Source organism: Elaeis guineensis, chromosome 1 (genome assembly GCF_000442705.2).
Source record: "Elaeis guineensis isolate ETL-2024a chromosome 1, EG11, whole genome shotgun sequence".
Taxonomy (NCBI): domain Eukaryota; kingdom Viridiplantae; phylum Streptophyta; class Magnoliopsida; order Arecales; family Arecaceae; genus Elaeis; species Elaeis guineensis.
Genome location: NC_025993.2, coordinates 103,384,442 through 103,528,620, shown reverse-complemented (window position 1 = coordinate 103,528,620; position 144,179 = coordinate 103,384,442). Strand labels below are relative to the sequence as shown.

General features: G+C 41.1%; 5 protein-coding genes and 1 pseudogene across 9 annotated transcripts; 2 read left to right on the top strand and 4 right to left on the bottom strand.

The window, feature by feature from the left end:
• Positions 1 to 32,875: 32,875 nt before the first annotated feature.
• On the bottom strand, positions 32,876 to 38,072 carry LOC105038198 (DEAD-box ATP-dependent RNA helicase 40). The gene is given in 7 exon segments (XM_010913921.4): positions 32,876 to 33,287; positions 33,517 to 33,553; positions 33,556 to 33,685; positions 34,382 to 34,636; positions 35,196 to 35,295; positions 36,956 to 37,044; positions 37,277 to 38,072. Coding segments are annotated over 7 exon segments (1,584 nt in total). The 5' UTR covers positions 37,982 to 38,072; the 3' UTR covers positions 32,876 to 33,019.
• Positions 38,073 to 38,245: 173 nt separating this feature from the next.
• LOC105038196 (peptidyl-prolyl cis-trans isomerase CYP21-4) lies at positions 38,246 to 45,994 on the top strand. 5 transcript variants are annotated; one of them, XM_010913920.4, is made up of 9 exons: positions 38,246 to 38,378; positions 38,489 to 38,583; positions 40,480 to 40,673; positions 40,904 to 40,943; positions 41,191 to 41,241; positions 43,315 to 43,400; positions 43,828 to 43,965; positions 44,142 to 44,292; positions 45,600 to 45,994. In XM_010913920.4, exons 3-9 carry the CDS (start codon positions 40,522 to 40,524, stop codon positions 45,684 to 45,686), a joined length of 705 nt encoding a protein of 234 aa, XP_010912222.1. In that variant the 5' UTR covers positions 38,246 to 38,378; positions 38,489 to 38,583; positions 40,480 to 40,521; the 3' UTR covers positions 45,687 to 45,994. The 5 variants fall into 5 exon arrangements, with proteins under 5 accessions (XP_010912222.1, XP_010912220.1, XP_073113976.1 ...); XM_010913918.4 differs by having other exon boundaries at positions 38,247 to 38,378; positions 38,489 to 38,613; XM_073257875.1 differs by lacking the exon at positions 45,600 to 45,994 and adding an exon at positions 44,394 to 44,599 and having other exon boundaries at positions 38,249 to 38,613.
• Positions 45,995 to 46,394: 400 nt separating this feature from the next.
• LOC105038195 (uncharacterized) lies at positions 46,395 to 47,528 on the bottom strand. Its single transcript, XM_029262511.2, has one exon. It carries the CDS (start codon positions 47,142 to 47,144, stop codon positions 46,677 to 46,679), a length of 468 nt encoding a protein of 155 aa, XP_029118344.1. The 5' UTR covers positions 47,145 to 47,528; the 3' UTR covers positions 46,395 to 46,676.
• A 28,706-nt stretch (positions 47,529 to 76,234) lies between these two features.
• On the bottom strand, positions 76,235 to 83,057 carry LOC105038194 (AT-hook motif nuclear-localized protein 10). The gene is made up of 5 exons (XM_010913915.4): positions 82,231 to 83,057; positions 81,476 to 81,543; positions 81,187 to 81,318; positions 78,760 to 78,921; positions 76,235 to 76,930 (listed from the first exon to the last, which is right to left on the bottom strand). Exons 1-5 carry the CDS (start codon positions 82,628 to 82,630, stop codon positions 76,595 to 76,597), a joined length of 1,098 nt encoding a protein of 365 aa, XP_010912217.1. The 5' UTR covers positions 82,631 to 83,057; the 3' UTR covers positions 76,235 to 76,594.
• Positions 83,058 to 93,395: 10,338 nt separating this feature from the next.
• LOC105038438 (uncharacterized) lies at positions 93,396 to 140,422 on the bottom strand. Its single transcript, XM_073253653.1, is given in 6 exon segments — positions 93,396 to 93,637; positions 94,281 to 94,363; positions 104,151 to 104,207; positions 104,209 to 104,257; positions 139,135 to 139,198; positions 139,201 to 140,422. Coding segments are annotated over 6 exon segments (582 nt in total). The 5' UTR covers positions 139,288 to 140,422.
• Positions 139,642 to 140,127, top strand: LOC114913277 (uncharacterized; annotated as a pseudogene).
• Positions 140,423 to 144,179: the final 3,757 nt, after the last annotated feature.

Genomic DNA, 144,179 nt, shown 5'->3' with positions numbered 1-144,179 from the left:
ATGCCCTCTCCTGGGAAGCCCAGCCCTCCCCCTGTCCTGTCAAATCCAACCGAGGTATCAGGTCATTCAATTCTGTGCTACTAATCAGAGTTGCGGGTCCCACAACAACAACAAATCCAGAATCCAGAGCACCCCCCACCTAGACACCCCGTACGTAGTCTTCTTGTTTTTTCTTTTTTGATTGAAAGAAAGCAATGGTGGTGCAACACCCACCAGTCACCAAATTTTATTGAGGACGGAAAATTACAGCTGAAAGAGCAAAAGAATATATAATAAGAATGTTATAGCCCAAAAAAAAAAAAAAAAAAAAAAAGGGGATCAAACCGGGAAGAAAACTCCTGATAGGAGTCTTCTTCTCCGGTGAAACCCAGACAAAATCGGACTCCTAGGACCCCTCGGAGTCCTAGGATTCCCTATAAGAATATCCTCTCCCCCTTGAGATCGATCCATCGGCCTCTTCCCTCTCTCTTTCTCTCCATTTTTCTCGATCGAAGGCCACAGACATCGTTTGATTTCTCGCCGTGATTGCCGCCGACGAGGTCTCTGGAGGCTGAGGTGAGTCTCCTTCTTCTCCTTCCTCCCATGCTCCTGTGCGTGGCTGCCGGCGACGAGAGTCGCCGATTTCCGAACGGGAAAGAGATCCTGTTTTTGAGCTTTTTTCTTTGGATTTTCCGGCACCGGCGATCGAAATTGATCGCTGGCCACGCTCCTCCGTGACCGGAGGGTGGCCCCCGTCGACCGCCGGCCTCCGTCGCGGCGGTCATGGCCCGAACGACCGATCAAGGCCGGAGGACCAAGGGTCCCCTGTTCCGGCACGGGAAGAACCAAGAAAAAAAGAAGAAAAGAAGAAAAAGAAGAAAAAGAAAAAGAAGAAAAAGAAAAGAGAAAGAAGGAAAAAGAGAAAAAGAAAAGGAAAGAAAAAAAAAAAGAAAAAGAAGAAAAAAAGAAAAGAAGAAAAAGAAAAGAAAAGAAAAGAAAGGAAAAAATAATAATAATAATAATAATAATAAATATATATATATAAGTAAGTAAATAAATAAATAAATAAATAAATAAATAAATAAATAAAATTGATGAGAGAGAGAGTTTCTCTCTCTTCTTTCAATCTGAACCCTGACTTTCTCTCTCTGGAATTGGACTTTCTCTCTCTACTTTCTCTCTCTAGAATTTTCTCTCTCTAGGTTGTTTCTCTCTCTTGATGGATTTCTCTCTCTCTAAAGTTATTTCCTCTAGGATTAGCGAAGTGGAAGGCTTTATTGATGATTTTGATCGAGTTTAGCGAAGAGTCTGATTTTAAGTGAGGTTTTGATTTTGGGATTTGTTAGATTTAATTTTGAATTAAAATTAATGTAAAAATATAATTTTGGATAATAGGCACGGAAGAATCTCCTAAAAGTTAGTCGATCTTTTCATTCAGTGCTCCGTGAAAGGTAAGTAATGAATCATCTTCTCGAGATATTCCATATTTATTCTGAAAATAAATAATTATTCTTTGAAATTGTGCATGATTTATGAAATTATGTTTTGAAAGAAAAGTGCTTTTTGAAATATTATGGTGAATCGATTTATGCACATGTTTAATGAAAGATTATGATATATATTATGGTACAAAGTGTTTTTGATACAGTTCGGATTTATGCTCTCAGCCTAACTATGTTTTAGTGGGCCCCGCCAATGGAGATTATACGTTGGTACTCAGTGGACCCTGCCAGTGGGGGTTGTGCGCTGGTATTTGTGGACCCTGCCAGTGGGGGTTGTGCGCTGGTATTCTGTGGACCCCGCCAATGGGGGTTAAACGTTGGTCATAGTCAAAGCTGTTGAGTTACGAGTGTTTTGAATCGAATCGGATTTATGATTATATTATATATGAATATTTGAAAATATTTGGTTTGTATTAAATCAGCATGAAATATACTCTTATGTTTATTTGCAATATTATTCTTGAAAATTATATAATATCTGAAATATCTGGTAGAGATACTTGTTACTTACTGGGCTGTCTAGCTCATTACCTTTCTTTCTATTTTTCAGATTCAAATAATTAATTTCGAGCGTGGGACGAAATATTGGGACAGAGCTTTTAGAAGCGAGATTAGCATTGTCAACTTCATTGAACTTAGATCTATTGTTTTAGTAAAATTTTATTGGATGTAAGACATTTGATTTAATTACTTGAATTACAGTTGAATAATAATTATTTGAATTTATTCCGCTGTGATGCATTGATATCGTGATGAGATGCCTTGCATGCTTATGGAGAGAGTTCTTCATAAGTATGTGGCGGTTACCGCGATCCTCGATTCACAATCTCGGATCGGGGGCGTGACAAAGAAAATACGGAAAAAAAGTGAAAGAAATCATAGATCAGCAGAAAACCTAAGAGATCAGAGAGATCACACCCGAATGATCCATCAGGTAGGAATTACAGCCATCTCTTGAATCCGAAAGTGAATTCAGCTGAAGGACACTGAACATCAAAACAAGTTGGGGAGTTGAGATAGGTTCACGATAAGCTGGAGACAGTTAAACCCAAGGATAGTTAAGAAAGGACGAATGGAAGAGAAGCCACAAATATCCACTTCAGGCTGCACCACAGCAAATGAATCACTCCACAAGGGGTCTAAGTCGGATAAAAAAACTTTTAACTTCTGCCAACCTGCCAAAACTTGGTAATACTTTCTGACGATACCGGTCAGACCAATCAATAAGGAGGTAAATGATTTTGAAAGCAGTGGCTGCTAAGAAGATCTTCTATTATAGAAAATACATGTGTCTCTCTTGCCAGCAGCTCCTAACAAGAGTAGAAAGGTGTATAAGGATAATACGTTGCAGATCTTTTCGGAAATAGAATTCTTGTAGTAAGATGTATGAAGATGATAGGTTGCAGATCTTGTCAGAAATAGAATTCTTCATTTAGAACAGAGATCCTGCAAGCCTCCAGCTGGAGATGAGACCTCCAATTGAGAGCAAAAACCATCCCAAATATTAGAGGCAATAAAGTAGGAAATGAATAAGTGGTTCACCGATTCAACAGGGTTGTCACAGAAGAGGCAACTACACAGATACCTTCCAAGATATATATATATATATATATATATATATAAAAGAGAACCACTGGAGCCGCAGCAAAAGCGCATATATATATATATATATATTTAACAATTATTTCTAGCATTCAATTTGCCCTTAAGGGAGGGCCAAAAATAGTATTGCAGTCAAAGGTCAAGAGGTCGGATGGCTGAATTGACTTCGCACCCACATACGTGAGGTATTGTCCACTTTGGTTCTGACCATCTTTGGACTTCAGTGGACCTTGGCCATTTGGAGCCTTATAATTTTGATCTTTAAAAGGCATCTCACGTGAGAGAAAATATTCCAATCCATATAAGCTATACTTCTTTTTGACTCATAACCAATGTGGAACTAAAGATGTCATCCTCCCCAACATTAAAATATTACAGTCAAGAATAATCCTAACTCGGATGGATGGGTTAGTCTCCGCTCCACATATATGAGGTATTGTCCGCTTTGACCTATGGCCTGCAGTCTGGAGGCTATATGGGCTATTTGAGGTCTCATGATTTTATCCTTTAAAAGACACCTCACGAAGGAGAGAATATCTCATTCCATATAAACCATACTCTTCTTTGACTCATAACCAATGTGAGACTAAAGCTATACTCCTCCCACAATAGTAGCCCTCCGAGTCAAGAGGGAGTATGTGTGAGGTAGGAGGCAAAGGCTCAAATCCTTTTTCTAGCACCAAAACTGGCGGTCAAGAGTACTCTTGGCACTATTACAGAAAGGATCTATGGTAGCATTTACTACTGTAGCGGTTCAAAAATCGCTACCATAGAGTCTACGACAGCAGTTATATATAGCCGCTGCCATATATTTGACCTATAACAGCGGTTATTGATAACAGCTACCATAAGTTACATATAGCAGTGGTTATTCTGACAGCGGTTATACATAATCGATGCCATACGTTTGAGATATTGTAGCGATTGCTTAACTACTGTGATAGATTTGACTTATGGAAGCGGTTTTGCATAACTGCTGCTATAAGTTTGACCTGTTGCAGTGGTTATGTATAACCACTGCCATAGGTTTGAGGTATGGCAACGGTTATAGATACGTATATGGCAGCGGTTATCTAACCGCTGCTATAGATATATAGTAGCAGTTTTGTGCAACCGCTGCTATATAGATAGAATATAATTTTTTTCATATATTTCTTTGAATATGACATAATTTTAAAATTTAAAGTTCATCTTCACCGTTGATTATCTAAATAATTATCGTTAGAGTGTCATCACAAAAGACTGCCTTGATCCGATAGTCCTAGCTATATCGATCAATAAAATTTGATTTCGATAGTTATGAACGATCGAATGATGATCTGATAGATAAAAATCATCGATGGATCCAAAAATTTGTAACAATGATCTTAGTGATATTTGTAGCATATTATCAAAATTTTATTTTAATTAGATATTATTATCATGGTCAATTTAGCACGAGATGATTTGAGTCGTTAAATAAAAAATGAGAGATCAAAAAGCCAAACAACATCCGATTATAAGAAAATTTTTTAGATAAATGATCTTTGCTACTACTTTGATTATTTGTAAGATGGTGATCGTAAAATTCAAAACGTATGTATATGAACGATCTAAAACTATATGTCTATTGATACTCATTCTTAAACTCAAGTAATTATGCTTATATTTTTGTAAGATCTGTTTAATATGGATGGTTCATATATGCATGATTTGGATTTTATAATCACCATCGTACAAATAATTAAAATAGTAGCTGTTGGGTATAAAATTCTCTCGGCCGAAGTTCTTGGCGGGATCGACCCTCGCAAGTCTCTTCCGACTTTCGACTACTGTCGGTGAACTCCCGCCCGGGCTCCTACGGGAGCCGGGCTCCGTCCACAATTTCTGCTGCAAGGAAGACTCCGCCGGGACTCCTACGGGAGCCGGACTCCGTCCACAACTCCTACTACAAGGAAGACTTCGCCCGGGCTCCTACGGGAGCCGGGCTCCGTCCACAACTTCTGCTACAAGGAAGACTCAGCCCGGACTCCTACGGGAGCCGGGCTCCGTCCACAACTTCTGCTACAAGGAAGACTCTGCCCGGACTCCTACGGGAGCCGGGCTCCGTCCACAACTCCTACTACAAGGAAGACTCCGCCCGGGCTCCGTCCACAAATTCTGTCGCAAGGAAGACTCCGCCCGGACTCCTACGGGAGCCGGACTCCGTCCACAACTTCTGCTACAAGGAAGACTCAGCCCGAACTCCTACGGGAGCCGGACTCTGTCCACAACTTCTGCTACAAGGAAGACTCCGCCCGGGCTCCTACGGGAGCCGGACTCCGTCCACAAATTCTGCCGCAAGGAAGACTCCGCCCGGACTCCTACGGGAGCCGGGCTCCGTCCACAACTTCTGCTACAAGAAAGACTCAGCCCAGACTCCTATGGGAGCAGGACTCCGTCCACAACTTCTGCTACAAGGAAGACTCCGCCCGGACTCCTACGGGAGCCGGGCTCCGTCCGCAACTCCTACTACAAGGAAGACTCCGCCCGGGCTCCTACGGGAGCCGGGCTCCGTCCACAATTTCTGCTGCAAGGAAGACTCCGTCCGGGCTCCTACGGGAGCCGAGCTCCGTCCACAATTTCTGTTGCAAGGAAGACTCCGCCCGGACTCCTACGGGAGCCGGGCTCCGTCCACAACTTCTACTACAAGGAAGACTCCGCCCGGACTCCTACGGGAGCCGGGCTCCATCCATAACTTCTACTACAAGGAAAACTCTGCCCGGACTCCTACGGGAGCCGGGCTCCGTCCACAACTTCTGCTACAAGGAAGACTCAGCCCGGACTCCTACGGGAGCCGGGCTCCGTCCACAACTTCTGCTACAAGGAAGACTCCGCCCGGGCTCCTACGGGAGCCGGGCTCCGTCCATAATTTCTGCTGCAAGGAAGACTCCGCCCGGACTCCTACGGGAGCCGGGCTTCGTCCACAACTTCTGCTACAAGGAAAACTCAGCCCGGACTCCTACGGGAGTCGGGCTCCGTCCACAACTTCTGCTACAAGGAAGACTCCGCCCGGGCTCCTACAGGAGCCGGGCTCCGTCCACAATTTCTGCTGCAAGGAAGACTCCGCCCGGACTCCTACGGGAGCCGGGCTCCGTCCACAACTTCTACTACAAGGAAGACTCCACCCGGACTCCTACGGGAGCCGGGCTCCGTCCATAACTTTTGCTACAAGGAAGACTCAGCCCGGACTCCTACGGGAGCCGGGCTCCGTCCACAACTTCTGCTACAAGGAAGACTCCGCCCGGGCTCCTACGGGAGCCGGGCTCCGTCCATAATTTCTGCTGCAAGGAAGACTCTGCCCGGACTCCTACAGAAGTCGGGCTCCGTCCACAACTTCTGCTACAAGGAAGACTCAGCCCGGACTCCTACGGGAGCCGGGCTCCGTCCATAACTTCTGCTACAAGGAAGACTCCGCCCGGGCTCCTACGGGAGCCGGGCTCCGTCCATAATTTCTGCTGCAAGGAAGACTCCGCCCGGGCTCCTACGGGAGTCGGGCTCCGTCCATAATTTTTGCTGCAAGGAAGACTCCGCCCGGACTCCTACGGGAGCCGGGCTCCATCCACAACTTCTACTACAAGGAAGACTCCGCCCGGGCTCCTACGGGAGCCGGGCTCCGTCCATAATTTCTGCTGCAAGGAAGACTCCGCCCGGACTCCTACGGGAGCCGGGCTCCGTTCACAACTTCTACTACAAGGAAGACTCCGCTCCATCCATAACTTCTGCTACAAGGAAGACTCCGTCCGGACTCCTACGAGAGCCGGGCTCCGTCACCAACTTCAACTGCTGGAAGCCTTGTCCGGACTCCTACAGGAGCCGGACTTCGCCTTTGATTTCAATTGCAGGAAGACCCCGCCCGGACTCCTACGAGAGCCGGACTCCGCCTACGACCCCAACTGCAAGTAGACTGCATCCAGACTTCTACGAGAGTCAGACTCCGTCTTCTATTCCGACTGCGGGAAGACCTCGCCCAAACTCCTACGGGTACCAGACCTTGCTACCGACTCCAACCGAACTTCGGCCGACAAGTCTGGACCCCCTGACAGGCCACAGTAACGGACAACACTGCTCCACTCCCTGCGGCGGACCCTGCGTGGCTCCATTACTCCCTGACAGGCCGTATTAACGGCCATGATTCTGCTCCACTCCCTGCGTTGGATTTTGTGCGATTCCATCACTCCCTGACGAGTCACGACAGCGGACGTCGCTCCACTCCCCGTAACTGATTCCACATGGCGAGCCACGGCGATAACCACGATCCCACTCCACTACCCTCCGCAATAAATTTCTCCTGACTCTGGACGGCCCACGACCAGATGGTTACAGGCGTCACTATCAATTTGTTGCCCCCTCCGTCTATAAAAGGGGAACCCCAGATACGTTATTCCATAAGCTCTCATTTTTTACCTAGAAACTCTGCTAAAATTTTCGTTCGAGCACTCCATTCTTGTTGAGGCAGAGAACTGACTTGAGCGTCGAAGGGTCTTGCCGGAGCAACCACACCTCCGATTTAGATTTCTTTTGCAGGTCCCGGCGGCGACCGCGACTCCCTCGACTCCAGTTTCTCCGGCGCAAGCGAATTTTTGCACCAACAGGATTGACGCTAGAGGAAGGGCTGTGTCTTCGCAATACCCTTGTTCTTAAAAGAGCACTCAACGGGGCCGCCTCTGATCATCTTCTCCGACACCCACTCCTCCTTTCCCCCACTGGGTCCTCGCCTGATGTCTTCTCGCGAAGCATCCGCACGGCTGCCCACGGTCTCCGCAGCCATATCTCGGGCCCCGATCCCGCCTCTGGTTTCCCGGGCCCTGCATCCTCCGATAATGGTCGCCGGCATGGAGTGGTCGGACAATCGGCCTCCTACGGATTTCGCCAGCACCATCTCGGGAGGATCCCAGCAGGAAGCAACCAATGTACCGGCCGTACCCCCCAAGTGACAAAAGACTGAAGAATCCATAACCTTCACTGAAGAAGACGCCCAAGAAGTCCAATTTCCTTATAACGACGCGGTCGTAGTTTCCATGAATATCGCAAATTACGACGTCCATCACATTCTCGTCGACAATGGAAGCTCGGCCGACATCCTGTTCTACGATGTCTTTTCAAGAATGTCCATCCTTGACGGTCATTTGAGACCGATTAGCTCCCCTCTGGTAGGGTTTACCGACGACGCTGTTCCGATGGAAGGAATGATAACTTTGACTGTGGTCGCAGGTCGACATCCAAGGCAATCCAGGGCTCTGGTGAATTTCTTGGTGGTAAAGGTGCCGTCAGCCTACAATGCAATCCTCGGCCGACCTGGCCTCAATGCTCTCCGAGCCATCGTGTCAACCTACCATTTGAAGTTGAAATTTCCCACCAGCCAGGGGATCGGAGAGGTTCGGGGAGACCAAGCCCTGGCCAAGCACTACTACAGCATAGCCTTGCAAAGAAGCGACCAATCTGACCCCTGTCCCGTTGATGGATTGGATGCTCGCGATGACCTCACCGAAGAGAGGGGCGCTCCAATTGAAGATCTGGTACCAATCCCTTTAAATGATGGAAACGCGGAGCATATAGCAATGATCGGCTCCAACCTGGAGGAGGAGGTGCGGACGCGACTCGTTGATTTTCTATGAAGGAATGCGGACGTTTTCGCTTGAGTTCTAGCAGACATGCCAGGGATTGACACGGAAGTCATGGAGCACAGCCTGGCTGTCGATCCAAAGCATCGACCGACGAAAGAAAAAATCCGAGGTCATACACCGGAGAGGCAGAGGGCGATAGCCGAGGAAGTGGACAAGCTCCTTAAAGCCGGATTCATTAAGGAAGTCAATTATCCTGATTGAATTTCTAATGTTGTTCTAGTCAAAAAAGCAAACGACAAGTGGAGGATGTGCATAGACTTCAAAAAGCTGAATAAGACCTGTCCAAAGGACAGTTACCCCCTTCCCAGAATCGATCAACTGGTGGATGCGACCTCGGGCCATGAGCTCCTCACCTTCATGGATGCGTTCTCCGGCTATAATCAAATCAGAATGGCGTCAGAAGATGAAGAAAAGACCGCTTTCATCACTAATCATGGTCTTTACTGTTACAGGGTCATGCCTTTCGGCCTCAAAAATATGGGCGCAACCTACCAACGGTTGGTGAACAAAATCTTCAAAGAACAGATCGGCCGTAACATGGAGGTCTACGTGGACGATATGCTCGTAAAAAGCAAATCTTCCAGAGATCACGTCACCGACCTCGAGGAGACCTTCAACGTTCTCCAAAAATATAGAATGAAGCTGAACCCAACTAAATGTACTTTCAGGGTAACCTCGAGAAAGTTCCTGGGCTTCATGGTGTCGGGGTGCGGGATCGAGGCCAACCCAGAGAAAATTCGCGCCATCCAAGAGATGGCCGCCCCAAAGTCGATAAAAGAGGTTCAGCACCTCATGGGGAGGATAGCGGCCCTGATTCGCTTCGTCGCAAGGTCGGCCGAACGGTGCTTATCCTTCTTTCAAACCCTCAAGCAGCACAAGAATTTCTGTTGGACCTCTGAGTGCCAACAGGCATTCGAGGAACTAAGGAGCTACCTCGGCTCACCCCCGCTGTTGGCAAAGCCGGAGCCTGGGGAGGAACTATTTTTATACCTGACGGTCTCTTCCATGGCTCTCGCGGCCGTCCTTGTCAAAGAAGAAGCGAAAGTCTAATGACCAATCTACTACGTCAGCCGTGCTTTGAGGGACGCCGAGATCAGGTACACCAAATTAGAAAAATTGACTTACGCCTTGTTGATTGCAGTCCGGAGGCTCTGGCCCTACTTTCAAGGGCACACCGTGACGCTGCTCACTGATCAACCGATCAAAGTGATTTTGCACCGGGCGGACGCCTCTGGGAGGATGGCAAAGTGGGCGATCGAACTCACAGAATTCGACATCAACTATCGATCCAGGCCAGCAGTGAAGGCCCAAATACTGACAGATTTCATAGTGGAGTGTACTATCCTAGAGGAGGTTGAACCTGAACAAAGCAAAATTGACGACCTGAAGTCCCGACCGAACTCCCCCAAAGAAGAAGCAGATCCCTCTGATCGCTTTTGGGCCCTCTATGTGGACGGGTCTTCCAACATGTCAGGCGCGGGTGCAGGCCTAATCTTGGTCAGTCCGGAGGGAATCATCGCGGAGTACGCTCTGCGTTTTGAGTTCCCCGCAACAAACAATGGAGCGGAATATGAAGCTCTGATTGCAGGACTAAGGGTCGCCAAAGAGCTGGGAATGGACCATCTCCGGGTCCACAGCGACTCTCAACTAGTAGTGGGACAAGTCAGTGGAAGTTACGAAGTGCGGAAGGACGGTATGGCCAAATACCTTGAAAGGGTAAAGGAGCTCGTCCCCGCCTTTAACAGCTTCAACATCAAACAGATCCCAAGGTTGGAAAATACCAGGGCTGACCTTCTCTCCAAACTGGCGACGCTAGCTCCGGCCGAATTGCCCAAGGGTGTTCTCTTTGAAGTTCTAAAGCGTCCGAGTACAGAAGAGCCACGGCCTGTGATGGAAATTGACCACGAGCCCAGCTGGGTCGACCCCCTGATAATCTATCTCAGAGATGGAGTTCTCCCCAAGGATGCGAAAGAAGCTCGGAAGCTCCGAAACCAAGCCTCCCGGTACATCCTTTATGAGGGCAAATTGTACAAGAGATCATACTCCTTGCCCCTCTTAAAATGCCTCCGGCCTTCGGAGGCTGACTACGCCTTGTGGGAAGTGCATGAAGAAATCTGCGGAAACTATTTGGGGGCTAGATCTTTATCCCACAAGTTGCTCCGCCAAGGATATTACTGGCCGACAATGCATCATGATTCGATCGAATATGTCAGAAAGTGCGATCGATGCCAGAGATATGCTAACGTCCAGAGACAGCCCGCCACCGAGCTCACACCCTTGAGTGCCCCATGACCTTTTGCACAGTGGGGGATGGACATCCTTGGCCCCTTTCCTATGGCGTCTGGGCAGAGAAAGTTCCTCCTTGTAGCAATCGACTATTTCACCAAATGGGTTGAAGCCGAACCACTGGCAAAAATCACAGAAGCAAAAGTGCAAGATTTCATCTGGAAGTCGATCGTGTGTAGGTTCGGTCTGCCTAGGACCCTAATCACTGATAATGGACGGCAATTCGCGAGAGCAAAATTTGTCGAATTCTGTGAAGATCTAAGCATCTCCCACAACTTCACATCGGTAGCCCATCCTCAGGCGAACGACGAAGCTAAGGTAACTAACAGAACCCTTTTGCAGGGGATTAAGATAAGGCTCGAAAAGGCGAGGAAAACTTGGGTGGATGAACTTTATCATGTGCTGTGGGCGTATCGAACTACCCAGAGGCTGTCCACAGGGGAAACCCCCTTTGCTTTGGCCTTCGGTACGGAGGCCGTCATCCCAATTGAGCTTAAACTTCCGTCGACGCGAGTCGTAGCATTCGACGAACATCAAAATTCGCGAAGTCTTAAAGCCAACCTCGACCTACTGGAAGAAAGGCGGGAGATAGCTCAGGTTCGAATGACAGCCTACAGACAGAAAGTCGCTCGATACTACAACGCCCGGATCAAGAACAAAGTCTTTAGGACAGGAGATCTAGTGCTTCGATGAGCCACCGTCTCGCAGCCTCAGGATCGAGGGAAGCTCACCCCTAATTGGGAAGGCCCATATGAGATCAAAGAAGTAGTTCGGCCCGAAACTTATTATCTTAAGGAGCTCGGAGGAGCCGACCTCCCGCGACCATGGAGCTCGGAGAACTTACGAATGTACTACCAATAACTTTATTTTAACTGAAAGTTGTATATCTACATGTCTTTGGCACTATCCTACATCCACAGGACAATCCAAACAAATTGTCTCGGAAGCGAGAGGGAAACCTCGTCTCGACAAAGTCGAAGGCCCAGTTCCCTTTAGATCGGATGGGGGGAGAGGCCCTACAACGCCCGTACGTGCCCCCACAGCCCTGTTAGGGACAGGAAGAGAACCTCACCCTAACTTGAGCAAAGTCGAAGGCCCGGATCTTTTTAGACCGGATGGGGAGAGAGGCCCTACAACGCCCGTACGCGCCCCCACAGCCCTGTTAGGGACAGGAGGAGAACCTTGCCCTAACTTGAGCAAAGTCGAAGGCACGATTTCTTTTAGACCGGATGAGGGGAGAGGCCCTACAACGTCCATACGCGCCCCCACAGCCCTGTTAGGGACAGAAGGAGAACCTCGCCCTAACTCGAGCAAAGTCGAAGGCCTGACTCTCTTTAGGCCGAAAGTTGGGAAGGGCCCAGCAACGCCCATATGTACGCCCACGACCACGCTAGAGACAACAGGAGGACCTCATCCTAACCAGAGCTGAAACCTGTTACGACAGGAATGGGAGAAGAACCTCGTCCCGGCGTTAATTAAAAGTCCGGTCGTTCAAAGACCAGAAGAGAAAAATGGGGGGGACTTTCCCCAGCGGCCCCCTCGCAATAAAACTCCGCTCGGACTCCCACGGGAGCCGGGCTCCATCCACAACTTCTACTGCAAGGGAGACTCCACCTGGACTCCTACGGGAGCCGGGCTCCGTCACCAACTTCAACTGCTGGAAAGCTCCATCCGGACTCCTACGGGAGCCGGAATTCGCACCTGACTTTAATTGCAGGAAGACTCCACCCGGACTCCCACGGGAGCCGAACTACGCCCCGACTTCGCCTACGGGAGCCGAACTCCCGTAGCCTCCCCAAAAGCGGAGGAAAAATTCCAAGCGAAAAAGAAAAAAGGAAGGCGATGGGTCACGTCAACGACGAATGAAAAACAAACAGCATCCAAGATGCAGAGAACTCTGTCTCGGCAAGGACTAGGACTCTCATCAAAAACCCCAGCTTTCAAGGAAGCTTTCAACACAAACCCAAGGTAAGACAACTTCCTCAGGGTGACGGAAGCCCAGATCTCCGAGCTCAAGTCCAGATGGGGGCACCAAACCTGAATGGCACCTGACGACTCTGCGGCCACGGACGAAAAAGATGGGTCGATGCGATGGCAACCGGATACCTCCGAATGACACAAGGGCCGAAAAGAAGCTCGGCAAGCGACAATTCAACGTATGAGAAAAAAGATAGTGAAAAATTATCTTCTCGTATGCATTATAGAGCCATTGAGGTTGAAGGAAAGGGATAACTAAAAGGCGAGCCGGTGTGGCAACCACCGGTAACCTAAGGACGACGTCAAAAAAAAAAAAAAAAAAAAAAGGAGAAGAGGGGAAGGGAATACAACAATAACAACGGCAAAGGAAAAGTTCGGCAGACAACGATTCGACGTAAAGTACAAACAAGGTAACAAAATCACCTCCTCATTTTTTGACTAACAAGATGTACGTTACAAGATCCGGAGGGCTGAAAAAGAATACATTATTACAGAGCTCGAGCGCACGGCTTGGAAGGGATACACCGGAGGCCACTTCGAGCTGCAAACTTCTCTTCCCATTTCTGTCCTTCCCAACCGCATTTTCCAGTGCGTGTGACAAGCCTATCGGCTCTCGCCCCCGCCTTGTTCCGCTCCACCTCTGAAATCCCAACCCTAGGGGGAAAAGGATGGGATAGATTTCAGGGGGCAGTAAGGGCAACGACAGCGGCGACAAAGACCTGTTTCAAGAAGAACCGGAGTTACCCCAGAGGCAGCAATGGCGCCGGAGATATGCGCCATCACCGAATGCTCCATGACAACCACCGTCCTAAGTGTTCTGGCAAGGTCAGTATGCGCTACTTCTACCATCTCCGCAACAAGTTTTACTACCCCACCGTCGGCGCCGACCGCTTCTGGTCCCTCGGCCCCGACGACATCAAGGATCCCGCCACAGCTTGTGACGACAGCTCTACCCTCTTGACCGGCGTCACCCCGTCTTGCTACTCTAAAATTCTCAGGCAGAACGCCTTCACCGGCGATCTCCGTTATTAAACCCCTGTTGTTGAAGGAATTCTCCCTCGAACCCCCTTTGAAGCGACGGAAACCTTCGGCAGCCGCTCGATGACCGGAGAACTCGCAGACTGCTGTTCTCCTCCTTGCCCTCCTCCAAGCCCGTGGCATCCTCTTGAGGATGGCCTCAGGGGTGGAGGCCCTGGCGGGGAAACCCCTTAGAGAGGAATCGGGGGGCTGGAGACGGCAGAGACCGGCGTGGAGGACGCTCGGAGTTGGCAGGAGCACCGGTGAAGTGGCTGAGTAGCTAGGCTCTCAGACGAAAGAAAGGTATCGTCCTTCAAGCGAGGTAAAGCCAACGAAGGAAGGGTGGGGGGTTTAAATAGGCAGCGGATCTTAACGCAATTATGGTGGCGAGTGTCCCTAGACCTACCGGTGCTCACCACGTGTCCCGCGTGTCCCACTCGCCGTTACCGAGGGTTGACTGTTCGCAAACTTTCATGGCGCGATGCTTGAGAGCACGTCCCGGTAGGAGTCCCGAAAAGACTCTTCGGATCGCCCTAATCGGAAAAAGAGCTCTGACATGCGCACATTAAATGCCGACATATCCGAGGATGGTTGCGCGCGGACGTCAAGGGGAGAACTTCGGTTGCGACAACCTCTTTGTACTTCATTCGAAACTCAAACTCGAAAGTGGGGAGACAGGTGTTGGGGATAAAATTTCCTCGGCCAAAGTTCTTGGCGGAATCGACCCTCGCAAGTCTCTTCCGACTTTCGACTACTGTCGATGAACTCCCGCCTGGGCTCCTACGGGAGTCGGGCTCCATCCACAATTTTTGCTGCAAGGAAGACTCCGTCCGGACTCCTACGGGAGCCGGGCTCCGTCCACAACTCCTACTACAAGGAAGACTCCGCCCGGGCTCCTATGGGAGCCGGGCTCCGTCCACAACTTCTGCTACAAGGAAGACTCAGTCTGGACTCCTACGGGAGCCAGGCTTCGTCCATAACTTCTGCTACAAGGAAGACTCCACCCGGACTCCTACGAGAGCCGGGCTTCGTCCACAACTCCTACTACAAGGAAGACTCCGCCCGGGCTCCTACGGGAGCCGGGCTCCGTCCACAAATTCTGCAGCAAGTAAGACTCCGCCCGGACTCCTACGGGAGCCGGGCTCCGTTCACAACTTCTGCTACAAGGAAGACTCAGCCCGGACTCCTACGGGAGCCGGGCTCCGTCCACAACTTCTGCTACAAGGAAGACTCCGCCCGGGCTCCTACGGGAGCCGGGCTCCGTCCACAAATTCTGCCGCAAGGAAGACTCCGCCCGGACTCCTACGGGAGCCGGGCTCCGTCCACAACTTCTGCTACAAGGAAGACTCAGCCCGGACTCCTACGGGAGTTGGGCTCCGTCCACAACTTCTGTTACAAGGAAGACTCCGCCCGGACTCCTACGGGAGCCGGGCTCCGTCCACAACTCCTACTACAAGGAAGACTCCGTCCGGGCTCCTACGGGAGCCGGGCTCCGTCCATAATTTCTGCTACAAGGAAGACTCCGTCCGGGCTCCTACGGGAGCCGGGCTCCGTCCACAATTTCTGCTGCAAGGAAGACTCCGCCCGGACTCCTACGGGAGCCGGGCTCCGTCCACAACTTCTACTACAAGGAAGACTCCGCCCAGACTCCTACGGGAGCCGGGCTCCGTCCACAACTTCTACTACAAGGAAGACTCCGCCCGAACTCCTACGGGAGCCGGGCTCCGTCCATAACTTCTGCTACAAGGAAGACTCAGCCCGGACTCCTACGGGAGCCGGGCTCCATCCACAACTTCTGCTACAAGGAAGACTCCGCCCGGGGTCCTACGGGAGCCGGGCTCCGTCCATAATTTTTGCTGGAAGGAAGACTACGCCCAGACTCCTACGGGAGCCGGGCTCCGTCCACAACTTCTGCTCCAAGGAAGACTCAGCCCGGACTCCTACGGGAGCCGGGCTCCGTCCACAACTTCTGCTCCAAGGAAGACTCCGCTCGGGCTCCTACGGGAGCCGGGCTCCGTCCATAATTTCTGCTGCAAGGAAGACTCCGTCGGACTCCTACTGTAGCCGGGCTCCGTCCACAACTTCTACTACAAGGAAGACTCCGTCCAGACTCCTACGGGAGCCGGGCTCCGTCCATAACTTCTGCTACAAGGAAGACTCAGCCCGGACTCCTACGGGAGCCGGGCTCCGTCCACAACTTCTGCTACAAGGAAGACTCCATCCGGGCTCCTACGGGAGCCGAACTCCATCCATAATTTCTGCTGTAAGGAAGACTCCGCCCGGACTCCTACGGGAGCTGGGCTCCGTCCACAACTTCTGCTACAAAGAAGACTCAGCCCGGACTCCTACGGGAGCCGGGCTCCGTCCACAACTTCTGCTACAAGGAAGACTCTGCCTGGGCTCCTATGGGAGCCGGGGTCCGTCCACAATTTCTGCTGCAAGGAAGACTCCGCCCAGGCTCCTACGGGAGCCGGGCTCCGTCCATAATTTCTGCTGTAAGGAAGACTCCGCCCGGACTCCTACGGGAGCCGGGCTCCGTCCACAACTTCTACTACAAGGAAGACTCCGCCCGGGCTCCTACGGGAGCTGGGCTCCGTCCACAACCTGCAAGGAAGATTCCGCCCGGACTCCTACGGGAGCCGGGCTCCGTCCACAACTTCTACTACAAGGAAGACTCTGCTCCGTCCATAACTTCTGCTACAAGGAAGACTCCGCCCGGACTCCTACGGGAGCCGGGCTCCGTCACCAACTTTAACTGCTGGTAAGCCTTGTCCGGACTCCTACAGGAGCCAGACTTTGCCTTTGATTTCAATTGCAGGAAGACCCCGTCCGGACTCTTACGAGAGCCAGACTCCGCCTACGACTCCAACTGCAAGTAGACTGCGTCCGGACTTCTACGAGAGTCAGACTCTATCTTCTATTCCGACTGCGGGAAGACCTCGCCCAAACTCCTACGGGTACCGGACCTTGCTACCGACTCCAACCGAACTTCGGCCGACAAGTCTGGACCCCCTGACAGGCCACAGTAACGGACAACACTGCTCCACTCCCTGCGACGGACCCTGCGTGGCTCCATTACTCCCTGACAGGCCATATTAACGGCCACGATTCTGCTCCACTCCCTGCGATGAATTCTGTGCGATTCCACCACTCCCTGACGAGTCACGACAGCGGACGCCGCTCCACTCCCCGTAACTGATTCCACATGGCGAGCCACGGCGATAACCACGATCCCGCTCCACTACCCTCCGTAATAAATTCCTTCTGACTCTGGGCGGTCCACGACCAGACGGTTACAGGCGTCACTATCAATTTGTTACCCTCTCCGTCTATAAAAGGGGAACCCCAGATACGTTATTCCATAAGCTCTCATTTTTTACCTAAAAACTCTGCTAAAATTTTCGTTCGAGCACTCTATTTTTGTTGAGGCAGAGAACTGACTTGAACGTCGGAGGGTCTTGCCGGAGCAACCCCACCTCCGATTTAGACTTCTTTTGCAGGTCCCGACGGCAACCGCGACTCCCTCGACTCCAGCTTCTCCGGCGCAAGCGGATTTCTGCACCAACAGTAGCAAATATCATTTATGTAAAAAATTATCTTATAATCAGACGTCGTTTGATCTTTAATCACTCATTTTTATTTAACAGTCGAAATCATTCCATACTAAATTGACTATGATAATTATGTCTGATTGAAGTAAAATTTTGATAGTGTGCTACAAATATCATCGAAATCATCATTGTAAGTTTTCATATTCATCAGTGATCTTTATCTATCAGATCATTGTGCGGTCGTTCGTGGCCATCGAAATCAAATTTTATTAATTGATATAGCTAAGGCTATCAGATTGAGATGATCTTTTGTGAGGATACTCTAATGATAATTATTTAGATAATGAATGGTGAAGATGAACTTTAAATTTTAAAATTATATTATATTCAAAAAAAATATGAAAAAAATTTATATTCTGCCTCTATAGTAGCGGTTAAGCTGTAACTGCTGCTATAGGTTCTATTGTAGTGGTTGTCATCAACCGTTGCTATAGAATATATTGCAGTGGTTGATAACTGCTGCCATAGGTTTGGTCAATTATTTTGCCTCATGCCCCTCCCTCCTTCATTTTGCATGTCATTTCATCTTAATTCCCCCACTCTCTCTATCCTCTCTACTCGAGAACCCTACCCTCCCCACCGTCGGCCTGCCCCACCCCACCCCGCCTCGCCCCACCCCTGGCCTCGGCCCTGACCCCTTTTGGCCTTGCACGCAGCCTCCCTCGACCCCGACTCCCTTTGGCCCCGCCTCCCTTGGCCCCGGCTCCCTTTAGCCCCCGGCCTCCCTCGGCCTGGCCATCTTTGGTCCCACCTCCCTCGACCCCGGCCCTCTTTGGCCTCATGCCCCACCTCCCTCAGCCCTGGCCCCCTTTGGCCTCGCCTCCCTCGGCCCCGACCCCTTTGGCCCCATTGCCGTGTTCCTTGATCGAAGGTAAAGTCCACTCTTTTCATTTCTCCATACCTCCCTCTTCTCCCCCAGTCATTTAGTTAAAATGAATAAATAATTTTTTAGAATAGCAAAATTTTTGATATTTTTTTCTTGTCACCAAGCAAATTATTGCTTTTAGAATTATTTTTTCTGGACCATACCGGTGGATTTTGGGCCATGCCACTTTATGAAAAGTGTTTTCTTTTTTTTTTCTTTCTTTTTTTATAAAGAGGCTATGACGATTTCAGATGGAAAATGATTAATTCTTATCATGATTTTAGTAATATTTTTCTCTTATGTTTTCTCTTCTTCTATAAATATTTTAACAATTTCGAACGGCAAGACGATCTTGGATGACCTACGGCTATTTAGCGGGCAACCGTTCACAGCCGATTTAGTTTAGTTGTAGCGGACACTGAAAGTAATGTTGCAATGCATGATTCAATGGTGAATCTGAGCCTCCTTTTTACTTTTATTTTCTTCACTTTTTTTTTGTATTGCATAGAACCATAGATCTATCTTTTGATTAATACACATATTCTATGATGTCCGTACATTTATATATTTTTATATGGATGAAAAAATTATGTATATTGGTCAATTGATTGTCTATTATAAATAGTATAAAAAATATAAGTAATTTTATAGGTCATTAAAGTAATCAAACGATATAATGAGAATTCAAAAAAAAAATTGGACAGCATTTTCTTTTTGTTCTTCCTATACGGAAGAACTAAGAGAAAATACTGTTGAAATATTTTTAGACCGTTATTGCATATCATTTGATTATTATAATTAACCTATAAAATTAATATAATTCTTGAATGAGATAGGACCTATCTTTTCGTATTAGTTGATGATATGATATATTTATTATACATCTAAAAATAATATTTAATATATTTTTATTTCTTTAAATATTTATTTATAATGCATGCAATATTTGGTTAGTCCTTCTCAACTTATCATGATTGAAATAATATATTTTGTTTGCTTATGTAATGATGTTATGAACTCTAAGTATTAGTATGTGTGCATAAATTATAAGCAATTACTACCAAATTATCATGATGTTATTGTGTTGTATCTCATTTTCATACATGATTTAATTACAGTATCATCATTTTTATAATAAATAAAGGGTGGATGAAGTTGAGTAAGCTCTCAGCAGAATATGAGGTTGGATTTTAAAAATTTCTTGATTTTGCTATAAAAAAATTCAGAGATCATTGACTTTTCTAATATTCTCGTAAAAAGTGTATGGGTGGGCTTTGGCTACCTCGTTAAGATGTAATTGATCATCTTACTATTTATAGCTTTAAATCTAACTATAAAATTTATTGGGATCAACATGGTGAGTGCAGACCGTAAGGAGGCGATCAACATGATGGGAGAGTGGAACAAATGGTTCGTGATATCTTTCTTTTTGTTGGCCATAATGACGGTGTATCTACATCCATGCCTGATCCCATAGTTGGTGGAATGACAAATAATGAGGATGTGGAGAAGGTCCACAAGTTGATAGAGGATGCTAATATTCCATTATATTTCTGATGTGAAAAGATGACGAAGCTTGAGTTCTTAATCTGATTGTATCATACCAAATGCTCCAATAGATTCGATAATAATGGAGTAAACTGTATACTAGAGCTTTTGGAGGACATTCTTCCAAACAATGCACAAATCTTAAAGAATAATTATGAGGTATCGCTGATTATTGAATAGTTGGACTTTACTTACAATAAGATACATGTATGTCCTAATGATTGCATGCTCTATTGGGAAGGGGATGCCAACCGAAATGAGAGCATGAGGTGCGGTGTATCAAGATAGAAATAGAACAAAAATGGCACATCGATTTGTGTTTCTCAAAAGTTGATATAGCATTTTTTTTTGATATCGAGACTATAAAAGTTATTTATGTCGGCAAGTATATGGAAGGATATGAGATGGCTGAAGAGGAACGAATAAAAGATGATGTATTGAGACATCCAACCGATAGAAAGGCATGGCAAAAGTTTTATGAAACACATCTTGACTTCATACAAGAAATATGTAATGTGAGGTTGGGCATGTCATACGATGGTTTCAACCCGTTCAAGTACATGAATACCAACGATAATGTATGGTCAATGTTTGCTCATGTTTACAACCTCCCACCATGGATGTGTATGAAAAAATCTTTCGCTTTCATGACAGTGCTTATCCTTGGAGTGATGGAGATAGAGAATGACATTGATGTCTATTTATAGTCTCTTATTGTCGAGCTGAAACAGTTGTAGAGCATTCAAAGTGTTCCAACTTTTGATGCTTTGATGAATGAGTCATTCTCCATGCATGCGGTGCTTATATGGACAATAAACAATTTTTCAGCTTATACCCTAATATCAGGTTGGAGTATGAAAGGTGAGCTAGCATGCCCGATTTATAGAAAAAATATATGATTTAAAAGATTGATACATCAGAGGAGCCTTAGCTTTATGAGAAATTGACGCTTCCTCCATCGAAACTATCTATACAGAAGGGATGCATGCTTCTTCGATGGCACTATTGAAGGATGTGAGGCATCTAGCCGGATGTCTGGGAGTGAGGTATTGAGAGAATTGAATGGTCTCAGTGTTGAATTTGAAAAAAGTGATCCGATTAGTGGTAAGAAAAGAAAGCATCGATCAAAGACGGATGACACACACTATAGTTGGAGAAAAAAAAGCATATTTTTTGACTTGCCATATTGGGAGATAAATTTATTGTGCCACTACTTAGATGTCATACACATTGAAAAGAACATGTGCGAGCTTTTATTGACAATGATCTTGAACATCAAGGATAAGATCAAGGATGACTTGAATTCTCGATTTGACTTGAAAAAATGGGGTATTAAAAAATCACTCCATCTGAAGCTGGTAGGGGGAGAATAGTGGAGGCTCCCTCATGCATGCTATATTATGAATGCCTCCGAACGGTCCATATGCCTTCATGTATTAAAGAACATAAAGATCCCAGATGGATAATCAAGCAACATATCAAAGCATGTGAATAGTAAGAATGTGAGACTTGATGGATTGAAAACTCATGAATACCATGTGTTGATGGAGGAGTTGATCCCAATAGCTATTCACCATGTATTGTCAAAAAAATGTAAGAATGGTTGTTATTCATCTTTACAACTTTTATAGAGATATTTATGCGAAGAGATTACTTAAGAAAGACATGAAGAAAATAAAGACAAAGATGGTGACTATAATATGTGATCTAGAGAAAATATTTTCACCATCATTTTTTATAGTTATGATGCATCTCATCGTGCACCTTGCAGGAGAAGTTATACTTGGAGGTCCAATATTCTGTCGATGGATGTACCCCATCGAGATAAATATTCAAATGCTAAAATCTTATATAAAGAATATGAATCGTCCGGAGGGATCCATAGCAAAAGATTATTTGAGTTAAAAGTGTATGGATTTTTGTACTATATACTTAAACAAGCTCAAGACATGTCGTAACCGGCTAATGAAGAATCAGGATGGTCAGTATGAGCCAATTGAGCCTGTATTTGAGTCCATTCCATAGTCAGATAGACTTCTCACTTCATACCGCCTCACTGATTTGAGCCTTAAGGAAAGAGATAAGGCACACTGCTACATGTTATTCAATTGTGATGTCATTGAGCCGTATATAAGGTGAGCCACTCAGCCTTATTTATTTCTCATTACTTAGAAGAAAATACCTCATTACACCTAAATTTATTTTTTATGCAGCAAACACAAGGAGATCATAAGAATAAAATACGATGCTCTAAGTATGTGGGAAAAAGAGAAAAAGTATAGTAAAGAGTTTTCTAAGTGGTTCAAAGATCATATATGTGAGTACATATTTCTGTCTTGTATATCTTATTTGAACATGTTTACTAATTAGATATCATCTTTTTAGATGTGAAGATTATTGCTCGATGATGTGAGCCATGAAGCACGTGCTCTATCAAAGAGACCTAATCATACCGTGCATGAGTACAAACAGCTCGTCATCAATGGCTACAGGTTCAATATTTACAGCGGAGCTCAAAACATAGCAACACAAAATAGTGGCATGATGTTGAGCACTACTACTGAGTATTATGCTAGCTCAAGGGATTCACAGCCTCGTACGAAAAATCTAAACTATTATGGGGTTGTGAAGAAGATAGTCATATTGGACTACTATTCTAAAGAGAGGGTTGTATTGATGAAATGTGATTGGTTTGATACCTTGTCTTAGTCAGAGATGAAGATTGATGAGTACGATTGTACTCTCGTCAATATGCAACACCATCTTCACATTGAAAAATTATATATAATTGCCTCCCAAGCTAGTCAAGTCTGCTACGTTAGTGATCCCTTAGAGCCTCACTGGGGTGTTGTTGTGAGGATGGTGCCTAGGCATATCTTTGATGATATCAAGGTTGATGATGATGTTGGACCATGCATACAATATGTTCCTCTAGGATAAAACTTACATGATGTTATTAAGATCCCAGATACATTTGTTAGGAGCGATGGTGATGTCCATATTGTAGATGCCAGTAGGCGATGAGTTCAACATCCTGGTATAAATGTTAGTATTTATTTATTAATGCTCTACTAATATTATTGTTCAACATATTATATTTGTTAATATGCATTAACATTGCAGATCACGATGGCATCAAAATGCCATATAGCTTTTACCCCTGTGCCTCGACGAGCAACGCGGAGCTCGACATCTAAACTGCTATCGGCACATATATACTCTATCCACCTCCACATCGGCTTCGGCTTCACAAGCACATACTCCTCCCATCAGTACATCTAAGCCTCCATCGGCAGCCACTTTGCTAGTCTATGCATCTCCGGCACATACTCCACCCACCGATGAGGCTCCATCGACATCCACGTTGCACGATCCTAGTGAGAGTAGATTTTTATTGTGTCAATTATTTATTTATTTATTTATTGTATAGTTATTATACACATATATTTGTAATATATTTTCATTGTAGGTGCATCATCCAATTGGACCTTTTGCAGTCCCACATGCATGCCGCATGTGTGGAACTGCCAGCATCAGATTATGGTGGAGTATGACGTAAAGGGGAGGCCAATAGAGGAGACCGTGCTAGAGATGCATTTCTTTTTCAGTATGCTTGTGAGGTTGTCTGACATCATTCTCGTACTGCCTATAGACTAGTAATTGATGGATGCTGGTGTCAAGGATCGGATGTGGGAGGAGATTTGGATAAATATTTCTTATATATATGCATGTGATATGTTTACACTATGTTTGATTAGAATAATTTTATAACTGACTTCTGATAACTTTATGCAGAGGAGGTATGACTTCCCAGATCATGAGAGGACTCGAAATGTTCGACTGCAGAAAATTGAGGAGTTGTACCAGAACTACAAGATCAAGCTTTATAAAAAGTGGCTAGAGCATTGTAGGGACACAGAGGAGGAGCTTGTTCCTTGGATCCAGGACTGTCCTCCGAGTATGTAGGAGGGGATGGTTAGGCATTAAAGGAGCCAGGAGTTCCAAGTTTAATTTATAACTTGTAAATTTTTTATTACACTGACAATTATATTTGATTTTAATTTATGTAATTTAAATATTTTTTAAGCTGTAACTCATCAGAATCTAGCTGCTCATGAGTATATGCACACTCTCGACTGTGAGTCTATGGCCAGTCGTATGCATAGAGAGGTAATGAATTCTGATCTTTTAGTTTACAAGTTATTGAATTATTATTTTTGCATATTTCTAACAAGCTGATTGATTGTTATAGCTGATGAGAGAGGGGGTAATGCCTAATCATAGCGCCATCTTTCGATCGAGTCATACAGATAAGAAGGGTAGGCTAATAAATGTCGTGATCAAGAGAATTTTTATAAGTAATAATGACGTGTTATAATTTCTTATGATTCACTCGTTTCACTTTGATAATGTGTGTGGTAGTAGGATTTTTTAGGATTTATTCACTCACGTTAACACTAATTTTTTTTTAAATTTTATTTGAATTTGTAATTGAAGGAGCAGTTAGACGTGCTTACGAGCGAGGACCCAGACACCTCTGGCCCTCATAACTATCTATCTCAGGTCTTGAGACTTGTACTCTAGAAGGATTCGTTATAGGCTCGGATATATGCTGACTAGCTACTGGTCCGAGGCAAGCATCTCCTCACACGCTTCTAAGGTCGTCAGTCAGGAGTAGCTTGATGAGGCCTTGGCGTCGGTAGCTCAGGCTCAGGAGCATGCATCTCAGGCTGAGAAATCCGCATCTCAGGCTTAGGAGCACGCAGACTAGCTACAGAGCATCATGTCCGCTATGGTGACACAACTCTCCATTACTTTTGGAGCTAATTTTTCAAATATTCAGGATATGTTGGCTAGCTATTCTGCTTCAGCCCCTCAAGCTCCTGCTACAGCCCCTCCCGCTCGTGCTATAGCCCCATCCGATCCTGCTTTAGCCCCTCCGATGATGATGAGATGTTTGGAGAGAAGGATTTTGATTTAGCTAAATTTTGATATATTTTATTTTTATTTAAAAAATATTGTAATACAATTTGAGTAATATAAGTTAAGTATTTAAGAAATATTGTACTTGTTATTGAGTTTTATATAAAATTTTTAGTTCTTACAAGTTTTAGTTTGAGTAATTATATATTGAACTGCATCTATCAGATAAAAGAAGGATAAAAAATAGCAAATTTATGCTATTTCAGCTAGTCAACAAGTAATGACGGTGATTGCACAATCACTGCCATAGCCGTACCAACCGCTGCATAGTTTTGTGCCAACCACTGTCATAATCTATAGCAACAGTTGATAAACTACTACTGTATATCTATAACAGTATTTGTACAATCGCTGTCGTAGATTGACATATGATAGCAGTTTTCTAATCGCTGCTATAGAAGATATAGCAGCAGTTAGATAATCGCTGCTATAGAACTATAACAGTGGTTTATGCTGCTATAGATAGATATAGCAGCGGTCAGAAAATTATTGCAATAGAAAGCTATCATAGTAATTTTTCAACGACTGCTATAGCCAATCTATAGCAACGATTGGTAAATCACTGCTATATAGTTTGTTATAGCAGTGGTTAAGTAACCACTGCTATAACCTATACATGGCAGTGGTTGTGACAACCACTGCAACAACCACTGCCATAAACTTATGGTGATGGTTATAGTGGCAGCAGTTGCAGAACTGCTACCATAGTCTATGACAGTGATTTTTTGGATTACGACAGCAGTTCAAAATCGCTATCGTAGCCTCTTTCTATAGTAGTATGTCTCGGATGGATGGGTCAATCTCCACTCCCACATGCGTGAGGTATTTGTCTGCTTTGACCTATAGCCTGCAGTTCGGAGGTTGTATGGGCTATTTTGGATCTCACAGTTTTATCTTTTAAAAGATGCCTCATGGAGGAGAGAAGGTCCCATTCCATATAAGTCATTCTTCTTCCAGTTGGAGATAAGACCTCTAATTGAGTGCAAAAACCATCCCAAATATTAGAGCCAATAAAGCAGGAAATGAATAAGTGGTTCATCGATTCAACAGGGTTGTCACAGAAGAGGCAACTACATAGATACCTTCCAAGATTTTTTGTTTTTAACAATTATTCCTAGCATACAATTTGCTCTTGAGGGAGGGCCACAGATAGTGTTGCGGTCAAGGGTCAAGGGTTCAGATGGCTGGATTGACTCTGCACTCGCATACATGAGGTATTGTCCACTTTGGTTCTGACCATCTTTGGGCTTCAGTAGACCTTGACCATTTGGAGCATTATAGTTTTGCCCTTTAAAAGGCACCTCACGTGAGAGAGAATGTTTCAATCCATATAAGCTATACTCCCTGTTAACTCATAATCAATGTGGGACTAAAAATACATCTCCCATGATATTAAAATGTTGCAGTTAAGGATACTCCTGGGTCGGATGGATGGGTTGGTCTCTGCTCCTATATATATGAGGTATTGTCCGCTTTGACCTATAGCTTGCAGTTTGGAGGCTATATGGGCTGTTTTGGATCTCGTGATTTTATCTTTTAAAAGGTACCTCATGGAGAAGAGAATGTCTCATTTCATATAAGCCATACTCTTTTTTAACTCATAACCAATGTGGAACTAAAGCTATACTCCTCTCACAACAGTAGCCCTGCCCTCCAGTCAAGGGAGAGTATGTGTGGGGTAGGAGGCAAAGGCTCAGACCCTTTCTCTAGCACCAAATATTGCGGTCAAGAGTACTTCTGACTTGGATAATGGGTCAGTCTCCACTCCCACATACATGAGGTATTGTCTGCTTTGACCTATAGCCTGGAGCCCGGGGATTGTATAGGCTATTTTGGGCCTCACGATTTTATCCTTTAAAAAGATGCCTCACGGAGAAGAGAAAATTCCATTCCATATAAACCATTCTCTCTTTTAACTCACAACCAACATGGAACTGAAGCTACACTCCTCCCACAACAGATAGCATTTTACTTTAAAAGTACTCTGATTTTCCAAAATGAGAGCAAGATCCTATTTGGCACCTCTAGAGTTGAGGAAACCATATAAGGAAACAGTGGAGAAGTCATCTGAATTAATAAGCGGCCAGATGAAGGATCAAGACGAAAATTGGTGAGGATGTCGTGCGGCTGCTCAAATTCAATATGAGCTTGAAACTTTAGACAACAAGCTTAAAAAGGGTTAGGAAACAAGTTTCTAATATAAGCACTAAGAATCCAGTTGTCCTTCCAAAGAGCACATTCAAACATATTTACACCACATCCATATTACTGTGATCTAGGGGCCAATATACCAAAGGAGGAGGTGCAGGCTGAAACACCAAAGGTGCAAATTGAGTACTTGTAAAGTTGATCCAAGGAAGCAAGAGTATTGGCTTAGGAAGAACCCATGTGTGACAGGAGTGAGGTAGTTACACCTTTTTTACTACTGTCTGGAATATGAGAGTAGAATAATTATAACTTTCTTACCACTATCTATATCACCACTCAAATTATAAGAGTTGTAGTACAACTACTAAAATATATAGAAGCCATCAAAGAAAAATAACTATCACACGTGAAAATAGTAGCTCACACGATACAAACAAGTAAAAACAAGAATCAAAAATTAGTACCAAGTACTGACATATACTTTTGTGGTTAATAGGAGTCAGTTATATCAAATTGTAGTCTAAGAAAAACTTCTAGCCAACTAATCAAAACAGTACTTTATCTTAGTCTTTATCATTTAAGTTATTATTATTTTTATTTTTTAAATTCTATGCTTAATTTTTCAATAAGATTTTAATTTATCCATAGGAGTAATTGTAGAATACATCGTAGCTCTAACTACACCTTACCTTTCTTCTTTCGAACAGACATATAAGGTAGCGAAAATTATTAAAAAATAACACACTTGCACCTATACTATTATCATTATCCTTTTTTTTATCTTTTTTCTGACTAATCTGATATCGATGGTATATTGATATATAACTTAATTATTATCGCTACTACTATCCACCAGCAAATGAGTTTTCCTAGCATATCTATCTCTCTCCAAATAGAAGGGACTCGTTGGTTCACTGGAAGAACTTTTCTTCCCAGAAAGTAACTTTTTAGAAAGTTACTTCTTGGAAAGTTATTTCTTGAGAATAAAATTTTGATATATTAGGTTGATCATAGGAAACTAACTTATTGAAGAGTGACTTATATTTGGTTGAGCACCTATTTTTCTGAAAAAACTATGTAGAATACCTATTATATCTTTAATAGATATAAGACCATATATTTTTACTCCTAAACTTTATATAAATAATAATAAAAAAATTATAGGAATATCCTTCAACTTAGCTTAATTTTATTTTAGCCTTCTATACTTTTAAAAGTGTCAAATTGATCCTTCTAATTATTGATATATTCTAATATGGTCTAGTCATTCACTTATCAATAAATAATGTTATCTTTTTCTCTCAATAAACAGAAATGCCCCTCGCTCATGAGTGAGCTTGAAGAAGGAAGAGGATGGAGGAGAGAACCGTCGTGGAGGAAGATAGCTTATGGATGACTTGGAGAAGGAGGAAGGGAGAAGGAGGGATTAATCGGAGAGGAAGGAGGAGGAAAGAGGGAGGAAGAGGATAAGGAGGAGGAGGGGGCCACGTGGAGGGGGATGGTTTATAGATGGTTTGGAGAAGGAGAAAGAAAGAAGGAGGAGATCAATCAGAGAGGAAGAATGAGAAAGGGAGGCAGTGGAGGAATAAATGGAAGTGGAGGGAGCTTTCATGAAGCAGAAAAAATAGATGAGAAGAAAGAAAAAAAGAAAAGTGGAAGAAAGATGGATACTGGAGGAGGAGGGGATCAATCGGAGACGAGAGAGGAGGAGAAAGAAGAGGTGGTAGAGGAATGAATGGAGGTGGAAAGAGTTGCCATGGAGAAGAAAAATCGATAAGGAGGAAAGATGAGGAAGAAAGAGGGACATCGGAGACAGAGGAGGGAGGAGGAGGAAGGAGAGGAATGGGCAAAGGTGGAAGGAGCCATGGAGGAGGAGAAATGGATGAGAAAAAAGAAAAAAAGAAAGGAGAGAAGGAGGAGAAAGAGGATTGCTGGCGATGGAGGAAGAGAAGATCAATCGAAAAGGAGAGAGGAAAGAGAGAGAAGGTGAAGATAAGGATATTTTTATCATTTTATAAAATGATGATATTATGTGATAGTCATGTGACACTATTTTATTAATGGAGTAGATGGCTGGACCACATTAGAATATATTGATGACTAGAAAGATCAGTTTCATATTTTTTAAAGTATATGGATGTAAGTAAAATTGAACTAAAATTGAAGAGACTTTTTTATAATTTTTTCATAATAATTTATATTTATATTAATATAAAAATAATATTAATATGTTATAATATAACATTAGATCATAATAATTTATTATATTGATATAATATTAATATATATTATATTATATTAATATTTTAATATAATAAATTTATTAATATTTTAATATAATAAATTTATTAATATTTTAATAAATATAATATTATATATAATATTATATTAATATTGATATTAATATATTAATATAAATACTATATTAATATTAATAAAAATATTAAAATATAATAAATATTATATTATATTCATATAAATATTAGAATAATATTAAAATAATATTATATTATCACTATTTAGTATTTCATCATAACCATCTATGATATTTTATAAAATCTTAGTTGTAGATCTTAATAAGATATTTTGAAAAAGAAAAAGGCACCACCAGGTCCACCACTTTCTATCACATGGAAAGTTTCAAAATCCACCTCCTCTATGAATTTTTACTTCCTATAAAATGTGGGAAGTGACTCTTCATGAAAAGAATATTTTTTATTCTCTCTCCTCTTAAAGCTCCAACCAAACAAAAGCCTCCTCTCCACTTTTCAAGAATTATCTTTTCTTCCTCCACTTCCTGCAAACTGAACGAGTCCAAAGAGAAAAAACAAGACCATTGCCCACTACAAATTTAACTCCATTCGTAAGGAGAAAGTTTTACGTCATTGAAGTATGTCTAAGAAGGAAGTTTTCTTCAAGGGTCATAATCCTTCTTGAGGAACCTCCAATCTTATTTAGCAAGGCAAGATTCAAATCCTTTAGGTTTTTAATATGAAGATCTCCTTCATCCTAGCTAAACAAGCCTTCTTCCAATTGATTTTACAAGATATTTCTGGAATAGTCATATCCCGTCCAAAGAAAAATCTTTCTACGATCATCAGTTCTTTTGATAACCCAAGCTGCGCGTTTAAAGAGAGATACATTAGAGGGGCATGGCTGTTAGAACAGCATTAAGTTTGCCTGCAAAGTAGAAAAATGTCCCTATCTGCCCAGATAGCTTTGATACCATCTTATGCTGGAGAGGTGTCCAATCAAATTTGGAAAGCTTGTCAGCTTTCAAGGATACCAAGATAAAATATCAGCAGTTACAATTCAACCAAGATGTACATTCCTTCACTTGACTTGTCTCAAGTCCAATGAAAGTCACAATGCTTTGGATAAGCTGGAAATTAGAGTCACAGTTCTTAAAAAGTTGGCATTCAATTGATGGCCAATCGTAAAAGAGCATACTACATCCCTACTTGGAACCTTTCCCGACTACTGATTTGTTTCCAACAGCTAAACCCCATAGCCATAAAGAACATAAAGTAACATCGAAGTGCTTAAAAAGGGACAAATCATTGCGTGTATCTAGTGCCAACTATAAGATCATGGAGTAGTGGTAGCAATTATAGAAGGCACATAAAACATTCGTCATGGACAAGCTGGTTTAAAGGGGCAGAAAGATGAGCACCTAGAATACAACATGGCGTAGCTGAGAGGTGCTAAAAATGAAGTGTTGTTAGGATTCAAGATCTCGGTGGTGCCATGGGAATTTAAATTAGACACGTTGACATGTGTTTCAAGTTTACTAGATGGATAAGATCCTAACTGGCGTTCCAATTTTAACATCCTCTGCAACACCGCTTCAGAGAGCATTTTCTTCCACCGGATCTGAAAAGCTCAGGAGATCATAAGCCACTCTTCCACAAAGTCTTAGCGCCAAGATTAACTTGAAAGCTGAGGGAGCCCTCCCAAGAAAATTACCATAATGCTACTAGGCAGGAGATTGGAAAGGCAGGTGTTGAGTTCTTCTGTGCTACCCACAACTCCAAAAGCTGATGGCAAGGACCCTTCATTCTTCCCATATAATGGATGCTGCAGTGGAGTGTAGTTACCCAAAGAAGGAAAATGCCGGAAGGGAATCCATAAAGGACCCACAAGTTTCTCCTCAAACCAGATCTTAAAACAGGGTTGTACTTTGATCAACAACGGGCTTCATATGCCAAGAACAAGCAATCAATGGCTTCGAGCATACATACGGCTGGCTGGGAGAGAGTGAAATATGCAGGTGGTTGGTGCTGGCGAGCAACCATTCAACCGGCACTTCGTAATTTCTACATGGGTTTGTTAACCTAAGATGGTCATGATATCAGAGCCAAACTATCATGCATCACAACCTTTATTAGTAATGTACCCTTACCATGCATCACAACCTTTGTTAGTCATATAGACCCCTCGGCAAGATATACTAGGGTTGAGTGTCCAATAAGATCAAGTAGGATCCGACCCATGGGTTGACCCTTTTCTCTTGAGGAGGAGCCAACCAGGATAAGAGCATCATGAGATGGGACAGGGGAAATTGTTACAGTCCCATATCGACTGATGAAAAATATGCCACATAGGTTTATCAGCGTAGACCAGCTCTCGTCCTCACAGCTCAAGCTTTTGGGCTGAGTCAAACAATGGGCAGACTTCCGTTTGATACACAGATGAATTAGCGTGGCTGGGCATGGTTAACTGAGTCCAAGTAATACAAACTTAACTGAGTCCAACTAATACAAACTTCCTGCCACACCATGATGGTTGAAATATATATCAGATGAGTGACTGCAACTAACAATTATAAATCAGATGGCTGATGGTTGAAATATAAATCAGATGAGTGACTGCAACTAACAATTATAAATCAGATGGCTGATGGTTGAAATATAAATCAGATGGGTGACTGCAACTAACAATTATAAATCAGATGGCTGATGGTTGATGGTTGAAATATAAATCAGATGAGTGACTGCTGATGGTTGAAATATAAATCAGATGAGTGACTGCAACTAACAATTATAAAGCTCCAAGGTTTAGGTTTACAGGCCCCGTGACAAAGAAGATGTCTGCAAAGATGTTCCAGATAACTGAAGTACAGATTATGGAGATCAAACTAAATTCACTTCTGGTGACATGCCGGGGGGAAAGGCAACTCCTGGAGGTGAGAATGTTAATGAAAGACTGCAAACACTTGATCATGGGATCTAAGGAGAGAATTGATACATTGAAGGGAAAGGTGATTGGTTGGCCATTCTCTGGACATAATGCCAGAACGGTACAACACAGATCCACTTTATCCAGGAGTTTCTGGAGAAAATTTGAAAAGAAATAAAAGAGAAACTGCAGAATGAATTCTTCAAAATTCCACTGACACGTTGCACAGTTTCAAACATACAAGTAGCTACAACTAAATTCAGATTAACATACTTCAGCAGCATCAGAAATCCTTGGACCGCACATCCCCGACAATGCCTTGCAGAGGCCAGTACTTTGTTTATGCAGACACCATTCGGGAGTTCATGTATCTTAACTTTCTTATACAGCATGAGATGATACTTCTAGAAAACAGGTTATACTTTAGCACGGTATGAATTTTGAGAAACTTCAAAACATAAGCTATAAAGCAACTTTCAACATGAGTCATACTAAATTATTTGGTAGATAAAAAGGCTATCAGGAAGAGATCAGTTACTAGGTGAAGGTCAAAACCGCATTCATCGTGGATATAACTCTATCATAAAGCATGTCACATCCATAATGAAAGAAAAATGAAAGAACAAATGAATGAGACTGCTGATCATTCATCAAATATCTCCAACCTCAACTGTTAAACTATGAAGAATCAAAACTTCTCAGGACTTCAGGCACCATCTGACCACACTGCTCAAGCACATTGATTAGAGGCTGAGAGAGAGGAGCATCTGCTTTCCGAAAAAAACTATGTAGCACCCCAGTTACAGAATGGCGTGCAATTCTTGTGAGAATTTCGACATAATCTTCAACTGAGGGCAGATCCACAAACATCACTATTTCAAATTCCTCCATATCTGCTTTCAGAATGTTCTCTTTATCCTTCACCGTGACTTTTGTCACCTTTTCACTGCAATGAATTGAAATGCTTTCCATGTAAAAAATATTATAAAATCAAGAATTCTTGTGTCTTGTGACTGCCATAACAGGGATCACCATTTATTGGATTCAATTATATAGAATAATAGAAGGTGCATGCTGTGAGATTACAATAAGACATTACGGAAAGTAGGGTTCTAAAAGTCATACAACATTAAGTAGTCTTCTAGAACAACGCATTAACAAATTCACTTGCTAACCTGTCAGCTATAATAAAGAAGTCGCTTGCAGAGTCATAGATAATGCATAACCTCCAGCATTAAGGGAAGAAATTAACATCTAAGCCTTGCTAGCTGTTCCCAGTATAAATAGGACCTTAACACAATGGGGTGTTTGGTTACTAAGTGTCTGAGTAAGAATTTGCATAGCCTGGAAAATTGAAAACATTAAACAGATAGTGTTCGGTAAAATGTCAAAGAAACCAGTGTTAGACCAATATAATTGGCTACAATCAATGCAACGAAACACATTCGCTATGCACAAGGCTTTCAAAATTAGGAAAGTGCTCAGTCATGGCCAAGAAAACTGTTGGTAGTTCCATTGTCATGCGACATATTATATAGAAATATATGGCAAGGTAAACATCAGAATAAACTTCAAGAATCAATGTGATAGACAATTTGAAAATGGTATCAAGTGATCCACAAACATATTTCCTTCACAAACTACCAATTCATAGCAATCATAGAACCATTTGGCAATCACAAAGTAAAAGCCCTGCCTCCTTGCAAGTTCTTTTTCACATAGAGATTGACACGATCAACAAACATATAATATCACCCCAAGAGTTTTAGAGTGTCCGTGCAGAAAACTGCAACGCTTTGATTCAGATCATGGCTTAGACAGCTTAAGCAAAGATATTTTTCAGAAATAACCACAATCACAACCAACAAGCCTTGGTAAAAACCTTTTCATGTTGGATTTACTTGCCATAAAGTTCACCAGAGTTTAAAAAAGAGATCAGCTATATAGCACTCACAACTTGGTAGATCAACACGTCAAGGGTTATTACCATATAGCTAGAGACAAACGCACAACCAGGTATTCTGAAAGGATATCACATACCTTCAATAGCTTATCCTCTTCTGGTGTACATAAGTGCACATGTTGAGATATAAATGCACTTTGACTAGCTGCAGAATCATACAACGACAGTCTCCTAAGTGGCTTTCTGAGTAAATTTTGCACCACAGGCTTAAGGGCTTCTTCATCAGAATCGCTGAAGAGAACCATCTGAGGATGTCCAGTTATACTGTCCCTGATGGAATAGACTTTATCTACAAACCCAAGGTCTAGAAATTTTTTCAATCCATCAATAACCTGAAAAAAATAAAAATAAAAAGAAAGAAAGAAAGAAAGGAAAGATAAATTTCAGCAAAAAATAAGAGATTTGAATTAATGAGGTTTGATTAACTAAAGATCATACTCATATTACAAGACCTAGCTGAAAGGGTCAATGGCAATACAAGGTCCATGTGGGCAAAATGCAGCCAGAAGGTAGTTTTACATAGATAATCAGATACACTGATGATATAGATGAAATACTCGCTTTCAGGAAAAACTAATTCTGCCTTTTGCATCCAAAAATGGTAATAATTTATCAGTGAATGGAAAGAAGTTCATGTTTTCAAGTATTATGAAAAAGGATTGGCATCCATCTAAACTTCAAAACAATGTAAAACATCTACAATGTTGAGGAAAAAGGTTGGCAGGCATGACTTTAAAAGAATGACCTCTGCAAAATATTCCAATGGAAACAAATGAACTACTAATCTCAGACTTATGAGAACTATTTTATGCAAAAGGGAAAAACTTGCAGAATATGGAATCCATGCAATTGCATGACAAGTGTTTCCAAGAAATACTACATATGCCTTACCAATAAGGATGTACTAGATATGTCAATGGCCCTTAGGGCAACAAGCTCAAGAAGCCTTTCTGGGGTGGATACAACGAACTCAGGCTCGCAGCTTTTTAAACTGTTTAAGAAATAGCAGGTGTTAAGGGCCTTAGGGAAACAGAACCTACATAACATAATCAACAATGTACTTACCCATAGAAGTGTGAACCAGAAATTTTGCCAAATGATATGCACATAAACAAAAAGCATTGCTTGAATTGACCATAAAGGATAGCTATATAATAAAAAAATACGCCTTTGCACTAGAATTAATGGACTGTAATTTTTATTTGGATGCTAAGCATAGACCTAATTTCCGACGTAAACCTTGTATATCCCTCATCATCTATATGCCCCTTTTATTCTAGACCAAGGTTTTCATCTGATCCGAGATCTTGCTGAAGCTATCAGCATGTATTAGTATTAGGCACTTGGCCATATGATATGTATAAAATCCTGGCCCTTATTATCTCAACCAATGTAAATCAACATACCCTAAGATATCAACTCCAGAGTACCATATATCAACTATGATCTTTCAAGCTTACATTTCAATCTGAAATGAGTTTTGATTATTAATATTAAAAGAATGGGTCGGTATCAAGTTACACCGAATAGAATGATGGGAGTCCCACATGATGTTCTAAGCTATTGGATGTGATCTACCACCTCTAGATCCCTAGTATATGCATCAAGTGGTTAACTGTTTTGTGTTACTCAAATTATCTAATTTTTGATTATTTAATAATGTAGGCCAGAGATCTCCAAATCATATATGATTTTTAATATACAAGCAATTTAGAAATAGTAGATCACATCCAACAAGTCGAATCATCGATGTGAGACCCCATTATTTAATTCCAAAAAGGTATAACTCTTTAAGGACTACACAAGGTGTAACTTGAACCTAACCCTAAAAGAATACCATACTGATACAATTAATCTCAATTTTAATATGTTGGTTGATAATTCAATATCTCCATTCCCATGTGTCAAGGAAGGTCCTTAGAATATATTGGTTGCTCTATCTCAATCAAGAAATCAGAATATTTTGGTTCTAAATTCTCCCAACTTTCATCAAGGTTAAGAAAGACCTAAACCTTCACTCATCTCATTACCAGCCACCCACAGAGTTGGCTAAGACATCGGCTATTAAAAGCCTTGGTCTACATAAACTCCAAAGAGTTTCATTCATTTGTGCACAGTCCTAAACCATAATCAATAAGATGGGTCTTCTAAATTCTAGTTTGAAGAAAAGGATGAGATGAGAGTGGAAGATAAGTAGAATGTTGACAAAAATCAGTCATTCGGCACTTTTTTCCTTTTTTGAATGGGAGGTGGGGGAGTGCTTGACTTGGGTGCAGAAAACACTTTGCTTGAGCTTCTTCAATAAATAATCTATATGATACTGTATGTTTTGAAGCATTTTGAAATAGTAGTATGCATACTAAATATATCATGCTTCAAAGTTTTTCTATTTTTGACCAGAAACCAGGAGTTTGGTGACATTCACCAAAAGGTAGACATTTTGTGTTTCATTGACGCACAACAGCACTTCAACAATTGCTTTCTTGAACAGAGGAGACTAATATAAAATATGCTCTTTTCTGAACCTAGCTACTATATCTTCAACATTCTTACTATGTTAGAATAGCTTTTTAGCCTGTGTCATGTTAGCACAGTCACAGTTTTTTGCGTAAAGGAACTGCTAAGCAGAAAAAGTCCGACCTTCTGCTTACCCGTGAACCTGGTGATCCATAGACGCACTGGGGTGCAAGCTTACTGTGTGGATTCCGAAAGCCTTGAGTGGTTTGCACAGTGATCTAACCTGAGCATGAATTTCAGAGAGAGGCATTAATCAATCATAACATCAAGATAACTATTGCATAAGTGCAAGATGACAAAAAAATAGATAGGAAGCAGGCCGCATTTGAACTTGAATTATGCTGAAGAAGAGTCCAAATTACGGAGTAGTATCTTATGTCCTTGATCTTTAGTCCTATATTAGATAAGAGAAGATGTTGTGATGGATAAATTCACAAACAAAAGAACAAGCAGACCTGAACAGCCTTCTCTTGAGATGGGACGAGGTATACAAGGAAGGGGCTGGTCACGAAAATCCCCTGCTTCTCCTTCTGTGCAATGATATCAGAAGCCGTGGAAACCAGCCAAGCGATCTGCTCTCTGCTAGCACAAGCCCCACTAGTGTCCGATATATCCGATCCGGCAGAACAGCACCTCCAGAACTCCACACCCCAGGTGCTGGCCAAGAGATTCCCCTCCACACTTCCATCGGATGTCCCTTCCTCGACCCAAGCATCCTGTAGGGCGTTCAGGCAGAGGATAAGAAACTTGGAGGGGCTGCCGTAGTCCGAGCAGCCACCATCTCCACCGCCCTTTCCTCCAGGGCGCCGGTCTCCCTCGTGATTCGGAGCGACGTCTACCTGATTTACTTTGTTCTCGGCGGCCGGACCGGGAGGAGGGACCTCCTTGGGGAGGGCAAGCGACTTTCTTTTCTCGTTGGCCCTCCGAGCGGCGCACGTCTTGGCCACGCCCTTCTTGCCGTGCCGATCGTTGAAGGGGTCGTCGGGAGTCGGGAGGCTGAAGCACATCCCCTCGCAGATGCGGCGCTTGCCGGCCTTGCGGCGGTGCTTGGCGGCGATGATGGAGGCGACGCGAGCGGAGACGGCGGAGTCGCTGTTCCTCATTCGCTTGCGGTGGGTCTTGTTCCTCTTCCTCCTCACCGCGTCGTCTCCTTTCGCCATCCCCTCCCCAGGCCCTCCTCCACCTCACCAAAGCAGCACCAAGACGAAACTTTCCGAGTTACGGCGAGAGTTCGTGGGGGGGACAACCGAAGGCTAGGCTGCATATAAATCGATCAATACCTAGGGGCGGCCACGAAGCTTCCTGTTTTTTTTAAAGATTTTATTATTAGACGCTTACGTCTATCGGCCCACTTGAAGGCCCATGACTCGTGGGCCCGTTGATGGTGAGGCGGCCTATAACACATCAGCAACCCGAGAGAGGGGTTTCATAGCGATCACGTGCACGTGCACGTGCCACCTCGACGTCGGACAGAGGCGAGGCGAGGCGAGGCGAGGCGATGAGGACGAGGAGTCGGGGGATGAGATGAGGGAGATATCGAACAACAGATCGAGATAGGCAAGGCAGCGGCGCAGCGTCTCAACTTCGTTTTTCTCCCTCTTTCTGTCTTGTTCTTCTTCTGCCCTCCCTCCCTCGACGCGTCGTCTAAGCATCGGTGGTCTCTCTAGGGTTTTTCCATCCGAACTGCGCGAATCAGGCGGAGGAGCAACAAGCAAGCGGGCATGCGGTGAGGCGACCCCCGGCAGAGGAGGCTATCCTGGTCGTAAGTCTCTCCTAGGTTTCTCTTCTTCATGTAAGTTCTATTGCCCCATCGATGGCTTCCAATTCGCAACAATGATATCTTGTAGACCCTCGTAATTTGGCTCAATCTGTTCCCTATCTATTAGATCTGCATGCCGCGTCCCCAGTCGAGGAAATCAAGCAAATTCTTCAGTTCTCGTAGCGGGAGACGTTAAAGCTTTGACGGATAACCTTTCGTAGTTTTACTTTCAACCTTTGTTGTCAAGGGTTGTAGCATCCCTACAACGACCAATCGAGCTGTTATAGTGTTATTATCAAATAATTCTGACGGGTCCAGTATACCATCTGTTTCCTCTAGACCAATCTTTGTGAGGGGATTCATCCTCCCTTGAGATTTGAGCAACTTTTGCCATTCTCCGTTGGGATTTAAAAAAGACCGATTACAAAACAAAATTGAACAAGTGCTTAGATTCATTATCAAGCTTACGAAAATCATGGCCGTTTTTTTTTTTTTTGGTTATCAAATATGCTGGTATTCAAGTATTATATGCGATTGATCTTCAAAGGGAAATCTGCAATTCTCATAAATTTATAATTAACTATTTAGAAAAAGTAATCTAGAAACTTTATGGGTCCCAATGTCTGAAATATCTCATGCTTGTTTGTGATGTATCCACTTTAGTATCTTAGTCTCATTTGGATATGCTCACTTCCTAATGACACTATTCTTTATATTTTACTCTCAATCATTAAGGTTGCATTTCGATGCCAAATAGTTAAGCAAGGGTAGATATATTTAGCCATTATAATTACCCCCTAACCAGCTAACCAGCGGTTAAACTTATCCGCTATTTGGTTGACATTCCAGGATTAGTGGAATAAGTTATAGAAAAGTGAAAAAGTAAAGAGAATGAAGAGAGCTTTGGATGATTAAGCTATATTTCACCCTCCCTCATTAAATAAATTGCTTAGATTAAGTGGGTTTTGGGGCCTTTAATCAAATAATTTTATCCACCACTTTTTGACATGTGTTTAGTTGGTTAAACTGATAATCTGCCCCTATCCAGCCAATCACAGCCTTAGTTTTTCATCTATATGAGGTCAACTTGATGAAACAAGACATTATCCATCACACTTTGTGGACTTCTATAAAGTGACACTCAGAATAAATTAACCCTCCTAGTTAATGTCAAAATTTTGCAAATAAGAGAACTCTAAGCACGTGAGGGCAAGCAAGGGGCTAACCTCAAGAAGTAGAATGCATTTTGGTGGTCAGAAGTTAGGACCATATTGCTGCAATCAATTAGGCAATTCTTCTACATATATTTCACCTAGACTGCATTTGTTTCAGGGTTCAAGTGGAAAAAGGCCCCTACTCTGGCTATTCCGCTTTAACCCACCAATTGCTCGAATTATTTTATTTATTCCTAAAGGCAAAATGAGTATTTTGTAAGAAGATCTACTTGTTTCACTTGGAATAAGCAACTCCACCCTGCATGGAAGAGTATTTTATTCCACATCTTAAGTCTTTTGACAACTTCAGTTCCCTGCAAGTTGTTTGTATCTTCTATCCAAAGCTACTAAGGATCTACAATTGCATGTTGAAAGTCTTGCTTTGAGGCATGCACTAATTCATTTTTGACCTCAAAACACCTTTAGTGGTAGAATCTTTGGATGATGGGGTCATTAGTATTATGAATTCTTGATGTTGAAACCATTAGTTGCAAGAAGCTTTGAATTTAGCTGATGACAGAAGTGATATTTCCTAGGCCAAAAACCTTTGAGCTATGATATGGATGGATGCTTATCTGTCATTGATCATTAACTGACTTGAATGTTTCAGGAGTTATTCATTGTTTTCCTTTCTTTTTCAAGACTTATTCATTGTTTTCCTCTCGTTTTTTCTTGTTTTGCATAGAGGAAGCTGTTGCTAGAGATCGTCATTTTGTAAAAGCACCTCATGGCAAGAATCAAACCACAGGCATTGTTACAACAAAGCAAGAGGAAGAAGGGCCCAACTCAAACACGTCTGGCAACTATTATTACTTGCAAATTTGTTGTCATCTTGATTGTGTTATCCCTATATGCAACTTACAGGCACCGGCATGGAAGGTTAGCGTCTGTTATGTACCATTCGTTTCAAACCATGTATTGAACCATATATGATTAAATCTATACTCACATTCATCATTTAATTATATGAATGCACAACTTGGAATCTAAAATTAGCTCCAGACTACATCATAACTATCAATTCATGGTTTATTATTTAATCTTTTGACTGCTTTTTTGTCTTATTAGTATGCGTTTTTTGTATCTAAAGTTCATTCACTTCATTGTAGGTCAAGTGATCAATCAGGGTTTGACTTGCACGATTTGCAGGTAAACATATTTTAATCTTACCCTTTTCTCAACTTCTCTCTCAGTTTTGCCAATCTTATGAAGGAGTAATTCATTTTGCCTACAACAGCTAGGTGCATCACAAAGGATGTTTACCTATGTTTATGTTTTAAAGATATTCTTTCCATTCTATTCCACTGTTACTTTTGCTAAAACAAGATGCAACTTAAACTTCATTATTCCTTTTTTCACAGTTCCTTTTTCTTTTTCATTTGTTTATGTGGTAAAGAAATCAGAAACGTTTGGAGAATCAAAGAAATACAATCTTCCAAGTTATGCGGTAAGCTTCTCCACTTTTACATTTTCAAGTTTAATATTGAGTTCTGTTACCATAGTTCTTTCAGAAATTGGTTTGTGATTTCACTGATTGCAAACTTTTGTTCAACTTATAACAATTTAATCAAAATAAACTGTTAGTTTCAAGATCAAAATTATTTCTGCTGGTCATCATCTAGTTGAGCCCATAGCTTTATCAACCATGTTATTTTGAACAAGGACCTGAGTTTTTGTGAGACTGTTGGACATTAATGCTGCTGTTGGTTATTTTCAAAAATTCAATTACTAGTTTTAAAGCAGTCTATGGATCAAGTTTTAAGGAAAATTAAATAAATTGCATTTCTCTGATAATGGAGATAATAATGATTCCATAACCTTGTCTCTTTGCAATCAGCAAAATCAATTGAGATATGGGATCAACCTTTGAAACTTCAGTTAGTAAACTTAAGATGATTTAATGGCTTTATCCATACTATCATTATTTGCAACTAGCAGACCGCCTGAACCTTTAAAAGATTGACAACTTCCTTAAATAGGAGTTGTAATCTTTCTGTACTCGAGCATACTGCTATTTGTGAGTTGCAAGGTTCAAAAAATTAAGATGATCTGCTAGATTTTTGGTTGGATCAATGATTAGAACTTAATATAATGCTTCTTTCCTTTATACCTTTTTGGTTGTTTGTTTCTCAGATGCTGGTTATGCTTATCGATCCAAGTTTTATCCATTATATTGCGAACAATTCCTCTCTTTTGTAGCAGTGCAATTTCTCTTCTTAACAAGTTCGCATTAGTTAGACTGCAGCTATTTGGCAAGACTTTTATACCTTTTTGGTAGTTTGCTTCTCAGACCCTGGTTATGCTTACCGTTCCTAGTTTTATCCATTATATTGCCAACAATTCCTCTCTTTTGTAGCATTGCAATTTCTCTTATTAACAACTTCACATTTCTGTTAGACTGCAGCTATTTGGCAAGAGTATCTGGCTTTCTATTTTCATCACTTATTTATCTTTTTTGTCCTTTTTTTTTGCATTTAGCTTTTCATCTGATATATTCATATCTAATATGTCAATCACATGCTATGTTTGTATTAGATACTGATTTTTGTCGGAAATTTCTTAGATACATGTCCAATACTTGGGTAAAGTATTATATTGTTCGAAATTAAATAAAGGGCTCCAAATGCTTCTCAGATATAGTCAAGATACTTTTCTGATACTTCCAAATATGAAGAGGAGGGTGTTTTCTTTATTTTTTATTCTTAAACCTTCTAACAGTAAATGGTCAAATTTATAGTCTATGATGTTAATATTAAAATATGGGGTATGTATTATGCTCTATAGGTTTGAATGATGACTCGATGATGAGCTCATAAAAATTGATGCTGTTATATAATGTACGGAATATATTATTTTGATGACCTACCATGTTTTACTTATGTACATACATATATATGCATACATGCAGGCATGCATGCATGTATATATATATGTATGTATTGCACACGCACATATATGTATATACGTGTGTATATATGTACACACGTAGGCATGCATATATATGTGTGTGCACATGCGTGCACGTGTGTGTGTGTAATTAATGTATATGGTCACACACATACACATGCACATGTATGGGCCTGCGCATCCAAAGATATGCATATATCCATTGATGTATCCATTTCTGGTTGTGTCTGTATCCCATAGTGTCCATGCTTATTAGTGCGTGCACACGCTGACAGATATATATCCACTGCTGCTTACCATTGAGGGTTTATATAAGAAAAATAATATGCTATTCTGTGGATTTGGTGCTACAATTAATAGCATAGGCAACATTTTCCTTGATACCATGTATGTTCCTTTGCTTCTTACCTTAATGTTTGAAACACAATGGCCAATATTGCATCTCATATTATCCTTAACCAACAATTCAACCTTTATCAATATATTAAAACTAAAATTCATTATAATGGACACTTCACTGCACATGATTGTAGGTCAGCACGTACTGTGGGATGTGCTGATCAAAATATTCTTTTTAGTTGAATCACGCTAAATTGTTGTATTGTTGCAATAGATTTTGAATACTGGGAAAGGTTCAATAACTATGGAGCTTGACAAGGATGCGTCTCCTGATGTTGTGGACAAGTTTGTTGTGTTATGGTAAGCATTTGAAAGTATTGCGGAATATATGTGTGGACACCTGCTCCTTTCTTTTTACTAATTATTTGGCAGTCACTGTATCTAGTTTGTTCTTATGATGTGAGATGTTATGGAGTTTGTTTTGACACATCTCTGAACCTTCTGCAATCTGATTGATTGTTCGATTTCTGGGGTTCCGAGGCTTATTATTATCCTAGTTTTCCTGCAAGAGAAAAAGTTTCTCTGTTTTTTTTTTTAATGGGTGAGAGTTGCTAAACTTCATTAACCTGTGTCAGCACTTATGGTGAACATAAAATTTAGTAACATCAAAGTTTGGACATTATATTCTTAAACAGCTCAGCAGTTAAAAAATGTCAATCAGCGGGGATTATTTTTTCCAATTTCCCTTTCTGTCAAGATAATGACTGACAAACAATCTATGATGCAGTCAAAAGGGTTATTTCAAAATGATGCCGTTTCATCATGTGATAAAGAACTATGTGATCCAAGGAGGTCATTCTCAAAGAATTGGAGCTGCAGAAGACTGGATATTGAAAGGAAAATCCAACAATCAACTTGCCATAAGGTTTACTAGCTGGCTATTTTGGTGCTGGATGATATTTTTTTTTATGTTTCATATTCTCTTGCAATGCAGAAATATATTATGATGTGTCACATGTAATTGTGCGCTGCTTTTTTCTTTTGGTTTGAAAACTGTTGATGCTTTTGTTTTATCCGAACCTTCTTATATGATATATGCAGTCCAAAGCATGAAGCATTCATGATTGGGACCACGGTGGCTAATTCAGATGATAAAGGATTTGAGCTCTTTATTACAACAGCACCAATTCCAGACTTAAATGAAAAGCTTGTTGTGTTTGGACGGGTCATCAAGGGGGAAGATGTGGTCCAGGTAGCCAACTAAGTGCTCTCTCTGTTCCTCTGCCTCCCCTACCCACCCTCACCACCATTGCATGGATTAATATATTGACCATGTTTTCTTTTTCCCCATAGAAAGGCTCATTGTTAGAAGAATCTAGCGACAACTACCAAACTGCTGCCAGAACTTTATTGCTGACTGTTGTATTAACATAAAAGGCATTTCATCCTTGTAATCATTTGTGAAATGAAAGCCCTAACAGATCTAGTTATCCATCCATAAGTGAGTATCCTTAAGTTGGACATCACCTTATTTAAAGGTTAAGTGAATTTTCTCTTTCTATATGGCTAATGAGCTGTGATAGGAACACTCAGACTGTGAATTATTTAGATAAGGTTCACTGCTTAGGAACATGTTAATCATTTTTAGAAACAGTATTGTTGCAGCTTTTCCATTTTGAGAATGGTAAAGTTTATGCTTTTTACCAATTTAACAATTATATTCCTTTATTATGTATAATACAATCTGTAGTAGGCACCATATACAAATAATTCGTACTGGTACATTTTGTCACTATGTTTAAGTTGTCTTGATGATGTCAACTGTTGAACGGTGGGCACTCTCTTAGACAAGCTTGTGTAGAATCACTCAAACTTACAGAGCTGTCAAGGGCGCAGTTGGTCAACAGGGCAAACCTCGGCCTGACCTTTGAAGAACCTGCTTTTGGATCTTTGCCACTAAAACTAGCTATTCAGGTTCTTGCTGGAGGAACATATAATGTAGAATTTTGTCTGGATGTAGCAAAGATGACATTTGCAGCTTATCAGTGATGCGGACGAGGCAATTATGGATTTCAAGTATTTCAGTGCATCTTGCTCCAGTGGTTAAGCTTTAACCAGGCCTCATGCCGCATATGTTTTGACTTTGCTAGAGTTCAATTGATGATATTTATATTAGAAATGCCACAATCAGCTAGCATTGACCGACTTGTAAGAAAATATTACTGGTTTGCTTTCTTTTCCAAGTCTCTGCCAAGCGCTCTTGGATTATTCCAAAGTAGGAGGTTGTGTGTTTTTTCTGTTTATCTAGTTGGATCATGCTTCCTCTTACGAATAACGAAATCATTGTTGAGTGTGCTTTTGTGCAAAGCACTGATGTGTGCCCCTTTTTTAATCTATACAATGGGTGCCCAGGGTGTCCTGAAGTGGAAATTTCACGAATTGGGATAATCCCTGACCTCTTGTAAACTAAATTCATTAACAAGTTGGCTTTGTTCGTTTTTTACCCAAAAAATCTTTTGTTGCTGATACCATTGAATGCTTGTCTTTAATGCTGTCCAGGAAATTGAGGAAGTTGACACGGATGAACATTATCGTCCCAAGTCCCCCATAGGGATTATTGACGTTACGCTAAAGCAGGAGCTTTGAACAATGCTGATCCCTTTTTCATGTACCTCTGAATTTTTCTGCACCTATCTGATGGTCTGCATGCTGAAATATAATTTTGCCATCTGAAAGCCCTTGCATCCTTTGAGGACTTTCAGACATGGTTTCAACCGTCATGCAGCGCTTGGATTTAACCGGGCTTGTGTTGTAGTAATGCTTTCAACTGGTGCATGTATAAAATCAAAGAAGGCACTTGTTAGACCGCAGTTTTGGCTGATGGTCCATCTGCTGATAAGCTTATGAACCGTATTCTCCCAACCTTTATATATTACATCATGTTTTCGGCCAAATATTGGGCTTTGTGCAACGCTTGAGCATGAAAAGTTTCTTTTGCCTACCCTTGTTATATGATGTATAAATTTTTGATGGAGCTTTGTGGTACATCATCTTGATCCCTTATTGTAAGTTGCTATTCCAACTGTTTTATGTGGCAGAAGATGGATCTAATCATGGGTTTGTGAGCATTTGCAGCCTTGATGATGATCCTCCGCAGCTGAGCAACCGTGCGTTCCTCTTCTAGTCGGGACATCGCTAGCCTAGGATGTGGAGGAATTCGGACACGCGGCGGTACGAAGGTAAGTCATCCCTTACTCTCTTAATTTTGTAGCGGCTTTTTATTGAATACTCTTCTCTGGTGCTAGATAAATCTGCACGACAAACCTAATTATATTAATTAATCAAAAAATGGAATGTTACAAAAATATTTTTCTATTCATCCACTAAAGGTAGCAGTTATGCTGAAATTGAGGTCATAATAGTAGTCGCTCATCTTAGGAGCTGGAACAAGTGACCCCAAAACCACACATTGCAGCACACCCCTTTAATTACTTGGCTAGTTGGTTTATTCTTCGTACTGCAACATTAAAAAGCACAAGAAAAGAACAAAGAGGGAAGAAGTTTCAGGAAGCCAACTCCCAACTCGCCGGGCCGACTCGGTGCCGAGGGAGGGAGAAGGATCCTCCATCTATACAATTACGGCTGGAGGGGAGGGAGGACTTCGATCCTAGAGATCCCTTCCTTGGCCTCCGCCACTTTGGCCACCTCCACTTCTCCAACGACAAGCGCATCGCTGGGCTTTGTCATCACGCCCTCCTCTGCTTCATCTTCTTGTTCTCCTCTGCTTCTGGTGGGCTCTTCCTCTTCTTCCTCGACGTAGTTGGGATCGTTCGGGTCGATGGCGGGCGGAACGGGATCGAGCTCGTTGTAGGCCTCGTCGGCAGGGCCCTCCCAGGTGAACTTCCCGCCATGGCCGGACTTGGGGACCTGGTGGAGGCCGCCGAGGCCATCCGCGGGATGGCGGTCCATGCGGTGGATCCCTTTATCGACCAACTTCCTCTCGAAGTAGCGGATGGTGTCCGGCCGCCGAGTTCGGGGCACCTCTACCTTCTCCACCTTCTTCTTCCCTTCCTCGTCCCGGCTCACCCCTGTGATCTCCATCATCCACCGGCTTGTCCCTCTTTCTCTCTCTCTATCTATTGTGTATAGATTACTACAATTGGTTCTGCCTGAGATGTCTGCTTGGGTCACTGGATCGATCGGGGCTTTCTTGCTGAAAGAAATGTTGCACTTTTTCGGTTACGGATAAAGCCTCGAAGATGGGGCGGTAATTTATATGCGGCGTAAGAGGACAGCTTTACCAGCTAGAGAGGTCTAGAGGGGTCGGAAGCTGCTGGATGGTTTCCGCCACGTTCTCGAAGCTAGGGAGGTCTGGAAGGGGATGGAAGCTGCTGGATGGTTCCCACCACTGGCCCACGACAATCCACGGGGTTCGGGATCTCAACCGTTGGATCACATACTGCACAGATCTCAAAGCAATTCGAATAATTTCAAAGCGACCATTGCGCGATCCAACGGTAGGTTCGCACGAAGCAGAATCTTCTTTCACGGCCCATCCGACCGCTCAACTAATGTCTAATAATATTGAAAAATATTAATTTCATCCAAAAAATATTTTAAAAATATTTAAAAAGAAAAGAAAAAAATGAATTACGGATAATAGCTCCGAAACAATCGGGGCGCAACGGATTCTAAGGTTTTAAAACTCCGATGTATCAGATATGTAGACCGGGCCGAAGACCAAGATGAAACGGCATGTCGATTGATCTTAGCCGTTATGAAAAGCACATCAGGAATTTCTAAAATTACGGATTTGATATCAGGGATAATGACCCACATGGTAAATTTTTATGTTGCGGGTCTGTACCTTGATTTTGATTGCAACATTTTGAGTTTTGATTGAGCTATGAAAGATGAATGCATGATAGATCACGAGCATGCAATAGACATGAAAGCCGTCAAATACACTCCATTAAGGTCGCAATAGTTTTTGATTCTTCGACCCAAGTTCGAATCACCTCGACTTAGGATGATCTATTGTAGTTCATCCACAATTGAGCTATATTTTTCTTTGATATATTCCGTCTCTTCTAAATTGGGAAAGTCTAGATAGAGAAAATTTTCTCCATGATTGAACCTTTCGTGAAAGGAAATAACTTCTTCGAATCAATCTGCTCATCAAATTCGAAAAGCTATCAAGATTTCGAGGTGGATACAACTTCAATTCTTCCTCTATAAATAAAGAGGTATCAAGATCCTCAAAGTAAGTTCTTCAATCTTCGCTCTCTCCTTCTCATTGTTCTTCATCTCCTGATTTGAGTGTCGAAAGATCTTTATTGGAGAACACCTCGTTGAGAATTTTTTGCAAGTATTCGGGTGGAGCTCTAACAGTAGTCTCATCTCGGATATCTCCATCTCTACAATCCGATCTCAAGTGGGGAGATCAAGAGCAATATTTGGCACTAGAGGAAGAGTCCTTGACTAATTTAGGGATCCTATTCTGAGAAGAGAGAGTTCATCACTAGTCACCATGAAGACACGAAGGGATGCATCAAATGCGTCGCAATGCTCTTACGACAGACAGGTCAATAATGCCGCACCTGCGAATGCACCACCAGCAGTCGATCCAGGAGAACCCCCCACCAGCAGCACTGACAATCTCTCAAGTATCAATATAATAGTCTCATACAACAAGTGCAAGCTCTTTCGATCGTGGTGAGAGGGATGCAACAAAATATCAAGCCTCTCTTGTCCTAGAAAATCTACAACTGGCTAGAGGAAAGATCGATAGACCGACCTCCTCATAATCCGAGGGTGGGAGCCAGCCATCTTAGCCACCCTGACAGCCCACTTCGGCACGTGAATAGGCAGTCACCCACTCCGATCTCGACAAGGGATTCGACTTTGGGTCATCTTTCTTCTCGATACTATCCAAATTAGAAGAACGACCTGGAAAGGAGACTTCAGGAGATGCAACGATGACTTGACGCGCTGCAGGCGCCATAGTGACAAGATATCAACCTGGGTTTCAACACTGACCCATCGTTCATCCAAAAGATTATGAGCTAGCCCCTACCTCTCCGATTTAAGATGCCGCAGATGGAGCTATACGATAGAACCGCCGATCCAATAGACCATCTGGAGAATTTCAGATCTCTCATGCTTTTACAAGGAGCTAACGATGCTATCTTTTGTCGAGCTTTTTTCTCGACCCTAAGGAAAGCTGTCCACCACTAGTATTCAAGTTTGTAACCAAATGCCATGGACTCTTTTTATCAACTAAGCCAGATGTTTGTCGCACACTTCATTAGTAGCCGCCGGCAGCACCGCAACTCAGACTTTCTCATCAGCATAAAGCAAAGGGAGAATGAGCCACTCTGGGAATACATCAATCGTTTTAACGCTGCGAGTTTGGAGGTATGGAACATAGACCAGTCTGTTGCAATGACCGTGCTAAAGGTCGGACATTTTTAGAATGACCTCCTCTTCTCGCTCAACAAAAAGTACCCAAAGGACTTCGCCAAAATGTTGGAGCAGATAAAGAGGTATGCTTAAGCAAAGGAAGCCTGGGATCAGCAAAGGGAGAACCTCGATGGCGGATCGCAGTTGAATACTGGATAGAAAAAGAAGAAATATTATCGATGAGTGCAGCACCGACGTGTTGAACAAAGGCCTCGTCGCTCTCAGACTCCACCTCGGGAAAATCGAGCTAGATCTCCTACAGCATAATGCCGATCTAGAACCCCTCCATGGAGATTTCACTACTTCACTGTGCTGAACACCTCTCGAGCCCAGATACTCATGGAGATAGAGTACCAAGAAGAGCTCCCCCAGTCGAGGAGGATGGTTGCTCTGATGCAAGCAAGAAATTCAAAAAAATATTATAGGTACCATCGGGACCACGGGTATGATATAGAAGAATGCTGGTAGCTCAGGGAGGAGATAAAAGCACTTATCCGATGCGGACATCTTCAGCCACTATGTTGATGAACAACGAATCCTGAGGAACCCACGCGATGAGCCTCCTCGACAAGAAGACCCCCACAGGGATCAACCAATAGCAGGGGAGATCTGTGTGATCTCTGGGGTCAGCTCGGCCATGGTATCTCCAAATCAAACCAAATTGAAAAAAACAAAGAACTGAAGAAGAGAAAGACTGAGAATGAAATCACCTTCTCAGAAGCCGACCTGAAGGGAATAAAGTGTCCACATGATGATCCCGTAGTCATATATTTAAATATTTCTAATTATGATGTACACCGAGTCTTAGTTGATAATGAAAGTTCAGTAGATGTTTTATTTTACAATGCATTTGTTCGTGTGAACTTAAATTCTAAATTGCTGGTAAAAAGGAATACATCTCTTATCGGATTTTCGGATAGTACGATCTCCGTAGAAGGAACCATCTTCCTCACTATGATAGCTGCACGAGCTCCAAGATAGGCTGTCATTGAAATAAATTACTTTATAGTAAAGAGACCGTCGGTATATAATATCATTTTAAGTCAGCCTGGATTGAATATTCTTCAAGCTATAGTGTCGACCTACCATTTGACGGTGAAATTTTTTACTCCTCTCGGGATTGGTGAGCTTCAGGAAAATCAGCAACTTGCAAGAAAATGTTACATAACGACCTTACGAAGAGCATCACCAATGGAACAATCGATAGATGAGCTTGACAAGTGGGATGAGCTAACTGAACAGAGAGGCCATCCGATGGAAGATCTCATCCTAGTGCCAATTGACGAGGATCCAAGCAAAGTTGTCAAGATCAGCTTGAACTTATGTGAAGAGAATCATCGGCACCTCACCTCTTTCTTTCAAGCCAATGCAGACGTATTTGCTTGGTCGGCTTCTGATATGCCAGACATCGATCCGGAGGTCATAGTTCATCGACTCAATATGGATCCGAAGCATTGTTCGGTCAGACAAAATAAGCATAGTTTTGCTCTCGAGCGACAAAAGGCCATACAAGAAGAGATCGACAAACTTCTGAAGGTGGGGTTTATTCAAGATGTCTACTATCTAGAGTGGTTAGTTAATGTTGTCCTAATCAAGAAAGCTAATAGGAAGTGGCATCCATGCATCGATTACACCGACTTCAACAAAGCATGTCCCAAGGATAACTATCCTCTGCCTCGAATCGATCAACTAGTGGATGCGATCTCAGAACATCAGCTCTTATCATTCATGGATGCATTCTCTGGATATAATCAGATTCGGATGGCCCCCGAAGATGAGGAGAAAACCTCTTTTGTTACTGATCAGGGCTTTTTTTGCTACAGGATCATGCCATTCGGCTTAAAAAATACAAATGCAACTTACCAATAGCTCGTCAATAAAGTCTTCAAGGAGCAGATCGATAAGAACATGAAAGTATACATGGATGATATACTTATCAAAAGTAAAGCCGTCGAGCACCACATCACCAACCTTGAAGAAACGTTCACCATGCTGTGGCATTTTCAGATGAAGCTCAATCCTAGAAAATGCATGTTTGGTGCCACCTCTGGTAAGTTTCTGGTGTTCATGGTGTCGCAACGGGGGATTGAGGCAAATTCCAAAAAAATTCAACCTCTTCAAGAAATGAAACCTCCAAGGATGATCAAAAAGGTACAGTGTCTAACCAAAAAAATTGCAGCTCTTAATAGATTTCTCTTAAGATCGATCAAAAGGAGTCTTCTTTTTTTCAAAGCTCTCAAACTGATGAAAAACTTACAATGGTCAGACAGGCTGCATTTGATGCGCTAAAAAAAAACCTCGACTCGCCTCCCCTTTTAAGCAAACTAGAGTCTAGAGAAGACTGTACCTATACCTTACAGTTTCACCCTTAGTGGTCAATTCGATCCTCATCCGATAGGAGGTTAAGGTGCAGAAGCTGATCTATTATGTCAGTCGAGTTCTCTATGATGCTGAAACTAGATATACAAGACTGGAGAAGGTGGTCTAGGCTCTCGTGATATCCTCCAAGAAGTTGCATCCATATTTCCAAGCACATACACTTGCTGTCCTTATCGATCAAATCCGTACTCTACCGATCTAATACCTCAAGATGGCTGGCTAAGTGGGCCGTCGAGCTGGAAGAGTTTGACATAAAGTATCTACCAAGGCCATTCATTAAAGCTCAAGTGTAGGCCGACTCAATTTTGGAAAGCACCATTCTGGATGAAGAACAGAATAACGAGGAGACAGTTCCTATGCCTGACGAATACTGGGTTCTTCATGTAGATGGTTCTTCGAATACCATAGGCTTAGGAGCTGGGCTGATTCTAACTAGTCCAAACAGAGTGGTTGTGGAGTACGTACTATGCTTCGAATTCTCCACTTTCAATAATGAAGTCAAGTACGAGGTGCTGGTGACTGGTCTGAGAATGGCAAAAGAATTGGAAGTTCGACATCTTAGAGTCCATAGTGACTCTCAGCTTATCGTCGGACAGGTATAGGGAGAGTACGAGGTGTGCAAGCCCAACATGATAAAATACCTACAAAAAGTCAAAGATCTTGTCTCCAAGTTCATCATCATGTGCATCCAATAAATATCGAGATCAAAAAATGTAAAAGCTAACCTCTTATCTAAGCTCACGAGGCTCAGAACGTACGATCTAAAAAGAAGTTCGTATCTAAAAATTCTCGTATTGAAGAGTCCCCCGTGATGCAAACAGATCCTAAATCAAGCTGGATAGATTCGATCTTTCAATACCTACAAGATGGTGTATTGCCAACTGACCAAGATGAAGCCAAGAGGCTAAGACATCTCACACCTTAATACTTCATATACAATGGGAGATCATACAAAAGGTCTTTTACTCTCCCCTTACTTTGATGCCTCCATCCTTTGAAAGCGGATTATGCCTTATGAGAAGTTCACAAGAAGATTTACGGCAATCACTTGGGAGGCAAGATGCTTTCCCACAATGTGTGACGACAAGGATACTTTTGACCTTCTATGCAGAAGGATGCTGCCGGCCTAGTGAGCAAATGCGACCAATGCCAGAGGAACTTGAACATCCAGCATCGATCTTCCACCCCTTTGGCGCCGATCATCACACCCTGGTCCTTCGCCCAATGGGGGATGAACTTCCTTGGACCCTTCCCATTGCGGCGACATAGAAGAAGTTTTTGCTTGTTGTGATTTACTACTTTATCAAATGGATAGAAGTGGAGGCATTGGCGACCATCACTGAAGCGAAGGTTCGTGACTTTGTATGGAAGTCAATCATCTGCCGATTTGGCCTACCTCAAGCCATCATCACTGACAACAGACGTCAGTTCAATAATCCAAAGATCATGGGGTTCTGTGAAGGGCTCGGTATCTCCCATAGGCTGACTTCGATAGCTCATCTCCAAAGCAACGACAAAGCTAAGGTGATAAATAGGATCCTACTACAAGGACTCAAGGCCTACCTGGGCAATGCTAAAGGACTATTGGTCGAAGAACTGTACCACGTACTTTAGACATATCGCATGACTCTATGAGTCCCAATCGGAGAGATCCCTTTTAAACTGGCTTTCGGGACTAATGCCGTTATACCTCTTGAGATCAATTTGCCCATGCTACGATTGGAAGAGTTCGATGAGGATAGCAACTCTATTAGGCTAAGAGCAAACCTAGACTTACTGGAAGAAATCTGGGAGCAAGCACGGATTCGGATGGTCAATTACCAATAAAGAATAGCTTGGTACTATAATTCACGAGTCAAGGGAAAACCCTTCTGAGCTGGAGAACTAGCTCTTCGTCGAGCTGAAGTTTAACGTCTGATCAAACGATCAAAGTTCGCACCAAACTGAAAGGGTCCGTACCGTGTTGATGAAGTAGTTCGACCGAGAGTTTATTGCCTTCGTCGGCTGGACGAAACTCCAATTTTCAAGACTTGAAACTCTAATAATTTGCATATTTATCATCCTTAAGTTATAATCTTTATTGAATTAAATAATAAAAAATTATTTTGCAGATTTGTATGTGTTTCTGAATGAACACATGCTTCTCATCCACGAACGAGCTGAGCGATACATATCTCCATGATTTTTTAATGCACGCTCCTCATCCACGGATGAGCTGAACAGTATGCGTCTCCATACGGTCTCCAATGCGCGCTCTTCATCCACGGACAAGCTGAGCGAAATGTATCTTCATACGGTCTCCAATGCACGCTCCTCATCCACGGACGAGCTGAGCGGTATATATTGCCATACAGTCTTCAACGCATGCAACTCATCCAAGAATGAGCTGAGCAATATGCATCTCCATACGGTCTCCAATGCACGCTCCTCGTCCATGGACGAGCTGAGCAAAATGCATCTTTATGATTCTCCAACACGCACTCTTCGTCTATGGATAAATTTAGTGGAACGCATCTCCATGGTTCTCCAATGCGCACTTCTTGTCCACGGCTCCTCGTCCATGGACAAGCTGAGTAGAGCGCATTTTTATAATCTCCTACATATTCTTCATCCTTCCACGAGTTGATTGATCCACCCCGAGTATTTCCGAACCCGATGTTCCACCTATCGAAGTATGACAGGTCTCAAAGTTGGGATCCATTCGGGAATGTCGTCAGTTCCTACATTTCGTCTTCGGAGGACGATCTATGGCAGCATCCAGCTAAGGTCAAATACCGAACTCAACTGCGTGTAATTAATCGATCTCCATGACATACAAAAAATGATTTCATTAAAGAGAGTCTTACAAAATTTTGGTTGGTCCGATACAAAATACCTCGGCTAATGCCTAGGTTCCCAAAAGGGACTGACTAATGATCAAGCCCAGACATGCCGGGAAGAAGTACAAAATTCTAAGCCTCGTCAGGGGCATGAGACTCGCTGGCATCATCAAGGTCGGAGAGCACGACGACCGCAGGAGGCTTAGCCGATGTTATGTCCTCGGCCCCCCTGATCATCACGAACTAGGCTGAAGAGGTCCTCAGCGTGTAGCCGTGCACTCCATCGTTCCCGACCTCACCAACTTCCTCCTCGTCGTCGACTCCAGGGGCTCGAGATTGAGGTCAAAAAAATAATTCCTGACATTGTCCTTGAAGTCCGCGATGCCTTGCAAATATGAGGTTGAACCGAACTCCACTTTAATAACCCGGAGTTCGTCCAAAGAGAGGAAGGTGTCGATCGCAGCAACTTTGGCAGCCTCCAATTTCTCCTTCCATTTGTTATTCTCAGCGGACAGCTGAGCCTCGACATCACTTTGGGCCTTGGCAAGCTCAGATTCAAGCCACTTTATCTCAGCTTTTAGCGATTTGGCCTCCTCCTCAACCTTCAACTTTGAAAGTTGGGTGTCGTCTGCCCTCGTGGCCTAGTTGGTCTTTTTTTAGCCTCCCTTGAGATCCGTCGAGCTTCCTAGATCATCTCCATAAAGTGGTCTACGTGATGGATGAGCTAGAAAAAAAAAAGAGGAGAGAGAAGAGAGATTAGCAAGTATTAAACAAAAAAAAAGGGAGAACCAAAGATTTGTGGAAGGTCGTCACTTACCCAAAGAAGAGAGTCATACGAGTCATGGACTCGGAAAGCACCACCTTCAGCATCGAAGGCTTCGACATCGACCGATGTCATAGCCGATAGAATTAAGGATCAGGCAACCCAATAACCGTCGATGCCCTTCCTATTGTCTTGGGCCTCGACATCCGATGGGGCTCCCACTAGAGCAGGAATCTAAGCCGGTAGGTCGATTGGGCACGACGACATTCGCACCAAAATTCAAAGAGTATCCGAACTCCACTGCGATGAAGAGGCTGAAGGCCAGGAGATCTGATCCCCCAAAATAGCAGACCTGAGGGGCTGCACATCCCTCAGCACCGAGGACTCCTTCTTTGGAGGAGCACCACTGGACCCTAAGGAACCCATAGCTGCAGGCTGGGCAAGAACAACCTCAGTTCGACTGTGCTTGGGAGCTGGGGCCGCGCTCACCTTCTTCCTTTTTGCGGCTAGGTGAAGAGCTTCAACATCTTCGGGCCTCATTGCTACACAAAAGATGTTATCCCCAGGAATGATTTTGATGATCATAAAATATTAGAGAATAATTCGATACTAATATATTTTTAAGTATGTCAAAGAATATTTTTGTGGAGGCAAAAGGCTGTTGAAAGACTCTGAATACAATTAAAGATCAAGTGAGTCAAGAGAAACTGATTTTAAAGAGTATCGACACAAGAAAAATTATCTCAAGGAATTCGAGCCGACTCGGGCATGATATGCACTTGCTATTTTGGAGTGGCACGCAGTCGAGCCGGCTCGAAATAGATTCGAGTCGGCTCTCTCAGGGTGATAGAGAAGGAGTTTTTGAGTTCTACAATTTGAGCCAGCTCGAAATAAGATCCGAGTCGGCTCTCTCAGGTCAACAAAAAGATGATTTTTCAAGCATGCAATTCAAGCCAGCTTGAAACAAAATCCGAGCCTGCTCTCTCAGTCGACAGAAAGGCGAAATTCTAATTTCTGTAGTTTGAGCCAATTCGAAACAAGATCGAGTCGGCTCTCTCAATGGGACAGAAAATTAAAATTTTGAGAAATACCATTCGAGCCAACTCGAGGCCAATTCGAGCAAACTCGATGCTGTTTGGCAGGCTTAACGGTCAGTTCTGTAAAAATCATTTTTCATCCAGAAAAAGATTCTAACGGCTATTTTCTACCTCCAACGATCTAAAATAGCTAGAATTAAGTTCAAATCACTCAAAGCTTGGAGAGAATGGATAAGAGATAAAAGAAAAAGTAAGGAACAAGAGGAAGAATACTATTCTTAAGAAAAAGAGTACTTTAAATATTTAATAGACTTCAAGAAAATCCACCAACTTTCAATCAATATTCTTTTGACATTTTTTAGTGCATTCAAAGAGGAGAAAGAGCATTCACTGTCAGCATTCAAAGCATCCTTAGAAGAAAGCTTCAATGACAACAATTCGATCGACAATAGGATTTTTATTGTTGTATTGAATTTCTTCTTTCTATTTGCTATAAAAATTTCGATCGGGGCTGAAACTTGAAGGACTAAATTTGTACCAAACTAGGATTAATTTAGAAGAGCCTTAGGATAAGGCTTGTAAAGGTTTTGATTAGTTGATTAGGATTAAAATCAATTAGATTTGTTTGTGAGCTTGGTGAAAACAAACATGCTGTAATCAAGTGATTATAGTGAAAATTTTCAAGGGATCACTTAGGGAGTGGATGTAGATGCTTGAGGTACACCAAACAACTATAAATTCAGTGTATTTGTGTGTATGATCTATTTCCTCTTCTGTATTTAGCTTCAGTTCATTTGCTTACTGCACATTCAGCATATATTCACTTCTGCTCTACACATTATTGTTTAAATTTGAAAAAAATTTTAGAATCCAATTCACCTCCTCCCTCTTGGGTTATCTAGCTGGACAATAATTGGTATCAAAGCTTTGATTTTCTATTAGTTGTTGATCTCTCGATCAAGAGATAAAGATCATGACAATATAATTGGGAGATTCACTTGTCAAAGGGTAATCCACCAACAGACTCTAACTCTTCAATGGCATAAATTATACATATTGGAAAGCTCGCATGAAAATTTTCATTCAAGCTCTCGATTATAATATATGGAGTGTCATAATCAAGAGGCCGCACACACCCACCATTATAGTCGACGGCATTAACATCTCCAAGCCTTAAAAGAATTGGAGTGAAGAAAATAAAAGAGCAATTCAGCTAAATACCAAGGCTATTAATGTTTTGTATTGTGCCTTGGATGCCAATGAGTTTAACCAAATTTTTACATGCAATTTAGCAAAAAAAATTTGGGATAGACTTGAGGTTACACATGAGGGCACAAATCAAGTAAAAGAATCAAAAATTAACATGCTAGTACACCAATATCAGCTTTTCAAAATAGAACCCACTGAATCTATCATTAAAATGTTTACATGCTTCATAGATGTTATTAATGATTTAAAAAATCTTGGTAAAGCATACTCTAATAGTGATTTGGTAAGAAAAATTCTTAGGTCGTTATCAAAATCTTAGGAAGCTAAGGTGACTGCTATACAAAAGGCAAAGGACTTGAACAAGCTGCCATTAGAAGAGTTGATTGGATCCCTAATGACTCATAAGTTGACAATGAAGCAGCACAATTAAGATAAAGGTCGAAAAAAAAGACAATCATCTAAAAATCTGCTGCAATTAATGAAGTAGAAGAAAATTCAACTGAAGAAGATGATGAAGACACGGATATAGCCCTGATCACATGAAAATTTCAGAAGTTCATAAGGAGAAGAAGGCAAGGATTCAAGAAGAAGCCTCTAGTCAAAGGAGAATCAAGTAAAAATAAATAAATAAAAAAAAAACAACCCTTATGCTATGAATGCAAAAAATCAAGACACTTTAAGGCAGACTGTTCAATCTTGAAAAAAAATCATTCAAAAAAATCAAGAACAAGGCCATCGTAGCAACACAAAGTGATAGTGACGTGTTTAGCTCTAAAGAGGAGACTCAAAATGAAGCAAACTTCTGTCTTATAGCTCTTGATAATGAGATAACCTCTGAACCTTCCTTAGAATTTATCTTTAATAAACTTCAAGATGCTTTTCATGACTTAATGAAAGAATTTAAAAAGATAAGCCTGAAAAATAAAAATCTGAAAGCAAAGAATGAAGTACTAATCAAAGAAAAGGAATAAACACTTCAAAACAATAATAAATTGAAGGAAGAGAACGAAATCTTAAAGAAGAAAGTTGACAAACTTAAACTTTTAGTTGAAAAATTTACATGTAGTCTAGAAAAACTATAAATGATATTAAATAGTCAAAAGAAAGTTTATAATAAGACTGGTTTAGGTTATAAACCTAACAATAAACAAAAATTTCTTAAGAACCTCTTTTCTGCATCACCATCGACTTATAGCACTTCTCACATAATATGTTTTAGCTGTGAAAGAATTGGATACAAAGTATTTACATGTAATTCAAGAAAAACTAATGGTGAAATAATTAAAAAAATTTAGATTCCAAAAGGAACTATAGTTACTAACCCTAAAGGATCCTATAAAATTTGGGTACCTAAGAAAACTACTTAATTTTTATATAGAAATGCCTTGCAGCCAATAGATCAAAACAAAAGTGATATTTGGATAGCGGCTGTTCAAAGCATATGACGGATGATAAGGAATAATTTTTCATTCTTAAGAAGAAGAAAGAGGGAGTAGTCACCTTTGGTGACAACGGCAAAGAAAAGATCATTGATATTGATAAAATTCAGATTACTCCTATCTTTATTAATAATATATTATTAGTTGATAATTTAAAATATAATTTTCTTAGTATAAATCAATCATGTGACAAAGGCTTTGAAGTAATTTTTAAATCATCTTCATGTGTAGTCACTAGTCTCTTTGACGATAGTATCAAATTTATTAGACATAGATGTGACAACATCTAGTTGGTTGATCTTGATGAGATAATTATGAAGATTAGTCAATGCCTTATTGCTAAGAATGCTAAGATCAAAGAAACTAGTTGGCTATGGCATCATAGGTTAGGCCATGCAAATATGCATACTTTATCAAAATTGATTGCAAAAGATCTAGTTAAAGGCTTTTATAAATTGAATTTTGAAAATGATCATGTTTGTGATGTATGTCAGTTTGGTAAACAAATGAGAAAAAATTTCAAATCTAAAAATATAGTTTCAAGTTCTAGGCCACTTGAACTAATTCACATAGACTTGTTTGGACCCACTAAGACCACAAGCCTTGGTAGAAAAAAATATGAACTTATGATAATTGATGATTTCTCATGTTTTACTTGAATTTTATTTTTGGCACATAAAGATGAAGCTTTTTCTGTCCTTTTAAAATTTTATAAAAAAATTTTAAATGCAAAGAATTCAACTATAATTTGTATTCATGGTGACCATGGTACTAAATTTGAAAACAAATTTTTTAAAGATTTTTACAATGAAAATGATATTGAACACAACTTTTCTGCATCAAGAATCTCTCAACAAAATGGTATAGTTGAAAGAAAAAATAGAATCCTAAAAAAAATGGCCTATACTATATTATGTAAAAAAAATCTATCTAAATATTTTTAGGCTGAAGCCATAAACACAGCATATTACATCCTTAATAGAGCTTTAATCCGATCAATTTTAAAGAAAACTCCTTATGAGCTTTGAAAAAGTAGAAAACCTAACATTAGCTATTTTCATATATTTGGATGTAAATATTTTATTTTAAATAATAAAAAAGATAACTTAGAAAAATTTAATGTCAAGTTGGATGAGGGTATCTTCCTAGGATACTCCACATCCAGCAAGGCATATAGAGTCTTCAACAAACGAATATTAGTTGTTGAAGAATCTATACATGTGGTGTTTGATAAAACTAACGACTCTTCCTCGAGAAAGAAAGATGCTTTTGATGACGATGTAGAGCTGCTCGAAAATGGAGTAAAAAAACTCAGCTTGAAGGAGAAACCAAGTCAAGAAAGAAAAGGTAAAGAGCAAGAAAAGGATTCATAAGAAAATATCAATAAAGAGCAATATGATTTGTCCAAAAAATGGAGGTACGCACACCATCATCCTAAAGATCTTATCATAGGAGATCCTTCTAAAGGGGTAAGAACTAGAGCTTCTTTTAAAGAAAATCATGATTTTCTTGCTTTTGTTTCTCAAATAGAACCTAAAACTATTAAAGAAGCTGAAAGTGATCCTAATTGGTTAATTTCTATGTAAGAGAAATTAAATCAATTTGAAAGAAACAAAGTTTGGACATTAGTTGATAGACCTCTTGATCACCCAATTATTGGCACTAAATGGGTATTCAGAAATAAACTAGATGAAAATGATAATGTAATAAGAAATAAAGTCAGATTAGTTGCTAAGAAATATAATCAAAAAAAAAATTGATGAAACATATGCACCTGTAGCTAGATTAAAAGCCATTAGATTACTATTTGCTTTTACTTGTTATATGGATTTCAAACTATATCAAATAAATATAAAAAGTACTTTCCTAAATGATTTTATTGCTAAAAAAGTTTTTGTAGAGCAACCATCAGGTTTTGAAAATTATACTTATCCAAATCATATTTTCAAACTTAATAAAGCATTGTATGGTTTAAAACAAGCACCAAGAGTATGGTATGATAGGTTAAATAAATGTTTGCTCAATAATAATTTTTTTTAGAGGTAGTGTAGATACTATATTATTTTTTAAAAAAAAATCAGATCTACTATTTGTTCAAATATATATAGATGACATTATTTTTGGATCTACTAATAAAAATTTTTATCAAGAATTTGCTAAATTGATGTAGGGTGAATTTGAAATGAGTATGATGGGGGAGCTAACATTCTTTCTTGGGCTTCAAATTAAACAAACGAAGGAAGGAATTTTTATATCCCAAATCAAATACATTTTAGAGATACTAAAGAAGTTTGAGATGGAAAATGCAAAGACAATTGGCACGCCTATGAGCCTATCTTGCAGATTGGACAAAAATGAAAATGGTAAGAGCATAGATCAAAAACTTTATAAAGGTATGATTGGCTCTCTACTATATTTAACTGTTAGTAGACCTGATATACTCTTTAGTGTTTGCATATGTGTTAGATTTCAGTCTAACCTTAAAGAATCTCATATGCTTGCTGTTAAAAAAAATTTAAGATATTTAGTGGAAACACAAAACTTAGGTTTATGGTATTCTAAGTAAATCTCAATTGATTTAATTGGATTTTTAAATGCTAATTATGGGAGATATAGAATTGATAGAAAAAGTACTAGTATCACATATCAATTCTTACGATTGAACTTAATCTCATGGTTTAGCAAAAAGTAAAATTCGATAGCATTGTTCACGATCGAGATCATATCAATTTTTACTTTACGTTGCAGTCAGAAGTTGCTGTGTTCAACTTCTTTAGATTAAGCAACAACTTAAGGATTATAGCATTGATCAAAATAAAATCTCATTAAAATGTGACAACACAAGTGCTATAATTTAACAAAAAATCTTATTCAACATTCTAGAATAAAACACATTAAAATTAGGCATCACTTTATTAGAGATCATGTTCAAAATGGTGACATTGCATTTGAATTTGTATTAACTGAAAATCAATTAGCTGACATTTCACAAAACTATTAAATGAAGATAGATTTAATGTGATTAGAGGTGAGTTAGGAATTTATGATCCCTTCTAATAAAAATTTTCTTCAATATCTTTTTGCTCTGGTGTTGGTTGGCTTGATCTAAGTTTTTCAAAAAATTGTTGAATTAATTTTAAATTTTTATGAATTTTTGGAATAGTGGCTCGAGCCGGTTCGACTATACTTTTAAGCTGACTCGACTGTCGAGCTAATCCAAACAAGGCTTCGAGCTAGCTCGACGATTAGGATCCAATGTTTTATTTATAATGTTCGACTTTTTTAAAACCCTATTCATCACTTCTGAGCTTACCCCACTCCAACCCTCTCTCGGCTCCAATCCTAAATCCTCCAAAAATCCCATCCCTCCTCCTTCTACCCTCCAATCCATGGGATTTTGAGCTATGGCACCTAAAACTCGCACCGCGAAAGCAAAGAAGCACCGAACTGAGGAACAACATGAAGTTCATTCAAAGAAGAGACACCGTCGAGGTTCAGCACGCTCCGCACCCTCTACTTTGATTTCTAGATCAAATCGAATTTCAATGGCATCAAAAGCAGTCATAATGGGAAGAAAGGTTAGTTTCCAATTTTTGGATGAACAGAATTTTCGAATTGAGATGTAGATTCGGCAGCAAGGTTGAGAGAAGTTATGCTCACTTGAGGTACCCACTTATCCCCATCGGGTCAGAGAATTTTTTGAAAATTTAAAATTGAATACAAAGTCTATTTGGTCAATGGTGAAAGGCATTGAAATCGTTCTGGATCAAAGAAGACTAGGGCAACTCCTGAAAATGCTTTCCTTTGGACTCCGAGCTACTGAGTTACAGAATGATTTTGATGGAATGAGAAAGCTTCTTGACAGAAATATTAGGGAGAACTTTGATATTCACAATGCCAATCTTCTGCCTGCAGAGCTAGAGCTCCTACACAGCATGTTTGCAGGATCTTCTTTTGGAGGACTGGGAAGCTCCTACATAGCATGTTTGCAAGATGATCTTTCAGAGGACTGGGAGATTTGACTGGATATCATCAAAGGATCTTGGTTTGATGGTCCATCTGGTTGAGAGAACTGCAATGAATCTATCCTTCATGATGATTGAGCAGATGAAGAGTACAGTTGAAAAATCAAAGAGCCAAGCTTGTCTGCCATATGGAATGATTTTTACTTTGATATTCAAGGATGCTGGCATTGATTTGGATGGTGAGGATTTTAAATCACTCAAGCACACAGATTACTACACCATCCATTCTCCGCATCGCATGAAGTTCTGAAAAGAAGGTGATGTATGGGTCAAAGAGGTTGAAGGAGTGCAGCCAGATGTTTCTGGATCTTCTTCTCCCTCGAACTCTACTGAGCCATCCTCCCCACACCTACAACTGGACTGTCATCCCCTGCACCAGCACTGACATTAGCTTCAGTGGCTGGAGAGCATCATCTTGGACTATCTGTTTCTCCTCACACATCAACCATGACCCATAGTTTTTTTTTGCAAAGGAAATTGTAGATCAGATTATGGATCGGATGAGCAAGATGCTTGCAGATTTCAAGTCTCAAATCTTGCAGAGCCACGATGCGCTTCAAAAGCATACTCAGCCACAGTTTCAGTAACTTCATGGTGACTTGTTTAGGATTACTCTACAATTTGAAAGTTTGAAAAGAGTCGAGCACCACAGGATTGATGCTTCAGATCTCAGACAGTATATGCATCAAAATCTTGAGGAGCAGAGAATATCTTCTGAGGGACAACTTAATTCACCCAATCAGCAAATCAGCAATTTGTCCCAGATAATAGATATTTTCAAAAAAAGATGGTATGGGACAGCTATGGAGGTTGATCGGTTAACTGCGGAGGTCGCCAAGGTTGCTAGAAGAACTAAGGAGATTATCATTTCTCAGTATGGTAGCGCAGAGATCATTATCACAGCTCTTCAGAGAGTTGAGAAACAGATGGGTCAGCTGTGGTCTCGGATATCCCCTTCTACTCAGCCCAGACCTTCTTCGAGCCAACCTCACACATCCTCTACTAGGCCCCCCCTTCAGTACCACAGTTAGACCTAGCACTGATTTCTCACCCATTCACCCTGGGCCTTTTGCAAGAATCTGGAGAAAGAAACCAGCTCCTTCCTCCTCATCTACTGAACCTATCATAGAATTCCTCTCTGATGAAGATTAGTTATCTTTAGAGTTAGTTTTTATCTTGTTTTGCTTCAGACTATATTTTATGTTTTGGGTTGGCACCTTTTCGAAATGAATGTTGTATTGTTTAGATAGTTTCTTTTTATAAATAATACAAACATATACTGAAGTTAATAGTTAATGAATATTTACTTCACTTTATTTTTTTATGTACCATTATATCTTTTTGTGAATGGTTTTTTTTTTATGTTGACAAAAAAAGGAGAGAAGGACTAATTGAGCATTGAACTGATTGAACATCAAAGGTATCAACTTTAGAATTTTTGAGCTAAATAATGAACCATGAACATTAGAAATGAACTGTGAACATTAAAAAGTTGGCATGAAGATCACTTCATAAGACGTATTTATTGAGAGGGAGTTTAATTTTTAATAGCCAATGAGAAGTTCATACACTTAAATTTTGTAAAGATACAACTTTTTCATATAACTTAAATTACTTGTGCATATAGTGTACATTGAAATATAAAATCTTGTTACATTTATACTTATCTCTTTATATTGAGAAAACTTTTTTATACATATGTATACTATATGCTCAATATTTTGTCATCATCAAAATGAGAGAGATTGTTATCTCCAAAAATGATTTTGATGATCACAAAATATTAGAACATAACTCGATACTAATATTTTTTAAGCATATCAAAGAATATTTTTGTAGAAGAAAAAAGTTGTTGAAAGACTTCGAATACAGTTGAAGATTAAATGAGTCAAGAGAAACTGATTTTGAAGAGCATCGGCGCAAGAAAAACTATCTCAAAGAATTCGAGTCGACTCTGGCATGGTACGCACCTACTATTTTGGCTTGACATGCAACTGAGCTAGCTTTTATTGGATCTGAGCTGGCTCTCTTAAGATGACAAAGAAGAAATTTTTGGATTCTACAATTCGAGCCAGCTCGAAATAAGGTTCAAGCTGGCTCTCTCAGATCAATAGAAAGAAGGTTTTTCAAGTATGCAGTTCGAGCCAGCTCGAAGCAAAATTCGAGCCAACTCTTTCAATCGATAGAAAGGTGAAATTCTAATTTTTACAGCTCGAGCCAGCTCGAAGCAAGACCGAGCCGACTCTCACAGTGGGACAAAATGTTGAGATTTTGAGAAATACCGTTCGAGCTTACTTGAGACCAATTCGAGCCGACTTGATGCTATCTAATTAGTTTAACGACTAATTTTACAAAAGTCATTTTTCATCCAGAAAAAAGTTCTAACAGTTATTTTTCACCTCAAATGGTCCAAAATGGCTAGAATCAAGTCCAAATCACTCAAAGTATGGAGGAAATTGATAAGAGATAAAAGAAAAAGCAAGGAACAAGAGGAAGAATACTATTCATAAGAAAAAGAGTACTTTGAGTATTCAATAAACTTCAAGAGAATACACCAACTTTCAATCAATATTCTCTTGATTTTTTCTGAGTGCATTCAAAAAGGAGAAAGAGTATTCACTACCAGCATTCAAAGTATCCTCAAAAGATGACTTCAACGATAATAATTCGATCGACAATAAGATTTTTATTGTTGTACTAAATTTTTTCTTTCTATTTGCTATTAAAATTTCAGCCGGGGCTAAAACTTGAAGGGCTGAATTTATATCAAACTAGGATTAGTTTGGGGGAGCCTTGAGACAAGGCTTGTAAAGATTTTGATTGATTGATCTGGGTTAAAATCAATTGCATTTGTTTGTGAGTCTGATGAAAACAAACACGCTGTAATCAAGCAATTATAGTAGAAATTCTCAAGGGATCACTTGGAAAGTGAATGTAGGTGCTTGAGATACACCGAACCATTATAAATTCGGTGTGTTTGTGTGTGTGATCTCTTTCCTCTTCTGTATTTGATTTCAGTTCGTTTGCTTACTGCACATTCAGCATATATTCACTTTTGCTCTGCAGACTATTGTTTAAATTTGAAAACAAAATTATAACCCAATTCACCCCACCCTCTCTCTTGGGTTGTCTAGCTGGGCAACAAAAGATGAGGTTAGTTGAAAGAAATAAATGCCTAACTGAAGAAGATACAAAAATACTTACTCGCAGTGTCGATCGAGCTCAACTCGATCTTGAACAATCACTCCTCAGTAAGGAGCTTGGACAATGGAGGGGGAGTGAGACTGAAGATTTGCATCAATGTCTCCTTCTCGGTGTCTAACAGTGTAGGAGCTCTGATCGCCGATCTATGAGGTCAACCCCATGATGTATTGAAGTTCCAGGGTTGCTCAATCAAGATAAAGAAGAACCGCTCCTTCCAGTTATGAACCAAGGAAGGAGCACTTTGGAAGAGATGTCGTCCTATCCAAGGAGAGGCGTACCACCATCTGACCTTTGGAGGATGCTCCTTCAAAGTAAAGCAAGCCCTAAAAGGATGGGAGATTGATTCGACCCCGAGAAGAAGACAATGGATGAAGAAAGCTAAGATTTGACGTCATGAGTTCGGCACTATGCTATAGGGGCTTATTCGGTATAAGTTTAAAAATTCTACAACTAGGTAATGGAAGGGTAGCCTAAGATCGGCCTTCAATGATTCCTTGTAAAGATCTATCCGACCTTGATGCGGTACAGCTATGCGCTCCCCGAGAACAGCGACCTCCAGTCTAAACTCGATCGAGATCTGATACTTCAATGTAATGATCTCCAAATTTTCTTGGATGAGGATGGAGTTCATCCTAAACAGATCGAAGTCCAGCACCTCACTTGCTTCGAGTCCACCTAAAGAACAAGCTACCTTGAACTTTGGGTCTGCATCTCTCACGTCGTCGTCCGGACTCCAAGTAGATGGGGATGAACTCGACGCACTCATGGTAGGTGACAAGGAACTGACCTATGGAAATGACATGGTTGAACAAGATGAGGGATGATGGGGTCGATGGTAGCTCAGCATCAACCGAATAGAATTGCTGAGAGATAAAGTGACAGAGCTCCCCCTCTGAGTAGTTGAAACAGTAGGCCCCTATTTATAAGAGGCCTGGACAGCTCTGATCTATTGTTGAATTATCTCCCTCCATCGATGTCCGTCAAATAGCAGCCTGTGATTGGTTAGAACGTGGCTCCTGCGGATCCGACGATTCGATGGTCCAGATTTGAAGACTATTTGTCTTAAAAAGCCGACTTTTGACACATGTTGATAGAAAATAGTTTGACGAAATCAACCTCAACCTGAGACTATACTCTCTTCGGTCACTTTATATAGGCTCGACCTCAAGAGTGGGAGGCATCTGTTGTAGATCTGTACCTTGGTCTCGGTTGCAGCATCCTCGACTCTGATCAAGCTATGGGAGATGAACGCCTGACAGGTCACGAGCATGCGATAGACATGAAGGCTGCCAAATGTACCCCATTGAGTTGCAGCGGCTCTCGATTCCTCAGCCCATGTCTGGGTCACCTTAGCCTAGGATGATCTATTATAGCTCGTTCATAGCCGAGCTATATTTTTCTTCGACACACTCCGCTTCTTCTAAATTAAAAAAGTCTAGAAAAAGAAGAATTCCTCAACGATTGAGTTTTCCATAAAAAGAAATACTTCTCCGAATCAATCTACACGTCAAATCTGAAAAATTATCACGACTCCAAGATGGATTCGACCTCAATTCCTCTTCTATAAATAAAAGTATACAAAGACCCTCAAGGTAAGTTCTCCAATCCCCGCTCTCTCCTTCTCATTATTCTCCATCTCTTGACTAGAGTGTCGGAGGGTCTTCATCAGAGGACACCTCGATAAGGACTTTTTGAAGGTACTCGTGTGGAGCTCCAGCAGTAGTCTCACCTCGGCCATCTCCACCTTGATGATCAAACTTAAGGCAGGGAGATCAGGAGCAACACCTTACTAAATTTCCCATGTTATGATGATTCCACTTATCTTAAGCAGGACCTTAAACCATAGATGATTTTCTTATATCTTCTGCCAAGGGTGATCTCTCTGTCTTACCTCTTATTTTCGCATCTAAGCTGCCTCTCAATTCTCCATTAATGCAGTTTGGAGTAAAATCTATCCACGTCCTAGCCACTCTCCTTGCTAATCCCACTATCGAGGCCTCCAACCATGGGAAATCCAACATCGAGCATTATTGGCACTTCAAGGTAACACAATATATACTCACTTTATCATGTAAACCATCCCATTTTCTGATAACTTAATGCATAAGTCAAAAATCTCCGGACAACATAAATTTATGATATATTAAAAAAATATAAATATAATAAATTTTATTCTGATACTTCATTAATATTATTTTATTATCAAGGATATTTAAGATATTATACTATTATTATTTTTTATATTTTATTTTTTAAATGATATTTAATTATTTTTAATTATTATTTTTCTTCTTCGTTTCTCATGACTGCCGTCTGCCTCCCGCCGCCGTCCCCTATGGCCCATCCTCCTCCACCTGCCTCCCATCACCGCAATACCACCCGCGGCTTCTCTGCACCCACCCCACTCCCTGGCGCCATCCGCCTCCACTTGTAACTTCTCTGCACCTACCCCACTCGCAGCACCACTTGTAACTTCTCTGCACCTACCCCACTCGCAGCACCACTTATGGCTTCTCCGCACCCACCCCACCCATGACACCACCCACGACTCCTTCACCCGCAACTTCTCCATCTCCTTTCGCCCACGCCCCCCACCCCCACCTCCCTCCCCCGACCTGCCTACAAGTCCTCCGTTCGCGGTCCCTCCCACCACACCCCTCCCGACGCTGGCACCCGCAGCTCCTCTGCCCCCCACCTTCCTATAGCTTCTCCACCCACGACTCCTCCGCCCTCATGCCCCCCCACACCCCCCCACTGCCTCCCTCCCCTCCCACCGTGGGTGCCCGTGGCTCCTCCGTCGACGAGATTGCTGTTGTCGATTGCCATCATCCATGGCTCCTCGACGACATCACCGTTGTCGACTGCCTGTTGCCACCTGCCCTTCCTCCACCCCTTTCCTCCTCCTCCTCCTCCGTCGATCGGGCATATTGATGTCATCTCCCCATCGCTCGCTTTCCTACTCTCTTCCCTTTCCATCGCTCGGCAATTGAAGATCGAGAAGGAGGTGGTGGGGAAGAAGTGGCAGCAGCGGTGGGAAGGAGCAGAGGTGGGCAGGGCTTGATCGACTGGTCGAAAATTGAAAAAGAGGTGGTTGAGGCAACGGGAGAGGGGCGGGGCTTGATTGGTGGCAGTCAAGGTAGTGAGGAGAGAGGAAGCCACGGTGGTTGGAGGCGAAGGAGAAAAAATGAAGAAGCGAAGGGAAAGAAGGAAGGAGATGGAACTTCCAAAATAATTAATTTTTAAAATTATTTCTAAATTTGATCAATTAACTTTTGATTTTCAAATCACCTTCATAGTTTGAATTATTTAGTATACCAGCCATACACATGGCTAGTTAAAAGTGATTGTGAATGGATAAATCAATGCCATTTATCTTGAATCAGATGGTCAGAAAAAATTAAAATTGAAAAAGCTAAAAAAAAACTTTGGAGCACCATAACAAAATCCAAATATAATAGACCACATCCATCATTAATGTGGAACATCCATCATCTAATCTAGACTTGATTATCTTAAATATAGCCAAGCCTCTCTCTCTCTCTCTCTCTCTCTCTCTATATATATATATATATATATATATATATATATATATATATATATATATAAATGATAATATACTAGTTATGAAAAAATTGATATTGATTTTTTTGGCAGATGAGATGACATTCATCCTTCTGATTTTCCTATATAATATACATGCTTAATTATAGCTTTTTCTTGGTAGATAATTGGTCACATCAGCAACTAAGGATGCGTTTGGTTACATTTTTTGATTTTTGATTTTCAAAAAATATTTTTTATTTTTTTTATTTTTGCTATTGAGTAAAAGTAAAAAAGTAAAAAGTATGTTTGGTAACTACGTTGCTATAAAGCAAAAAGCAACATTTAGGGATGGCAGGTGAAGAGCTCGACGAGGGAGAAAGGTTCGAAAATGTGAAGAGCTCGATGAGGGAGAAAAGTTCAGGCTCTTTACTTTTTGATTTGGCGTTTTAAATGTCGGAAAGCAAAAAAGCAGAAAAGCAAGTTTTGGAAAGCAAAAAATTTTTGCTTTGCATATAAAGTAATTATTTTGATTTTTTGCTTTTTGCTTTTCATGGTGTTACCAAATATTACTTTTAAATTTTTACTTTTTAAAAATTAAAAAATAAAAAAATACTTTTTTAATGGCTAACCAAATGCACCCTAGGTGATTATATATTTTGCTATTCCAATGCCATCAACCAATCATCGTGGACATGCTTGAAACTCTGGAAGAACTAAGAAGGATAAATAATTAGAATAAATAATTATTGGCTTCTATGTAGAAATACCATTCTAGTATGAGAGTAGGTTAAAAACTCAAAATATAAAAGTTTTCGCAGGGCCGATGAGATATTGTCACCTTATCGTCAAGCCCAATCTCTAGAGTGCTTCGCAATAAAGGATACGATCCAGTCTACCGCATTGTTCGTCTTTCGATAAACATGCCGCACCATCATTTCTGCTACAATGTGAAACTGTCTCTTGCTATCACGGATCCATCCAATGATGGTAGCAAAGCCACCCTCGATGAAAATCCTTTATGTCTGCAGCTCCTGTCTGGCAAAGATAATATCTGCATCATTTCCTGCTATAAGGCGAAGTTGTCTCTTGCTATCATGGATCCATTCAATGATGGTGGCATCATTTCTGCTACGAGGTAGCATCATTTCTGCTACGAGGTGAAGCTATCTCTTGCTATCATAGATCCATTCAATGATGGTAGCAAAGCCACCCTCAATGAAGATCCTTTCTATCCGTAGCTACTACTTGGCAAAGATAATATCTGCCTAAGCGGCATAAAGTTCATCTCCCAGAATCGAAGGCTCGAAGAGCTGGAAACTTCTATCCACTTACAGCCAGGCATCTGGGCTCCGAATGATAAATTTTGCACCACCCCTCCCATCTCTGATACTACCATCAGAATTCATCTTGACAAACCTCAAAGGAGGGGGCTCCTAGGAAATAAAAATGACCCTCCAAGTCATTACAGGGGCAGGAAGGGAGTCCCAGAGAATGGGGGCATCAAAGGATGGGCTAGCAGCATCAAAATGACTGTACTCTATAGCCAAGCAGATCATTTTCTCTAACACCCAATGTGCAGAAACTACCTCACCCTCCAAGATCAGGTTGTTTCTAAAAGGCCAAATCTGGTAGGCGATGTAGACCAACCTACCCCCTAAGTGAGATCATCCTGTCAGCAATATTCTGACGGATCATACTCAAGAAAGACACCAGCCAATGATCTCCAGTCGTCTCCCAAGGTTGACCGTCTGCCCTTCTCCAAATCAGCTCAGCCCTTAGATAGCGCGATATGGCATGCTCAGTCGACTCATCCTTCAGGCCGTAGATCGGGATGAAATAGGTAACTCGATGCTTCTATCTCTGAGAAGCATGCACATTGGAAGCCGGTCCCATGCAAGCTTTCAGAGAAAGGGTCTTACTCTGTGATGGGTGGGTACTCTCCAAATCCAAGCAGCATCAATCCTCCTAACTATCACTGACTTGCACATCTCAGAAAGATTCCTCAAAGAAACCCTATGGACACAAGATCGATCCTACACTCTTAGATCTTGGCTATGGTGAACAATTGTAGGAGTGGTGAGGATTCGATCAGCAAGCAGACCGTCAAATAATCTGATGATCTCCTATACTCTCCAGCCCCTGCCATCAATGTTGAGTAGGTCACAAACACGTAGATGATAATTCACCTTACTGCTAATATAAGTCGGCCACTAGAAAAGAAGAAGACTGAAGATCCAAGCATTCTAGCTCACAACCACCGAAGTCCCATCCCCAATCAACCATCTAACAGTAGGGCCACAAGCACAACTCTCCTTCTAAAGGAAAAAGCAACCACAAGGGGCCTCGATCTGGGACTCCTGACTAACAGGGACTGAATTCTCAGACCACCATCCCTCGCAGGCTGACACACCATCTCCCAGGACAGTAGGCAGATCCCACACCCATCATTTCATGAGCCCTATAGGAAATTCTGAAGCCACTACTCTAGGCTTCTGAGGCAAACACTCGAGACGATTGTATTGGCCAAGAGGTATACTGAAATGAAACTGAGCACCGATCTCACTGAAATGAAACTGAGCACCGATCTCACAATAGTCGTCCTACCCATCATGGAGAGGAAATTGACTTGCCAACCCTTAAGTCGATCTTGAACCCACTGCTTCAAAGGTTTGCAATTGGCCCACCAGAGATGCCGATCAGTGATAGGAACACCTAGGTAGGTCAACGTCCCGGTCACTTCCAAAATCTCCAATCTTTTTTGAATCACCTGCTTCATCTGAGTTTTCATCTTGGGATTAAAGATGAGCGCAGACTTTTGCAAGTTCACAAGCTGACCTGACATCTGATAGTAAGCCTCAATAATGGATGCATAATATCTCGCGTTCCACACTGAGATCCATCTAAAAAAGAGATAGTCATCTACAAAGAGAAGGTGCGAGAGCGGCTATGCCCTAAGGGCGCGCCAAAAGGGCTCCAACACCGACTCCTGAACCACGGCCCTCAATGTCCGAGATAAAATATTAGCACACAAAATAAATAGGTAAGGGGAGAGGGAGCAACCTTGACGAAGCCCGATAATCGACTGAAAGAACTCCGTCGAGGCACCATTAATCAAGATAGCAAAGCTAGGAGTCTCCACGTAGTCCATAATCCAGTCAGTCCATCTCTCCTAAAAATTGAACTTTCAAAGGATCCGTTTGAGAAACTGCCAGCTCATCCGATCATACACTCGCTTCATATCCAACTTAATTGCCATGAAGCTCCAATGGATGGGAGCACGCTACAAATCATGCATAAACTCCTAAGTAAGCAAGACATTGTAGGTAATGCATGGGCCACTAACAAAAGCATCCTACTCCGGACAAATCAGGCGAGGTAGAATCAGCTTCATGCGATCGATCAGGATTCTGGCACACATCTTATAAAGAGTGAAGTAGAGAATGATTGGTCTAAAATACCCTGAAGTCGATGCATCATGCCACTTCAGGATAAAGGTGATCAGCGTCTTCTTCCACTCCACCGAAATACCTTTGGATTTGAAAACTATCTGTACCGCCTCCACCACCTCCTCTCTGATAATAGACCAATATCAATGGAAAAAGATTAGGGGAAAGCCATCCGGTCTTGGAGCCTTATCCATCTTGAGAGACCAAAGAGCCTCCCACACCTTCTCAACTGACATTGGGTAGGTCAAAGCCTCATTCTCCAGATCAGAGACACGGGTCATAGGCTGGGACCCTTGAAGGGGTAGGTCACCACCTAAGGATGCCGTGTAGGGAGATATAAAGAACTGAAGAATCTGTCCCTTAATCTCCCCACTGTCATCCACCACCCTGCTGCTGCTTTCTCTTAGCTACCTAATATGGTTGACAGACCTCCTGATTATAGTGGATCGATGAAAAAATCTAATGTTCTAGTCATCCTTCTTGATCAACTGAACCCTGAACTTCTGCTTCCACATCGTCTCCTACTGACGCAGCAAAGAATGATGAAGTTCTCTCAAATCAGGCTCCTAAAGGCCCCCTCTCCTGATCCTCCCTTAGCTGCAATGTCTGCATCCACCCACTCGAGACGTCTGAAGATATCACCAATCTCCATATAGTTCCATTGCAGGAGCCTATGCCTGACTGACTCCAACCTCTAGGTCATCCGATATATTACAACCCTATGGATCGACATCCTCCATACCTCCTAAATCAGATCCCACGATCTGCGATAGAAGGTCCAAAACTTCTCAAACCTGAATGAGGCCTTGGGCAAGCGAAGTCCATCCATCGAAATGAGAATCGGGCAATAATCCGAAGCAATCCTCGAAAAGTGCTGAACCTGGTGCATCGGAAACCGCCAGATCCATTCCACGGTGGCAAGCACTAGATCGATCCTCTCCCAGACTCGAACCATCCTCTGCCGATTGTTGCACCAGATAAATCTAGGATCCGAGTAGCCAAGGTCAATCAAACACATATTATTGATAAAGTCTCTAAACTATCTGGAGTTAATACTATCCCCAAACTACCTACCTCCCCTCTTCTCATGGGACCCCATAATACAATTGAAATCTTCGACGATGAGGAAAAGCAAATCATGCAAAGCCATCCTGGAGATTTCGGATCAAAGCACCTTCCACTCCCTATACTCGATGCTCGCATAGACTCCAAAAAGCAATCAAGATCCACCGATATGGTCTGAGATGACTAAAGTCACCTGCTGCTTGCATCTATGGAAGACATCCATCCTGACCGAGCTGCGATGCTACATCACCAGGATACCCCCAGACAGCCCTCTGGACTCCACTGCATATGTGCTCTACGCCACTGAAATCCGACATCTAGCCCTGGCTAGACTCGCCCCAAAGAGACGGATCTCAAGTAGGACACAAACATCAAGGCCATGCTACTGTATTAACCGACAGAAAGTGGACCGAAATGAGGGCTTCCCCGCCTCCCGGGTGATCCAAATCAGTAACCTCATGATGATGACTCACGGATAGCGAGGCCCACACCTGTGCCCCCCTCATTCTGAGAGCCCGCCTCAGTCCTAACAACCATCAAATCCATCGACGATAGGCACTCTCCCTCCTGGATTGCCTACCGCAATCTGATGACAACGATCTCATGGGCTGGGTCCTGGCCCCCCGTCGGTGCATCCATGTGAGCGGGATCCACTCCCCTGAAAGGTGCTAAGTCCCTCTTCATTCCAAACTCCATCCCCTGTTTAGCTCTAATCTCTACCACTGGCCCCTGAAGCAGAGTCCCCCTCTTTCGTCTGGATCAAAGTCTCCCCCTCCTTCCCAGAGGTCTTTGTGGAGAAGAAAAAAATCCCAGAAGCATTAATGCCAACTGCCGCCTCTATGTAGATCTCCAAAGAGGCCAAAACTAGGTTTTTTTTCCTCTTCCTTGAGCAACCTTTCCCAACTCCTTGCCGTTGGATTTGAAAGGAGCCCGGCCCGCATCAAAAACAGAGGGCCGGGCGCGCTTCGGGTGTGTTGAATAGCTCTAGATGCGAGCAGTACTTCTTTATTTGGAACCTGACCGTACCTAAATCATGTGGAGGGTGAGGTCTTTTATAAAATATTGAAGTCCACCGGCATTGCTTAAGAAAAAGAAAAATTGCAGCTTAGGATGTTGGGTGCCCCAGTGAGAGAGTATAGCGGACGAAGCGAGGCAATACAGCTATCATACCCACCGTTGATGACGACGTAAAGGTAAAATTCTGATAGCCCGGCCTAGTTGATCTCGCCTCAGCAGTTCAGAGATTCATAGGCTCTGCCACGGTAGATATCACGGGCGTACAGAATTAAGAGGACACAACTGGACGGCTGCGATCCAATCGATGGCCTTGAGAGGAGTCCATGCTTCTCTTCCCTTGAAAGCAGAAACGGCATGCGAGGCCATTCTGCTCTGCAAACCATAGCTGCCAGAAAAGCTAGAGGCTCCTCCTCTTCCCCCTTCCATTCTATGACAGAAAATGGATGGACGGATGCATTCGCGCTCACCCCACCTCCAGAGGAACAACCTTAACCATCCATCTCATGCCAAGCATGGCGGCAAGACAACAGCCATCTCTAGTTCTACTCTTATGTAGTTTAAACAAGAATCAGATCATTAACAAATAGCAATATCTCCCGAGGTTGTTTCGAGTAGATTTGTGTTGTTGCATTTGTTATGGTCGAGGTGTCCTCCGATCCAGCTTGACCAGTCACATGCTCGCAAGGACCTGAAGAGAGTTTCATCAAAAATACCCAAGATCTTTCTGCAGAGAAAAAAAGGGAAACACCAAAACATCTACATGAATATCACAAAGGCATTGGTGAGTTCTCATCAGAAGCAGTTTTCTTGCATTCCACCCAATGCATGAGCATGAACCGCTTGAGAAGAATATCCATGGACAATACACTGGTCCCCTAAAACAACCATTAGATAAACAACGAAAGAACCGATGACGACGACCACAACAACAACTGCTGCTACTACTATTACAACAACAAACAGACACCCAGAGTTTTTGGTCTATGGTTACAGAGACATCAGAATGACATAGGAAACTCAATCAATCAACAGGGCACATGTCGTCCCACACTCGCTTAACTGTCGCTAGCCTAATACCTAACCAAGAAAATCACTCGTGTTAGAATCGTACGCTAGCGTTAGGAATGAAATACAGATAGCTTGAACCTACTCCCCGGGTAAGCATATGTTAATATCAGGAGAAGGTTTGTGTTCTGACGATTGCTGACCGTGCCAACCTGTCATCCGGAAAGAAGAGAAATTGAGGTTGGGAGGGTTGCTCATGCGGTTTTCCGCATCTCCATGGCTCTGCTGCCCAGGTACTGTCGAGGCCGGGGTTTCACATTCATCATCAGGATTTGCCTGAGAAATGGGCCTTGCTGTTGTCAATACTCCAGTAGATGTTGGAATTGGAATTGGAATTGGTGAGAACGTCGATTCCTGCTGGATAGCCTTCCTTTTATGCTCCTTAAAAGTGTTTGGTATGAAACTCCCAACGACCACCTGCAAAGGCAATAGAAACCACATCACTGGGGCATCCTTCACATCTGAGAAACATAACGAAGAACCACTATTTCTTTTACATCCGCGCTTGTAGAAAGATACATGCATTATCATGACTATTCAAGTTAAAATACTCCCATACGCTATTCTACATCATACAGGAGTGTCGAAGCGCAACACAGAAGCAGCTCGACCAGGCGTGACCTCCAGAGCGGCAGGCATTTTTGAAATTTTCCTAAACCATGGTTTGCATCAACTTGTTCACACTCCAACAACATGATCGTTTCCTTGATGCCCCGGGACCAAGAATACAAGGAAAACATAACAAAGTATTTGAAAAACAAGCTAAAAAAGAGCAGAATTTATGAGGTGTCCGATGCATGCATACTCATTCGATTTATTCATCCTGTATGTAACACTTATAATTACATATTAGCCCAGGCTCATTCGACTGACTAGCCAGAATAAGGCTCGGGCTTGGCTCATTGAGTCCAAAATTTTGAGAGGGCAGTAATCATCGGCATCACTAACATTAAGGTCGGTCCTAGGACTGCACACCCTTATTGGATAAGAGAACCTGATCGCACATGGATCAGTGCAAGTTCACAATAATACGATGATTGCTTTCAGTACCATGGAAGTGTTCAGAAATCAAGACGTTACAAAAACGTTCACTTTTAGTAATTCCCACTTCAGAACTCTTAACATACAAAAAGTTTCAGAAAGCAAGAACTTAATCTTACATGTATTTCAATTTTCCCTTTTTTCTTTGGTTGAGGGCAACTTGAAATTTCTTAGCCCTTTCACTGAATGTATGTATGTATGTATGTATGTATGTATGTATGTATGTACTTGTTTTTCTCAAACATAATTGAGCTTTGGCAGAGTTGATTTTTTTTTTTTTCATTCATTCTGATGATTCTTGTTTATGCATTAAATACACATTAATGTAACTAACTATAGTGATGATTCATTTATAAATAACAGAAAATAGCAAATGGTGTATGTACTACTATTTTCCTTGATCTTCATGGTCCTTTTCCGGATTATATACCAAATGAAGCTGCCCTCATCCCATCTATCTGAGGTTAATCAGTTTTTGAATTAATTAGATGATACAAACTAAGTGACTTCAAAATGCGATGTTTATACTGCAAACTGAGATTCAAATCTTGTAAGCTATCAGTTTATACAACAAAACTTGCAAGATCACAGAGCACAGAGGTCCATCATATACAACACTATGATGCTAGTACAATAGGCAATGCTCCTGATTCATCACTAATGACCTGATAAAACAGCCTTTCTTTAGATGGTACCCAGATTCATCACTAATGAACTGATAAAATAGCCTTTCTTTAGCTGGTACAATAGAAATAACACATAAAATGTTGATAACTAATATCTACATGGTACCAAGCCTAGAGAACATAAGTTTCATATAATTCCTATTAGACAACATAATGTTGCACATGCCATAGTAGTCTAGAAGACAGAACTACATAAAATTTCTGCCGGGTATCAGAGTGATGCATAACCCATACTGGTTCAATATAAAAACTTTGTACTATTATGTAATACAGGAGTAAACTTATGTTGCATAACATACGAATGCCCTTTTGCTAAGCCAAGTTGCTGAAGTCTTACTTATTAGCACCTAGTTTGACACGTAATCCCCTTTTTGTCAGAGTTCAGTAATATTAACTGACCCATGTAGTTTTGTGCAGGACAGCTTTTTCTCAGTATACCACATGATAGTGGAACGCACCATGTAAGACATAGGGAAAAGTTGGACATTTCTATAGCAGAAAAGAGAAATTTTATATTACTTGAATTGGACTAGCCGCAAGCAGCAATCCAGCAACTCCTCCACCAACCACACGACCATCAGGCCCAGCAAGTGAGACACTTATCCCACCAGTTCTACTGCGTACACCACCATTCTCTGCAATTGTGAAGGAGCCAGATAAAGATAGAATCTCAAAGCGGCCCTGCATAATAACATAATGAACAGCTTAGAACCCATTACATTGTTTTCTTCTTGAGGAAGATAAAAATAAAATAGACAACATAAACTACACTCAGAAAAAAGAGAGCAGAGACGTTGCAAATGAACATGCAGGTGGAACAAGGATAGTTTTTTGATGGTACAGCACAACTGCTGAGTGCTGACTTGCTAGTTATTATGTGTTTTAATATACTTACAACCTTGATTTTTATCTGATAGCATTTGCGATTTGATTTATCATCTTATTAACCAGAGATGTGTATCTATGTATGCTAACTGGCCTTTAGGCAAACTCAACAATTCAGCACCAGTTTATAATGGACCATGAAGCCGTATTGGATGCAACAATGACAAAAAATAGAACCCCTAGCAGAAACATCATTTACTCTTTCTAGTAGAGTGCATTGGCACATTACATGAAGCCAGACAGAGGTCCTCTTAAATCGCATTGGCAACCTCAAAATTTTTCAGCCCATAACCTGGATTCTCTCAAGCATGATGATGAAAGCACAATCAAAAGTCACTGAAGATGAACAAGCTCCTGCATACATGAGTAGAAGTAACCCTACTTCAAAAGATGTCTAAGATGCAGCTGTATGCAAGCTTCAATGGCTCTTCCAGGAATGATAATAGTTGATATATAATACAGAACTTGTGAAGACTCAGATACAAGCAATGGAATGGATGATCATGGGCCAAGATATTTAGCTGCAAGTTTTTATGCATGAAGACATGTGTCTGTACATTTCTCACTAAGGAAGCTTTAAGGAAGTGGTCTTCCTCCTTACAATAAATGCTTGGAATGGGACTCCCATGCAAAGAGATGCTGAGTGTTGCATATAAGGACGTCGTGTCAAGAAGAAAAAGAAAATCCTACATGCAAAGAAAACTCTGAGAATACTTGGAAGAGTCGCTGACATGAGATGGTGATCCATATGTCTCACGATCAAGAATCCTTAAAATAAAGTGAGCCAACGACACAAATTAAATGTGCTCACTGAGCATGGAGGTCAGCAATGCAAGCAATATAGAGCACTGTGATGCTTGGGAACAGCATGTTAGAACAAGTTTACTGTTGCCCAGGAGGCAAACTGCCCTCTAAGTGATTTTTGGATGGCTGATCCCCTCAGAGATGCCAGTTTTACCTCTCTTTTTCTTTATCCCTTTCTCCTTTTTTTTTCCAATTGAGAAACATGGTGGGAATTCCACCTTCTGGGATCAAATGAGGAACCTCTTGTCTCCTTTCAATGTAGATTACTAGCATGTATAAAGCTACTTAGCAATAAGCATTTACCATCAAGTACACAGACGAACTGCCTTATACTGAATTAAACCACATGCAAGAGCAACAAACTAGCCATCAAGGTAGATTTAACAAAACTATTACTACATGAAGCTGGTGTGATGTAGTGGCAAATACTAGTTTTTTGAAACTTAAAAAACAAAATGACCTTCAAGTAACCTCTAAAACCAGTGGAAGTGAAAATGCTAAGGACAGGGAATTTGCCTAATTTGTAAACTGTGGTCACTTGATGGTTGAGGTGGAACAGTCAAGAGTCATCTCTCTTTTTTTGATGCCGAAACAGATGAGAGATATCATTCCAGATCTGTTGTTTATTGACCAAGGCAGAAGGCTGATGCAGGTGCTTCTCATTCATGGACCCAAAAGATTGAACAAAGTAGGCGATTTTGGATGGAATTGGTTGAATCTCATACATAGTGTCTGGAGTAGGGGAGGGGCTACATAGATCATTGCTGGATCACATGATTGAAAGGAAGCGCCCCTCAAACCGCCTCCCCCACCCCCCACAGCACCCACAAAAAATGCCCTTTCCCTCCCCCAAAAGGAAAGGAAAAAACCAATGTGCTTTTTAGTGTTAGTTTTGTTTTATATTAGGAGTAGCACCATCAGTCCATCATGAAACTTTAAAATATCTAATCAGACTACATGATTGATATAACCTAAGTTAATCAATATAATATTAATACTATCTCATGCTAAGACAGTACAATTTTTTTATTTTCCCTTTCCGTACATACAATGCTTCCTAGTGATGCTTTCATGGAGATAAAAATTGAAAATCTGAGTGTTCATATTCCAAGCAGCTGTTGAGCGGAGATAAATGCCAGTCAAGATAAATATTGATGCATTCAGAAAACTTAGTTGTTTCATCAACGAGCAAATAAACTGTCTCATCAATGAGCAAATAAACTTGAATGCCGGCAAATAACAAGCTGTGGCTCATACCTCATATGTCAAGGTACCACCAGAAGAACCTGGCTGGCGTAGAGTGACATTGGAGATGGCTCCATTAGCAGAGAGAATGCAAATCGCCCGCGGGCCCTTTTGGGAGAAGGAGAGTATCTTCGCAGCAACATCCTAGCAAGGCCAAAAAAAAATTCTTCAGCATAAAGCCTGAATTACTCAATCTTTGATTGTGTGGTGCAATTTAAAAAGTAGTTTGGGAAGGCATTGAGAGGAAAAAAAAAATGGAACGAGGAGGAAAAATTTCAGCTTTGTAGTTGCGATGTGTTACCTCCCCTGTGGCTATGGTCACAACATGTGGCGTGAAATTTCCTCCAGCTGAGTACGCAAACCACTCCCCTTCAAAAATCAAAAGTTTGGGACGTGAGATGAGAGAAGTCTTGCACGGTTATAAACTGAACAATCCACCCGCTAAATGATAGCGAGTTGACGTTCAGATGAAGCACTGTTATTGGGTCATCATATGAGGTGTTCTTTCAGAGGCTACAAGACCTTATTTGGCAATTTATGTATGGCAAAACAAGAGAGTAGACCCAGTAGCACAGCATAGAAATGTTCTCTTCGCAAAGAACGCTTGAAAGGCAGGGCCTTTGTCCCACTACCAGTGTTACCCGCTGGGAGGATGACAAAGAAATGGGCAAAACCACCAAATAGAACAGAAGTAGAAGGGGGTTCCTCGCCATAATCTATGAAATCAAGATGAAACAAACGAGAAATCTCGGTTTTTTTCTGAGCATTACGGTCTCGGTTCTCCTAAAAGCAAGCAACATTATCCACCGATAATTTTCTTTTTCCCCCACTGTGACCAAACTATTAACTGTTCGATATCGGGACGCTGAACCAAAAAAATTTAAAAAAGTCGCCACCAACTCGAACAGTCACGGAACCGTAACTAAAAATGGGAAGCAAAGAAAACGAAGGAAGAGAAGAAGAAGCGTCTGCAAGCAAGGAAAGGGAGGGAATGAGAAGAGAGTCCAGGTTCGAACTTGGAAGGGAAGGTTAGAAGGACAGAGAGAGAGGACTGACCGAGAGCCGCAAGGAGCTGGCGCTTGCCGGAGCCTGGTGGCCGCCCTCTACCCCGTTTGCCGGAGAAGTCTCCGCCGATGGGAGAGAAAGGGGAGGACGCGGTGGTGGGGGACAGCGCCAGGGCCATGCCGCTTCCGTCGGGCCCGTACTTGCGGGGCCTACCCCGCTTCTTCCGCGCAAGATCCTCGCTGCCGCTGCCGCTCCCAACCCCCGTACTCATGCCCGTCGCTATCCCCATCCCCATGCCAGGCACCGGCGGCACCACCGCTCCTCCAGGTGGCGGGGACGGAGTCGGGGATGGCGATGGGGTCGAAGATGCAGAGTCCTTCGCCGCCCCTCCCGCATCTCCTCCTCCAACTTCAGGAGACCCGCTGACCACGACGCTCTCCCTCCCTTCCATGCATATACTAGCGAGCTATTCGACAAACAGACAGACAGACAATAGAAACACCAGCAGCAGCGCAAAGGGAAAGAGAGAGAAAACTGATCGAGTAGTTGGATAAAGTTTCGATCTTCTTCTTTCTTTTTTCTTCGTTCCTTCTCCTCTTCTTTCTTTCTGGGTTTTGGAATGAGACGTGTCGACTAGCAGGGCGGGCGAGTCTCTCTCTCTCGTCTCCTCTCCTCTCCGTCCGGCGTCGATTGAGAAAGAGAAAGAAAGGGACAAAGGAAAGAAGGAAAAAAAAAAAAAAAGAAAGCTGCTCTGCTTATCCCTTTCTTCTTTTCTTTGCTTTTCTTTTCCTTTCCCTTCCTAGCTTCTCCCTCGCCTGCTCCTCCTCCGGCTGCTGCTACCGCGACCCAGAAAAAATTACATAGAAAGAGCGGGTTCCACTTCCCCTCCCCTCACCCCCTCTCTCGCTCAATTTCCTCCTCTAACTGACCTCTATACCCCTAGACACCACTCGGAATGACGTTGATGCCACCAATCAGGGCAGGGTGAGTGCCCTCAGGCTTTCTTTCATCTCCCGGGGAGTTGGGCTGGGAAAAGTGGAAGCGGAGAATCTGAGAATACGGTGAAACATATTTTAGTCATTGGGGGATATTTCCGGCAACCCGCCGGGGTGCAGTAGAATTAATCGAAAATAAAATTATAGAAGCACCCTCTCATATTTAAAATAATACCATTTACATCATTTGGCTTTAAAAAATTTTAAATAATACCTCGAGTTTGCAAATTATTTCAAAATTAAATCTATTGATCATTTTAATTAACAAAATTATATCACATAACTATTACATTATAATATAAAATAATATTACGATCAAACTATTCTTCATATAATAAATGGATCTATCGTTGGATCATCCACCACACTATGAGGATAAAACTCATCTTTCTTCATGCAAAACAACCATTATCCATCGCATTGATCTCAAAGTGCACCAAAATTTTTTATTTGTACATCTCCATAAATTTTAAAGTAATAAATATACAATCAGGATCATTCATCATCTCAAAGTAATCGATGGATGATCTAAATTATTCATTCGCCTACACAAATCTCAAAACCACCACATGGATGATCCAAATTATTCATCCATGTGTATAGATCTCAAAACTTAGATTATTCGTTTATTTGTATATATCTCAAAGTCAGATAGATAACCATAATTCATGCAAATAGGGAGATAAGGGAGCGCTTCTCCTCCATGTCGACTGTCGCTAACACCAGGCTCTCCCTCAACAAAGGCACCGACTATCAGAGATCCTAAATTGCCAATGAAGGCAAGAGGGGCCAGGGGCTTCCTTATTGTCCGAATCATCATAGAGATAATGCATCATGAATAAAGGAAATGGGGGGTTGTGGATGATTCGAGCTTACAAGATCCAGGTCTAATGGGGCGAAAATCGATCAAAGCCACCCAAGATGTCAAAACTAGGCTATCGAAGATCATTAGGATGGAATTCAGAGCCAAAAATCAAGAGATGCGGGGAAATTGGGGGGACATTAGGGTTGGGAATGGATCGAAAGCCCTAAACTTTGGAGAGAGAGAGATTCACCATAGAGGGGGAGTAATGTGTTGGTGCTGCCATGAGAGGCTCACTAGTGCTACCGCGTGTGCTTTTTACCGGCCATTAGCAGCATGGAGGAAGATAACAAGGAGAAGAAGAGATAATTTAAGAGGAAGAAGGTGATGATGCATATATAGACCTCAAAACAACCATAAATGACCTAGATAATCATTCATCTATGCAGATTTCAATGCAACCATAAATGATCCAGATATTTATTCATCTACATAAATCTCAAAGCAAGCAATTGATAATTAGGACTATTCATCTATCTACATAAATCTCAAAGCAATCCATAAATTTATCTGTGCGCATAGGTCTCCAAGTGATGATATGGATGATCCAAATACTCATCTACTTGCATAAATCTCAAAAGTGATCAATAAATGATAGAATTACTCCACCTGTATAGATCTCACAGCAATCCAAATATTCATCTGCTTACATAAAATTTAAAGTAATTGCATGAATAATTCAAATATTCATCCAAATCTATATAGATCTCACAGCAATAATATCGATGGATGATTATGATTAATCTATCTACATAAATCTCAAAACTTTCTTGTAGATAATCTAGATTATTCATCCACCTATATATATCTTTAAAAAAATATTGGAATAGACTAAAAGAAGAGGAGGATATCTTTTGAAACAACAACCTAATGCCGTCCACAAGGGAGTTGAAGGACTAACTTGAAATAGTTTAAAAATTTAAAGGATAGGTTCGAAAATTTTTTTGGAGTCAAGAGGAATGCCTTTGAGACCTATCCAAAATTAAGGAGGTGTGTTTATTTTTTTAAAATTTAGCAAAGATCAGATGGCAAGGGATCAAGTGCGGGAGATCTTATTACTTTTTTTTTTTTTCAAAGTGGGATGGAGTTCTGGGTTTGCTACTATCACGAAGAAAATGGAGGACAAGAAACGATAAAAAAAGAAAGCGATGCAATCAATGCATTAATGTATGGGGCGGGGCAGTTCGATGGATCCTGTTTGTTTCTTTCTCTCCCTCATCTTTTTTTTTTTTTTGTTTTTTTGAATTTTGAAATCCACATCGATCGAGTCGTTCAACCATAATGGCTAATCGGTAGATACCAAAATTCCAAGCCCCAAGTTTTGCTTCTTGGAACTAAAGAATTATAAAGAATAGATGCAGTAGGTAGCTTTAGGGGGAGACTATCCCCTTATAAAACTGCCGAGCGCCCAGATTTTACTTGTTAGAAAACTATGGGCTTAGGAAAAAAAATAAATTTAGTAGGTAGATTTAGGGGAGACTCTTTCCTAATAAATCTCCATCCATTTTCTTGTTCTTTTTTTAGAAGAATCTTTTTCTTCTTTAGCATAACGTATGACTTGAAATTTACAAGCAAACGAAAATCATACACACCGCGAACGGGCGCAAGAGGCATTTCGGGGAAACCCGCAAAGGTGGCGGCTTGCTGCCCATGGCTTGGCCTCCATGGGCAGCAAGCCACGGGAACAGGGGCTTTTGAGTAATTACGACATGTCTCTATCACACATATAAGTAGATAACTCGGAAGGTGGTTTCATTAATTTATCTCACCACCCCAGAACAAAAAGAAATATAAATAAAAAGGAAAGGCGGTTTTCGCTTGCGGTCCTGAGAACCCCCTTAATTTAAAAAAATGAGGTGTAACTTTAAACTTTTGAAAAGAAAAAATTATGAAGGACGCCCCTCCACAAACATTGATGGAGGAAGGGGACGGGAAAAGATATTAATCTAATGCGGTCAACTGTTGCTGCGCTGTAAAAGCTTAAACCCTCTCTAAATAATGTTAATAAATAATCAATACTGATAGCATAATGATAAAGAATTTGGGGGGAGGGGTGCAAATCCCAACACCTTTCTCCGTTTCTGAAACCAAATGAAAATCCGAGCGTCGTAATTTGCCGTTCCCTTTTTTTAAAGAAAGAGCGACAAGTTACCAGCAAGAGGGTAGAGAGAGAGAGAGAGAGAGAGAGAGAGAGGGGATTAGGGGAAGGCGGAAAGCTAGCTGGCATGCGGGATAAATATATACATAAATATAGTTAGGAAAAAGAATGGCAGGAGAGAAATAAAGAAATGTGGAGGGGCTTCTCCGCCTTCGAAGCAAAAAAAAAAAGAGAAAAAAAGAAAATGCAGGACGAGCAGGCTCAAAAGCTGTCCGGATACTCGTTTGACGTTAGCTTCCCCTTCCTCTCTCTTTCCGTTCCCTTCCCTTGGTGAACCCTCCAAAATCGTCGAGCTTACGTCGCTCTCTCACCTTCCTCTCCCCGGCGGAAGCGCGGGAGGGAGCTTCCCCTCGGTCCCCAGCACGCCACCAGATCGCTCCAATTGGGGAGGCCGCCCTCCCCTGTCTTCTTTTGGGTTGCAGGCCTGTCAGGTGAGCTAAGCTCGGCCACGTCACCTGGGCCCCGTTGGCTTTAGGAGTTTGAACGGGGGAGCAACTCACAGGCGCCGAGTTAGATTTTTTAAACGTTCAACCGGCAAAACCTAATCTCAGTTGAATAGTACATTGGTACCTTCTCTTGTTATTATAAGACACGCGAGTTCTGAATTTTTCTTTTATTAAAAATATCGATTTTTTATGGACTTCCAGAACAGCTTGCCATTCGGCGTAAATCGAATGCACTGATCTAGGATTCAGACAAACACCTAAAAAAAAAAACTTACAAGAAAGAGATGCCGAAGGATTCAGAACAGTCATCTAAAAAAAAAAAAAAAGGAGAAAGAAAGAGATACTGGAAGAAAAAAATAAAAATAAAAAGAAGAGAAAAACTTTTGTTTAAAGAAATTGTAAACTTCTTCCTCATGCAAGGGAGCCATCCACGAAAAAGCCATCATACTATCTTTTTGTCTTCATGGGATATCTCCACAATCTCCCGTCTCTCCAGAATCTCTCTCCTCCCTTTCTTAATAAACTACAAACTCTCATTCCTACAAGATAAGAACATCATTATCTTCCACTAAAAGATAAAAATATCACTATCTCACTCCATTTAATCATAAACTCAAGTATATTACATCTAAAGCTTGTTTTTAATTAGTATGGACCTGAATCCTAATAGTATCAGGATTTTTGGCAATAAATCTCAAAAGTCACTTGATATCCTGGTTTCAAGAGTATAGATTTGGTCCATCGAAAACTCGATCCATTTTAACTATTAAAAAAGAATTTTTTTGATCATTTCAGAAAGATCACCTCGAAACTAAAGCATTCAAAAGTACATCATCCACTTAAGCTTGGATAGCCCCGCCGCAATTGCCACACCATCTTACTAACTAGCAGTGGATAACTCTTATCGAAACTTTTCAGAGACCAACATATTGATTTTCCCTTTTTGTCATCATCATACATTTTTCCATATTAGCATGCCATGCCACCACTCTCTCTTTTCTTTTCTTTTTTTTTTTTTTTTTTTTTTTTTTTTTTTTTTTTTTGAGGTTAAGGGTGATTGTAAACCTCCCGGTCTTTATTTATGATAGATATATACAATGTTTATAGTGGGGTAGGTGTAAGATGGTGTACACCATACACTATTTACACAAAAGGCTGTGCACGGAGTGCAGGAGCAAAACACTGATCAAGTTGCAGCAATGAGGTCCTGGGAAGGCAGTTGAAGTGTCCCACAGCATTTTGACAGATGAAATAACGCCTTGACTGGATAGAAAAAGTTCTAAGGCCCTGTAATCCATAGCTCCTCATGTTGGTATACCGAGGAACCTATTGACGAACTCCGGCCGCATTTTGGTAAGCAAGCATCGTCAAGAAGATGTTCATGCCACCACTCTATCTTGAATATATGCTGAGGTTGCTCATGCAAATCATTGGTCAACCTCAACATTGCAAGGAGAAGGGAAGACTTTCCTTTACATTGGGAGATCTTGTACGTATCACCTTTTTCTATAATAAGTGTTTGGAGAGAATACAGCAATATCCTTTTAATTTTAATAGAGAAACATCCCCAAGCTAAAAGTTTGAAAATTTTCAATGAATATCTCTCAAAAATATTTTTTTAAAGATAAACTAGAAAAAACTATCCATTTGAGTTTAAACTTAAAAATAGTTATCCTCATTTGAAACATAACTTAAAAGTACTATCCAAATGAGAATAAAATGATCCAATTACCCTCGCAGTTATAAAATAATACTATACTATTTTAAACTAATACTATACTATTATAAAATTATACTGCACTATTATAAAGCAACACTGCATTGTTGTAAAGTAATACTATAATAAAGAAATATTACACTATAATAATGTAATACTACCTTATTGTAAAGAAATACTATACTAATATCATGTAATACTACTTTATTATAAAGGAATACTACACTAATATAATATAATAAAGTAACACTGCATTATTATAAAGTAATACTACACTAATATAATGTAATACTACCTTATTGTAAAAGAATACTACACTATGATAATACAATACTGTAGTATTTTAAAGGATATAAAGATATAAGGGTATAAAGGTCATTTCAGCTAAAATGGATAGTTATTTTTAACTTATGTTTTACATGGGTAGCTACTTTTACTTAAAATTCAAGTGGATAGCTACTTTTAAGTTGAAAGCATAGATAGAAATTTATTTCTAGTTCTTTATTTTTTTTATATCAATTTAATGTTTATATATGTCAAAAGTGCTAGTATTAGTTATCACATGAGCATCATATGATAATCTAAAAGCCATGTTATATATTCCTAAAATACCTTTCCTCTGCCAGGACCCTGGACCTTGACCTCATCCTCCGCTTTGGCCTTCTTCATCACCTTACTTAATTAGAACAGCAAATTATAGAAAGGACTCTAAAAAAATAAAGATAAAAAGATTTGTGTTAGATCCATTTATGCCCACGGCCATACAATCAGATTCAGCAGCTTCCAATTGCATGTATTGACAAATAGCTAGCCATGATGCTGAATTCAATAGCGATCAAGTCAGTAGTAAGTGATGCCACAATAACCGCCTTCCCCCATATCGTATTATGAAATTAATCAACCGATCAACCATGCGACCTGAAAGAGGAGAAAAAGAGAGGTGATTTCACTATCTTTTCAAGCCTCATGCTAGTCGTTAAGCACTCATTTCATTTCACTAGTACTACCATCTGTTACCTCCACTGCATCACCATGTTCCCTCACTAATTTAGACACTGCTGCATCCCCCCCCCCACCCCAAAACAAAGAAAAAAAAAAGAGTTTGCCCACTCATCACTATCAAGTGTGATATCCCCTCCCTCCTCTGCCTCCTGGACTAAGGCTCCCTTGCTATCTACAAGTATGCACTACTACAATCAACTCCATCACCATTAATCCCGCTATAGCTACGCTGTCTCCACCTTTGGTGGCATCCTCGATCTTGATCAGTGCCTACCAGTTGGGATTCAGATACCCCATTGTCCAAGTCCTAGCGCTAGCTACATCTTCACCATCAATGACATTTGAACAACCATGGCTTAGGATGGCACTATCCTAGCCCTGATTGTTCTCTTTCTCTCCGGCACACTCGATGCCTACAAAAGAACGCCGCCCTCAACCTCTGGTTCTCACTTTCATAGGTGCTGAAGAGATATATATTCACGCTTCCATTATTGGGGAAGAGAGTCTACAATGGCTTCGCCTACTATTGTATAGGATGTTAGATTCAGGAGCACACTTCAGAGTGATCCACACGCTCTTCACCTACATCGCCACTGCTAAATTCCTCTCCCCCTTGCTTGCTAAGGTTTGTATCCTCTCTCCTAGTGGTGGCGGTGAGATTGACAAGCTGGTCGAGGCGGCCAACTTTCGACAGTATGGGGTGGTGGAATCGAATGTGAGAGAGATATATTGAGAGCAATGAGATAGGTATCAATGTTGAATTTGGTGCTAGAGGAACAATGGGCCAAGGTGGAGGGGTCCCAATCGAGGTATAATCTCATCTTTATCCCTTGATTAAGAAGCAGGGTGGTTTCATCTTTTGAGTGAGTCCATAATAGTATCAGCGAGCAAATAGATGGTTGGCTTACATTGATACAAAATAAAATACAATAAAATCAAATATTTATAAGGGACTAATTATTTTTTTCTTAAAAAAATTAGGGGTAAGTGTTTCTTGAGTAAAGTTGGAAGAATGTTACCATATTTTCCCCAAAAAGGTGCTGAGTACATCACTGGACTTTTGGTGTCCATGGCGCACTTCTTTATTTCACATGATTTAAAAAACTTTTATGTTTTTGATACAAGATTCAAAAAACTTGTTAGTCTCCGATTACTATAAGCTATGGTACAACAAAACATGATCTTGGTAAAACTATAATTTTGATTTCTACCGTTATTAACTTACCATGAAGTTAATGTGATATTTCTCCTTCTCCTTTCACGTAAATTGGAAGAAATAATTCAGATTGTTAAATATAGTAATTATAATATTTTTGCGGTCCCAACTCAACAGAATTGCCTATTAGAAGCAAGCACAATTCATGCATTGTTTTTCTTTCAAAAAATAATGCTCTTGATACGTGGCAGCGTATATAGTTTTCAATTCTTTAAAAGTGATTGCAGCTACGTGATAGCTACATTTCAATTTAAGTTGCAATCAGTGATGGTATTAGTGATTCATAGGATGATCTTGGTGTGATATTAATATTATTTTATTATGACATGATTTTATGGATTTTAAATTGGAGATGCAATCAAGTCGGATCGAGTCGAATAGCTGGAAATTTGAGTTCGACTCGATTCAAAATACTCAGACTCGAAATTTGACTCGAGATCGATCGAATCTTAACATCCCAAATTCGAATTCAGTTCAATGAAAAATAAACAAAACTCGAAATCGATCCGATTCGACTCAAATATCAATCAAACCATATTCAAATTCAAATTCGAACTTTAGCCTACTAATAATATATATATATATCAGTTAAATTAAGTTCAAATACGAATCAAGCCCGAATAACTTATGAATAATTTGTCTCGTTTGTAGTCCCATTTCAAATGTTAATTAAACTAGCCTCCTGAGGCACAAGAATAAGACTGTAGGTACCTTTTTATCATCGTATACTGGGTAGGAGCTGGATGTCTTGCGAGGAAGAAGGATTCGGCTTCCTTGAATCCACCGTTGAGCATATCTCTCAAAGTGACCAGTGGGTAGTTATCGCGCGACAGGGAGGTGAATCGTACTTTGGCGTGAAAGGTACAACCCCAACCCTCACTTATCCATCATCCGGCAGCATGCATAAAAATATGATTGCATCAGAATGAGTCACCGTTGTTTGTTGGTGCGGATCTTCGAGTAGTCTTAAATGTTTGCACAGGGCTACCGAAGGGTTTGGGTCCATCATCCATGGGACCTTGGATATGTGACCGACGTGACAGAGAAAAAGAAAAAGTTTGACCACCACGCATCATCATCAACAGCTTGACGCAGGTAGGACCAGCCCCAACGGGGAAAGCCGAAACCACGCCCAGCCTGCAGCCTGAGAATATCCATCGCCTCGATCGCCCTCTTCTTTCTGCCATCCGTGCGTGCGTCCTTCCACGCCCGCGTGGGATGCAACCGTAGCAAGGCTTCGGAGAAATCCAAGTAAAAACGATGCGGGACAGCACCAGACTCGACCGACGATCGTGACGCGCTTGCCACCACTCCCCACCTTTTTCCCAACTCTGACCATCCCACGCATTCCCATTCACCCGGGAAGAAGTGGAGCGAGCGACACGCACGTGATGACATCGGTCACGTGCTCTCCTTCCCAACGCCTGTGTCTTTTCATACTTTGAAAAAAAAAAAATCTTTATCTTCTCCCTCTTTGTTCCGAGCAGACACAGAGAAGAGAGAGATGCATGCTATCATATACATAACATTTGCTTGAAGGGCAGGACATTTCGATCAAAAGGGGTTCTAAAGGCACAATTTTCCTCCGCAATCATCATTCATGTGCGTTTTTCAGGGCTTCTTACAGCTATCATTTGCCTATGAACACTGAAAACTTTGAAATTCAAGATTAAAGAACAATTCCGTGCGACACAAGAAAAGATAGGGAATCTATTTACACCAACGTTCGGGAGGTGCTGCGCTTGAGCTCAGGGCTCGGGTTTTGTATGATCCTTCCGTTTCCTGATCCCTAATGCATCGATTCCAATTAAATTATTTCAGCCATGATAGTGAGTAAAGCAAAGCCGGTGCATTTTTTTTTTTTTTATTCACTTGGGGGTTATTTGGTTTGTAATCCGAATAGTCTTATTCTCCAAAATATTAATTTAATTCGTGATCGAAATCGAAATAAAAATTTAAACCTTTGTAAAAGAGTCAAGATTGAATTTTAGAAGAGGTAAATCATCTCTATTCTGTCTCAAAATCAGAATCGAAAATAAAATTTTTCTAATCAAATAATTAAAAAAAATTTTTATTTTTATTTTCATTCTCAACTTCAAGTCCTCTAAACCAAATATGCTCTTAGATCACCTACCATCTATTTCGGTGGATCATCAAGAGGACCCACTCCAGCTTGCTATCAGTAAGGTCTTTGACTAAGTGATAGTAGATGGCTCCACAAGACTGCAAGATGCAGCTTGCAACGACAAAAGATGGCTAGGGGTTCCATCACAACTTCCCTGCCAAAATTCAATAGTTCGGTGAAAAGTCTCTCCCGGACATATTCGCGGTTGCGTATAGAAGACTCGCATCACAGACCATCTCCCACCATCCCCGGCTTAAAATAATGATTGGGGTCTCCGATAAAGTCTAGATAGTAGAGATATGATTGTATAATAGTCTACAAAGTGGGCATTTTTTTATTAGATTCCTTGCAGACTTCTTTGCAGAAATAAAACAAAAGGAGAAACGAGAGAGAGAATTCAAACATCTTTTTTGGTGAGAACTTTCAATTTCTACTTCTTTTAATATGGCACACGACTGACTAAAGCGAAAAACAACAAAGAACCAATAAAGCTGCAAGGCGATAATTAAAGTTAGAACAAGAGACAGTATCCAAACCAACCCTACTGTGTAATTCTTTCCTGACCTCCAGCTCAACGGATGCTCGAGTATTTTCAGATTTATTGCTCTCTGGGTAATTAATTAATGGGACTTCCCACCTTAAAGTCTTTATTTTTGGAAGACCCAGTATAATGTGAGCACTCGGGGGGAAAGAACCTAGCAATCCGGGTAGGTCTTCGAATCAGGTTTAGGGGGGAACTTGGGAAAATGGCTATGCATCCTCCACCAATTCACCGAGGCTTCCTCAACCGTCCGATATTCCCAGATATGTGGCCTAGATTTCTCACGAGCGTCTCGAATCTCCGGCAGCAAGAAGAGAGAGAGCTCCTCAGCAAAGACCAACAAAAAACCAATACACATATTGGAAACCCGTACATGCATGCATGATATCGAAAATACTGCATCCAAAGAACGAAGAGACAAAAGTAAAAAAGAAATCAATGATGATCAAAAGTAGAACTTTAACATGATGGATCACACGAGAACTTTATCGATGCCTGCAGCAGCCACTCATTTACGCCTTCAAGATCAACAGTCGACTAATCATGGATTTTTGGGCTCCGTTCGGAGATGCCCCGTAAGCAAGCAGTGAGTTGTTCACGGAATCTGAGCGTTGGATGGATGTCTGATCAGAATATCATTTTTTAAAATTTTTTCAGTACCATTTGACGTAATAAAAATAAAATAAAATAATTAAAATATATGGATCAGTCACTAAAAGATTCATCTTCATGGGACATGCAAATTTCACTATGAAAAAAAAAATTTACAAGAGGAGATCTTATTCTCAATCCTCGTACATCCAATTCCATCTGGATTGCACATCCCGCGCGTTGGCTCCGCCTGAGCCGCACGCCGCCGCCGTTCCATCAGCCGCAGGCGGTCCTCCATCGTCTCGGATCTCGTGCCAACTTCAAAAGCTCGTATCTCCTCCATTCGAGCTCCGTTTTGGATGATCTTGGTCTCATTGGACTCCATTTTTCACCGCGAACCTCGCTGTGAGCTCAATGTGGACTGAATCTCGAGGCGTCAAATTCTAACACTGAGCTACCGGTGAACTCTTTTGCAATAAACAAACCAAACCCAATACAGAATGTGATGCCATGGGGTTGTTTCGGAGGAATCTAAATCAAGGGTCCAGAAAGGTACAAATAACTGCAATAATTCCTTCGTTCCTCCCTACTCTTCATTTTTTTTGTTATTGTTTTCTAGCTTTTCCAGTCCTGGGCTTCCATCTAAAAAACCTGAGCAAAATCCAAATGTGCTTCACACGGATTGGGAAGGGGATACTTACAATCAAGATATGCAGGTGCCTGGTGATTAGGTCTCGACCTAATCTTTAATTTTCTCAAAAGAAAAAGATATGCAGGTGCCTCTAGAATAGACAGGCCCAGGCCCCAGATCCATGTTGGAAGTCGAAAAAGACGAGGAGAAAGCCAAGGTAACATGGATGGAAGAAGCGAGAGAAAGGATACTGAGTTGCTTTTAAATAGAGAAGGTGTTAATGAATAAAGGATATTGACTTGCTTTTAAATAGAGGATGGGCTGATGCATAAAGCATACGAAGATTCAGAAATCTTTAGCTAGAAACACAAACGCGCGAAGAGGAAAAAAAAGTTTAGGAAGATCTTATGAGGCCTCAAAGACCATCAGCATAAGCCAAGAATAAATTATAATATACATCATACAAATCAAAGGTTCATGTCAGCCAACTCTGGTCTAGCATTAGAGTTCACATGCACGGTTGCAACACCGATTAGTAAGAATTTATGTAGAAAAAAAAAATTACCGGTAAGAAAATCGGCTGGTCACAAAACCAGAAGATGCCATAGTTTTAATTTGATAGAAACTGATTTCTGAATGATAATTGTTGGAATGGATCCTCGTCGCTCAGCCGACTAGCCTTCTTCCTCACCTTCCAACCGATTAAGTGCACAACATTCGATTCTTTCTCATCTCTGCACTAACCAAGTTGCTGTGATTCAATCTGATTCAGATCAATGAGCCTGGACCTAATCGGCATTCGACCGATCAAGATCGACGAGATTTGACCACCGACTAAAGACCACAGATCTAGTCAAGTCAGTGTCTAACCGATTTGGTTCAACATGCAACCTACAATTGACTGGACATATTTGGCATCTACCCGACTACTTTCTCGGGGCCATACCGACTATCTGAATCAACAATGATTATTCAACTTGGGCATTAACTATACACGAACATGTAGCATAATTATCGCCTATGAGCGGCCCATTACTTGGTCTTAATGGTATTTTATGGGATAACCGCCCACTAAATGCCATAACTCCCACGTCCCGAACGTTCAGGGATGAGAGTTGCATAATAACGGCATCACCTATTCTATAAATACAGATAAGAAATGGAGGGACCTGATAAGCTTTCTTTAGATAAGCCTTTGCTCTCGTTTTCAACTCCCTTTGATTGTGCCCTTTCTATGGCTAATTTAAGCATCAGAGGGCCTCCCGCCGGACAACTTCCGATAAGTAGACATTTTTTGCAGGTTTCCTACCATCCACCATTCAAGTGCAACAATTCGGCTCCCAACCGACTATCTTGTCGGAGATAGATTGCAATAGTAACCAAAGAACATAGTCTTAAATTATCCAAGGACACACTTGTGGTTAACTAGGTTTTCAAGGCTTTTCAAATGGTAATATTAACATGAGCTATGGTTAGAATTATACCAAACTTGAATTTCTGACACTACAAGAAATTAGCATATTAGTGACGGCAAAGATGCTGTCGCTAATAACCTTTTTTACCAATAACTTATTACAATGAAAATCAAACCCATCATAATAAGTGTAAAGACTTATTAGCAACAGTCATTTTTGTTATTAGCAACGGTTTTCCGCTGCTAATAAGTTAAATTATTATTAGCGATGGCTTTAGTGACACAATTAAGCCGTCGCTAATAACCTGTCCTAAAATTTCCTCCGGATCCCCAACGGGCTCGATTCTATTGGCCTCCACCTCTCCTTTCTCCCCCGCCTTCAATCCCCCTTCTCCACCGCTGCACCGCTGGAGCCCCCGACCTCCTCCCCCCAACCCCTGTGCCACCGTCCCTGCCTTGGATCCGGCATCCCTACACTAGATCGTCTGTTTTCGAGCCCCCATCCCCAAGCCCCCTTCTTCCCCAACACTGCTGGCAGCCTCCTAGAGCTGACGTCCCATTGCCCCGGCCTCCCCCCTTCTTCCCGACCTCCTCTCTTCTTTTTCTACCATCGGATCGGCCTTCTCCTCACCAGATCGACCGTGCCCCGCCTCCCCCATCTTCCCCCACCTCCCCCTTCTTCCCCAACCACACCACTAGAGCGTTGCACCATCGGACCCGCACCCCAATTGGATCGAGCACTATTCTTTCCTGCCTGATGAGTATTGGCGACGGCAACAGAACTGTTACCACACACCATTCCCTCTTTAAATTTTTAATATTTGAATATAGATTTATCAAATTTATTTAAATTAATAAAAAATTAAATTTAATTTATGTATGAAAAGTACATTCTCGGTCACTAACAAGATCAGACAAACCCCACTGCCATACGAAATCTCGCATCCGATGATGCTCTTAAAAGGTGGAACCACTCTGGGGTACTCTCTGACGAGAGTATCCCCACTACCTCTGATGGTAGGGGTTCGAGGTCGGACCACCATCAGACCAGCTCTGGCCCACTTATCTACTCTGACGATGGTTGGAGCAGCTCGATAAGTTCTCCGATGACCAATGTACTTTCGACGAGGAATATTTGCCACTCACAAATAATATGGACCAATCCGATTGGATTCGAATCGGGCTCAAACCTCATATTTTAAAAGCTTCTAGGCCTTAGGCCTGGCCCGAAGCTCAAAAAAAAATTTCGAATCAGATTTAAGGAGGGGTGTGGCCTAGTCCAGTCCAGTCCATTTTCAGTCCTATTTGCAATGCTGCTCAGTACTTTGGAACCTCCAGAATAGGATTTGCCTGGATTTCATGCTGCTATGCTAGGGCCCCAAGTCCGCACGCACGGGATGCGCATCCCGATCATCCTCATTTGTAATGCTACTATATATTTTGAAACCCACTAATTTAAAAATTTTAAAAATATTGTATTGCATATAACTATAGATCCATCTTTTGATTAATGTACATATTCTATGGCATCCATACATTTATATATTTTTATACATATGAGAGAATTATGTACATTGATCAATTGATTGTTCAGTATGGATAGTTTGAAAAATATAATTAATTCTATAGGTTATTACAGTAATCAAACAGTATGGTAAGGATTCGAGAGAAATTTTATATAGTATTTTTCTTTAATTCTTCCCGCACATCTTACGCTATGTGGAAGAGAACTAAGGAGAGATACTGTCGAAATTTCTTTCAGCCCCTATTGCATATCATTTGATTACTGTACTTGATCTATAAAATTAATGCAATTCTTGAATGGGATAGGACCTTTTATACTTATTAGTTGATGGTAGGATACAATTATTATATAAGCCATTTGAAATGATAAAATAATCATTTAGTTGTTGCCTTGCATCTATACATGTAAAATCCTTAGGTAGTGCGTCATGGATCATAGTTGGATGGATCGTCGAGTAGTCGACAGGATGATTTCTACTGAATACAAAGATGGTGTAGAGTACTTCTGTGAGTATGCTTTTGAAAATGCGGTACTTTTATATCAAGGGTGGGCTCGTTGCCCTTGTAAGAGATATAGCAATAAAGAAATGCTTTATAGAAATACAATAACTGTCCATTTATATAGGAGTGGATTTATACCCAACTATAAGCATTGGTACCTGTATAGGAAGATATGAGAGATAGTTGCAATGGTTAGAAATGAACAGAACATGGACAGAGATAGAATGGTAGATATGGTAATGGATGCTGCTGGTTCTGAATTTAATTGAGATATGAAGGATGATTCAGAAGCTGACAGTGATGATTTTTATCGTATGCTGAGAGATGCTGATGAACCATTATGGTCAGAATATGAAATACATACTATATTATCGATTGTATCAGAGTTGTTAAATTTGAAGATCGAGTTTAATATGACGGTCAACTATTATGATAGAATGATAGCAATTATAAACAAAATACTACCAAAGGATAAGAAGCTTGTTCGAATTTTTTATGCTTCAAAAAAATAGTGAAAGAGTTAGGCATGGGGTATGAGAAGATAGATACATGTCGTAATGATTGCATGCTTTTTGATAAGAAGGACCAACTGAAGAGCTCATGTGATGTATGTAGTAAAAGTTGATTTAAGCCGAGATAAAAGGGTAGGAATCAAAAGGACATACTATACAAGGTTCTTCGATATCTGCCCCTTACTCTTAAGCTTTGAAGGCTCTACTTATCTAAGAATACTATCAGATAGATGAGATGGCACAAAAAAAAGATTCACAAGCACCCAATATGATGACTCATCCATCGGACAGTAAGGCATGGAAGAAATTTGATGCTTGCCATCCTTTATTTGCTCAGAAATCATGCAATATCAGACTGGATCAATCTACTGATGGGTTTACACCATTCAGTCATGCAGCAGTACCTTATTCATATTGATCAGTCTTTATTACTCCATACAATCTGCCGTCCGGGATGTGCATGAAAGAACATAACATCTTTCTTACTTTAGTTATTTCTAGACTACAACATCTTGATAAAAGCATTGATGTATATCTAAGGCCTCTTGTTGATGAGTTGAAATTCTTATGGTCCGTAATGAAGAAGCAAAATTTTGTAATGCAGTTTGCATTAATGTGGACCATTAGCAATTTTTCTGCTTATGGGATGTTGTCAGGTTGGAGCACTCATGAAAAGCAAGCATGTCCCTATTGCATGAAGAATACAAAAGTATTTTAATTTGAGCATAGTCGTAAGCCCTGCTGATTCAATTGTCATCATCAATTTCTCTCTGAGCATCATCCATTTCGAAAGCAACGGGACAGTTTCAAGAGGAATAAAATAAAGAAGTATGAGGCATCCCAATGACTCAGTGGTATGGAAATATTTCAGAGGGTATCCTAACTGGATGAAGTCCAATTTGACATTCCACTTGACAAGTAGAAACCTCGGACGTTCAGTAGAACTCATAACTGGATGAAGCACAGCATCTTTTGAGAATTGTCGTGCTAGTCTACCAATTTGATCTATATAATCTTAACGTCATGCACATTAAGAAGAATGTGTTCGATAATATTTTTTACATTATTATGCATGTCAAAGACAAGACGAAGGACAACCCCAAGGCCCAAACATCTATGAAGAATATATACAAGCATCCTCTATTAGAGCTGGTTGAGATGTTTTCGAAAAAATTTTTGAAGTCAAAAGCAACTTACATCTTAACGAGAGAGCAGTTGAAGGAGTATGTGAATGGTGTAAAAATCTTAAATTTTTAGATGGTTATGCAAGTAATCTAGCTCGATACGTCAATATCAAAGATTGTAGATTTTATGGGCTAAAGAGCCATGACTGCCATATCTTCATGTAATGATTATTTATATTAGCTTGGAGTGATCTCCTTCTCAATTCTATATAGAGTTCTTTGACTAAGCTTAATCTTTTCTTAAAAAAATATTTGTGCTACCGAACTATCCGTTGATTACATCTCCAGTCTTGAGGCTAGTAGTATAGAAACTAAAAGCAAGTTGAAGAAGATATTCTCTCCTAGTTTCTTCGACTTCATGGAATACCTCGTGATTCATCTGACATATGAAGCTAGAGTCAGAGGATCAGTATAGTATAGATGAATGTATCCATTTGAAAGATACATGTACAATCTCAAGAAGAAAATGAAAAACAAGGCTAGAGTCGAAGGTTCTATTATGGAGGCTTATATAATTGAAGAAATTTTTAATTTCAGCAGATACTACTTTAATCCCAGTGTGCAAACAAACCTGACTCAAGTAGGTCAAAATGATGATGGCTGTGGTAAGGGATCAGAGTCGAAGATCTCAATATTTGCCTATCTCACTCTTGAATTTGGGCATGAGGTTCATCGAATATTAACTGATACTCAAATTCGACAGGCAGAAACATGTTTTGCTAAACTACATGAAGGTCGATCCATATATTGAGTAAGTATTCATCATAATCTCAACTCTTTAATTATATCATCCTGTACTTATCTTATGTATGTGTAGACAAATATGATGAGATGCTGAGATGGGACAATCTGATGGTAAACAATGAAGAAATTTTCACTCAGTGCTTACAAAACTTTACAAATTGGTTCCACCATTTGATAAGTGACCATTATCTAGTCATTTATTTTAATTTTTCTAAATTTATTCTTTTTGTAATATACAGGTCATGCATTTTGTGCTAACTAAACAAGCTGTTCAAGTATATTATACTCTTTTTTTATTAGGAAGAGAGGAAGAAAAAATTGGTGGGTTGTATGTAAAATTAAGTCTCGAATTATTTATTACAAGCTCGAAGAAGAAGAAGAGTTCTATTTATCAGAATACTTTTAGGAGGATAAAATATTAAAAATTTATCAGTCTTTAATAGATGTAGAGTTAGATGCTTCAAGAATTCTCCTACATGATTGACAACATAATGAGGTAGATCATACTAAGTTTGTTTTAAAGGATAATCCTATCCAAAAAGATGAAGAAGAGGAAGAAGTGGAAGAAGAGGAGGAAGAGAAAAAATCTGAAGAAGAATCTGATGGGTACCAAACATCTGAAGAGGCTGATGAGTACTCGACCTCAGGAAGGAAGGAGTCGACCCCAAGTTCAACTATGGCATGCTGGCACACAGTAAGAGTCGACCCCAGGGCTGTGGGTGTTGACTCCTAAATAAGACTGGCATGCAGCAGGAGTCGACCCCAAGGCTGTGGGTGTTGGCTCCTGAATAATCAAAGTCAACCCTAAGGTAAATAGAGCAGTTTTTATCTTTATGGTGTGCTTTTTTTTTTTACTTTTCATACTTGCATTATATCATTTCAATTATTATATTGCTTGTCATAATTGTATAATTAATCTGTGAATCTATTTATTTTTATTTGTAGATATTATAGGATGACTACTCCCAAAAGACGGAGCCGTGCTAGTCAAGGAGAAACCTTCAGAGGATAAAGCTCTAGAGGAGATAGCTCTTATGTGGCCAGCTCATATGGTTCTACAGCATCCACACCACAAGATAAATTATAACACTTTAGAAATTCTCTATTATATTATTTTATCTTTCATTATCTAATATAATATTCTTTATGATCTTTTGCTACTCTTAGATTCGGATAATATTGACACCACAATCATATGGAGCAGTGGTCAGCTCTCAACTTCAGCGTCATGGTAGAGGATCCGCCCGGCTCGCGACACCTCCGACTCAACTAGAGGATAGAGAGCTTATACACATTCAAAGCCACTCGTAAGTACTAGATCTTCAAAAAATATGTTTAAAAAATTTTATCTATTATAAAATCAATATTTATTGTTTAAAATCAATTTTACAGGATATTTAGGGAGCTTGGGGTATCTCGTATGGGTACCAAGATCATCCGATGATTGATGCTGGGGCCGGTGAATGAGTTCTCCATTTGGTCATCGAGGGCTCATGACGCTGCGTGGGAGATATTCGTGGTAAGTCAAAAGTGTTTAATTTTTAAATTCACGGTACGTTGGCACGTTTGTATTCTATTTCTTAATATATGTCATCTTTTATTTATAGTCACACTATCGATTCAAGACTCCTGAGGATGAGGAGGCCGACCGTCGAACTTTCGAGGAGGTTGTCACACATAGGCTTCATGATGGACTGTCTCACCTCAGATAGGCCATCATTGAGTTTTTCAGTTTCGAGTCACCATCAAACTGAAAGTCTTTCATGGATCATTGGATGCAGATGGACATATGAGAGACCCTCTATGACTAGTAGAGTAGTGAGGAGTACTCCGATGATGGTAGAGGGCCTGATAGAATCGAACCTCCAATAGGATTCGATCAAACACACCAGTGGCTCCGTTGGCACACATGTTATAGCAAATAGATTGAAAAAAATCCTAAACTTATATTAATCTCATATTTAGTTGATCATATATTTATTTTTATTAACTTGATTTTATTATTTATTATAGACACGGCAGCTGGATCATGTACCACTGCAACTACAATTATGAGAGGCCACATACCAGTCTAGAAAGATCCGTGATTACTTAGATTCTAGGTTCAAATAGATTGCGATAAAATAAAATATTATTATTAAGTTTTTATATATACTGATATGTATAATAGTACTAATGAATTTCTAAACTGTTAGGCGGATAATGTGAAGTAAGTCGTAGTATGATATAATGAGGATCCATCCTCTCAACCCCTCCTTAATCTCGAGGGATGGCTCAGGGCCACCGGAGGGGTCAGTAGGAACTGGATCATAAGGTTTGGGCATAGCTTCAACCCTTCAGCAGCTTGCTGGTCTTCGACGTCCTCCTCTCATGCCTCGATGACCTAGATGTAAGGTGATGCACATATCGAGGAGATCGTACAAAGACTTTTTTGCCAACAAACTCAGAACTTTCGGAATGTCATCTGCGACACAGTTATTGAGATTCTTCAAGATCCACATCTGCACGATCAGCTGAGCTCATTGTAACAACCATTACACCAGATAAGTCAAGTAGTATTAATAAATTTCTTTATTTGTTTTAAATTTTTATATTTAGAAACTTCAATAGTTGGGTTTGAGTCGAAGGAAGGAGATCTAAGAATCAAAAATTAATCTATCCATCTGATGGATGGAATGGAGATGTAGATACGTCCATATCATCGAATAGAATGTATAGGAATAATCTATTTGAGAATCGGAGTATATCGAAATATACCCCTCTGTGCCAGTTTAGGTTTGAGATGGGAGGGAAGGATACCCAAAGGGTCAAAATTTAATCTTACCGTCCGATGGATGGACCAAAGGTGTCTATAGTTTTGTATGATCGAATGAAATATGTAGGAATAATCCGTTCGAGAATTGAAGAAGTATATCGAAATATATCCCTTCATACCGGTTTAGACTTCAAACGAGAAGAAGTATCTATGGGATCAAAATTCAACTTAACCATCCAATAGAGTACTGGCTAGGAATGTCTATAACTCTGTATCATCGAATAAAATGTATAGGAATAATCCGTTTGAGAATCGGAGAAGTATATCAAAATATTTCCCTCCGTAAAGGTTTAGGCTTGAGGCGCACCAATTACAATAGTTTTACAATTTTAATTAATTTAGTTCTAAAGTTATTAATAATATTTTATTTTTCTTCGTTACAGAATGTTAAGACATCCGGCTCTCATCTACTTACTGCTGTAGTGGACATACAGGAGCAGGAGGTGGAGGAGGACGATCTCCATTAATTTTTTATTTTAGTTTTGATGTAATATATTTAAAATTTGATCAGTATTATTTGTATTATTTAATTTTGATGTAATATATAATTTTAGATTTTTATTTATAATAGTGATAGTTAATTGTTAGTTGGTATAATATCCGTAAATATATGTTTCTTGTTAATTTAATTATAATAAATTTTAGTAAATATAATTACTTGTTAATTAAAATACAATATATTTTAATAAATATAATTGTTAAAAATATTTTTTTTAAAAAAAATATAATTATTAACGATGGCTTATTAGAAATAGAATACCATCACTATTATTATTTTTTAAATTTTTTAATTTTAAATTTAAAAAATATTATAAACGGCGAAAAAAATATAGCTAATTGCTATCACTAATACTGTTATTAACGACGGCAGCGATGCAGCCGCTAACATGCAGCTTTAGTGTTGAACTTTTTTTGATTAATTTTTAGTGACTATATTTTTATTATTAGTGATGACGATTAACTATCGTTAATAATGAATTTTTTTCGTAATACGATAATTTTTTGGTTTTGAAGCTCAAACAGCCAAAGAGTGCATTCCACTTCCCGAAAATTGTCAAATTCTCCATATCTATAGTATTATTGCATCCGGTGAAATGGAGCTGCCGTATGGTGCACAAGCATCAGCATAAAGCATATACATCACAGCACAAACTAGGATGTTAGCTCTAAGTTCCTTGCAACGGAATGTAAAGTTATTTGATACCTGTTTGAAACATAGCATTATGCGAAGATTGTATCAAGAGTGTCGTCGTCGTACTGAAATTAAACCGTGTGCACTCTGTTCAGGGTTGGCATAAACATGAACAAGGTCCTACAGCTTATTCCTTAGTTCTCCATTTTCCGTTTAAGTAAATTATATATCACCTTCTTCAGAGACCAATATGAGGTGTCCAATCAAAGCAATGAAGTTTCCTTGTCTTCATGATTTGATGCAGTCAATATGGACACGAGTTTTCTTGCTTTTGCGGTTGATGATGCTCAAAAAACTAACATTTTGTAACTGCATATCACAAATAAAATTCAGAAACTGAAAACACCTTCTGGAAAATCTGGGCCTTGTGCCATTGAATAACATGGCTTCGCATTTGGCTGGGCCACCCAACAATGTGATCAGCCCAGCCTATACTATTAGAGGGCTGGGGGACTTGCTACACAAGGCTCCAACTATAACGGGTTCTGGGGAGGGTTTGAAGTGCGTAGTCTTAGCTCGACGTGCAGAGACAGTTTTCATGTTTCAAATCCAAGATCCCTGGATCATAATGGGGCACCTTACCATTGGCCTCAGAGGGCTGAGCTGACTAACAATTCTATTAGGGGGCTTACAAAGTTTTGGCACAGACTTGAATCAATTCTATTGGGGGGCTTACAAAGTTTCGGCATAACTTGAATATACACGAAACTTTCCACCAAATACTATCTCAGCACATTAAGCCTTCCCAACTACCCTGCATATGGGCCATGCATGTGCATGTATGGATGTCTGCGTGCATAAGGAAAAGTTCACTGAACTCAGCCTCAAGCCCAGGAAATACAAAAGAAGTAATATTTTTATTTTATTTGTTCTTCCTGCAACGCATATCAAATCATCTTACAATTTGAGCTTAGTCAGGTTAAATTCAGCCAGTCAAATATTGGTCCCAATCGCTTGAGCATTTCTCAATTTCTCGTTACATTTGTTACGTGGCTCTAAAATAATGAGCTAAGTTTTCTATTTTATCGTATGGTATATTTATCATGGTATCACTTTGACAGAATAATTCAAATCATATTGATCTTATAGAATCAAGTCAAGAAGGAAAGAAATGATAGAATCAATCCAAGATTTTAATAATCAAAGTCAACTATGACCTCAATAATTGAGAAAATCTGCTAAGGGAATCAGTCATAACTAGTAGTATGATTTTGACAATTAAAAAAATCTGTCAAGAGAATCAGTCATAACTAGCAGTATAATTTTCGCAATTAAGAAAATCTGTCAAGAAATCGGTCATAACTGACAGTGCTATTTTTTGAATATTCTCTTCTAATTTCTCTTCCCTTATTATATATATTCCCATTCCATACCACCATCTGCAAGAAAGCAAAAGAGTGAGAGTTTTAGATTTGAGAGCTTTTTTGTGTGAGATTTGGATACATTAGGATTTTGGATTTGGGAGATAACTATTGTTTTTGTACTTTATTTTATTATAGTGAAATTTTTTTGCTCTGTCCTCACCCGTGGAGTAGACACACCACCGAATCACGTAAATTATTGTGTCAATGTGATTTTTTTCTTCTCTTTTTACTTCTTATATCTTTCATAGCAAACTGGTACCAGAGCCAGTTTCGTGAGATCAATCACTATGGCTTTTTCATTATTTGAAATTGAGAAGTTTGATAGTACTAGCAATTTTAATTTATAGCAAGTTAAGATGCATGCAGTCTTAACACAAAAGAGCTAGAAAAAGGCACTGCTAGGAGAAGAGAAGATGCCCAGTAATTTGACAGAAGAGCAGAAAGAGGACATGGATGATAAAGCTTTGACAGCGATCCACTTGTATCTGTCTGATAGGGTTTTGCGAGAGGTACTTTCAGAGAAGATAGCTATTAGCTTATGGTTGAAGTTAGAATCTTTGTACATGATAAAGTCTCTTACCAACAAATTATATTTGAAGCACCGTTTATACATACTGCGCATGGCTGAAGGTATACCCATGAAAACTCATGTTGATGAATTTAATTTCATTATTACAGATTTAAAGTCTATTGATGTTAAGATTGAAGAGGAAGATGAGGCCCTATTATTATTATGTTCTTTACCTCCCTCTTATAAGTATTTTAGAGAAATCTTTCTTTCGGTAGAAAAACTATATCCTTAGAAGATGTTAAAGCTGCATTATTTTCTGAAGAGCTCCTTGAAAAGCATATGTCTAGGAGTATTACCGAAGGACAGAGTCATGCTTTAGTTGCCAGGGGAAGGACTAATGTGATAGGGGTTCAAGTAATAGTAAACAGAAACATAGGTTTAAGTCAAGAAATAAAAACTTGACTTGCCATTACTGCAAGAAAAAAGGATATATTAAATTTGAATGTTATAAATTAAAAAATGAGGAACAGAATAACAAACAAGATCAGGGTCAGAAAAAGATTAAAAAATAGGCAGAAGCTAATGTTGTGGGAGAAGATTCTGATGGTACTGACTATGTTCTTGCTGCAACCAGTGATGCTTATTTTAAAAATAACTGGCACATGAATTCGGCTTGTTCTTTCCACATGTGTCCTAATAGGGACTAGTACTCTATCTATGAGATTGTGAGCAATGGAGTTGTCCTAATGGGCAACAATGTGGTTTGTAAAATTGTAAGGATAGGAACAGTTCGAATTAGGATGCATGATGGTGTAGTGAGGACTTTGACAGATGTTCAGCATGTCCCTGAGATAAAGAAAAATCTAGTTTCTTTAGGTACTCTTGATGCTAAAAGATACAAGTATTCATCTGAAGGTGGAGTCATGAAGGTTAGTAGAGGTGCCTTGGTTGCTATGAAAGCAAAGAAACTGTTTTCAAATTTATATATCTTGCAGGGTGCTATTATTATAGGTTCAGTTGCAGTTTCTACATCTTTCATGTCTAACTCAGAGCTTACCAAGCTATGGCACATGAGACTTGGTCATATGGGTGAGAGAGGACTACTCCTTTTAAGTAAGAGAGGTCTTCTTTGTGGTCAATGTGTAGGAAAGATGGATTTCTGTGTGCATTGTGTTCTTGGAAAGTAAAAGAGAGTTAGCTTCAGTGCAGGAGTTCACAAAACAAACGCTACTTTAGATTATATTCATTCTGACCTCTGGGGACCTTTATGTATTCCTTCCATAGGTAGTGCTCGGTATATGTGAACTTTTATTGATGATTGCTCTGGGAAGACTTGGGAGTTCATACTGAAGCACAAAGATAAAGTATTCAAGAACTTCAAGCAATGGAAGGTGATGATAGAGAAGCAAACTGATAAGAAGATTAAGCGACTCAAAACTGATAATGGACTAGAATTCTGTTCTTCGGAGTTTGATTAATACTGTAAGAATGAAGGTATTATTAGACACAAGACTGTGAGGCACACACCACAGCAGAATGGGGTAGCTGAGCGTATGAATAGAACTTTATTAGAAAAAACATGATGCTTGTCTATGCAGTTCTAGGCAGAAGCAGTCCCCATTGCATGTTCTTTGGTGAACAGATCTCCTGCTTCAGCTATCGAGTTCAAGACTCCTGAAGAGGTATGGTCTAATAATCCTCCTAATTATTCTAATTCGAGAGTGTTTGGTTGTCCTGCATATGCTTATGTTGATGAAGGAAAGCTAGAGCCTAGAGCTAAAAAATATATTTTTCTTGGCTATGCATCTGGGATGAAAGGGTTTAGATTATGGTGTCCAGATCTCAAATCATCAAAATTTATCATTAGTAGAGATGTTACTTTTGATGAATATGCTATTATTAATCCTAGACAGAAAAATACTATTAGCTCTGAATCTACACAAATTAAAGATAATATCAAGCAGGTGGAGCTAGGAGCAGTTGATTCTAATCATTTACAAGATTTTACTCTTGTAATATCCTGATGCTAGAAGTTAATTTAGAGCAGACTTCACAATAAGATGAGCCTTACTGCATTGCCAAGCATAGACAGAGGAGGGAGATAAAGCCACCTATCAGGTATAGCCATGTTGCACAGTCTAGTCATGCTGATTTTGTTGCTTATACTTTATTTATAGCTCAAGAGACAGGTAACACTAATGAGCCCTTTATATATTCAGAAGCAATTTCTGATATTAATTCTGTTAAGTGGTTAGTGGCCATGCATGAAGAGATTGAGTCTCTGCATAAGAACAATACTAGAGACTTAGTAAAACCACCTAAAGGAAAGAAAATTGTCAGTTGCAAATAGATTTTCAAGAAGAAAGAAGGTATTCCTGGAGTAGAAGATGCTAGATATAATGATTTTAATGATGTCTTCTCTCCAGTAGTCAAGCATAGCTCTATTAGTGTGTTACTCTTCTTAGTTGCCATGTATAATTTGAAGTTAGAGTAGCTTGATGTTAAGACAGCATTCTTACATGGAGAACTTGAAGAAATTATTTACATTCATCAGCCTGAAGGTTTTGTTATTGAAGGCATGGATGATCATGAATGCTTGCTCAAGAAATCGCTATACGGATTAAAACAGTCTCCTCGATAATGGTATAAGCGATTTGATTCTTTCATGATAGGTTATGGTTATTTCAAAAGCAAATACAATAATTGTGTATACTTTAAAAAGCTTGTTGATGGATCCTTTATTTATTTACTGTTGTATGTAGATGATATGCTTATTACTGCTAAGAATATATCTGAGATTGATAGATTAAAATCACAGCTTAGTAGTGAGTTTGAGATGAAAGATTTGGGAGCAGTCAGAAAAATTCTTGGTATGAAGATTCAGCGAGATCGAAAGGCAGGATTACTTTATTTAACTTAAAAGAAGTATATTGAGAAAATATTAGAGCGTTTCAATATGAAGGATGCCAAACCAATTAGTACTCTACTTGCTGCCCACTTTAGGCTTTCAGCTAGTTTATCTCCTCAGTCAGATGATGAGAAAGATCAAATATCTAGCATTCCTTACTCTTGTGCTATTGGCAGTATTATGTATGCTATGATTTGTACTCGTCCAGATATTTCACATGCAGTCAGTGTTATTAGATGGTATATATCTAATTTTGGTAAAGAACATTGGCAAGCAGTGAAATGGATATTTAGATATTTGCAAGGTACTTCTGATATTTACTTAGAGTTCGGAAGACACGGCAGCAATATGGTTGGTTTTGTTGATTCTGATTTTGCAGGAGATCTTGATAGGAGAAGATCCATTACAGATTATGTATTTGCTCTTGGTGGATATACTATTAGTTGGAAAGCTTCTTTACAGCCTATTGTTGCTTTATCGACAACAGAGACTGAGTATATTGCAGTGACAGAAGCTATTAAAGAAGTTATTTGGCTGAGAGGCTTGTTTTATAAACTCAGTTTGGTACACAATGTGACTGTTGTTCATTGTGATAGTCAGAGCGCTATCCATCTAACTAGAGATCAAATATTTCATAAGAGGACAAAGCACATTGACGTAAGGTATTACTTTATTTGTGATATTATTTCACAGGGTGATGTTACTGTGACTAAGATTGATACTGCAGGTAATCTAGCTGATATGTTAACAAAGTCTCTTCCAATTGTCAAGTTTAAGCATTGCTTGGATTTGGTTAGTGTTTGCAACATTTGAGTTTTTTTTCCTTTCGAAAAGTAGTAGAGAAGATGGAGAAGGTTTCTACTATATTTGTAGCTTGACCCAATTTTAAGTCAAGGTGAAGATTTGTTATGTGGCTCTAAAATAATGAGCTAAGTTTTCTATTTTATCGTATGGTATATTTGTCATGGTATCAATCTGATAGAATAATTCAAATCATATTGATCTTATAGAATCAAGACAAAAAGGAAAGAAATGATAAAATCAATCCAAGATTTCAATAATCAAAGATCAACTATAATCTCAGCAATTGAGAAAATATGTTAAGGAAATCAGTCATAACTAGCAATATGATTTTGGCAATTAAAAAAATCTGTTAAGAAAATCAATCTTAACTAGCAGTACGATTTTAGCAATTAAAAAAATATGTCAAGAAAATCGATCATAACTGACAGTACTATTTTTTGAATATTCTCTTCTGATTTCTCTTCCCTCATTATATATATTCCCATTCTACACCACCATCTGCAAGAAAACAAGAGAGTGAGAGTTTTAGACTTGAGAGCTTCGTTTTTGTGTGAGATTTGGATGTATTGAGATTTTGGGTTTGAGAGATAACTATTGTTTTGGTACTCTATTTTATTATAGTAGAATTTCTTTGCTCTATCTTCGTCTGTGGAGTAGGCACACTGCCGAATCACGTAAATTACTGTGTCGGTGTGATATTTTTCTTCTCTCTTTGCTTCTCATATCTTTCATAACAACATTGTTAGCCAAGATCAAGCCAGAAATACAAAAGAAGTAATGTTTTATATATTTGCTCTTACTACAAGACGCATCAAATCATCTAATAATTTGAGCTAGGTCAGGTTCCTATCAAGCAGCTGTTAAATATTTGGTCCCAATTGCTTGAGCACTTCTCATTACATTGTGAGCCAAGATCGGGCCAGAATTTATAGGGCTATGCTGAGCTTTAAAAAAAAAAAAATTTCCTTTCGTAGCATGGACTGAACTTAAGACCATCTTTCACTTGGCGCATCCCCGCTCACCCAAGCATCTAAAGAGAAGAAGACCCATCTTCATAACTATATCTTAAACTAAAAGGTTTTTTCTCAACCGGTTCAATTACTGCACGAGATGAATTCTCAAGCCCATGACACTGTGACACATAGATCTAAACATGTAATCCATCATGCATCCAAGCAAAGAGGAAAAAAACAAAAGATATAGGTTAGTAAGATTTCATTCGCAGACTTCAAATTATATTAATGGGGATGGTCCTATTGCTTGAACTGAACATAAGAAATCCAGATTTGTCACAAGCATGGGCTAAACCAAATTAACTACAACCCTCAAACAAATCCTAGAAACTAAAGAGGAAAAAACATGATTTCCTAATCCTGCAACAACACTCTAAGCTACTATAACTAGGTTTGGTCAAACAGACTAGCATGTTGTAGCACTCTCAATCTTGTATCTCATTAAGGTATGGCAGAATCATTTATAATAGAATTAAAAGTGATGCTAGATTGAAAATTATATTGAAGAAATAAATTAAATGCTCAGAGCTTCAAAAAAAACAAGCTACCCGTTGGGTATAAAATACCCCTCCCAACCGAAGCTTGTAAAGGACCGATCCTTCCTGCGCTCTTCCGGCTCCCGACCTTGTGCGTGGCGCCTCTCCGAACCTCCTCAATCATCCGGACTTCTCCGATAATGAACTTCTGCATTCGTCCATCGGGCCGCCCCGAAGGCCCTCTGGGGCTCACTGTCAGCCGACCTTCTACAGCAACCAACTACCCCCCGAACTTCTTTTGGACTTCGTCAGCGTCCGAGCTTTCCCGACAACGAGAGTTCTATGGTAACCTGACTCCACTCGAGTTTCTACGGTTGTCGACCATCCCCCAGATCCTAATCGGACTCCCGCGAGAGCCGAACTTCTACTACGAATGGTCTACTCCGAGCACCTACAGCGGGCTGTCTACCCCAAACATCTACTGTAAGCAAATTTCATTCGAGCCTCTACTATGAATAAAATTTTTTCGAACTTCTGTTACAGATAGACCTCAGTCAAGCTACTTCGTAGCGAGGGGATTCCGGACGAACTTCTACAACGGAACACTACTCCGATTTTTCACGACAACTGATCCTCGCCCGAGCTCTTACAACAAACGGCCCCCTTTCGACCTCTCGCGAGAACCGGATCCCGTCCGAACTCCTCCAGCAGATGGATTCTGGATGAGCTTCTATGACGGACGAGCTCCAGCAGCTGGGTCCCTGCGGTGGCCGATCACCCCCGATATCTGCCGAGCCTCCCCAGCGCTATCCAAAGTCCATCACCGACCGACCTCCTACCAGGCTGCCCGTAAAACCGGACTTCTCCAGCGGACGATCTTCGGATGAGCCTCCACATCAGATAAATTTCATACGGACTTCCCTAGCGATCGGACTTTCCCGGACTCCGCCAACAGAAAATCTCCATCCGAGCTCCTGCAGCAGGTGACTCCTGCCTGAAACATCAGCGACCTCAGAACATCCGAGCCTCTCCCAGAATGACGATGTGAAGAGCCATTCTGCTCCATCAGGTGTCCCAACCGAGCTTCAACCGACGGATCCGAACTCTCTGACAAGCCACGACAAGAGCCGTCACCCTGCTCCACTCTCTACAATGGATTCTATGCAGCTCCACCACTCTCTGGCAAGTCACGACAACGAACACCACTCCACTCTCCGCAGCAAGCTCCACGTGGTCCTGGACGACCTCTGATGCCACTACTCTCCGTAACAAACTCCGCACGTCTCTGAATGGCCCACTTCCAGACGGTTACAGACGTCGCTGTCGGTCAGTTACGCTCTCCATCTATAAATAAGGATCCCCAGATACGTTCTTTTCTAAGCTCTAAACTCTATCTCGAAACTCTGCAAATATTTTCGCTCGAGCACTCCATTTCTGTTGAAGCAGAATACTGACTTGAGCATCGGAGGGTCTTGTCGGAGCACCCCCAACTCTGGTTTAGACTTTCTTTGCAGGTTCCGATAGCGGCCACAGTCATTCCAGCTCCAGCTTCTCCGACCTCGATAGAATTCTGCACCAATACTATCTAAAGTTGTTTTGACTTGACATATCAATCTAGCTAGAAAACACCTTTTTTTCATCCTATTATTTACTCTCCTAGTTTTGATGTTGGAAGCCGCCAATAAGCATTCATGGAAGTGGATTGTTGAATCATGGCATTGTCTGACCTTGACTATTGATATAGATGCATCCGATTAGCAATCTAATGCAATAAGGAAATGGATCATCACTGATGAGAAAATCATAAAAAGTATTGCACCTGTTCATGGTCCTGCAGTTTAAACATAATGAGCAGTCCACTTTGCGTTGCTAACCGCAAAATTCCATGCCTCTTGATTCTTCCTCGATCAAATTTGCAACAATTGCATCACCAGATTCTTGTGCTTGCGTAGTTCTATTCAAGTTATAAGTTATAACCATATGATCTTTCAGAATTGGCACTTGAAGGATAAAATTTAAGGATGCTTAGCATTTATCATCCTTCTTCAGGAGAGTAAATGGCTCAGAAATAGTCTGATCAGATCAACCGACGTCTTCGATTCTCATGAAAATCACCCGGGACATCAATGACTGCAAATTCAGCTTGTTCAAGCCTCTTTACATATTCTAAGGCTTTTTGGGCATCCTACTGATCCAACGTCTTATTGATAAAGAACTTGACCCGAGCGCTAGGAATAACTACCAAAGCATTCTGAATCCATAAAACATAGATCTGATCCATGATGATATCGATTAGAAGTCAAAATTCCATTTTGGGAAAAGAGTAGGAAAAAGATCCAAGTTACTTGTTGGGACATACCGACCGATCTCTTTTGTGCCGACTTACCCTCGGGCCTGCCTGATCGGCGCCCGACTCTACCAACCGCATCAACCGATGACTGCCGATACTGTCCGACCGAAGGTACGTCGGTCGGGCAGATCCGTTCTGTTCCCGACTAGCCGAACGGCGGAGCCCGAGGCCGATGCATCACAAACCAACCGACGGGATCCCCGGGTCTTCACCCGACGTCCCGCAACCAAATACCGACGTATGGTCGGTCGGCTCCTCCAAACGCCGTACGACTGCTGTGGGCCGCTGTCCTGACAAGGGCATGCGGCATAGCCACTCTGGGACACTGTCCTGCCAAGGATATAGATTAATCCCAGCGATTTGACAGCCCACGACGACTTGACAGTCCGCGGTGACTCTGACAGCCTCCGACGATTTGACAACTCTCCCATTTGTCTGCGCCATTGATGGCGGCACCACGCCGTGCTCTACTATAAAACAGGAAAGGCAATAGTACTGCAGGGAGGTTCTTTCGAAACCCCTGGACTCTCTCTCTCTCTCGCTGAATCCCCCTGATTCTTTTCTACTGTTGTCCAGTCTCCTCTCTGACTTGACCGTCGGAGGGTCCCCACCAGAGGCATCTCCGATCAGTGTGGACTTCTCTTGCAGGTGCTCGTTCCCGACGATCGGGCGATGAGGGGATTGGCCGCAATAGGTTTGGCACGCCAGGAAGGGGACACGACCTCCACAGAGCTTGAAAAATCCTTTCGAGATGACAAGAATCAGGGCTCAGCGATCAAGAGCCACCGGATCGACGAGGCACTCTTCCCGTCGGGAAGAAGCCTCTCCTCCACCCTCCATGGCGGAACCCAGCTCTCCGCATCCTGTGGTGACCACGGAGGTGCAGATCGCAGCGATCGTGCGACAGATGACTATGCTGACGGATGCAGTCAAGAGCCTTCAACAGCAACCAACCCGGTTGCTGCACTCACCGGTAGGGCAACCAGTGGCGCATCCGATGCCCTCCAAGAGCAGCCGCCGACGCCCGCGTCGGTCTCCGTCTCCTCCTCAGGAACAGCCGTCACAATACTCCCACCGAGAGGGGGAGAGTCGGCCACGACATGATGCCCACCGGTCCCGACGACCCTCTCCTTTCCAGCTAGAACGAGCGAGAAAGGAGAAGCGGCTGTGGACACCGTCCACCTCCCTCTCAGATTCATTGGGAGACTCGACCCCCGGGGTCTCCCAGCACCGACGGACCGACGACTACGAACGTAGGTTCGAAGAAATTGATCGTCGGCTTGCCCAGCTCCAGGTGGACAGACAGAAGTCCTCGAACAACATCGACTTCCAGACCGCCCAATCTCTCTCCCGACTCATCCTCGACGAGCCGATTCCTAGTCGGTTCAAGATGCCTCATGTGGAGCCCTACGACGTCTCCACCAATCCAGTTGACCATCTGAAGAGCTACAAGGTTCTCATGACGATCCAAGGGGCAACCGATGCCCTTCTCTGCATCGGCTTCCCCGCCACACTCAGCAAGGTCGCCAGGGCTTGGTACTCCGGCCTCCACTCAAAAAGCGTCCACTCCTTCGGATAGCTCGAACATGCTTTCGTGGCCCATTTCAGCACCAGCCGGAAGCCACTGCGAACCTCGGACAACCTTTTTTCCCTCAAGCAAGAAAAAAATGAGACGCTCTGACACTTCGTGATGCGATTCAACGCGGCCACGCTTGAGGTTCGGGACCTCAACGAAGATATGGCTATCTCAGCCATGAAGAGGAGGCTAAGGGGGTCCCGATTTACATACTCCTTGGACAAGACCCTCCCCCAGACATACGCCGAACTGCTGGAGCACGCGTACAAATACATGCGCGCAGACGAAGGAGCTTCCGACCGACGCCTGATTGAGACAAAGAGTCCGAAGGAGAAGCGAAGAAAAGGTCAGGCTCCTGCCGAGCCTAGCAAGCCCCCGACCGACAAATGGGTCTCACTCCAGTGACGGAGCCCGAGATCGCCTCGACGGTGGAGTCCGAGGCCGATGCGTCACAGGTATGACTCCTATACCCCTCTCTCTGCTCCTCGTGCACATTTTTTGATGGAGATCGAAGGGGAAGAATATCTGCGACGGTCTCCATCTTTGAAGGCAAAGGGCCTCGACCGATGAAAGTACTGTCGATTTTATCAGGGCCACGGCCATAACACCGAGCAGTGCATCCAACTTTAGGATGAAATCAAGGCCCTCATACACCGAAAGTATCTCAAAAAATTTCAAAGAAACCCGCCGACTCGACCCATCCCCGACCGACAACCCCAGTCGACTGAGGAGGCAACGAACAATCAGCCCACGATCGGGGTCATTAACATGATCTCCAAACGACTGGACCGGGGGACGACTGCTGGAGGAGAGTCAACGAAGAAGCTGCGCCAAGATGATGTAATCACTTTTACAGATGAAGATGCTCGAGAAATCCAAATCCCTCACGACGATGCTGTTGTTGTCTCGGCAATAATAGTAAATTATGATGTAAAAAGGATCCTTGTTGATAATGAAAGTTCGATAAATATTTTATTCTACTCGACCTTCTTCCGAATGCGATTGTCGGTTGATCGGCTCGAGAGAGTCTCCACGCCCCTGGTAGGTTTCATCGGGGAAGCTATCATAGTGGAAGGAGAAATTACTCTTCCCGTAACAGCTGAAATCGGACCGCGACAAAGCATCATCCACCTGACCTTCGCGGTCGTCCAAGTACCTTCGACCTATAACACCATACTTGGAAGACCCAGACTAAATACCCTCAGAGCAATAGTCTCAACCTACCACCTGCTGGTTCGGTTTCCGACCAAAAATGAAGTCGGAGAGATGCGCGGGGATCAACAACTCGCTCGACGATGCTTCCAAATCTCTGCACAAAGTAACGAAGCAAAGGACCCCCTGACGGTCGACAAGTTGGACCAGTGGAGAGAGGAAGAACGGGACGAACCGGTCGAACAGCTGGTTTTCGTCCCGATAGTAGAGAATCCCGATCGAGTGGTCTGGGTCGGATCCCAACTATCCGACCCTGAGCAACGGCAGCTAGTAGAGCTGCTGAAGGCCAATGCCGACGTATTTGCTTGGTCGGTAGTGGATATGTCCGGCATCCCCCCAGAGACGATGACTCACCGACTCAACATCGATCCTGGAATGAGGTCGGTGAGGCAGAAGAAGTGGTCTTTCGCTCCTGAAAGACAGAAGGCCATCGACGAGGAAGTGGACAAGCTACTCGAGGCGGGCTTCATCAGAGAAACCACGTACCCCGATTGGCTCGCCAATGTTGTCATGGTGAAAAAAGCCAACGGAAGGTGGAGGACCTGCATCGACTATACCGACATAAATCGTGCCTGCCCGAATGATAGCTTCCCACTTCCAAAAATCGACCAGCTTGTAGACGCGACGTCCGGCCAATGGATGCCTTTGCCGGATACAATCAGATCCGGATGGCGTCCGAAGATGAGGAGCACACAGCCTTCGTGACCGCCAAGGACCTTTACTGCTACAGAGTAATGCCCTTCGGACTGAAAAATATCGGAGCCACCTACCAGTGACTCGTCAATAAGGTCTTCAAAGATCAAATCAGGCGTAACATGGAGGTGTACGTGGACGACATGCTGGTGAAGGGCGCACAGACTTCAGATCATGTCCAAGATCTCGAGAAAACTTTTCACACTCTTCGACGACATCGGATGAGGTTGAATCCGACTAAGTGTGCCTTCGGGGTGACCTCAAGAAAGTTCCTCGGGTTCCTCGTATCTCAACGAGGAATTGAGGCTAACCCTGAAAAGATAAAGGCGATCATCGACATGCGGCACCCAGACACTAAAAAGGAGGTACAGTAGCTTAACGGAAGGATCATCGCGCTCAGTCGATTCATTTCTCAGTCAGCAGAGAGATGCCTCCCGTTCTTCAAAACCCTGAGGCAGGCAAAGGACTTCTCTTGGCCGGACGAGTGCCGGCAGGCCTTCGACGATCTGAAAAGATATCTAGCCTCCCCGTCATAGCTTGTGAAGCTGGAAGTCGGAGAAATGCTGTACCTCTACTTGGCAACCTCCCCAGAGGCGGTTAGTTCGATGCTCGTCTGGGAGAACGAGAACCGAATTCACCAACCCATATACTAGACCAGCAAAGTGCTCCACGAAGCTGAAGCTCGATATTCGAAGATGGAGAAAATGATATTCACCTTGATCGTGTCTGCACAATGACTCCGTCCATATTTCCAAGCGCACGCTATCATGGTCCTCACCGACCAGCCCCTGAGGGCGATTTTGCATCATCCCGATACATCGGGATGACTGACGAAATGGGAGGTGAGGCTGAGTGAGTTTGACATTCAGTACCGATTGAGACCTGCCTTGAAAGCCCAGGTCTTGGCCGACTTTATTATGGAGTGCCCGATAACCGACAAAGAACCGGAAGGCGGGAGCTTCAAAGAGGCCCCAATCTCTGAACCTGACCCCGGGTCTACCTGGGTGTTGCACATCGACGGAGCTTCCAATGCTCGAGGGAGCGGGGCCGGTTTCCTGCTCACTAACTAAGAGGGAGTGGTTACCGAGTACGCCCTCCGATTTGACTTTGAAGCCTCTAATAATCAAGCCGAGTATGAAGTGCTCTTCGTTGGCTTGAGAATAGTGAAGGAGTTTGGGATCGACGGCCTCAGAGTCTTTTCCGACTCCCAGCTGATCGTGGGACAAGTCAAAGGTGAATTCGAGGTGTGGATCCAACCATGATAAAATATCTCCAGAAGGTGAGAGATCTCGTGGCACACCTCAAGTATTTCGAGATCTCCTACATTCTCAGATCGGAGAACGCTCGGGCCGATGCACTCTCTCCAGGCTTGCGACATCAGCCTACGGCGCCTTGGGTCGGACATTTGTGGAGAGTCTCAAGCAGTCGAGCATCGATAGGGCCGAGGAGATGCTGTAGCTGGCAGTCGAGCCGAACTGAATAGATCTGATCGTTCAGTATCTGACCGATGGAGTCAGCCCTGAAGACCCCACGGAAGCCAAACGACTCTGATGGATGGCCTCTCAATACGTAATGATGGATGGCCGACTATACAAAAGGTCATTCTTCCTTCCCTTGCTGAGGTGCCTGGGATCGACTGACGCGGACTACGCGCTCAGAGAAGTACATGAAGGGATCTGTAGAAATCACTTGGGGGGCAAATCCTTGGCCTACAAAGTCCTACGGCAGGGTTACTACTGGCCCACCATGAGAAAGGATGCGGCTGAGTTGGTTCGGAGGTGTGAACCATGTCAGAGGTACGCTAACATACAACATCGATCAGCCAGCCAAATCACTCCCATTGTCGCCCCGTGGCCCTTCACCTAGTGGGGAATCGACATACTTGGTCCTTTTCCTCCAGCGTCTGGTCAAAGAAAGTTTATAGTCATTGCAATCGACTACTTCACTAAGTGGGTAGAAGCCGAACCTCTGGCGCAAATCACCAAGCGAAAGATGGAAGACTTCATCCAGAAGTCCATCATCTTCAGGTTCGGACTACCGCATACCATTATCACCGACAATGGATGACAATTCGACAACCGAGACTTTCGAAAGTTCTATGCAAGATTTCATATCGCGCACAGGTTGACCTCGGTCGGGCACCCACAATCCAACGACGAGGTCGAAGTGATCAACCGAATCATTCTGCATGGATTGAAGGCTCGACTGAATGAAGCCAAAGGCCTCTGGGTCGAGGAATTGAATTCCGTCCTATGGGCGTATCGAACAACACCCCGTATCCCGATCAGAGAATCTTCTTTCAGCTTGGCCTATGGGACAGAGGCGATGATCCCGCTCGAGATCGGGCTACCATCGACTAGAGTCGAGCATTACTACGAGTCGGGCAGCTCCGAGTGTCGGAGAGCCGACTTGGACCTCCTACCCGAACTCCAACGCAAGGCTCAACTCCGCATGGCTTCCTACTGACAAAGAGTGGCCCGATACTACAATGCTAAGGTCAAGCCAAAGTTTTTCAGACCCAGAGACCTGGTCTTGAGAAAGATGGAAGTTTCGAAGCCTCTAGATCAAGAAAAATTGGCTCCGAACTGGGAAGGACCCTACAAGATAGCGGACACCTACAGTCTGGGAGCCTACCGACTGGAGACTCTAGAAGGAAGCATCATTCTCCAGACTTGAAATGCCGACAACCTGAGATTGTACTATCAGTAAACCCTGTGTACCCTCGTTCAGAATACAAACTCTATTTCAAAACCCCAGAGTCTAGAATCTCGGCCCTCCGATTGTGGGCCGGCGCTCACCAGTAGTACGAGCCCCGACTTGGGCCCGATGTTCCGTCAAGAATCTGTGGCTTGATCGCCGACGACACGTCGGACTCTTACGAGGACCGACATATTTGCGCTGGTGGAAGGCCGGCGGTGGCGATGAAACCCCCTTAAGTTGAAGCCACGCTCCTTCTATAGTCAACTCTCAAGCAAGACGATTGGCTAACTTGCCGACTTGACTCCGGTCAAGAAAGGCAAAACGCCAATGCAACCAACGTCGCGTTCGCGACATGCCGACCAGGTCATGACCGATCGAAGGATATTCGGCTTACCACCGTTTATCACGTCACGACGCATATGCCCGACAAAGCACTGGACAACGGATGACCAACTTGTCATCACCAAATGCGTCGGAAACTATTCGACTATCAGACTCTACGGGATGATCGAGTCAAAGATGACACCCGACTTGACAAATGTGTCTGACTCAGGTCCGGGCAACGGATGCTCGACTTAAACTCTCGACTGTCAGATCGTACGATAGTCGGGACGTCAACTTAAAATTGGAGCTCGCCCTACTTTTACCGTGGCGTGCGCTACCGACTGTCCCGGCTAGCTGCTCGAGATCTTACCGAACGTCCTAGCTAGGTATGTCGGGCCTACGACTCATACGCTCGAGGGCATTTCGGCGACACATGCATTCCAAGATACATTTCAGGATACATAAAGAAAGAGAGAAAAGTTGAAAAGTTTCATTCAAACATGAACTGAGTTTACAAAATTGGGTCGAAGCCCGATTATAAGTACGCTAAATAAAAGCAAAAACAAAAGATGCTCCGACTACTCGTCGGAGTCGGCTTCCTCTATCGGGAGAAGTTCGGGGGTGATCGACGTGTCCACTCGGGCCGAAGTAGCATCGGGGGTCGGAGCCGCCTCGCCTTCGGCAACCTGGTCCGGGATGGCTTCCTCCACGGTAGTGTGATCTCCCGACAACAGATCAGCCACTTCTTCCGTGACTTGGTCCTCCGACCCTGAGGGAACGACGCTGCTGAGATCAAGCTCCGGATACAGACCTTGGACTGTGCCCCAGGCATCCTCGTATCCCACTTAGTACGAGATGAAACCGCTCTCCAAGAGCTCCTCCCGATATTCATCGGAGCCGCGAAAGTCCTCCACGGCCTGACTCATTGCCTCCTTCGCCGATTCTGCCTCCGCCCTCGCTATGTCTACATCGGCTTGAGCGGTGGACAAATACTCCTCGACCTTGGCGAGATTGCCCAGACTTACTCGGAGCTGCTCGCGTTCGGCTTTGAGTTCACCGACGTAATCATCCCGCTCGCAACGCAGCCGATGAACGGTGCGAGACTTTCGTTTGGCTTCCTCGCGAGCCAACTGCAGCTCGACCCCCGAGGCAGCCAGGGCATCGGTAAGGTGGGAGATCTCCTCTTCGAGCCGGGCCTCACGATCGATCGACTGTTTCAGCTGCTCGACCATTACCGCCTTCTCGGCCTCGATGGCCACGGCCCTATCCTTCCAAGCCGTCCGGAGATCGCCGAACCTCCGATATCCGACCTCCAACTCAGACATATTGTAGATTAACTACAAATAATGGGCCGACCGTCGGATGATCAAACTGATAGAAAGCAACGACGAAAATGAAAAGTGAAGGAGAGAAGCTCACCCAGATCATGGTCAGGTAGAAGGATGAAAGCATGTCGGACACCCGCTGATTCTTCATGACCTCATGGTTGGCTGGAAGGATAGTCGTCTGGCATAACCTCCTGGCCAAATCATGGTTGGCCAGGGCCGATGCTCCTTCAGGAAGCTGGGCATCGGACGACGCACCGTGGCTGACCGACCTTCTGTCGTCGCCTGGCGCCATCCGAGCCTTCCCTCGTTCGGACACCCAAGCCCTGACGTCAGAAAAAGAGGGGAGGCTCGAGCCCGACTGGATCCCTCCCGAGGCCGCGACGGTCGCCGACGCAGGTCGTTCGGGCTCACGTGTCTCAGCCCAAACCTCTTCAGCCGGCTGTGCAGCCGGCACATCTTCAGCTACTCCCTCGACCGTCCGTTCCTCAGACAAGGCTTCGGGAGGCACCATCGGTATCGACAGTGCAATGATCGGCTCACGGTCCGACACACATTCAGAGCCGGGTTGCGCTCTCGTCGTCGCAGGCTCGCTCGGCAGTGCTACCTGAGGCCTTTTGGGAGGCCATGATGGTTCGGCTCCGTGCGTCGGTCTCTTCCGCGCCGCATGTTGCCGAACGTCGGCTTCCGTCAGCCTCACCCTCGACGGCATGCCTGCAATTTCAACAGAGGATCAGCACCAGCCAAAAAAAAATGGTGAATGACAGACTGAGATGTACCTAGATGAGGAACCGAGCTCAGACCGGCATCGTACAGAGCTTGCTCGGTGACGAGCTCCCTCTGCTTCAGCACCGAGATGTCCTTCAAGTGATGGAAATCTTCTCGATCCCCGTCCTCCACCCGACTGTTCTCATTCGGCTGAGTCCGGGGGTCCCCCCAACGGAAAGGGAACCCCTAGGGAAGTGAAGAAGAAACAAAGAAAAACTGATTCTTCCACCCATGAATTGACGATGGAAGACCAGTGATGAAGGAAAGACCCTTCTGAGGGTTGAAAAACCACCACCCTCGGGCTTTAGAGTGAGGTCGGAGAACAAAGAATGCTCGAAAGAGGGAGATACGAGGATTGATCGGCAAAAGCCGACACAACAAGGCAAAACTGACTATCAGTCAGACCGAGTTCGGTGCCAGTTGCGTCGGACAAAGTCCGTAATAGTCCAAGATGTTCCGAATAAACTCCAGAACCAGAAAATGAAGACCGGCCCGGAGGTCCTTGACATAGAAAGCCACCTGGCCTGAGGGCGGGCTGTTAACCTGACCGTCGGCCCTAGGGGAGAATAGTTGAAACTGCTCCGGGATGCTGTACTGCTCCCGGAGCCGATCGACGCTAGACCACGAAAGTGAAAAAATCTCCACCTCCGGGGTTGATCGAGAATCGTCGGTCGGGTTCCCCGACTGACTTCCTCATGGGGAGGTTCTGGCCATGATACTAGAACCAAGGTCGAAGGATGAAGAAGAAGAAGAAGGAAGAAAATTTCAAGGAAGCAAAGAAAAAATGAGGAGACAAAGACAGAGGCTTCGAGAAAACTTTTCGACGAGGAAGACAGGGACAACTACCTGAGACAAGAGGGACCACTCGACCAAAGTCTCGGCAACAAGGCTACGAAAAGTGGAGTTTTGGATGCAGGTGACCCTACATATATAGTGCCCCTCGACGGTCGGGATGAGGGCACGCCCAACGAGGGTCTCTCGAATTCTGACACGTGGCAGCATCTGGGCCTTCTCTCAGTTCGACAATTCGACGCACCTGCCCCAGATCAAGCCATGTCACCTCCACCCGCCTGAACGGGTTCGGCCCAATGGCACCCTGCCACGTGACGAAAGAACCGCGCCTCGGGATTCACTAACCGACGGCGGTTTGTGCTCCTGAGGAGGCAGTGGAAACGGCGGTTCCTGTTCCTAATGGGACGTCTAACACCGATGGGACGCCTGACACCAACAGGACGCCTGACGCCAGATCGATCATTGGTACAATCGTCAGAGTCGGAGCATGAAGCGATGGATATCCACTCCTTTTGCCCGAAGCCGTCGCCCACGCGAAGACGCTGGCCAGCACGACATCCGACTCAGGAGTGGGGGGGCAACTGTTGGGACATACCGACTGATCCCTTTTGTGCCGACTTACCCTCGGGCCTGTCTGAATGGTGCCCGACTCTACCGACCGCATCAACCGACGACTGCCAACACTGTCCGACCGAAGGTACATCGGTCGGGCAGACCCGTTCTGTTCCCAACTAGCCGAACGGCAGAGCTCGAGGCCGATGCGTCACAAACCAACCGACGGGGTCCCCGGGTCTTCACCCGACGTCCCGCAACTAAATGCCGACGTATGGTCGGTCGGCTCCACCAAACGCCGTACGATTGCTGTAGGCCGCTGTCCTGACAAGAGCGTGTGGCATAGCCATCCTGGGGTACTGTCCTGTCGAGGACATAGATTAATCCCGGCGATTTGACAGTCCACAGCGACTTGACAGTCCGCGGCGACTCTGACAGCCTCCGGCGATTTGACAACTCCCCCATTTGTCTGCGCCATTGATGGCGGCACCACGCCGCGCTCTACTATAAAACTGAGAAGGCAACAGTACTGCGGGAAGGTTCTTTCGAAATCCTTGGACTCTCTCTCTCGCTGAATCCTCCTGATTTTTTTCTACTGTTGCCCAGTCTCCTCTCTGACTTGACCGTCGGAGGGTCTCCGTTGGAGGCATCTTCGGTCAGTGTGGACTTCTCTTGCAGGTGCTCGTTTCCGACGATCAGACGATGAAGGGATTGGCCGCAACATTACTCATAGCCAAAAGTCACCAATGTGAATCCTCAAATTCAACAAAGCCCGGATCTTCACATGCAATCTATCAACGCATACACGCATGTGGGAACTAGTTCAAAAGACAAAAGTAACCAAAAAGGTGTCTGAATAAGAATTGAGTATCAGAAAACTTTCAATGATTCTCTTTATAGCATTGGTGTTGCTAAATGAACTAAAGAAAAAAAATTCCACAAGCGAAAACTTTTTGCATAGTTTGGACAAGCATGAACTGCTAAAAGATGGCGAGCTCTTCCACAAGCTAACTACCTACAAATCTCAACCCCTCGCACAAGCGCCTCTTCTCATAAGAAATTTTAAGGTGCATTTAGTTACACTTTTTGATTTTTACTTTTTAATTTTTAAAAAATATTTTTTTATTTTTTTTTATTTTTATTGTTGAGTAAAAATAAAAAAATAAGAAATATGTTTGGTAACTACGTTGCTATAGAACAAAAAGCAACGTTTGAGGACGGCGGATGAAGAGCTCAACGAGGGAAAAAGAATCGAAAAGGGAGGGAGAAGGAGGTGGGAAGGTGAAGCGTTCAACAAGGAAGAAAGATTCAAATTTTTTACTTTTTTGATTTGGTATTTTAGATGTACGGAAGTAAAAAAAAAATAAAAAAATAAATTTTGGGAAGTAAAAAATTTTTGTTTTGCATATAAAGTAATTATTTAGATTTTTTTATTTTTTACTTTTTATTTTTCATGATGTTACTAAATATTATTTTTTGATTTTTATTTTTTAAAAATTAAAAAAAAAATTTAATGGCTAACCAAACGGTAGTCATCATGAAGTGATGGTACTATGAACTATTTCTTGTTTAAAGGTAAAGTTTCTGCCAAGATGATGTAATAGAAATGCATCAGCTTCACTAGAATGTCAAAATTGGTAAGAGCTACAAGTCAGTTCCAAATTTATTAGGTTTGGAGTGTAAGTTTTTGCTCGACCAAAGTTAAAAGGTCAGCATAGCATCTTTCAATCTCTAGCAACCAGTTATGATGAAACATGCATGGGGCTGCAAACTATTATTTCCAGGCATATTCATCCATAAAAAAATACCGGACCCTTTGGTCGCTTAGCACATCAGCATGTCATAGCTCCATTGTTATGACCTGACCCAATTGAGTCGTAAACCCAGCCCACAAAAGCCCATCAAAAAAAAAAAAAAAAATTTGAGAAAGACTCCCATAGGGAGTCTTCTTCCTCCCGACCAGCTCCTAAATGGAGTTGGAAAGCTCGTCGGGGAGGAATCAAACTCCTCCCCTCCGACTCTATTTAAGGGGGTGACCCCTTCTCCCTTCCTCCACTTGAGAATCTCGAGGCAAAACGACGGAGATCGCCGGAAAATCCACGCGGAAGCCCATCACCGTGCTCGCCTTGATCTCGCTGGAGACGTCGCCGGAGCTCGAGATAAGCCCCAATTTCTCTCCCTCTCTTCTCCCCTTCCTTCCCGTGCCTGTGTGCACGATCGTCGGCAACCAGAGTCGCTGAATTTTGTTACGAAAGAAATCTCTGTTTTTTTTGTTGCTCTTTTCGATTTTTCGGTGCCGGTGGTCACCGCCGACCGCCGGATTCACTTCTTCCTAGCCGTCCCACCGTCTCCCTTCCACCGTCGGCCACCGTCGTGCTGGTCGCGCCATTGATCGGCCGACCAAAAGAGGGGACCACACGGTCCCCTGTTTCGCCCAAAGGAGGCCTCGAAAAGAAGAAGGAAAGAAAAAAAAAAGAAAAAAATAATAGAAAAATAATAAATAGACTCTCTCTCCTCTCTCTCCTTCTTTTCTTCTCTCTCTAGTCTCTCTCTACTTTCTCTCTTTAGAATTCTCTCTCTAGGTTATTCTCTCTCCTAAGATTTCTAAAATTTTAAGAAGAATGATGATGAATTGAAATTGATCCTAATAATGAATTTGGATCTGTGATCACCGGACGGTATACCGGCATCTATCTTGATCAAACCTAATATTTTTTAAGGTTCTACTTCTCATGATTTTATTGAATTATCCATATGATAATTTCAGCATGATTTGATCTAATCGATCGAATTTGTTGAATCATATCATCTGAAGAGTCCACGATAAATTTTCTCTCTCTAAAATTTTTATTCTCTAGACTTTTTTCTCTAAAATTATTTCTCTCTCTTGATCGATTTCTCTCTCTAAGAAAATTTATCAATGAGAAATTTTTTTTAATATTTTTGATCTGATGAAGAATCTTAATCCATGATTGTCGGATAGTGTGCTGGCACTCACCTTGATCAAATCCGATATTTCTCAATTTGATTATCCATGATCCTGATTTAACCATGACTTGGATTAGATCATTTTGATCACACTAATCGAGATGTTGGACTGTGGTACTTGATTAATTTGGATTGTATCTCATGAATTCTCTCTTCGATTTTCTCTCTCCATTTGATTTACGAACCCAATAAAAAAATCTCGATCCTATCACTTTGAAAATCTAATTTGATCCAGTAGCCAAACTTTGAACCATCTATATCCTAATTAGATTTTGATTAGATAAAATTAGATGATCGAACCAATCTGGATGATGGGATACGGATGTCCATCAATTCTATCTTTCTTAATTGTTCATGTCCTTTCTAATTATTAAAATTGATCCTATATAGGATTGTGGATGTTTGATCATGGGATATCACGATATGATCTATGAACAAAGGATGTTGGAAGAAAATTTATAGAATTATGTGGGTTTGTTGGAATGCGTATGAGATAAATAATATTTTATTTTTTTAAAATTTATTAATAAATTATAATATACTTTTCTGACATAATTTGTGAAACGATGTATGAATTGGATGAATGATATTTTGTTATGAAAATATCTTATTTGAAATATTATGATGAAGCATGATTAAATATATTGATTTTATGATACATTATATTGATTGATTTTGATACTACATGATTATATATTTTCTTATCAAAATTAGAATATGAAACGTGATTTAGAAAGAATTCTGATATAAGAACAATATGAATTGACAACCTGACTATGTAAAGGACCCAGCCAATGGGGGTATATACGTTGACAATTGATTTATTCTGAAAATTTATGTCGTCAGTGAAACCAGCAACAAACCGTCAGCAAGACCAGCAGTTTTGAAGGACTTTACTGCTAGATGATTCGTAGCTCACCGTAAGAAGATACGCGGTATTATGATCCTACCATAGAAAAAATATGACCAGAGCTCATAGTTGATGAAAAGAACGTAAGAATGAAAGAAAATGAAATCTCGAAAGAAACTTAAATTTTTGAAAAAAATAAATTTAGCATGAATTATATTGCATAATTGAAGTTGATTTCGAATTGATGAACTTTATATGCATTATTTTCTAAAATAATTATTTATTTTAATGCCTGATAAAATCTATTAAAAGTGATCATTACTTACTGGGATGTCTAGCTCATTATCTCCTATTTTTACTATTTTTACAGATGTTGAGGAATTAAGATGATACAAGATATGAATGAAAAAGTGATTGGAAGTAGAACCTCCATACTTTTATTTTAGACTGAAAGTCTTATTGAATTTAATGTAAGATTTATTGAATATTATAAAATTTATTGAGATATAAAAGAAAAAATTTAGATTGTTATATTTTTGATTTAAATTATTGATTAATTATTCTGCTGTTATTTTATGATATCATGATAAGATGCATTGCATGCTTATAGGAAGAGTTTCTTATGAGTATGCAGCGGTTATCATGACCTTCGGCTCACGATCTCGGATCGGGGGCATGACAATTAAGGTAGCATCAGAGTATTAGTGGATGAACTAAGATGTGTATAGAATGAGTATCAGTGCATAGACACTAGAGACATTATAGTGTAGATCTTTATGATTGCAGTGGGAGAAATCTTTATAATTTTTGATTAAACATTGAGATTATGTATGAAAGGATCACAAGAGATTATGACATATAGAGTTTGAAATATGATGGATGATCTATGGATCATGATATGATTAATTAGATTTTGATCGAAAGTAATTATAAAAGGATTGACATAAAAATTTTATTGTGCATTATGGTTGTTAATTTGATCATTGATTATTCAAGTGAATCGTAAGTTTCAATTCGATGTGAGAATAATATTATGATATTACTTCTAGTAGAGAAGTTGACTACTATTGGTAAGATAAAGATTTGATGATAAAATATTATTCCAGGATGGATTAAAAAAGTCTTTTATGATGCTTGATTAGAATATTTATCGAAATTAAACTTGATATGTAGATCATATATAAAATGACATATTAGGATGAATGCATATTTGGAGATATTGCAAAGAAATCTATTTCTTATTGATGAAATCGATTATGAGATTGTAAGATATTTATTGTGCTAAAATCATTAATTATCATCCTTAGATCTAAATAATAGATTTTATTTGTGTCTTTTGGAGACTGCATGATGTATATAAAATTTTAATTTAAAAATTTTGTATTTAAGTTGATCAAAAAATTTTTTGATATTATTGTTGAGATTGTTAATGAAAAATTAATATCTTTAGATTAAAATAAAAAATTTGATTTATATTTATTTGAGATTATGGGATCATGTGAATTTATAATTTAAAAATTTTGGATTTAGGAATTAATATGGAGTTCTTTTACTTTTGTTATTGAGGTCTCTGATTGAATCTATTAAGTAGAGAATTAATTTTTTGAGGTTTGTATGATTGTTATGAAAAGATACTTGATAGATATTGAAGATCCTGATGATAGAAACTTTAGAAAAGATAATGATTTAAAATTCTTATATGTTCTGATTATATCCTAACTTAATGGAGCATCGAAGGATTTTCTCATTAATTTGACTTATAAGAATTTTGATTTAAAATTATCGAATTGAATTGATATAAGAATTAAGATTTGATTCATATTGATTATAGTAAACCTATATGATGGTTTTAAATGTGATATTGGACTTAAGGGTTAATCAAAATTATTGTACACCAGTAAAAATATGAATGAGAATTGAAAGTTAAGCTTTGACCAATTGAAATTTAAAATTTTAGATCTTTTTCATTAATAAGATAAAGAAATAATTTGATCCAAATTTTTTGATGAATCTAAAAAATTTTGATTGTTAGAACAGAGTGCACAGTAGAAGCATAGTGATCTGGATTATTTTGAGTAAGTTAGGAATGTTGACTCTTTGAGTTAAAGAATTATCATAGATGATATGATTTGATACAAAAAATTATTAATATTAAAAAAAATAATATTTATAAAATTTTGAATTATTTTAGATATCCTTAATGTGATTTTAAAAGTAGTACTTTCACCTAGTATGCTACAAAAATATTTAGCATCCTAATTCTAGAATGAGTGGACCCTTAATTTTTGATTTTAGATTTAGAATATTTAGAGATAAATTTTTTTTTATCTTAAAATTGAATAATTATATATTTATTAGAAAGAATTTAAGATTATTTATCGAATAATAATTTTGATCTTAGATTTTTATACTCAAAAGTTTATCTACAGAGAATGTAGTAAAATTTATTTATGATCTTGTGATAAATTGATTAAATCATGAGCAGTTAAAGATTTTTGGTGAGAAATTTGATATCTTTATCTAGAATTGAGAGATTAATTTTGATGATCAGAAATAATGGTATTGATTCTAATCAATATTAGTGATATTGATCTTTTCTTTATGAAATGATTTAATGATGAATTTACATCAAAAAAAATTAAAACATCAAAAACTTGAGAATGAGATTAAAAAGATAAATTTTCAACCTTTGAAAGCATGAATAAGAAAAAATATTTTTAAATTTTGATTGATTTGGATATCATCATGTGATTCATAAAAATATATTTTTCTATCTCATGATGGGTTGATTAATTAAAAGCGGTTAGTATTTTGAAAAAAAAATAAAATTCTTATTCAAGAATTAAGATATTAATTTTCTTCTATTTACAGGAGATAGATTTGATTTTGATCTAGTCACGAGGTATTGAACATTATTTTATAGGGAATGAGAGTATGATTTTGAAATCTTAAAAATTAAAAATTTTTGAGATGTTGATTATGATAATAAGAAAATGAATGGTTTTGTTTTAGATCAACACTTGATGTATTAACCTTTTCCTTATAAAATTATTTAAGAATGAATTGGTATCAATAATTAGAATATTGAAATATTTGGGGATGAGATTTTTACCATAAATCCCAAGTTAGAAATTATGAAGACTTAAGCAAGAAAAATTTCGAGGTCGAAATTTTTTTTAGAGGAAAAGAATGTTATGACCTGGCCCAAGTAAGCCCTAAACCCAGCCCATAAAAGCCCATCAAAAAAAATTTTTTGGGGAGTCTTCTTCCTCCCGATTGACTCCTAAACAGAGTCGGAAAGCTCGTCAGGGAGAAGTCAAACTCCTCCCCTCTGACTCTATTTAAGAGGGAGACCGCTTCTCCCTTCCTCCACCTGAGAATCCCGAGGCAAAACGGTGGGGATCGTCGGAAAATCCTCGCGGAAGCCCGTCACCGTGCTCACCTTGATTTCTTGTCGGAGACGTCGTCAGAGCTTGAGGTAAACTCCGATTTCTCTCTCTCTCTTCTCTCCCTTCCTTCCTGTGCCCGTGTGCACGATCGTCGATGATCGGAGTCATCGAATTTTGTTGCAGAAAAAATTTCTATTTTTTTTGTTGTTCTTCTCGATTTTTCGGTGCCGGTGGTCACCGCCAACCATCGGATTCACTTCTTTCGAGCCACCCTATCACCACCCTTCCACCGTCGGCCACCACTGTACCAGTCACGTTGCTAATCGACCGACCAAAAGAGGGGACCACACGGTCCCTGTTTCGCCCAAAAGAGGCCACGGGAAGAAGGAAGGAAAAGAAAAAAAAAGAAAAAGAAAAAGAAGAAGAAAAATAAAAATAAAAAAATAATAAATAGACTATCTCTCCTCTCTCTCTCCCTCTTTTCTTCTCTCTCTAATATCTCTAGTCTCTCTCCACTTTCTTTCTCTACTTTCTCTCTTTAAAATTCTCTCTCTAGATTATTTCTCTCTCCTAAGATTTCTAGAATTTTAAAAAGAATGATAATGAATTGAAATTGATCTTAATAATGAATTTTGATCTGTGATCGTTGGACGGTATACCAGCATCCATCTTGATCAGACCTAATATTTTTTAAGATTCTATTTCTCATGATTTTATTAAATTATCCACATAATAATTTCAGTATGATTTGATCTGATCAATCGGATTTGTTGAATCATATTGTCTGAAAAGTCCAAGATGAATTTTTTCTCTCCAAAATTTTCTCTTTCTAAAATTATTTCTCTCTCTTGATCGATTTCTCTTTCTAAAAAGATTTATCAATGAGGAATTTTTTTTAATATTTCTGATCTGATGAAGAATTCTAATCCATGATTGTCAGATAGTGTGCTGGCACTCATCTTGATCAGATCTGATATTTCTCAATTTGATTATCCATGATCCTGATTTAACCATGACTTGAATTAGATCATTTTGATCACATCAATCGAGATGTTGGACTGTGGTACCTAATTAATTTAGATTGTATCTCATAAATTCTCTCTTCTCTGATTTTCTCTCTCCATTTGATTTACGAACCCAAAAAGGAATCTCTATCCTATCACTTCGAAAATCTGATTTGATTCGGTAGCCAAATTTTGAACCATCTATATCCTAATTAGATTTTGACTAAATAAAATTAGATGATCGGACCAATCTAGATGATGGGATACGGATGTCCATCAATTCTTTCTTAATTGTTCATGTCCTTTCTAATTATTGAAATTGATCCTATATGGGATTATGGATGTTTGATCATGGAATATCACGATATGATCTATGAATAAAGGATATTGGAAGAAAATTTATAGAATTATGTGGGTTTGTTGGAATACGTATGAGGTAAATAATGTTTCACTTTTTCTAGATTTATCGATAAATTATAATATATTTTTTTGATATAATTTGTGAAACGATACATAAATTAGATGAATGATATTTTATTATAAAAATATCTTATTTGAAATATTATGATGAAGCATGATTGAACATATTGATTTTATGATGCATTATATTGATTGATTTCGATACTACATGATTATATGTTTTCTTATCAAAATTAGAATATGAAACATGATTTATGAAAAATTCTGATATAAGAACAATATGAATTGACAATCTGACTATGTAAAAGATCCCGCCAATAGAGACATATACATTCACAATTGATTTGTTCTGAAGATTTATGTTGCCAGCGAGACCAGCGATATGTCGTCAGTGAGACCAACGGCAAATCGCCAGCGAGACCAGCGATTCTGAAGGACTTTACTGGCAGATGATTCGCAGCTCACCGCAAGAAGATATACGGTATTATGATCCTGTCACAGAGAAAATATGGTCATAGCTCATGGTTGATGAAAAGAATGTAAGAATGAAAGAAATTAAAATTTTGAAAAAAACTTAAATTTTTAAAAAAGAAATGAATTTAGCATAAATTATATTGCATAATTGAAGTTGATTTCGAATTGATGAACTTTATATACATTATTTTCTATAAATAATTATTTACTTTAATGCCTGATGAAATCTGTTGAAAGTGATCATTGCTTACTGGGCTGTCTAGCTTATTACCTTCTATTTTTACTATTTTTACAGATGTTGAGAAATTAAAATAATACAAGATATGAATAGAAGAGTGATAAGAAGCAGAACCTTCGTACTTTTATTTTAGACTGAAAGTTTTATTGAATTTAATGTAAGATTTATTGAACATTGTGAAATTTATTGAGATATAAAAGAAAAAATTTAGATTGTTATATTTTTTATTTAAATTATTGGCTAATTATTTTATTGTTGTTTCATGATATCATGATAAGATGCTTTGCATGCTTATGAGAAAAATTTTTTATGAGTATGCGGTGGTTGTCATGACTTTCGGCTTGCGATCTCGGATCGAAAGTGCGACATCCATATCCATGACTAAATGGGCTATTTACGACGAGTGACTTGTTAGTTGATGCAAGGTGTAGCACATTTAGCAATCCCAAACTCTCAAAATAAATCGGTATATCCACGATGGGATTTATTTTGCACTTATGTCAACTGAGCCAGAATGTTGACGAAGGCAATAGCTAAAGGTATACAGAGCAGTATAAAGACAGACATCAGAAATATCAATCGAGAAAGAACCCAAGAAGCGAGGTTTGATCACAGCCCCCGCTACATGTAAGTTCCATATCATAGCTAGGCATGCAATACAGCCCGATCCTACTAGAACTGCTACCAGCACCTCATTCGCCCCCGCCCCCCCCTCCCCCCCGCCGCCGCCGCCGCCATTACATCAGAAGAAGAGATAAAACAAATAGTTGAGCGGCATGCAGCAGTATCCTTTCCTTGCTCCACCAAAACCAGCGGTACGTTGAAAACTGAAATTGGAGCGGGGCCTAAAGATGGGTCAATAAGTTGTTCGGAAGTAGGGGGGCTCCAGGGAAGACAAATAGAGGTTGATATTACAATCAGAAATAGATGTTCAATTTCGAGGGACATCCACCATTTCTAGGGACCTCAAAATCGGAAAGATGTTGTTGGGTTGCAAAAATGTAGTGGGCTAAAGAAGGAAGAAATGCTTGGAAATAAGCTAAGTATGCAATGCTACAGCACTTGCTAGAGAAGTTTGTATGCTGAAAATATTTTTAATATAAAATTCTATTCTTTTGTTCATACATAGATGAGTACAAGGCAACCCCATATTTATAGTTGATTTGTGACCCTTCAAATGCCTCATTAAAAATATCTCAGAAGAAGAAGAGATACATTGCAATACCAAAAGTAGCTTTGGAACATGAAAAGACACATTGTTTGATGTGCTTGGCTATTCTGAAAAATTCTTGATTTCTCCAATGCAAATTAATTTCCAACACCCCCTCTTAATTTGCAATGTTGAGCAGCTTCTTGGATTTCTCAAATTTTTCAGCACTTACGACTTTAGTGAGAAAATCTGCAGGTTGCTCATTTGTATTGATAAACTTCAATTGTATTTCTTTTTTGTTCACCAAATCTCGGATGAAATGATGCCTCAATTCAATATGCTTCGATCTTGCATGAAACACTGGATTCTTGGTCATTGCAATAGCTGACATGTTATCACAAAAGATGGTTATAGCTTCCTTTTGTTCTTCTTGCATATCACTAAGTAGTCTTCGAAGCCAAACAGCTTCACATGTAGCATTATTGGCAGCAATATATTCAGCTTCTGCAAAAGACAATGCAATTATTTTTTGCTTTTTGAAACTCCAAGATATCACCTTCGTCTCAAGACAAAACAAGTATCCTGTAGTACTCTTTCGATCATCTAAGGATCAAGCCCAATCACTGTCAGTAAAACCAACCAAAGAATTATTTTCTTCTTTGACATACCTAATTCCTTGTTTCTTAGTGCTTTGCAAATACTTCAAAATTCTCTTTGTTGCAGCTAGATGTAACTTACTTGGATTACTCATGAATCTTGAAACATAGCTCACCGAGTACATAATGTCCGGCCTTGTATTGGTGAGATAAATCAAAGATCCAACTAGGCTTCAAAATTCTATAGCATCGACCTTCTTTGTTCCATCATCTTGTTGCAATTTCTCATTTAAAGCCGTAGGTGTTGAAACTGCTTTACATTTATCCATTTGGAATTTCTTCAAAATGTCTTCAAGGTATTTTTCTTGGGATAAGAAAAATTTCCTTTGGATTGCTTTACTTGAATTCCAAGAAAATATTTCATGAGACCTAAATCAGTCATCTCAAATTCTTTCATCATATTATGCTTGAATTCCTCCACCATCTTCAAATTAGTACCTATGTAAATAAGATCATCAACATATAAACAAATGATAAGAAAATTTTGAGTACCTTGCTTCTTCACATAGAATGAAGGCTCACTTTGACTTCTTTGAAAACCATTCTTTTGGAAGTAGCCATCAATTTTGCTATTCCATACTTTTGGTGCTTGTTTCAACCCATATAATGCTTTTCTCAAGTGATACACCTTGCTTTCCAAGCCTTGACTTCATATCCTTTAGGTTGCTCCACATATATTTCTTCTTCAACCTCTCCATTAAGGAATGCAGATTTTACATCAAGTTGATACAAATTCAATTCCATTTGGGCTGCAAGTGCAAGAACCGTGCGAACTATCTCCATTCTTGCTACGGGTGCAAATGTCTCATTGAAGTCGACTCCCAGCAGTTGAGAATAACCTTTGGCTACTAATCTTGCTTTGTGCTTTTGGATAAATCCATCTTCTTTGAACTTCATTTTGTAAATCCATTTTAAGCCAATGACTTCCTTATTTTTTGGTAACTCTTTAAGCTCCCATGTCATATTCTTCTTAATAGTTGCAATTTCATCGTCCATGGCTTTTCTCCAAACATCAATTTTTGCTGCTTCTTCATAAGCCTTAGGTTCACATCCAAAGAAGGCAACATCACATGAATCATAAATATCTCTTAAAGAATGCACCTTCCTTGATGGAGAATTTGAGTCCATAGTTGCATCCACTTGAGAGCTTGTGTTTGTTCTTGGTGGATTTGGGCTTGAACTAGGTGGTTGATTTTGAGAAGATGATTGTCCTTCCACTGTCATAGGCTCCAAGAACTTAGATGTTGGTTGAGAAGAGTTCTCATTCCAATTTCAAGCTGCAACTTCATCAAAGATGATATCTCTTGACACAACTAACTTGTTAGTTGCTGGATTAAATAATCTATAGCCTTTTGATTCATCACTATACCCAATAAAGATCAATTTTTCTCCTTTCTTATCAAATTTATCTCTGTTTGGAGTTGAAATGTGAGAATATGCTATGCAACCAAATACCTTAAAATGATCAACAACTGGTTTCTTCTTATACCATGCTTCAAAAGGAGTTTTGTTGCGAACCGCCTTTGTTGGAGATCTATTGAGGATGTAGATTGATGTATGAATTGCTTCTGCCCAAAATTTATTAGGGAGTTTTTTGCCTTTTAACATACTTCTTGCCATCTCCACAATGGTCCGATTCTTCCTTTCGGCTACTCTATTTTGTTGCCGAGTTCTTCGAACAGTGAGTTGTCTTTGGATGCCTTTGTCCTTACAATACTCCATGAATGGTGTATAGAGAAATTCGCCTCCATGATCTGTCCTCAATGTTTTGATTTCAAGACCACTTTACTTTTCTACAAGAGCTTTAAATAGAAGAAAAATAGAAAAAGTTTCTGATTTTTCATATAAAAAGTAAAGCCACATCATTCTTATATAATCATCAACAAATAAAATAAAGTATCTTCGATTGTTAAGTGAAGGAGTTCTTGTAGGACCACAAATATCAGTATGCACTAATTCAAGAGGTGATTTAGCTCTCCAAGAAGTTTTGGGAAATGAAAGTCTATGCATCTTACCATATATGCATCCTTCACATACTTGATTGCTTCTTTTAATGGAATGGAGTCCAATCACCATATTCTTTTGTCTAAGCAAGTGCAATCCACTATTGTTTAGATGGCCATATCTCAAATGCCATAGGTAAGATTTATCTATAATTTCTTCCTTGAAAGCAAGCTTCGGATCGGAGGACATAATAAGAGGAAAAACTTTATTTCTGCTCATGTCAATAGTCACCACTAGAGTGTTTGCTTTCTTATCAAGAATTCTGCACTTTTCATTATCAAAAGTGACAGAATATCTTTTTTGCGAAAGTTGTCCAACACTCAAGAGATTTTGAGATAAGTTAGGAACATAAAGCACATCACTAATGAATTTTGTGTTACCTCCTTTCGTGTGGACAGCAATAGTGCCTCTTCCTTCAACTTTTTGAATGTTTCCATCACCAAGTTGTATATTGGATGTGAAATTTGAATCAAGCTCCACAAACATCTTCTTATCTCCGGTCATGTGGCTACTACAACCACTATCAACATACCAAATATTTTGAGATGCTTGTTGAATGCTCATGCAAGAAAATAATTGGTCATTCTCTTCTTTAGTGAACTGTACTTTTTTTTCGGACTTGTCTTTGTACCAACAATCTCGATAGGAGTGGTTGGCAATTTTGCATCTCTTGCACTTGAAACGGCACTCCTTGATTTCATGATTGGTTCTCTTGCAAATACGGCATTGATGTTGGTAGCTCCTTGACTGTTGTTGCTCATCTCTGACTTTATCTTCATTTTTATTGCCTTGCCACTTGCCTTTCTTTTGGAACGCTCCCCCTCTCTTTTCTTGCTGGAATTTGTATGGCTTCTTCTCCGAGATACTTGCTTTGACTTGAAAAGCTTGATCAAGAGGTTGATCTGATTTGCTTAATCTTTCATCATGCACTTGGAGAGAATACATTAACTCATAAAAAATATATATAGCCAAATTTTTAGATTCTTCTATTGCAGTAACGACATGATCAAATTTTTTAGAAAGACTACGAAGAACTTTTAGAACAATTTTTCTTTCTTCAATGGAATCTCCAAGACTTCTAATTTGATTAACCATTTCTAAAATTTTTGTGAGAAAATTTAACATACTTTCACCTTCTTTCATAGATATATTATCAAAATCTCTCCAAAGTGATTGTAACTTTAAAGAGATTACCTTCTCATCTCCTTGAAAATCTTTCTTGAGAATGTCCCAAGCTTCCTTAGCCTTTTTTGCACCAAAGATTCGAGGGAAGATGGTGTTGCTTACTCCTTGTTGAATGTAGCGTAGTGCACTTGCATCTCTTTTGATATTCTTTTTGTATTGCTTTTGATCCGCCTCCTGCCAGTTGGTTTGATCTTCAGGTGGCTCCGGATACGTGCCATCAACAACGTCCCAAAGCTCTTGAGAGATGAATAAAGTTTGCATTCTTTATAGCTCCAATAGTCATAATGCTCTCTTTCAAATATTGGAACTTGAATTGAGTTGTAGGTAAAAATGGATGGAGTGGAGGTGGCTGCCATGAGAGATCAAGGAAAGGTATGGCTCTGATACCAAATTTGTTGGGTTGCAAAAATGTAGTGGGCTAAAGAAGGAAGAAATATTTGAAAATAAGCTAAGTATGCAATGCTACAGCATGCTAGAGAAGTTTGTATGCCGAAAATATTTTTAATATAAAATTTTATTCTTTTGTTCGTACATAGATGAATACAAGACAACTCATATTTATAGTTGATTTGTGACCCTTCAAATGTCTCATTAAAAATATCTCAAAAGAAAAGAAGATATATTGAAATATCAAAAGTAGTTTTAGAACAGGAGAAGACATATTGTTTGATGTGCTTGATTATTTTGAAAAATTCTTGATTTCTCCGGTGCAAATTAATTTCCAACAGATGTATGGTTGTAACAGAGAGCAAGCAATGCGACCTATCTATCCATCACAAGGCTGCGCAGCTATGGGTCGCCCTCGTCTCTTTCCAAGATAGGGACGGTCGATTTGAGCTGAAATAACACGTAAAGCAATGTATGGAATCCAGCGATCTCGGTCTGCCATCCCAATCCCGATCGCCATCCCAATCACTCCCTCTTTCTTACAAGTTACAACCATCGGATCGGAACAGACAAGTATATAGCCGCCCAATGAGCAGCGACAAAGCATTCGGACTGACAGAGATCAAGAGAGAGAGAGGAGAGACAGGAAGAGGAGGAGGATTGCGTGCATACAGTAGCAGAACCAGATAGCGTCGAAGCATTTGGTGCAGGAGACGAGCCGGACCTTCTCTTGGGGGGGGCTGCTGAACCTGAAATTGAACTGTTGACGTTGGTGGTGGGAGCCACGGCCGCCGCCGAAACCGCTTCTTTGGGAGGATGATCCATCTGAGTCGAAGAAGCGTAAGCTGCTTGCTATTGCGGCTTTAATATCAACCAAACGGATAGGAATAGCGGAGGAGAGGAAAGAGGACGACGATGGAAACGAAAGGCCTCTGGCTGCTGCGATCTCCTTTCCTACCAGGAATTAGGAATTAGGAATTGGGATCTGGGAGAGAGGAGCGCTGAACGCTGCGCCTGCTTGGACTTGTGGGCCCTGGAGGACACATTATTAGATGGGCCTCGACGGGGCACGTGTACGGTGGATAACAGGATGAATTTCTCATCCCGTTTTGGACCCGGAACGGTTTAACTACACGGATGCTCCGTGAGAGGCCTCGCCTCCCAGTAACCAAGAGGCGGATGGATTTGAAGCCGAGCCCGGAAACCAACAGGTACAGACCTGCCCCAGCTCCGTCGACAAGCCATGGCAAGCCGGACTCGGACGGGTTCTCATGGCTGCAACCGCTGGGGCTAGCCTTCCTCACCTTCAACTCAATCGTACGTCGCCTTGTACAGATCGAGGAGCGATCCCTGGGGGTTGGCTTTCGTACGTAGTCACCTCCTACGTTGATCTGCTATTGCTTTTCTGGTGCCTCCGCCGTTTCGAGAGCACATCCGAGGGCTCCCCCAATACCGGCGGGATTCTCAAAATGGCCGTCTGGTCGCTTTCAACTTTCCTTACTGTCATGTTCTCCTACCACGTGGCATCGATCATGCCACTACCCATTGCAGTGGTCGTGTGGACAATGGCTGGGCTCACGATTGCGGCGGGCTTCTACGCCTTCTCCATGCATTTACAAAGAGAAGAAGAGCCCGACTGACGTTGCACACCCTTCAAAGGTGTGAGCAAGAGAGAGGACTCCCCCAAGAGCTCTCGAAACAGTTATCTCTTGTACCCGGGGAATAGCCCAAAGCTCTCTTACCCAGGATGCCCTCGGGTGTGCTCTCGAAACGGCGGAGGCACCAGAAGAGCAAACATACGTACATGCGAAAGCCACCCCCAGGGATCGCTCCTCGATCTGTTCAAGGCCACGACTAAGTTGAAGGTTAGGAAGGCCAGCCCCAGCGGTTGCAGCCATGAGAACCCGTCCGAATCCGGCCTGGCCATGGCTTGCCGGCGGAGCTGGGGCGGGTCTCTGCCTGTTGCTTTTCGGGCTCGGCTTCCTCGTGGTTATATACAGCAAGATGAGGGGCGTGAGGATCCTTCCATTTAAATTATTTTTTATCCATCGTACGGATTTGAACTGGTCCACCGGATCCGGTCCGTCTGATAATATCTTCCACACAAGGGCTGGTCCTTGCGAACAATGAACGGTGGGGAGCGCGTTTTGACCGACGCGGATCGATGTCTAAAGGCGTTGCGGGCACGCTTTGCCTCACCTTTGCTATCTCGCCCTCTCGCCGATTAACGCGTCATCCTCTCGGAGGATCAGCGTGTATGTTACGTTTGATTTTTGCTATGATTGCACAAACAAGGCGTGCCGCGAACATTTATCCACCCGTTATTTCCAAATTCCTAATTGCTGACGAGTGACGACCTCATACTCGCTGCTAAAGCTTCTATGGCTATTCTGGATGCTGTAAAGCTTCCATGGCTAATCTGGATACTGTGAAGTCTATGATAACTTCTTATTATCTTCAGTCAGTCCAGTCGGTCAATGAATTCAACGCACGCTTAACGTTTCTCTTGGAAAGATTTAGGCAACAGAGTGGGATTATTCCAGTGAAATATGGGATCAGTAGACTGCGTTGCAAGGATCTCCTAATTTACCACGGACTGATAACTGATCAAAATGCTACGTGTGACCCCTGCGCCCAGGCAATTGAAGATGTTCAACACATTATGATGGGTTGCTCAATTGCTTAGCAGGTTTGGAGTATACTTGCAACTAAAATGTCTTTTCTTTTTTCCTTTTTTTTTGGAAGGTAGCTACTAAGATCTCTTACCATCTCAGTTTAGACTTCCTCAACTCATTACTAACACTATCACATGCTTTGGAACGGTTGAAAATGGAGGTTCGTTCAAGGTTCCACGGCCAAAGCCACGAGAATCTCTCGAATGGCCACACTATCACGGAGTGAGTGTTTTTTCTTATCCAAACATCCATGCAACGCCTCAGCATGCCACACACAAGATCAGCCCTTTTGAATCCTTTCCTCAAACATACAGATAAGCAAGCAACTGTCCAACCGCTATGCACTTCTATGCCCCTGCCTAGCAACTCTATTGCACTGAACACATGCAATACCCTCAAATGCCCACCAGCCATCAACCCCTCGGATCAACCATAATGCTCATGAACATTTCCATGAATGTAGACTCTTCTCAAGAGTGCTCTGCAGCTTGATATCTCTGTGCCAATTTTAAAGCTATATCCCATAAGGTAAGTACTGCTCACTTAAGATGTCTCGATCTTCAGCATACTTACATGCTATGACATAACTACTGTACCACCAACCTGCAAACCATCAAGCTATCCTTCAAGAATACATACACCAAATCTATATGGCATGATCATGCAAAACCATTGCGATGCATGAGGCTCAACCAAATCCATCTCTAGTGCCGTCCAGCTAGACTGTCAAGCCGGCATGCCCTCCAACCCTTGAAAGCTATAATCAATCATACACATCCGAGCCCTCTCAGGTTCCACTATCTACGTGAGAACCGATCCCTTGGATCTAGTTTATCTGAAGCTGGCATCCCTTGCCGATTTCATCAGGAAAAAAAAAGAAAGAGAGATGGGGGTCGAAGCAAAGTTTGAATGAAACAAAGGAACTTCGTTCCCTACTCGATCCACAACTGCAAGAGAGGATAAATCATGAGGGTGATCTGGTGGGAATCGTACGTCAGTGGGGAAGAGTTTGGATTGAACACGCTGGTGGAAATCTAGCTTTATCCAAGGAGAAATCTAGCCTATCCCTTCCCTTTTTCTTCTTATAAAACCCCTCTTCTCTCGATCGATTATCCATCACTGAAGCCTTCCCTGCCTCCCTCCTTCTCCTTCCTCATCTCCACAACTGTCGTGCCCTTGTCGAGTCTCGCTGGATTGATTTTTTCCTTCTCAAACCATCGTTGCACTGTTTCTCCTATTTTTCATCAACACCCACTGAGATCCATCCTGCCAGCTTGCAACCCCTCATCGCCGCCGCCGCACCGCTACCATCGTATCACCGTCGCCATCTTTGGTAAACCTCTCTTCCCTCTTCTTCCTTCCGGCCCTAAGTATCGCTGCCATGGCGTAAGGGGTAGATCCCCTTTTCTTCTTTTACTTTCGGGTACCCTGTCATCGGTCGTTGGACCACCGCCTTTGGTTGTCGCTGAGCCGCCACCGCAGGCCACTCTGGCGCCTTGTCGTCAAACCCCCCCTCCTATCATCCCTTAGGAAACCCAAGAAGTCTTAGGTTCGGCCAAGAAAGAAAGTAAGAGAGAGGGGGGGGAGGGACTCAAATTTTTGGATAAACCTAACTTATTGATTCAATCCAATTCAATTGAGTCAAGTCAAATAGATCGGATCTTAATTATTCTTTCCTATATACCTCTACTGATCGAGTTTAACTAGTCTAATTTTTTTAATTAATAAAATAGATCTGATCCAGGATTTGATCTAGATCAGAAGAAGTATGGATATAAGAATAAGGTCACATACCGAAAATCATAATTTTTGGATTCGATTGTCGGTAAATTTTCTCTTATCTCTAGATTTATTTTTATACATATTTATTTTTATACATATTTACGTATTTAAAAATTAATTTTTTATATAAAATATTTAAAAATTATTGAAGTTTAAAATTATTTATTTATTTATAAAAAATAATTTTAAAAAAATTTGATTAAGCATGATGTCACTTTTGCATGATATAAATTTTTAGAAAGAAATGATTTTCTTATATTAATATTGCAAGATCTCTGGAAAGAAAATTATATATGTTCATCGATGCATGAAATTTTGAATAAAATTATTTTATTATTTTTTGGATCATATGAAAATTGAGTTGATGCTGTTATAAAAATAAATATCATTATTTATAAAAAATTGATTATAAAAAAATCATGAAAAAAACTCTCTAGTTAGACTATGATCTGGGTCTAGCCAACGAGACTAATCGTTGGCCATACATCAGAAACGTATTTTTTCTGAATCTAGTCAGTCGGGGCTGATCACTGATAGAGTTAGTCCTCTTGAGCCTAGTCAGTCGGGGCTGATCGCTGACACATGCTGATGCATCATGTATTTCTTATTTTGAGATTAATCTCTTTACCTTGTAATGGGGCAAATCATGATCATATGAATTAGAGCTAGTTACCTCCTGGGCCTAGCTAGTAGAGCTAATCGCTAGCACACATCGATGGATCGGGAGTTCTGTATTTAAGGGCTAGTCTCTTCTGGGTCTTGTCATGGAGAACGAAGACTGAGAAAGAATTTATGGCTTTTACTGATGTGCATGACATATTTTGAAAGAAAATTATGTTATTATATATTATTGATAAATTGTTATATTTTGAAAAATAATTGTGCTTAATCCCTCGAAGATATTAGTAACTTTCTAAGTCTGTAAAGCTCACTCTCCTTTTCTGTTCTTTTTTTTTTCAGATCCAAAAGAATTCTATGGGACTTGGGATCGAACAGTGAGGTGTATAGCAGCCTGGCATATGTTTTAGGATCTTGTTCTAAGGAGTGTGCCGCCATCATATGCCTGATTTGGATGCTTGATTCAGGGCGTAACAATTCAGACTCCCCCACAAGCTCTTATGCCATGATTTCAATCTTACATCCTTAACATGCCTTTCCATTAATAGTCATACCGCTCGCCAATGTTCATGGTTTGCTCGCACATCACTGTGCACTGCCACAATCCTAAAGATACATGGCCATACCGCCTAACATCTTATG

What these genes read in the sequence shown, in the direction of transcription:
- LOC105038194 (XM_010913915.4), bottom strand. Translation starts at nt 82,630, where the DNA reads ATGGAAGGGAGGGAGAGCGTCGTGGTCAGCGGGTCTCCTGAAGTTGGA. An exon ending in CCAGCTCCTTGCGGCTCTCG is followed by an intron (nt 81,544 to 82,230) that starts GTCAGTCCTCTC and finishes TGATTTTTGAAG; the next exon opens with GGGAGTGGTTTGCGTACTCA. An exon ending in TGACCATAGCCACAGGGGAG is followed by an intron (nt 81,319 to 81,475) that starts GTAACACATCGC and finishes TGGCCTTGCTAG; the next exon opens with GATGTTGCTGCGAAGATACT.
- LOC105038196 (XM_010913920.4), top strand. Translation starts at nt 40,522, where the DNA reads ATGGCAAGAATCAAACCACAGGCATTGTTACAACAAAGCAAGAGGAAG. An exon ending in TTGACTTGCACGATTTGCAG is followed by an intron (nt 40,944 to 41,190) that starts GTAAACATATTT and finishes TATGTGGTAAAG; the next exon opens with AAATCAGAAACGTTTGGAGA. An exon ending in AACAATCAACTTGCCATAAG is followed by an intron (nt 43,966 to 44,141) that starts GTTTACTAGCTG and finishes TGATATATGCAG; the next exon opens with TCCAAAGCATGAAGCATTCA.
- LOC105038195 (XM_029262511.2), bottom strand. Translation starts at nt 47,144, where the DNA reads ATGATGGAGATCACAGGGGTGAGCCGGGACGAGGAAGGGAAGAAGAAG.